Raw genomic sequence first — 144179 nt, 5'->3', positions numbered from 1 at the left:
ATCAGCACAATCCCACGCCATTCATGCCCTCAATGATGTTTACATTCAAGACACCCCACATAAAGACTAGGGGCCCATGCACCACTCACTACCCCTGGGCAAAAGGCCCCAACAGCAGCCCAAAAAATCGAAAAACACAGAAAAATCAGGGCAATCCCATGCCATCCATGCCCTCATGATGTTTAAATTCAAGACACCCCACAGAAAGACTAGGCCCATGCATCACTCACTACCCGTGGGCATAATGGATGAAAGCTAGGGAAAATTGGTACAGGCCTGAGAACACTGCCTGCATTCAAAATGGCCCCTTGCCCCCCAGCACATGGCCAGGGCCTGCCTGTACCAGCACTCAAAATGGCCCCCACCCACATGGCCAGTCCCCATCAACACCCCAAAAAATCGAAAAACCCACAAAAATCACCACAATCCAATGCCATCCATGCCCTCCATGATGTTTACATTAAAGAGACCCCACAGAAAGACTCAGTCCATGCACCACTCACTACCCCTGGGCAAAAGGCCCCAACAGCAGCCAAAAAATCGAAAAACACAGAAAAATCAGCACAATACCATGCCATCCATGCCCTCAATGATGATTAAATTCAAGACACCCCACAGAAAGACTAGGCCCATGCACCACTCACTACCCCTGGGCAAAAGGCCCCAACAGCAGCCAAATAAATCGAAAAACACAGAAAAATCAGCACAATCTCATGCCATCCATGCCCTCAATGATGTTTAAATTCAAGACACCCCACAGAAAGACTAGGCCCATGCACCACTCACTACCCCTGGGCAAAAGGCCCCAGCAGCAGCCAAACAAAATCGAAAAACACACAAAAATCACCACAATCCAATGCCATCCATGCCCTCCATGATGTTTACATTAAAGAAACCCCACAGAAAGACTCAGTCCATGCGCCACTCACTAGCCCTGGGCAAAAGGCCCCAACAGCAGCCAAAAAAATCGAAAAACACAGAAAAATCAGCACAATCCCATGCCATCCATGCCCTCAATGATGTTTAAATTCAAGACACCCCACAGAAAGACTAGGCCCATGCACCACTAACTAACCCCTGAGCAAAAGGCCCCAACAGCAGCCAAAAAAATCGAAAAACACAGAAAAATCAGCACAATCCCATGCCATCCATGCCCTCAATGATGTTTAAATTCAAGACACCCCACTGAAAGACTAGGCCCATGCACCACTCACTACCCCTGAGCAAAAGGCCCCAACAGCAGCCAAAAAAATCGAAAAACACAGAAAAATCTGCACAATCCTATGCCATCCATACCCTCAATGATGTTTACATTCAAGACACCCCACTGAAAGACTAGGCCCATGCACCACTCACTACCCCTGGGCATAATGGATGAAAGCTAGGCAAAATGGGTGCAGGCCTGAGAACACTGCCTGCATTCAAAAAGGCCCTTTGCCCCCCAGCACATGGCCAGGGCCTGCCTGTACCAGCACTCAAAATGGCCCCCACCCACATGGCCAGTCCCCATCAACACCCCAAAAAATCGAAAAACACAGAAAAATCAGCACAATCCCATGCCATCCATGCCCTCAATGATGTTTAAATTCAAGACACCCCACAGAAAGACTAGGCCCATGCACCACTCACTACCCTTGGGCAAAAGGCCCCAACAGCAGTCAAAAAAATCGAAAAACACACAAAAATCTGCACAATCCCATGCCATCCATGCCCTCCATGATGTTTACATTAAAGAGACCCCACAGAAAGACTCAGTCCATGCACCACTCACTACCCCTGGGCAAAAGGCCCCACCAACAGCCCAAAAATCGAAAATTCCAGAATTGTAGTTGCAGCAACTGTAATTCCCCAAACAACCTTACTTGTGAAATTTCTAATCCAAAAGTGATCAAAAGAAACTCAAAAAGGCCTCAAATCAATATATCCAGCAGCATCCACAAAAAGTGGTCAAGATCTGAATGAAAGTGACCAGCACATGAAGATAGCACTGGGAGGAGCCTGCTGGACAGGAACAGGAAGTTGGAGACTGTGGGGCACTTCCTTCCTCCCATCCCCCCCCACCCAAAATGGACTCCTTGCAAAAAAAAGTGCAGGCAAAGGTCAACCTGAGGAGTTATTCTGATAAACATCATCACTTTCAGTAGGTTTATGCTGCTTGCTGGTGGATTTCTTGTGCTTGCAAATTTTGCAATTTCGCGAGTGCGAGATTGTCGCTGCTCGCCGCATCTATGTGTTCGCAATTGCGAACTCCCGCGATACGTGATCACGGCGTACTTGCGTTGACAAACTCTCGCTGTGCAAGGTGGCAAGCCGCGATGACGTAATCACGGTCGCCAAACTCCCGCGGGATCCCGCAGCAAAATCCAAAATGGCGCAGCACACGCAAAATATCGAGAAAAACAACGCGGCAAACGCTGAATGACGTAAGTGAACGCCTCACACCGCAATATTGTATCACCAAGCAAAAAAATCTGCTGCGTGCGAATTTGCGGATTTTCAGAAAATTCGCGAGAGTTTGCGGATTGCAAATTTACCGAAAATCCGCAAAATCCGCGAGCGGAACGGATTTTCCGCCCATGCTTAATTTACAGGAGCGAGAAAAGAGAACAAGGGAGACCCTACTCATGACGGAACCAGGGTAATGTGTTTATCCAAGGAACAATGGTTCCTGTGGCATAATTACTTGTACAATTTATATTCAGTACAACAGCTAAATAGCACTTTAGTTTATCAGAGAGGGGTTGGCAAAGAGAAAAGCACACTCAAACCAATTTGTAGAAATTGCTTTTGTATTTCAAGTAAGACAGATAATACTGTAATCATATCAGCGACATATATACAACATGAAAAAGTACAATGTGTCCCCAGTGAAATTGTGAGCGAAAAACACAAAACATAAAACAGTAAGTGGTCTGTACAATTTTCAGCTATAGATGTTTACAAAAAAAGGAAAATGACCAAACGCGATAATAGAATCAATTTGTAATCAGTGACTATCTGCAATCATAGAGCACTGTGTTTGTAGGGTTCATTTCCTATGGCGTCGACGGCGTTTCGACCCGTTGGATAAGGGTCTCGTCAGGACTAAACAGTGAGGGACATCTAAGGGGAAATGTGAAAGGTGGCACTGAGTCAATTAGAAAATATATAAGATCTTTGGGATCTCCACTGTGGGAATCCTCAAAGTGACGTGCCACTGGGTAGGCCTGGTCACTGTTTTTGATGGCCCTAATGTGCTGGAGTATCCTCTTGTTGCCCTGAAGAATAGTGCTTCCCACATATCTTAGGCCACACAGACACTCCAGCACATAGACCACAAATTCCGGCTTGCAGGTCAGGCTTCTGTAGATGGGTTTCTCCTGGTCACTGAAAGGTGTTCTATAGGAGGTTTTATTGACCCCATATTGACTCTGCATTTAAAAAAGCCTTTCGTTGAGATAACCATGTGGTTTAGTTACAGTTCCACGGATCATTGTGGACTAACTCGTCTCTCATTGAGGGCGCTTTGCTGTAGGTAATTGCTGCCCTAGTGGGTAGCAGAGGACCTTTAAAGACAAGGGGCAAATTTTTCTTGAGAATGTTAATAATGGCCCTTGCTTGTTTGCTATAGCCAATGATGAAGCAGAAGGTTTCATATGTTTTTAAATCTTTTTGCTGTTTATATGATTTAGTGGGTCTGATTTTATTTGAATTTGACTGTGGTGTTAATAGAGCTTCTCTTTCGGTAGCATTACATTTAGCTATAGCAGTTGAAATTGTCTTTTTAGAGTAGCCCCTTTCAAGAAACCTTCTTTGACTAGCTAGTTGGGCCATCCGTAAGATATCATCATTGCTGCAAATGCGTTTTAATCGGAGCATCTCACCGTACGGTATACTTTGTATTAGGTGTTGTGGGGGAGAGCTCTGTAGCATGCAAAACTGCATTCCCAGTCGTTTTTTTACAATGTAGTTTAGTGGCAATTTTTCCTTCCCTGATGTAAATCTGTACATCAAGAAAGTTAACCGTTTGATCACTTAGGGTAGCCGTGAACTCTAAATTAAGGTTGTTGGTACTGAGGTTTCAATTAATCTTTCTGCTTCTGGCCGGGTCCCCTGCCAGATGACTAAAAGATCATCTATATACCTCAGCCAAACCTTGATGCCTTTAGTGACTACTCTCTTGTGTTCTTTCAGTAGGGCCAGCTTCTCCCAACATCCCATGTGGGGACATGCATAACTGGGGGAGAAGCTAGCCCCCATAGCTACACCTCGTAATTGCTGAAATAGAGCATTCTGGAATATAAAGATATTATTCAAACAAATCTTTACCGTATCTCTAAACATTTTACTGTGATGTACAAACTCAGGGGATCTCTGATCAAGATAGTATGTCAGAGCCCTCATACCATCTTGATGGTTTATAGATGTATAAATGTTGAGGAAACATCCAACGTAATTAAAAGTTAATCATTGTTCTACTCACTATTCTGGATTTGTGATAAAAAGTCTCCAGTATCCCGGATGTATGAGGGTAGATGCTGTAAAAAGTCTTGAAGGAAATAGTCTACATATACAGAAGTATGTTCCAGAAGGCTGTATCTTGCTGAAATATTCGGTCTTCCCGGCGTTTTGGCGGGGTTTTTATGGGGTTTTTATGTATCTTAGGGATAAAGTACATATTAGTTGTTACTGGATGATCATTCCGTAGGTATAGGTATTCCTGTTGCGTAAGTAGTCCTGCGTTATTCCAGGCTGTCAGTTTCATTCTATATGTATTGTATTTAGTCCTAAAAATTGCCAGGTCACATTTATGATAACATTGCCTATTCTGGAGCTGATTCATTGCTTCTGTAATGTAGTCTGTTTTATTCTTAGAATTTTATAAAAAATATTTTACACATATATATTAATATATATATTAATGATTTATATATTTTCATATATCTAGTTACAAAACTATCAGCAAACTAATGATTGTAAATAATATTATAATTTCAGATTTTTTTTAAATAATATGTAATATTATAACAGGTAACTACTAACAAATATATATATATACAAACCATTTTAAATAAAATAAAAAATGTAAACAACATATCTTTCTTACAATTTCATTAAAATATTTTACACATTAAACACTTTAATAATTAGACATATTATAATTTGAAACAAGCAGAAAATTACAAACTAAATTGTAACAATATATAAGAAATGTGACATGTAGTACATATACTATTCCCACTACAATTTATAAAAAAGTAAGCAAATTATTCCACAAAAAATGTATAAACTTTACTACTCTCACTTCATGCAATGCAACAGGAAAACCGTTTCATCCAGTCAATAAAGCAGTAGAGAAAATGTTGGATTGAGTAGAGGTCAAATCTACTATTCCCACCCAGTATGTACAACACTAGAGAAACTGTTGGATTATGAAGGGTAATATTTACTATTTCCACTCCAGTCAATGCAACAGTAGAGAAAGATTTGGATAACGGTGGGCTCAAATGTACCATTCAAACTGCAATGATTGCATGGGTAGGGGAAGTGCTGGATTGCAGAGGGGTAACATTTACTATTCCCACCCCAGTAAGTGTAACAGTAGGGAAAGTGTTGGATTACAGAGGAGTAAAATTTAGTATTCAAATTCCAATAACTTCAACAGTAGGGAAAGTGTTGGATTGTTGAGGGGTAACATTTACTATTCACACTCCAGTCAGTGCTACTTTAGAAACAAACAAATTCTCTTCAACACAATAGAACAATTGCAAAAACATAGTAAACAAATACAAATATAAATATGTAAAAAATAAAAATATATTTTATATTAAAAAAAGGAACATATGACAATGTTAAATACATATCATTAAAAAGAAATTGAATATAGATTTGTATTTACAAATTATTTATTAACAAAAAGGATAGTAAACAATGTAATTGGTGTTATTTTCTACCCTACGCCCTTAAAAAACTCACAGCCAGCACCTAAAACTTACCTTTCAAAAACGAATTATTTCCACTAGTAACATAAGTATTTATCTATAAACTAATTATCAATAATTAACAACTAATTATGACTTAAATATAATTAAATTACTTCCCACAATCTATCCCGAGAAAACACAGCACACAACTAAAATGTAACTTAACAAAAATGAATTACAAAATTAACATAATTGATTATCCATTTGATATTTAATAACAATTAAAACATTAATTATAACTTACTTCCCACCCTATACCCCTACAAAACCCACAATCCACATCTAAAATGTAAATAAAAAAAATTATTGCTCACTTTACCTTAATGAATTATAAATTTAAATAATCATTAATTAAAAAGGAAATAATAATTTACAATTCATTCTGAAATATTTCCAATTAATTTACTTGCCACCCTTTACTTATATAACCCCCACAACCCACACCTAAATTAAAATTAAAAAAAATACACAATTAACATAATTAATTTTCAATTAAATAAATAATATAAATTGACAACAAATTATTAATTAATTACAATTAAATTACTTCCCACCTTGTACCCCTATAAACCCACAACCCGCTACAATACTAAAAATAACAAAAATAATTAAATTGAATTTCACAACTACAAAAAAGTAATAACTACATTAAAAACAAACAATAATCAAACCATAAAGATAAAATCATTTAAAATCATTTAAAATCTATACTAAAATGCATACCAATAACTATATTTTTGTAGACGATATTAATGACTTCAATATTTTTAAAATCAATATTACTTACCTTAAACTCGATATTCTTGACATTGATATTCTTGCCGGTGGTATTTCCATATCACAATATTTAGGAAGCAATATTTTGATATGACAATAGTTTGATTTCGATATTTTGTCTGAATGCCGAGCTACACTCTACCTTCGGAAGGTAGAAGCCTTTGGTGTCCCAGGACCCCGATTCCACAGCTGTAGCTTTGCTACCCTGCCCGGCAGTTCCGGGTGACGAGATAGACTGGTAGCTGTCAATCACGGGATGCTTTGCCAAACACTAGATGTTGTCACCTTGACGATCACAGCAGCAGGGTTATTGCCAACGTCAGATGCTACTACTGGGTCTTGCCTTCGAAGAGTAAATGTCCTTGCAGGGATTAGTCACTGAACTGGCGATCGAACAAACCTTTGCTGCAGCTAAAGTAGTCCACAGCTACTTTGATGGGTGGAGGTTGGGAGAAGTACAGGGGAGTACTCTAAAAATGACACCTGAGTGCATCACCTGCAACCACTGACTCAAATTAAACACTTGCCAGAGTGTTCAGTTCCACACAAAATGCAGTGAGACTTGAACCCTCAATTCTTTAAAATGTTTGAAAAAAAGAAAATGCAGAGATCCTTGACTGCCCTGTTTTCAAACCACAAGGACCAGTGAGTTAATTTATTAAAACTGCAATAGGAATACAAAACAAACAGCAAGTGAACAAATAAATAAAACCCGTCCTTAAAAGGGGCTTACCTGATTTTGACCTCGCAAGGATAAAAAGCTGTGTGGACCAACCCAACTTTGAGGTTGAGGCAATTATATCAACACATGCTTTTAAAGTGGTGGACTCACAAGCCACCAGTCACAATTCTTATGTCCAGAATGATCCAATGGTGTTCCCAAACACCACCTGAATTTGACCTTAGAATGCTTTAAGGTTAAGTGAGCCCATCTTGACTTAAACCTGCTAAAAAATGAAAAACAATCCAGGCCCCCTCCATCGCCCTTGCTGATAAAGAGTAAACAGAAGCTGACAAAAACAACTCAGCAGGCTCCTGCTCTACCAGTGGAAGAACTTATGAAGCCTCTGTCAGCTTGGATTTAACATTTTAAATTTTCCAACATGGAAAATAATGTAATCCCCGGAATTACGGTACATCAATGCTGAGAGAAGAATCCGGCTCTTTAAATCTTAGAGGCCAAGCTTGAGCAGACATTAGCCACTATTTTAAAAAAGTACACACAAGCACAAGACATGCCTCTGTACTGTCCAATGCGTGAACACATCACAGGATTCCAAATTAAACATTTTGAAAACTGAAAGAGAACTCTAGCGCTGCTGGAGCTTTGGGAGCCTGACTACAGACAAGCACAAAAAGAACAGGAAGTGCTTGCTGAGTCAGTCCCCTTTTAGGGACTACGTAAAGCACTTTAAGGGAGGGTGGGTAAACTATTTTTTTTAATGATTAAGGTAAAAGAGAGCATTGTATGGGGGTGCTGGTCAAGGAGAGGCATGCTTCTCATAATAAAGTAAGAAATGGGACAATAAAGGTGATGAGGAGATAATACAAGAGATTGGTAAGGTTAGCACAGAGGTTGTGTTCTCAAATCAAACACCACTGACACCAGAAGTGAAACATTCCTACAAAGGCACAACAACCATATTTGAATGGCCTTACTATGTAATTGGGAATATGGGCATACTGATCTTGAAACATGCCATACTGTGTGAACTCAATCTGTATTTGTGTCCACAAAAACATAACTATAAATCACCTTATAAATAAAGAAAATGTTAATATTGAAACTGAAAAGCAGCAATCTTTAAACATACTGCATGATAAGTCTATCTATTTAAACTTACCAACCAGTGGTGTAACAAAAGCCCCTGCAGCCCCAGCGGTGCAGGGGAGGTCCTGAGCTCCAGAGGGCCCCTCTCGGCACTGTGCACAGAGAGCTCCCAACTGGGTGGAGTTTTGGGAGGGCCACTCCATGTACTTTGCAGGGGGACCCGCTTAATTTTCATATGCCACTGTTATGAAAATAAAATGGATCTCTCCACATAAATGATATCTATATTACAACTATATGCTACCCTGGGAAATATTTAGATCAAAACCTTAATATATTTTTCAACATAATCTATCATCCAAATCATGCAACATATCAATACTATCATTAAGATATTTTGGTTGAAGTGTTTCAAACTGTGCTCTTCCCTCAGAATTGCTACCAGCCCATAAAGGCTAAATCAAACTTTCTAACTCCAAACATCACACACCATGCTTAAAAGCCTTTTACTTCTAAAGGGTTGATACAATGCTCAGCTATAAAAAATATCCCATGCACAGACCTATGCCCAGGCATTATAGACATTTAATAGATAACCAATCAACTCAACACAATACTCAACAACATATTACTTTGAATGTTGTCTCTATTAGACCTGTCCCCCCTAGGGTGGTATTGGACCAAACAATTTGCAAGTTTGCATCACTTTTGCTGATCTGTTTTTGCTAGCCTTAGGACTCTGGGCACCGCTAACCAGTGCTAAAGTGCACAAGCTCACTCCCCTAAACACAGTAACATTGGTTTATCCACAATTGGCATATTTAATTTAAGTATAATTCTCTAGTGAATTAATCGATATGTGCCCATGGCCTGTAAATTAAATGCTACTAATGGTACTGCAGCACTGATTGTGCCACACACTTAAGGAGTCATTTAAACATGTCTGAAGCCTGTCACTGCAAAGCCTGTGTGTGCAGTTTACATTGCCGTGTTGACTTGGCATTAAAACCTCCATGCCATGTCTTAAATTCCCCTTTTATGACATAATATTCACTCCTAAGGTAGGCCCTAGAAGGCTTATAGGGCAGGGATTCCTGTAACAGGCCCATAGGGAAGGGTCACTGTAATTAAAAAGTAGGGCATGTACTTTTAGGTTTTACATGTCCAACTAGTAAAAAGCTCCCAAAGTTACATTTTTCACTACAGCAAGGCCTACCCCCACCCCCATCGTAATTAATGGTAAAATCGAAATAATCATTACAATTTTGAAAATGTCACTTTTAGAAAGCTGCCATTTGTCTGCTCTTAAGCACTATGTGCCTGCTGCATGTCTGCAATACATGTGTGGGTGGGTGTTAGCTGGGAGTTGTGCATTCCCTCTAGACAGCCACACACTATTGGAGCTTAGAAGTGACTGATGGGCCATTCACATACTCATGGGCCAACCTTGGCAGAATGGGAGGTAAACGTTGAACCCAGACTCCCACTAAATATACTCCTTAATAATGTCTTTATTTGGATATAAAATAACATCCTTCAAAGGAGCACCAGCAACAATACACATTGTGCAAGCTAAAAACTAATATCAAATAACCAACGTTGGTAGGTACAGGTTTTCCACATGGCATTCTGCAACTCTCTATTATAAACAGTCCACATGGCGTTAAACTAACTTTAAAAGGTAAGGGGTTCGTTATACCAATGATTAGCAGTATTGGACTTGTAAACTAACCGACCGTTGACAAATAATTACAAGTTTTTAAAAGTAGGTTCAGATAAAAATAGCAGCAACAGTTCAATAGCAGCGAATTATAGGAAAATACAGAAATTAAAGAGAACTTTTTAGCAGCTTAAAAATGATGCAATTTAATGTAGGCTGTTGCCGACAGGGGGGTGCATACGGAAAATTGCGATATGCAAGGCGTATGTAGGTTGTGAGGCCTATATTTAAAGCTACATTTTCTGGGCTTAGGGCCGCGATGATTGCTTGTCTGCAGGACCGGATTCCCAGCCTGTTCCACTCCGCTTTCAATATGCGTCTATGCTGTGACATAAGTGCTGGGCAAAGACAGACCACGTGCTCCAGAGTTTCAGCCGTCCTTCTGCACCCTCTGCATCATAATACATCTGGCGTGCGACGCCAGCCTGGCAGATCTTTTAAAAATTGCGAGTCACTGAGTCTAATGGCCACAAAACTAAGTTTTAGATGTAGGGAGTAGGTGCATGACAGGTAGGTTGCGGGAGCTAAACGCCCGTACGAGTTCATGATAGCCCTTGCGTGTCTGCGTTTGGCAAGGTGGTTTTTATCTGTGATGAGGGAACTCGTTCGGACACATTTCTTAATGGAAGTTTTAAATGCTGTCGTACTGGGGTTGAGGTCCCATAGGTCACCCGTGGAGAGATCTTGGATGGAGTCTTTAACCCCTTTGATGCTTGTGTCAAGGTCAACTCGTCATGGGTTTTACCTGCCCTGTGCTTATGAGGAGTTGACCTTGTCACAAACAATGGGATTTAGAAAATTGCAGCGCACAGCGGGAATGTTGCCTAGCAAGGATGTGGTTAAAGAGGCGACCATACGAGCCCCCTGGGTTTTTCTCGGTGATGTCTAGCCAAACTAGTGACTCTAATGAGCCTGTATCTGCTTGTTGGAGTTTATGGCACAGATTTAGGTACGTGCCAATGCTGGAGACTTCATAGTTTAACAGGCCCAGTTCCAACCTAATCTGGGCAGCAGAGGCATTTTTGGGCAAGCGAAGGACTTTTTTTATACATTTTAGTCACGTGTTGATTTAGGTTCATATTTAGTTTACCCCTAAAAATCTCAATACCATATGACAATGTCGGACCACTTTTTGCTCTCATAACCTCCAATAAAGGTGTTAGACTTGGGCCAGACAGTATTTTTGAGAGCTTAGAGAAGGTCACCTGTAAGGTCACAGCTTTAGCTGTTATCGCCTTATGCTGTTTCACAAAATTGCCCCTTGAGTCAAGATTAACCCCTAAGTATTTGTATGCACTTCCTACTGCAACGCTCATGTTGTTATATGTCCATCCCCCCGATTTTTCTTTTTTTCCCCAAAGGTGACCATTTGGGTTTTCTTCAGGTTAACCTATAACTGATTTACAGTGGTGTAATTATATAGTTTTGCCAGAAGCCTTTGTAAACCTACACAAGTGAGACTGAAAAGCACTAAATCATCAGCGTAGAGCAAGTTGCTTATGGGAACACCACCCATCTTTGGTGGGTGACTATAAGTTTCTTCTAAAGTTGTCGGCAAGTCAGCTATAAACAGATTAAAGAGAAGTGGGGCCAGCACACAGCCCTGTTTGACACCCCTGGTTGTCGTGATATTCGGAGAGAGATGTGTGCCAGACCCCAACTTCACCTGGACCCATGTGTCTGAGTGTAACTAAATAATTGCCTCCAGGAGTTTTTTCGTGGGATTCCCCATTTGTTTAACTTTTCCCATAGGGCTGCCCTAGGAACCCAATCAAAGGCGGCTTTAAAGTCAACAAATCAGAAAAAATGCCCTGGATGTTAAACAGACATTGTCGATAACTATGGCCAGTGTCAATAAAGTGGTCATAGTCCCGGATTTGGCTGTGAAGCCTGTTTGATTCATTGGAATCAGGTTGTTCTCGTCCGCCCATGCTCTCAGCTCGTTCAGGAGAATGCCTGCATAATGCTTTGCCTCAATATCTAAGAGTAAGTGAAACGAAAGGAGCCAGGCCCTTGAGGACAGGTGAAGAGGCTGAACCCTATCATAATCAAAACACCAAAAAGTTGCCTCTCACACCTATATTTTTAACCACACTTGTGGAAAAGTTGAGCACGCTATTTAGTCGTATTCAACAAGGTATTTTTATTTATACCGAACCAATCTTGGAGTTAATCAAATTCAATCCAACATGTTTTCGCACATAAAGACACATGGATACATAACATATTTACAGTGTGAATATAGAAAACATTCAAAATACAAATATGATCCTAATACTATTGAACAAAAACATTTAGGGACAAAATCAGTGATGATTCAAAAACAAGACAAAACCATTTTCAACATGTGATGCATACAGTAAGACATTTAGAACTGTGAGTGATGATTAAAGCAAGAAAAAGTAATGAAGAAAAAAGGGAAGGTAGGAAAGAAGCAAAGTGAATTTGTGAATTTTACAGCAGCAAAATAACTGCTGTCTCGAAATAAATAAAAACAACTCCTTTTAAGCTGGCCGACGCGTTTCGATTCCAGTACGAAATTTCTGGAATCTCATCAGGGCACAAGTGTAGTTCTGTCTGTTAAAAGAGAGCGGAATTGAATTAAGAGTATGAACTCTGTAAGTTAATTCTCCCACTGTAATGACGCTCAGCAAAAAAGACCTACCAGGGTGTAGGAATTGTAGAGTTGCACCAGTTTTCTGGGTGTGCAATCTCAGGCTTCTAAAGCAAACGATCAGGCAATGGGCTGAGGGTCACCTACAAATTGAAAAATATAGGAGTGAGAGGCAACTTTTTGGTGTTTTGATCAATATCTAAGAGAGCAATTGGTCTGTAGTTGCTTGGTGATCAGTGGGGACGTGATTTGTAAATTGGGTGGATTATTGCTCCACGCCAAGAGTCCGGTATGATCGAGGTTCTGAGGGAGTAATTAAAAAGGTTGGTTAAATGACCCGACCACAGTGCTATGTTTGATTTGAATAATTTCTGTGGTAGGTCATTAGGGCCCGGGGCTCTGTCCGATCTTGCTTTTAACAGTACTTTAGTAACCCTTTCTAGAGTAGTCTGCAGATCGTCGGTGCAGGGGTCCAAGTAAACAATAGACCTACTCCAGCTCTTGCTCGGGTTGATTTGCATCAACCTGGGAGCACATGCGTCTGTTGGCACTGTTCTTTCTGGGGACTTAAAGTGATCAGCAAGAAAAGCGAACCAACGAGCTTCATGAATGTTGGCAGTCCCGAAGCTAGACTTGCTGGAGTTTTGCCGATTAATTAAGGCCCAGAATTTCCTTGCGTTGCGATTTTTAGTCTCCCATATTAGTTTGCACCAGAATTCATTTTGTTGGTGTTGCTTTTCTTTTTGTATTGCCTACCTAAACGATTTTTGAGCAGATTTGTACGCCATGAAGTGCCCAATATCTCGTGGGTATTTCATCAGAGACCGCAAGGCGCTGTTTCTAGATGTCTTCAGTGCCCTTTTCTCTCGCGAAATTGTGCACTGGCGGCTGGCAAAGTCTGTCTGAGAGTTCTGTTTGGTTGGGAAAAGAGTTATCAGTTGTAGGCAAAGCGTGGACCATGCAGCAGCTGGAGAGAATCCCGGGTCGGAGCAGTCTGGAGTGAGAGCCAGACTTGCCTCCGTAACAGAGGGTATTATGTCATCACTCCATCTAAGACATTTCAAGTTGTTACAGTACGTTCCTGTAAATGTAATTGGGGCAGGTTTGTGGAACTCTGGCTTTATTTTGAGGGTTACGGACTGAGGACGATGGTCGCTTTCGGTTCGCGGGAGAATACTAAAATTGCCCAGATGTTTCAGCAGAGCCGAATTGCACTGTGTCGTTGCAACACGCAGAGTTCTCCCAGACCACAGTGGACTTAGTTTGATGGTTTGGACTGTGCTTCTACATCTGCAAGTGCAAATGGGATTAGCCCTTCACAATCTTCCATGTTGCCCTGGAAAAGGTTGGTGTTAAAGTCCCCTGTGATTATGCAGTCCGCGTGGGGTTGTTCCACAGCCAGGCCTCGCATGATTTTCATTAGGCGGGTTAGATGGATCTTTTTTGTCCGGGTACTAGGGTTGATGTTAAGCAATAGGAGTGGAAGTTGTTTACTCCATGAGTTGATTTTGTCTCCCAGTAACCAGTCTTCGTCGAAGATTAGCGGCACAATCGGGCCTTTTAGATTGTTGGACACATAGATCGACAGGCCCCCTTTAGGGTGGCCATAGTGACTGTCTCTAATTGCTGGTTTCCAGAATTAAATGAAGCCGGTCACTGGGGTGTTTTGGATGGCCCATGTCTCTTGGAGTGCTATTGCAGTGTGCCCAAATATAAATGAGTGTGTTTCCAAATTGGTGTTTTTGTTTTGGAGACCACTAATGTTTCATGAGCACAAAGTAAATGAAGGATCACGGTCCGGGATTGGGGATGTTACGGATGGAAGTGGTTGAAGTATCGGTAGAACCAAAGCCTTACAGTTTGAGTTTAAAGGAAGAAGTTCAAGGTGTCAAGCCATTTTGTTGCAAGAGAGGACTGATGGGAGCCACCCCCAATCTTGCATTTTGTCCGATTTAGAGTTTGTGTTCAAGGCAATTGGGTTCGCCTCTGTTATACCTAGGCGTTTTTTAAAATTGAGTAAGGCCTAATTTTGGCTTCTGATTCAGTATTTTCGCCTTTTTGCAGGGTGTCCTGATGATTTAATAGCAGTGAAGGATAACCTTGGGGCTTGTAAAAATACATTTTAATGCCCCATTCCCGAAAGGTAGCCCTGTGTTCAATAAATGCTTGCGCCCAGGTTGCTGATTTAAGTGACACCAGAGTTACCTCAGAGGGTTGTTTGTCTCTTGGTGGGAGGAATTCAATAGACTCGATATCTTCCGATGAAAGGGCCTCAAAGCCCGGTACTCTGTTCGCTAGTTTTATTATGTTTGACCTATTGAGGGTATCGTGCCGACCCTTTGAAATGTATTCCGGTGCAAAGAGTATTTTGGCACCCTGTATATTGCATCTAACACCCTTACAGCTTGGGCTTATATTGGGATGGGGGATTCTTTCGGTTAGACCACCTACATCTGGGCCCAGTCGAGGCTGAAGGGGGTTTAGTGGGTCTCTGCTCGATGTCTGAGTATTTGAAGGTGAAATTGGTTTATTGTTATGGCTTTCTTTTACAAGGCTGGGTCCGATAGTTGGGTTGGCCTGGATTAGTTTGTTGTTGTGAATTACTTTTACAAAACTGGGTCCTATGGTTAGATTGGCCTGCCAAGATGGCCTAGAAATGGAGGCAGGTTGAGGTTGTGTTATCATGACTGTAGTCATTGGTTGAGTTGGGTCACTAAGATTGCCCCCTAATGGTTCAGTTAAGGGGTGATACTCAATTACTGCTGCTTCTGCAGGTATCCTGATACAGTCCTGTCTGTGGACAGACACTCGGGGTTAAGTCGTCCTTAAGTGTGCTTTGACCGGGAGTGACTGCCCTAGGTGTTGGTTGAGGGGTGCTTAGGACTTTTTTATTACTAGTGTTTGCAAATATCGGAAATAATTTTGGGCGATAAATTGTTGGATTTAATCTTAATTTATTTCTCTGTTTGCGCTGGCGTTTGCGCTCCCTCTTACTAACGTGAGGGACAGGAACAGAAGGAATATCTAAAGTGGGAATGACCGCGATGGCTGGGCTGGCAGGCACCATTGCCCTATTGTCGTTGGTAGAGTGCAAATGCCCATTTGCTGGGTCAGTGTTTGTGGCCGAGGGCGCAGACCGCACTGCTGGGGTGAAGGTGCCCTTGGAACAATGTTGACTTCTCGGTTGACAGTCTCAGTTACCAAGGATTCTGACGCCCCGCTTGGCATGCATAGTGTCGAGTGATTCAGGGATCATGGTTCAAAACATTTCATTTGGGTGGTGTGAACATTCAGATCCGTTGCCTCCCTTCAATTGCTTAACCTCGTTTATGACAGATAAAAATACCGGAAGCGAGGATAGCAAGGCGATGATGGGCGAGCAACAGCAAACCGATTGCACTAATTTGGAAGATAATTGCGCTCCTGTAAATTAGATTATGTAGTTTGTCCAATTTATTGTCAATCCCTGCTGTGAACAGGGCTAGAGTGTTCAGCAGGTCAGCCTGAATGTCCAGTTTGTCCGAATGATATTTTAAAGCGGTGACTGTTGATTGAAAAGTAAGTAATAATTGGGGCCAAATACTCGATTTTATAAGGGCATCCGGCTGTTACTCTGTTTTTAATGTTAAATTAGGCGAGTTCTGGGGATTTTTGAAAAAGAAAGACAGGTCCGCTAACAGTTGGTCATTGGAGTCAATTTTTTGGGATGGTTTTGGGGAAGCTAATATTTCCGCTGGTTATGCACAGAAATTTTGTTGAAGGTTTGTCGAGTGTACACTTCCCTCTGAAGGACTTGCGGCATGGGAAATGGATGAGCTAAGTAAATCAAAATTAGATACCGGATCCTTTTGAGCGTGTATTTGTGGAAAGATTAGGTGAGAATTGGGCGCTTGTGGGCCCTCCCTAGGCACTCCGTGTGTTTGGGGGAAAGAGGCTGGGAGCTTCTCTGATTGCTGTGCTTGGGAGCTTTGATTGTTAAAGTCAAAGGGAGTAGTTGACTGGAGCAAGCCTCTTGCTTGGCGGGATCAAATTGGGGCGGAAGCTGCCTTGGAGCAGGTTGGTGACTTGGTTGTTAATTTTGAAAGTCTCTCCCCATGTGAGTCGGAGATGGTGGTTGACTAAGGCAAGCCTCTTGTTTGGGGCAGTCATGTTGGAGGGGAGGCTGACTTGGAACTGATTGAAGACTTGGTGATGGATTTTGAGAGGCTCTCCGAGACAGGTCCTCCGGGACGGTGTTCTGGTCGACGAGTGGAGAGCCAAAGATGAACAGGTCCATGATAGGAGCTGGCTTGTTGATTAATGATGACTGCATTTGGGACGAGTCTGTGTTTCGGTCTGCAGTTCGCTCGAATTCGCAGGGCTTGTTTACCTCTAAAGGATGAAGAGGAAGGGTCGACTTAGCCCCACCCGGAGCTAATCCAGAAGGGTGAGGGATCTTAAGCCTTTCGAGGATGGAGCACATAAGGGGGCCATACCCGTATTATTGGAATATTGCCATCCTTTTTGTGGCGATTTGGGGGCCTTCAATGTGACCTCGGTGATCGGTGAGCTCACCGGGTCAGCAGATGGGTGCTCCGCAGTGATTTCCGAATTATTAAGTTTCTTCCGTTTTGTTATGGACGGGGGTTTTCTTATTTTCCCTGATCTCATCCTCCTAATGTTGTAGGAGCTGTTTGAGGGACTGTTCAAGCCAGTAAAGATGTAGGCTTGGACGAGAGGAAACATCTTCCCAAAGCTCTCTATATTGCCGGCAGCGTTTGATTGTGTTTGCTTGGCTATGATTGCTTGGTTGTAGTTGTGTTTACTTGGTGTTAGCTGAGTCAAAAAGCCCTACACAGTCACTCCAAGACGGGCCTGGGGTAGTGCAAACTGAGGTGCACCCTTTTAACTGCTTATTAAGTGTTTTGTAGAGGGTAGACAGACTGTAAGGGGCAGGGGTGCAAGGGAGCACGTTCTAGGCTGGGCGCGTCTGTGCTCAATATACTGTGATATAATGTGTCCTAATTAACCCCCTGTAGAGATTCTGGAGCCAGGGCTGGAAGGATAGGTTTGTGTGCACTTTAAAGTCCCAATTTAAAGTCTTCCCCACTTCAAAGACACCACTGGGTATGAAAGCTGGACTTCAGTACCCTACTGGACGTGTGGATATTCTGCCAGGAAGAATGACTGATGTGCTGCTGAAGGACTGCCACTGTGCGGGACGGCTGCTCTGAAACAACTGTATTTCTGCTGTATGGACCTGCCTGCTATCCTTCTTGTCTGGGTGAGATGGACTGGACCTATACCATTTGAATACAGGGTGACTCTAAGAGCCTGATTCTGATGTGGGTTGGAAAGCTTCCCGACCGAATCGGTTTGGAAATGGTTTCCGACCCACTTGGTTCGGGAGAGTCTGACCGACTGAGTACGATGCATCTGGGTGCTTCAATATACGATTTGGTTGGACTCCCATTGACTTCAATGGGAGCATATGTTCCTAACCGCATTATAATTGGGCCCTGGGTTGGGAAGACATATTCCCGATCCGATTTGGAAGGAGCAAATACCATTAGGAGACCTTCCTAACCGCATCAGAATCAGGCCCTAAGTGTTTGTCTGCTTGCCTCCTGATTGAATTCTCAAGGACACAAAAAACTTCTAATCACTCCACAAACAGCACCTGAATTCTGCCATCTGTTACTTTTACTCTGCCAAGTGGTGCAAATCCAGTACTGGATCCTTGGAAGTAGGTGTGAAGCGCATCTCTGTCAACTCTGTCGCATCTGTGAGAATTCAGTACATCTCTGGCCCTCTGCACGGTGCAGCACCTTCCTTTCTGATGCATCTGCAAGGTTCCAGTACATTACCCTGCCAACTGCATGACCCATCGCCTTCAGCTGGAAGCTCTACAACGATGCTTCGCCTTTTGTTGCTCACATCTCTGATCCGTCAATGACGCAACTAAGTACTTTGCTGTGGACCAAATGGAGGGTGGTCAGGTAGAGGGACCCACCCTCTATCTGACCAGCCCTCCATCATGGCCCGCCTGAGGGTTTGCCTTTGTGCCGGTCAGCCGTGACTAGATAGCCCCAGTAGGCGCGTTATGCTTTCAAGCACTATATTTCAATATATTGTTTCAAATTTCATAACTCCGGTTCTACTTTTTGTATATTTGTCATTGTGATTTTGTTTTATTAATTATATGAAGATGGCGTTTAGGGGTGACCTTGGATAGAAAATGCTACCTATGCCTTGTCCTTGCCTTGTCCTTCGCTACCACCAACACTGCTTTAGATATCCCTATTCTCCCTGTCAAGAAATCAACGGCACAAAAAGAAAGTGAAAAAGGCTCTAAAACAGTCTGGTTGGCTGTCTTACTTTACCTAATTATCCTTGCATTTAAAAAATGTTTGAACTTAGCTTTCTGAATAGTTGAAAAGATTATATTGCAGTTAAAGTTTTAAGGTTTTATTGCGCTGCACTGCAAAACCATATGAAATAACATTTCTTACCTTTATTTTTTCTTTCCAGAAACCATGATAACATTTACCATGCTACTTCTTCTCTCGGCTCCGGGAGGATTGATAGGTTTGTTACACTTTTTAAAATGTGGTTTATTTTCTATGAAATGTATTTAAATAAAATCTTTGTATCATTATTGCCCAGATGCATCAACCTTTTTAGGAAGTGCAAACGGTGCGATTCGCAAAAATTGGCCTTTTGCACTTCCTAAATTGGTTACTGGGATGCATCAAGCATTTTTTGAAAATCGCTATTTTTTGCGAGTTCCAAAAATGCGATTGCTTTTAAGGAATCGCAAATTTGCGATTCCTTAAAAGCAATGCATCATCCTCAAAACATTTGCGATTTTACAAATTGCAAATGCAAATTACCACGAAGTTGAACTTCGTGGTAATTTGCAAAAATGTTTAAAAACGCATAAAAATGCATTTTTTAAACGTGTACGTTACAGGCACACATGTCCTTAGGACATGTGTGTATGTAACTCACATGTAAAAGTGCATTTCATGGGTGCAGGGGGGGGTCCTTTGGACCCCCCTCTCCACCCTTGAAAGGCTTTGATGCATTCCGATTTGAAATTGCGAATTCGCAATTCCCATTCATTCCTATGGGCATTTCAGCCCATAGGAATTAATCGGAATTGCGGATTAGCTATTTGGAACTCGCAATTTTATTGGAATTCGGTAAAAATTGCGATTTTTACCGAATCTCAATAAAATAGCGAAATTAATGATGCATTGCCATTTGCGATTCCTTATTTGCGCTTCCTTATTTTTCGCAATTAAGGAATCGCAAATGACAACGTTGATGCATCTAGGGGTTAGATACAAGTATGTGAGAAAGTTAGGCTGTTGGTTAGGGCCTATTAGCAGCAACAACTGCAATAGTCGTGTCATGTGCCAAAGTTAGGCCCTCTAGGCATTAGTGCCAGTCTTAGATGTGCACAATCCTTTTTCATAAAGTTGCCTTCTTTTTTGCCACATTTGTGACACTTGGACTAGTTTCGTAGTTTTGGGCACTGACCTTGCTGACAGGGAAAACCTCAAGAGAATACAACCACACTGCCTTGGCATTAGGTGCAAGGCCTCTCACATGCATAGTAAAAATGTGTTTGTATTACATCCATATAGCAACACAGCTCAGAACACAAACAATGGTTGCCTGATCACAATCTCGGCCCAAAGCAAGGATGCCATTTTCTATATATAGCCTTTTGTTTTCTAGCATAATCAGCTGATACACCTCTGTTGATTTTGAGTGGTCCCTGCATGCTGGAGCTTTCGCTTAGCAGTTGACTGATATCTCCATGAGGGATGTCTGGTTCATGAACAAGACAGGGTCATAAACTCTTACCCACCTGGTAAAGGAGTTAGACCATCCAGAAGGGGGGTTTCTTATGAGATCTTAAATTTACACCCTATACATGTAGGTTAGGGCTAGCAATGCATATATAACCTGTCTCAACAAGATGGTAGAAATTTATATTTTATTTACTGTCCTGACACTCATTATAACCTTTGTCTGCTTCTGTCTTTAAATCATTGCAACCCATGTTTTATATACAAGAATCACTATGGTTCAATGAATATTGAAAACGCCCCTTTGTATATTCTTTGTATATTTTTCTGGACAAAAGGGAGCATGAGTGACTGATTGAAAAGTTTGAAGTTTGTCACCATGGTTTCTTGGTGTCATCTTTAAGGCTCACTCCTTGTTCAGGTTTAGGGTGGCTAAAAGTGGTACTGTGAGCTAGCTGGTACAAAAACATCATATCCTATGGGGTGCATGGAATCAGTCTGGCACCATCCTAAGTTTATGTTGTCTGCAAATGCGCAGTTGCTACTGATGGGCCCCGTCAATGTTTTCCAGGTTATTTTGTATGGATCAACTGAGTAATTCAATTGTACTTCCTCATAGATCCCTATATGGCTGTTGGTAAATTCAAGCTTGAAAGTATATATTCCCACTGTGTTAGCTAAATATTGTAATCCATTTCATAAACGCTATGGAACAAAATATTTCTGAGAACTGCAGACTTGCATTCACTCAAAAACTATTACAACATGGCCTCATCTTAGAGGGTTGGGAGACTTCGTTTGTGGTAGAGCCACACAAATCATTTAAAACAGAGGTATTTTACTCTCAGATTTCCTGCTGTAGATGATGCTACACAATTATTACATACATACGAAGTAGGTGAAGTACCTGAAGAATATACTGAATATGAGGAAATAGAAACTCCTTGAATTTACCAAAAACATACCAATTGATTCAAACTTGCTGTTCACCATAGTATACAAGAAGTGAGATGCTGCCCACTCAGTAATGAGGGGGGCGACATGGCTGTTCCTAGCCGATTATACACTGCATCCCAATGTTGATCATCTGACCGCTGGTCAAATACAGGAATTATGTAATAATCTACTAACAAAAATACAATTTGTAATGCTCAATGAATCAATCAGTATTTGTTAAGTGAGACTACTCACCCATGAGTGTCTAAAGGCGCTGGGGGACTGCAGGTCTGACTGGGCGCTAAGGTTCAGTTGAAGAGCCAGGTCTCGAGATCCTTCCTGAAGTGGGCCAGCAACGAGGATGACTTGAAGTGGAGAGGTAGGGTGTTCAAGGTTCTTGCAGTAATGTAAGAAAAGGATCTTCTTCCGGTTCAGGTCATGGGGTTCCAAGGAATGGTGACAAAGGGCAGATGGTCTTAGCGAAGGTGTCTGGTGGGTGCGTGTAATGAGAGGCTATGGTTCGGGAATACTGGTGCAGCATCATGGAGCGCTTTGTAGCTGTGTGTGAGGAGATTTAAGATGACTCTTTTATTGACTGGGAGACAATTGAGTTCTCACAGGTGTTTGGAGATGTAGCTATGGTGGGGGATGTTTAGGACCAGTCTGGCTCATGCATTCTGAACATTCTGTAGTTTACCGAGGACTTTCTGGGTGATGCCTGCATAGAGTGTGTTACCATAGTCAAGTCTGCTTCTGAAGTGTGTGTGGGAGATTGTCTTTCTGGGCTCAATGGAGATCCATCTGAAGGTCTTTAGAAGCAGGCCAAGTGTGTGAAACCATGATGAGGAGACAGCGTTGATCTGGTGGCCCATAGTGAGCGAGGAGTCTAGTATGATTCCAAGGTTTCATGTGTGGTCTGTGTGTGGGGGGTTCCTAATGCGGTGGGCCACTAGGAGTCTTCCCAAGCAGAGGTGTTGGTTCCCAGGATGAGGAGTTTGGTCTTGTCTGAGTTGAGCTTTAGACAGCTGTCTATCATCCAGGTGACAGCGACCTTCATCCTGATGTAGAAGTTGCTTCTGGAGATTGTGGGCTGGTTAGTAAGGGAGAGGAACAGATGGATGATGTCAGCTTAGGAGACAATGTTGAGTCCGTGGTTCCTGACTATGGCTGTGAGCGGGGACATGCAGACCTTGAAGAGGGTGGGGCTCAGAGAAGAGCCTGTGGGACTCTGCAGACAATCTCTGTGGCTTCTGAGAGGAATGGTGGTAGACTGACTTGCTATGTTCTACTGGTGAGGAAGGAACAGATCCATTCCAGGGCTTTGTCACAGATACCGGCATCATGGAGTCTCATGCTTAGGGTGTGGTGGTAGACTGTTTGAGAGGGGTCCAGGACCTGGTTGCTAACATTAACACTTGCTTATGAACAGGATGTTCAAGCCAAAGCACCACAGTTAGCTACACCAGACATTGGCCCTCAAACTTTGAATGCAGTAATAGAAAAAATACCCACCAAAAGGGAAGAAATTCCGATTTGGATCACACAAAAAACAAACCAGTTTGAAGCAGTTTTTCCCCATCCAGGAAAAGCATAGGATATTAACAATTTGCTTGCCTATGGGGATAGCTCCTCCGTTAGAAGATGGCGCATAAGCATGGGCGAATTTTGCGAATCTGGCGTTCGCAAATTTGCGTATTTGCGAACTCGCAATCAGCAAAATCTGCGAATTCTCGCGATTTTTTTTTTTGTGTTCGCAAGGGTTTCTACAAGTTCGCAAGGGTTTTGTACCAGTTTGCAGTTGCGAACTTACTTGTCGGCTCGCAACGGTTGCGACTATGTTGTTTCTACGTCTGGTTCATCATCACAGGTTCCCAGCACCCTCTGTTTCACCACTGCCACCCTCTGTTTCACCCATGCCACTTTCTGGTACATCAATGCCACCCTCTGGTTCATCATCACTGTAGATTATGGGGGGAATAGCAAGCACACCTGCCCTGCTTCAACTGACAAGAATTAATTTGGGGTTGATTTATTAATGTGTCACTGTTTTAAAATTCCAGTCTGGCACCTGCTTCCTTATCTGTAATTTGCTTTCTGTTGCAGGGCAATTTTTTTCACAGGACCTTTGTGGCCTACTTGTAGCTATTCTATGAGCCTGCTGTGAGGGTCAGAGCAGGGTCATACAATTGTTGCAACTAGCAACTGAACTCTGGAGGGGCCCCAGTCAGGAAGCACTACAGGGAATGGGTACTAATGATGAGTTTGGAGTTGAACTTTTGCACCTGCTGAGTGCTTTCAGTTTTGCAAAACTAGTTTTTCTGCAGAACAGCTACTGTAATTCCCCAAACAAACATAGGCAACTGAACTCTGGAGGGGCCCCTCAGGAAGTTCTACAGGTAATGGCTACTAACGATGAGTGAACATTTGCACCTGCTGAGTGCTTTCAGTTATGAAAAACTCGTTTTTCTGCAGAACAGCAACTGTAATGCCCCAAACAAACTTACTTGTGAAAGTTGATTTCTAATCCAAAAGTGATCCAAAGAAAGTCAAAAGGCCTCAAATCCAAAAAAGTGCAGGCAAATGTCAACCTGAGGAGTTATCATCATTTGCAGAAGGTCTATGCTGCTTGCTAATGGATTTCTTGTGCAGAATTGCAAATTTTGTAATTTCGGGAGTGCGAGATTGTTGCTGCCCGCTGCACCTACATGTTCGCAATTGCGAACTCTCGCGATGCGTCGCCAAACTCCAGCGGGATCCCGCAGCAAGATCCAAAATGGCACAGCACTCGCAAAATATCGAGAAAAACAACTCGGCAAACGCTGAATGGCGGTAAGTGAACGCCGCACGCCGCAAAATTGTATCACCAAGGGAAAAAAAAATCCGCTGCATGCGAATTTGCGGATTTTCGTAAATTCGAGTGTTCGCGGATTGCGAATTTACCGAAAATCCACAAAATCCGTGAGCGGAATGGATTTTCCGCCCATGCTTAATTGTGCCAATTGGGGTATAGTCTTTGCCCCAACACATGGTACCCCTTCTCTGGCGGTTTTACCTGAATTCTTAAAACAGGTGCAGAATAAGGACAGGGCTGCACCCGCCCTTGACATAGGGATGAAACTGATGGGCAATTTTGCTGAGTATCCACCATAATGTTGAGTAACGTAAAAGGGGAAACATGCATAGAAGCTATCTGCCAAAGCCTAGGGGATTTGCCTCTTGCTCAACAGGAGCGCGAATGGCCTAAAAGTATTGCAAAAAACTATTCTACACTGTGCAGAGATAATTTGGGAGCCAGACCAGTAAAACCACAGGTAAAGAGAGATTCTGATAAAGATAGCTCTAAACAAGCACCCAACCAAAGGAGAAGAGGGACAATAAGAAAAGTAAAGAAAAAACAAAATCATAGGGTGGGTCTCCTACACAGGAATCTAGTGAAAACCAACTTACGTAACCGTGATGTTAGACTACCTGACAGGTATTAGGATACTTGAACCAGTTCCTCTCATTCCCTTAAGGATACATCTGACAGATGCTCAGATAGTGGGAGACGGTCAGAGCGGAGATCAGAAGAGTATGTGAAAGAAAAGAAAGGACTCACAACACCCATCTGAGTACATAATTAAACCGGCAGACAAACCTAAAACATTAAAACCTCAATATAAAAAGAAGAACATAGCCAAGCTAAAAGTCAGGCATGGCCCGGATTTTGAGGACTCTGCTTCTGAACAGGGATTGGATTTGTCAATGCTGGACAGTGTGGCAGGAGTCACAATCGTTCGCTAGAAATTGATGGATTGTCTCGGTGGGAATAGTTCTGAGGGAGTATATCGTGGTGGAAGCAACTGATACCAGGGTAAGTTTCCTGCATCAGTTATACAAAGTCCAGCTATGGTTAGAAGGGACATTCCTAGGTTTATTAATGTCGTCTTTAGAGAGGAACTCACTCAGGTGATGACATCTTGCTGGATGAAAAATATTGGCCTCCTAACTTCATAAGGAATTGCCCAAAGGGAGAAACTGTAATTTTGCCTTGTTCCAGAATCAATAAAAAATTAACACCCCAGGGACTAGGTTTTAGCACTAGCTCCTGCCTTATACTGCACCAATGTGGGGTGGGATGACTGTTCACTTTATCATGATATACTGCTGAAGACAAGCACATAACTTCAAAGAAAATACCCAATAAAAACCGAAGCAAAGCAAGAAGTTAAGTAAATATAGGAACTACTTAAAAACCAAGGTGTAATTGAAAGTTGTACCTCTTCAATAAATAATCCTCTATTTCCGGTAATGAAACCAGATCAATCATATTGTCTATTATTAGATTACAGACATGTGAACACCGTTCTTGGTACAAAATGCACACAATGCCACACTAATGAATAGCATTGTGCAGAAGTAACATAAAAATGTGATCGCCTTCATGGCGCTAAGTTTTAAGTGACAATTCTGCCATTTACCTCAGGGTTATAAGAATAGCCTTGGGCTTTTTTCAGCCAGAGTCAGAGAACTTTGATGATCAGGCATTGTCATTTGTCGATGACATATACTTAACAGATCTGATGGAGCACTTAGCCAGAGTGGACAACATAATTCTTGGGGTTCGCTCACATGCGCTTCAGGTTCAATTTCCAAAAATCAAAAATTACCCACCTCAATGTCTTAACCTCAAAAACTCTAATAAGGTTACGCTCTATTTTATAATTTTTATATTTGGCTGAACATGCATTCTAGATTACGCAGGTAAAACCTTTCTATGACTTAATTCATCCAGACTTTTCAAGCATACATTGGACAGAAAACACAGGGAAATTTTACACTCCGTCCAATCTGAAATGATAGCTTCCAAACACTTACACACGTGTAAACATAACAAACCTGTTGATCTGTGTTATTGCAGGGACATCACGCTACACATATGTCCTGTTCAATAAAGGTGACATAGTACTGATACATATAAATCGCATCTCTATAACAATGATGAAATGTGTTTTGCAACAACAGAAAAAAAGCTAACAGAACGTCAGACTGCTGTAGAGAGAGCATTCCCTGACTCAAGGGAAATGAATTATTGTTGTGACCCCGATACCAACTTTAGAGGCAGTTACAAGAGCTAGTGTTGAGAATGTAAAGTTCTACATCCAAGATTGATACAATTGGCAAACTTCCTCACTGAAACAGATGTAGAATACAGATTTGAATATACATTACAAACACTAGCATTTCACCAAGAGCAAGAATATCCTGTACCTAATTAAATAATGTCTCTAGATCACTATGATTACATCATTTACACTGATGGTTCTGCACAATTTGACGTAGGTGCAAAACAGCAATATTCAGCCAGATGTACAGACACAAAAGGCTGTGTGCATGATTGAACCTTTCATATTGAATTAACCTACATGCAGTCACATGTTGATTGCACGCACAGATGGCAGAACATAAGGCTCCAGTACTGGCACTACAGAATACAGATGCTGGATTCACCACACCACACGCTGTGTGTTTGATTCGTATAACTGTGTGCAGTCATATAATGAGTATCTTCATTATTAGAGTCAGAATGGATTTCTGAGTTTCGAAACACTGCACAGTGAAGCATAAATTGCTTTGGGGAAAGGTAAAAAAGCTGAGGGAATGCTTGCCACTGGGTCATGGTATACATACACTGAGCCATCTGTGTGTTTTGGCATGCACATTGCAAGGAATTCAGTGGCTGATAAAGGCACAAAAGCGATGGTTCACACGACCACAGTTACTGCGATAACTCATAGTTAGAGTACAAGAATAGACAGAGACATCATGGTGGCCAAAAATGCTGCATGGATTGATGCATAAAAACTTAGGGCCCGATTCACAGAATAAACTTAAGATTCAATCCTAATTTACTACTATTTTGGTATTCACAGAATGAACTTACTACTTTTGGTATTCACAGAAGTTAGGATTTTGTCTTAAGTTTGTCTTAAGACAAACTTAAGACAGCCTTAAGACAGACTTAAGACAAAATCCTAACTTCTGTGAATACCAAAAGTAGTAAGTTCATTCTGTGAATGCCAAAAGTAGTAAGTGCATTCTGTGAATACCAAAATAGTAGTAAGTTTAGGATTGAGTCTTAAGTTTATTCTGTGAATCGGGCCCATAATGTATGCTCATATTCCAGGAGTGGGAGATTGAGTAATATCAAAACAGTGATCAGAGACTAGAACTAATACTGGCTGCACATGCGGTTCTGGCTTCTGAACATGCAGAGGTTGCTGTTACAATTTCTCTATTGCAGCAATGCTATTGGTGTCCAGGTCTTTACAAGCAGACCAAGGACTTTGTCCTGAGATGGGACAGCTGTCAACAGATTAAAGGTTCCACAGTAGCATGCTCACCCCAGACACCTCTTTTTATTTCAAACAAGCCTTTGGCTTGAATATTTGTACCACTGTAGCTCCCTATCATTGGATGAAGCTTACAAGTACATCTTGGTGGCAGTGGAATCCTTGTCTCAATTCCTGTGGGTATGACCACAGCAATCGGCTGATGCCCAAACTGTGATAAAGGATCTGCAAGTCTTTATCAGGACATACGCAGTTGGCACATTACATTCCGACAAGGGTCCGGCTTTGAGATATCGGGCTTACAAATTGGCCATGGAAAGTTTGGGTGTGACACTGCATTCCTCATTTCTATACCAATCTGAGTGAAACATGGCAGTGGAGAGGAAAAACCGGGACTTTAAGCAGTCTTTAATGGCAAGGGCATTAGGCTTCAGTTGCAGTTGTACTCATCGCCTATGGAGAGTTTTGAATAACATCTCAACAAAGTCCCTGGGTGGTTGTAGTCCTTACAAGATCCTGTTTGGTGTTAAGATATACGTCAAGGACCTCAATATTGCCAACAAGAAACATTGTTTGACATCAAAAAATGTTGGGCTGTTTTACAGGAATTGAAGAATTTCCAGGATGAACAAAGCAAAGTCCAAGTAAAATGCACCGCCACTGGAGAAGTGAAGGTTGTTCCAGCAAGAACCATCAGGATCCCAAAGAACAGGGATCTGGTCAGAGAAAAGATTGTGGACAAAAAAGAGCTAGGGCCATTTCACAGAAACCTGTGCTTGTCCTAGCTATTGAATGTACATAAACTGTACTTCTTCCTCCCATTGCCAGACTCATGAATTGTTACATAAATGTAATGTTTATTTCCTACCCTATAACACCACACAATTCACAACACAAATCTAAATAAAAAAAATATACCTCCATAATTAACATAATTAACTATCAATTAAAGAAAAATTATTAATTACAAAACAGATTAAAAGAGATAAAAATGAATTTACACTCCATAAACGTTACACTTATAAAAGCGAAATTCACACAAAAAAATAAACAATTACCCTAATGAATTATCAATTGATGAATTAATATTAATTATCAACTAAATATTAATTAATTAAACATAAATTACTTTCCACCCTCTATGCCTCTAAACCCCACAAACCACACCTAAAAATTATTACACAATGTCCATAATTCATTTTAAAATAATACATTAATATCGATTAACAACTACTTAATAATTAATAAAAAATAAATGATTACCCACCATTTACCACTATACACCCCACAACTCACATCGAAAACTAATTACACAATAGACATATTTAAATTCTAATTAATTAGCATTAATTAATAGGTAATAAGTAATTAATAATTAATTACTTCCCACCCATGACCCCTGTAAACCCCACAACCTTTACCAAATAATTAATTAAGATTAATTAACCAATTATTAATTACATAACAATAATTTACTTCCAACAATTAGCTCTATGAAATCTAAATTAAATAAATATGAATGAATTTAAGAAAATCATTCATTTATGATAATTAAATGACTTCTCACTCTTTACCCCTATAAGCCCCACAGCTCGCTTCTAAAACAATAACATGATTATTATAATTAATTACCAATTAAATAAATAATGTTAATTAACCACCAATTAATAATTAATAGTTAATACATTACTTCCTAACACTATAAAATCTAAATTAAATAAATATTACTAAATAAAAAATCATCATTAATTCATTATAATTAAATTATTCCCCACGCTATTCCCTTATAAACCCACAACCCACTACCGAACAAAAAAATGCAAAATGTAAAAAGTTGATAACTACTTAAAATGTAACACATATATTAAAAAAGAATAACAATACTTATACAAAAAAATTAATCACATTAATTTAAAATACGTACTAAAATACATACTACTACTTAAAAAAACAATATTTTAAACAACTGCATTTTTGCAAACAATATTACTGACTTTTATATTTTTAAGAATTATATTTCTTACCTTAAAGTTGATATTCTTGACCACGATATTCCTGCTGTCGATATTTCTGTGTCACGATATGTCCACCTCGATATTTGTGTAAGTCGATATTTCCAATGCGATAATCTGTCTGCATACCCACTATGTGACTGATTCTCAACAGTAAGTCGTGTGGAATTCTGGATAGCTACCAATATCCTCTTGCTACAGGATGTTCAGATGGAAAACTTAATGGCAAAAGAAGCCTGCTCTCTAAAACATAAGACAACAACGAACAATAATGAAGTATGCCTTCTACCTGTTTCAAAAACAACTACTGTGCAGTCTACAAGTAGAAAAACACAGATTTCAATTCGAAATCCAGAGATGAACATTGTGTATGTCAATGTACCACAGATTTTTTCTAATTTGCACCAGTCTACTGAGCAGCCCAAGATAGACCCGACGATGTCTGGATACTTTGTCAACTTTGATGATTTCCCCTCCGACACATTGCCCCTGCCGTTCGAACTAAAGTGGTGTGTTTTCTATCGTTGGCTGAAAAGAACCTACCTTGTTTGTCCATGGATACACCTTTGGATTGCTATTGCATTACTTTTCCTAGTCCTTTGGTTTGGTTTTGTGTTCTTCCTGCACTTCCTACCAGAACGCTCTGCAATACTCACTGTAAGCTTAGTTCTAAAACCACACCGTGGACAAAGAGACTTGTCGCTGGTGTTTTTTCAGATGTTTCAGGCCAGAATTGGATTGTATGAGTCAGGGGATCATTTGATGTGTAAGGTCCCACTGAACTGTTACAAATTCCACATTTGTTTAAAATTTACTTAAAAGACATTATAACCCCTAGCTTCATTGCTGACGATTGAGACATTAAAACTGTTTATAAAAAGTTAGGAGATCTAGAATGTTCAACTGTGTTTTTTTCTGATGAGTTATATGATGGCAAACACAACAAGGTGATGAATGGAGTGATGAAACTTTTCAACAACTCCCCCTCAGTCACAGATCTGGGTCTAATCCATCATTCATTTTCTCACTATGCCACCACAGTTTGGACCCAGGCATATGCTAATAAGCCTAGACCCTGTTTCTCATAGGAACAGTCAATCCCAAACCGCCAGGCTAGGTCCTCTCTGGACCAGAAACAAGTATCCTGGAACCATTTTCAGGGTATTACCCCTTATCAGCCAGACTAGCTTGAATCCAGTGGCACAGCGAATACGGAACCCACAGCTGGGCATGCCCTTGACCACATGGGTGAACATAGCAAATACAACAAGATGATGAACGGAATGCTGAAACTTTCTAACCACTCACCTCAAGTCACAGATCTGAGTATAATCCATTGTTCTTTTGCTCACGAAGCCACACCAGTTTGGGCCTAGCCATATGCAAATCAGCCTTGACCCTGTTCCTCATGGGAATATTCCAGCCTGAACTGCCAGACCAGGCTCTCCCTGGACTGTAATAAACATCATGTGACTGCTTTAAGGGTAAAACCCTCATCAGCCAGGCTATCTTGAATCCAGTGGCATAGCGAGCAAGGGACACACATTTGGGATTACCCTTAGCCACTTAGGTCGAACATAGAAAACACAACAAGATGATGGATTGAATACTGAAACTTTTCAACCAGTCACCCCCAGTCACACATCTGGGTATAATATATCATTTTTTACATACTATGCCACCCCAGTTTGAACCCAGCCATTTGCAAACCAGTCTTGACCGTGTTCCTCATGGGAGCAGTCCAGCCCAAACTGTCAGGCCAGGTCCTCGCCGGACTGGAATAAGCATCCTGAGACTGATTTAAGGATATTACTCCTCATCAGCCAGGCTAGCTTGAATCCAGCAAACAAGGGATCTATGTCTTGGCATTCCCTTACCACTCACCCACAGTAACAGATCTAGATTTAATCTTTTTTTTTTTTTAAGTTTTTTTTTTTTCATCAACATCAGAATTACATATTCATAATACATTGCCAGAGAAACAGAAACAAAAAGAAAAAAGAAAAATATATATATATATATTCTTGCTATTCAGAAAGCATTATCGCCAAATTTAAAGCTAATGAAGCATTTTTTCCAAATACACAAAGAGCTTTAGGCACAATGGAAGACCATCATTAAGAGATATCACAAATTCTTGATTGTGTCTGAATTTCCACCTATTTCGTCTTAAGTCTCTCCCAGCCTTCTTTTCCATTCAATTATTGGGGCCCATATCCTCCGTCCAGCCTCTTTTTTTTCCCTACCTTTTTTAGGTCTCGCCTAGACGAAAGCAAAAGCGAAGCTTTTGCTGTCTATGCGAGACAACTTATGTTGCCGCTTTTCTGGGAATATTGTGGACATCAGACTGTGACGAGCCTGTCCTCCTGGAGATTGCAGCTCGTGAGCGCGCACGTCGCGTCGCCCTGCCTGCTATTCGCATTCACACAAAGGCTCCCGCACGCATGCGCACATACACACACTGCATACACACACACGCACCCCCCAGACTGTGACGAGCCTGTCCTCCTGGAGATTGCAGCTCGTGAGCGCGCACGTCGCGTCGCCCTGCCTGCTATTCGCATTCACACAAAGGCTCCCGCACGCATGCGCACATACACACACTGCATACACACACACGCACCCCCCTTTAACAGACACACGCACGCACAGACACACTACAACAGACACACGCGCACACCCCACCCCCACTCACCTCTCCTCCTCCGCAACACACTCACCTGTTCTGGCGGTGCTCGGCGTGCCTCTCGGGCGGCGGTTGCGCTTTGCGGGGCACTCTCACCACATGAGAGACCCGCCTTCTTCATGCGCCCGGCCGCTCTTCACCCGGTCCCCCATCTCGGGACCGGGACTCGATCAGGAGCCCTCGGGGCTCCTCGAACAGTCTCTTCTCTTTGCGCCGCGATGGGGGCGGGACTTCCGGTTGGGGCCGCGCTGCGATTGGCCGGCTGCCCAACCGCTTCCGGGTCGTCGCAGGCAGCGCGGCGGCCCAGCGGGAACTTGTTTATCTTTTTTTTGCTTCGACCTTGCTTTGATCACAACACTGATTTCAATACAGATTGAATGTGTACGATAAAGCAGAGAAGACAAAGAAACTCTTCTTAGAAAGATACTGCAGTAAAAGGAGTCTCTGAGCTAGCTCCTGCGCAGAAGATTGGAAGTGCAAGCATGCCACAAAGACCAGTGTCTCGCCTCGGAGTCTAAGAAGGAGAGTTGCGAGTTCGCTCTTAACACTAACGTCTTTCCGCCGAGCATGAGCGATTCCTGTTCAGCTAAATCTGATTTTCTACAAAGATTAGAGTCCGATACCAAAAAATGATTCGCTCTAAGGATCGTTAAATGCAAGGTCTTGGTGAGGGGCTTTTTTCCATTCTGTGCAGTTTTAAGGAGCTTTGTTGCTCTGTTCTATATCTCTTCATCTCCGAACCACTTGCACATTCGACACTGAAAAACAAGGATGAAAACCAGAAAAGAGATTTCCCAGCGGAGGTCAGACGAAGTGAGTGTCACTGTAGCATTGTATATGATTTAGCAGTCATTTACAATCAGCAAAGTTTCTGAACCTTTGATTATAGCTTTATATATTTTTATTCCCCATGTTGCACCGAGCGAGCCCAGATGGTGCTCCCAAGAGAGCGCCGATAATGATGCCACGCTTGCCCATCTGAGTTGTGATGAGTCCCCGCACACAATCTTTTTTTTAAATGTATTCATATATTAAATGCATTGCTGTTCCTCAGGCCGCACCACATGGGCTTCGGGCGGGTTACAGCCTGGTAAGGTGGGATAACGAGCACAGTGCATTACACTGTGACTGTTTGGTTAGTGTCTGATATTCTCAGCATTGGGGAGAAGGGTTACCGTGTATTCGTCATATTTATTCACCTGTCCTGGCAATATCTGCCTAAGATGAGTGCCTTGCCTTCAAGTGTGTCCTGCATGGCAGTGAGTTATTGTTGAGTGTTATTTCCTCCGTTAGAACATTCAGGAGTTTTGGGGTCCAATGCGGGAATGTGTTTTTTCAGAGCGTTGCTCTTCCTCCTTAGACATTTTCAGAATCAGGTATGTTTTGTTTCTGTGGTGCGCGCTCCTGCAGTGATCACAAGCATGTCTTTTAAATATGTGGGAATTCATTTCCGTGGGCCCTCACTCTCTGCTCCTGTTACAGCTCTGTAGTGCCACGCTCGTGTGTGGACACTCACAATAAGAGTCTGTTTTCCAACAGTGTCTTCCGAATTTCAAACACTTGGCACTACAGCTCTGCGACGCTGCCTTCCTGTCTCTTTCCCTGCATTTCTCTCTCCGTTCCTGCCTTTCTCTCCGTCTCTCCGTTCCTGCCTTTCTCTCTCTCTCTCCGCTCCTGCCTTTCTCTCTCTCCCTCCGCTCCTGCCTTTCTCTTTCTCTCCGCTCCTGCCTTTCTCTCTCTCTCTCCGCTCCTGCCTTTCTCTCTCTCCCTCCGCTCCTGCCTTTCTCTCTCTCTCCGCTCCTGCCTTTCTCTCTCTCTCTCCGCTCCTGCCTTTTTCTCTCTCTCTCCGCTCCTGCCTTTCTCTCTCTCTCGCCGCTCCTGCCTTTCTCTGTCTCCCTCCGCTCCTGCCTTTCTCTCTCTCTCCGCTCCTGCCTTTCTCTCTCTCTCCGCTCCTGCCTTTCTCCCTCCGCTCCTGCCTTTCTCCCTCACTATTCCCGTCTTTTTCTCTCTGTTACCGTCTTTTTCTCTCTGTTACCGTCTTTTTCTCTCTCTGTTACCATCTTTCTCTCTCTGTTCCCGTCTTTTTCTCTCTCCGTTACCGTCTTTTTCTCTCTCTGTTACCGTCTTTCTCTGTTACCGTCTTTCTCTGTTACCGTCTTTTTCTCTCTGTTACCGTCTTTTACTCTCTCTGTTCCTGTCTTTTACTCTCTCTGTTCCTGTCTTTTACTCTCTCTGTTCCTGTCTTTTTCTCTCTTCCTGTTTCTTTACTGCGCCTTCTTTTTTTGCCGGCTGCCCTATACCCCGGGGAGCTGTGGACAGAGGCACCGGTCGTCGGCCTCCAAAAACTGGCCTACAGTGACCCAGACTCCACCCCACTCACACCCCACCAGCCGGGAAATGCCTGCTGATATAAATGGCCAATCCATCCTCTGCGAGTGTGTCTTGTAAGGGCACCCAGATTTTTCGGCTGGAACTCGGCTCGGCCCACAATGTGAAAAGTGTTTTGGCCGCAAACAATGACGTTTACTTAGGTTGTTTCAGTAGCAATCGCTAGTGATGCAGCTGTGGGGAAAGTGGCACGTTATGATCTATAAAATAAAAAGCTGAGCTTGCAAAAGAGAAGTTTGCAGTACAGGCACGGGTGCACAGGCCATGGTTTGGGGGCAGGAGAGGTGGCGGGAAGAAGAAAATAGGGTGGACGTTCAATCTAATCAGTTATTTTTCATTAATTTGCTTTGAATTTTGCAATTTGATATATTGACCACCTTTCTATATTGCACATTTAACACTATTGACTCTTCAATCTACCACTCTTTACTTTTCAATGGTTGGAACATTTCAAGCAGCATCTTTGCGGCATGCGATTAGCGCATCAGCAGAAGCTCCCCGTGGGGTCCCAGTCACAGAGAGGAGCTGGCGCAACAGCCAAGGGCCAGGAAAGTGAGGCTCATGGAATAGAATGCGAGTGCTGCACCAACGAGACGAGAGCAGTGTGCGTGCCTGTGAGTGCTGAAGAACACAGTAGAGCATGCCGCCGAGCTAAATGGTTTTCAGACAGTGACCGTCACGGCACTGAGGCAGGAAAGCAAAGTAATTATGTATCAGAGCAGGAGACGGAGTGAATTAGCCTTAAGGAAGAGAGAGCAGAGGACCCTTGTAACACTCTAACGTGACAGCAAAGAGAGGTGCCTGCTGCGTGTAACTGTGAAGGGGGCACCTCCAGAGCAGGCTTAAGCTACGTACACTAGGTATGGGCAAAGGAAGTAGGGAAGCTGCAGCATCTCAAAAAAAAGGTTTGGGGTTCAGAAAATGCTGGAACGATAACAAGCATTTGAAATGCAATTGGTCTCTCATTTACGTGACTTTAAGCTATTGACATTGTAAATAACAATACCTTTTATTTACGTTTTGGATTTTAAAACACAAATAAAAGGCATTGTCATTTACGTTTTGGTTTTTAAAACACAAATAAAAGGCATTGTCATTTACAACGCCAATAGCTCAAACTCTCACAAGGGCGAGACCTATTGCATTGCAAATGCTTGTTTTCTTATAGGGCCATTTCTAATATATATATGGCCAGTACACGAGAGATCCATTGTTGTAATGTTGGGGGATTTGGGTCTTTCCAGAGTGTTGCTATACATAGTCTGCTGAGAGTCATAGCCAAGTACAGAAACTCATGGTGAAGAACGTCTACACCCGCCCTCACTACACCCAAAATCATGACTTCATCTGTCAGAGTTAAATGTATCCCCAGAGAGTCGGAGAAGAATTGTTCCAAAGATTTTTTATATATATCCAGAGAGGGGCATGATGCAAACATATGGATTGTATCTGCTTGTGTGGATTGGCATCTCGGACAGATGCCCCCGTTATTTCCCCCCCACTGCGCTATTTTATGAGGGGTGTAATAAAGTTCAAACATAGTCTTATATTGCTGAGATTGTAAATTTGCTACTCTTAAAACCGAATTTGACAGTTTTAATGACTTCTCTGCCTCATTTCCTGTTAGACCTAGTTTGACTCTCCACTTTACATACATTCTATCACAATCATCCTTTTTATATTTACAGATTTCCTCGTATAATTGCGAGATGGAGGATCCCCCTTCTTCCCTTACACATTCCAGTAGATCGACCCTCTGAAAATTCATATCTCCTCCCTGTTTCTTTACCAGAACTGACCTCACTTGTAAGTACTTAAAAAAGTCTCTGCGTCCTAAGTTATATAAGCGTTGTGCTTGCTCAAACGAGATCAGACCGGTTGCACCTATAAGGTCCCCGATAGTTTTAACCCCTAATGCATCCCATCCCCTCATAACTGAGTCGTGAAATACCCCCCGCAGTGATGGGTTCCCATACAGAGGGGTATAATAATTCATTCTCCCTAGTTTTAATTTTCTCCTTATCCCAGACCAGACTGATCTTGCGGCCACCAAGGTCTTAAACCTTACTTTTTTGTGATAGCTCCTCTCCTCATAAGTGAGTAACCATTGACTAGAGTTTTTCACTACGAGTTCATATATGTCTGGGATCCCATCTCTGCCTCTCCATCTGTCTATAACACTCCCCCCTAGCATGCCTCTGGTATATTGCAAGACCGTTGCCCAATAATATGCCTTAAAATCTGGTAGCGCCAACCCACCTCTCTCTCTTGGCAGTGACAACATTTTTTGGCTGCGACGTGTTTTTCCCTTGGCCCAAATAAATCTGTTTGTTACCTTTTCTAGCTCCCTGAACCAGCTATTGTTAAAAATTAATGGTATGGTCCTAAATAAATAAAGCACTTTTGGCATAAACACCATTTTAATAACATTGCAGCGACCAATTGTTGTTAGATGTAGGTTATTCAGTTTGTTAAAATTAATTTTGGCCTTATCTATAATGGGGCTTAAATTCTTCGATACCACTTTCGAAAGGTCTGAGGTTATGCAAACCCCCAGATATACTGCTGTCTCTACCACTCTTGGATCGACCAAAGATATATTCTGATTTATTACTACTTGGGTCTTATTTACATTTAATTTTTACCCAGACAGTCTTCCAAATGTAGCCGCTTCCTGTTCTATTTCTGTTAGGGCTGACATTGGTTCGCTTGATGTTATAGCCAAGTCATCCGCATATCCTAGTATTTTAGTTTCATACCCGTTCAATGCTATGGGCAAGATGTTTCTGTTCTGCTCTATTCTCCTAATGAATGTATCTATGTATAGAGCGAAGAGTAGCGGGGAGCAGGGGCACCCTTGCCTAGTTCCTCGTCCAATAACTATTGTACCACTCAGCTCCCCCATGGTTCTAACTCTTATTCTTGGATTGTGGTATAAGGCTTTCAAAGCTCCCACATAGCCCTCCCCCAGATTCAGCTTCTCCAACGCAGCCCAGAGGAATCCCCACGAGACCCTATCAAAAGCCTTCTCAGCATCTAAAAGGATCAATGCCATAGGGTCTCGTGAGGATGCCGTACCATCAAATAACGTGAGCACTCTTCTGACATGTTCCGCTGTTCCTCTCCCGGGGATAAATCCGTGCTGCCATGGGGAAACAATCTTGCCAATTACTGCACCTAGCCTATTTGCCAACATCTTTGAATAGATTTTCAAATCGCTGTTCATTAGGCTTATCGGCCTATACGACCCAGGATTGGTTGCAGGTTTATCTTTTTTCAGAAAGACAATCATAGTTGCCTCTCCCCATGACTCCGGAGGTATCGCACCCTCTTGTATATTTACAGCCAACTCATATAGCTCTTCTTCTATCTCTGGCAAAAATGTTTTGTAAAACTCCAAGGGTATTGAGTCCGGGCCTACTACTTTGCCAGATGGTAAGTCATGAATTGCCGTCTGTATTTCTACTTTATTAAATGCCGTCTCCAATGTCCCTCTGTCCTCGGTCGTTAGTTTCTCTAATCTGACACTCCCAAGATAATTATCTATATCCTCACTAGATGCCATATAGTCAGCTTCATATAGCTTCTGATAGTAGTCTCGAAAGCTAGCACATATACTCTCGGGTGTTGTTGCGACACTTCCATTCTCAGATCTGATCTCAGATATATCCCCCTTTGTAGCAGCCTGCCTTGTTCGAACCGTTAGCGTTCGGCCTATCTGCTCACTATACTCATATTGATCTTTCCTCCAAGCCAAATATTTCCCTGCTGCTATGGACGCAAATAGTTCCCCAACCGCTGCCTTAGCCATAGCAAGCTCGTATGTTATTCTAACAATATCCTGATTCGCCCTAATTGCGCTGCTGAGTTCCGGTTCTAGTCTAGCAACTGTCCTTATTCTCGTTTCTACTTCCTCCCTCTCTGCCTTATTCCGCCTAATCGAGTATCTGATTGTCTCCCCCTTATACCTGCTTTTAGGGTGTCCCATACTACTGCAGGGGGAGCAGAACCTTTGTTTAGTACCAAAAAGTTTCTTATCCAATCTTTCATTAGAGCAGTGTATTCTGAGTCCTGTAACAAAGCTCTTTCAAAAGTCCAATTTGTCATCTTCTTTTGTTGGGCAGCGGTTGTTATATCTAAGATAAGCGGGTTATGGTCGGACATTACCTGGGGTAGTATGCTAATCTTTGCGGTGGATGCTACTGCTGGTGATACCAGAAAATAGTCTAGCCTTGCTAAGACCTTGTGAGGGGCAGAGTAATATGTACTACCGGTCCCTAAATTATTTTGCAGTTCCCATATATCTACTAAGCAATTGTCACACATCAATTGAATCAATGCTCTGTGACTTCTCTTCTTCCGACCGGAGAATTTCCCGGATCATTCTTCCACAGACCATTCAATCCATTCACATTTAAGTCTCCACAGACTATTAATGGCAGAGGCCAGTTGGCTATTTCTAGGTTAACAGAGTCCATAACTTCAGGGTCATCTACAGTGGGAGCATACAATGAGCATAGTGTGAAATTAAAGCTTTGTACCTGGCACTCCACCAAGACCCATCTACCATAGCAATCTGATTTCTCCACCTTCTCTCAACAGTTGCGTGGGCGAAGTCTGGTCTGGTGAAGAACATAAAATCTTTATGTTTCCTCTGCTTTGTTGGCCTAGCCAGATCATAGAGCGCTTCTCTTAAAAGGAAATTCCCAAAGTAATCCAACATTGCTCGAGGATATTGACGTGATTTTTGTGAATGTTTGGATAGCGTCAGAGGAAATCAATAGGTGCGCTGGATTTCTTTGTCCATGTCCCAGGTACCAAGTTCCGGGAAGGCTGATTTCAGCAGATTAATCATGGAGCCCCTGGGGTCATTCTCCTCAAAGCCTTCTGGTATTCCAAGGAACCTCAGATTGTTTCTCCTCGATCTATTTTCATGATCTTCCACTTTCATCATGAGGTCCTTTATGATTCCATCGTGCTCATTCTCCTGTTTTTGCAGCTTGGTTACATCCATTTCCAAATTTTCTGCGCGTGCTTCCACTGATGCCATTCTGTCCGAAATCTCGGTGCAGATGTTGCCGACTTTTTTAATTGCCCCTTGTAGCTTCTCAATAGCAACGTGGTTCCTTTGGGTTTCCTTTTTAATGTCCTTATGAAAAATTTTTATGGAGCTCAGCACTTCACTCAACAGTGGCTCTCCTGGTGTTGCTGAGCTATGTCCATTTCCGGATTGTTTCTGACTTTTTCCTTCTGGCTCATCTAGGGTATCATCATGCTCATGCTCAGTTTCTCCTGGTAGCTTTGGAGTCGGGCTTTTTCATATAAGTTTGGGTCTTGTTATGGCATATTCATTGTTACTGCCAGGATCCGTGGTCTCATCATTGAGTAGATTAGCTTTTCTCCTTTTGTCTCTCGCCCTCTTTTTCTCCCGTTTTTTCTTTGAATTCGAGTTTTGACATGTTTCACTAAGTTTCCTGGTTTCCTTAGGGTCTGGAATTTCAGAGGCCAGTGCTTCTAATATTTGTTCATCATCATTTGTTTCGCTTATTTCGCTTGTTTTGCTTGAGGTAGACATTCCTGTTTCATATATGTCTGAGTCCGAGTCCGTTTTGGAGAGTGCCGTATTACCAGGCTGTGGAACTGGCTCAGGTGGGGATGTTTGCGCGCACAGTAAGGAGGAGGTTTGTGTTTGAGTTGTATTTTTCTCCTCCACGGTGATTTGCTCCACAGACGTGTTTGGTTCGACCCCTCTGATGCCATTCTCAATGCCTGCTTGGTTGCTTTTTTGTTTTGTAGCATCAATAGGCTCACTTGGTCCCTCCTTGGCTACTGGGATGAAGATGTTAGATATCCGGGGCAGAGAGGAGGTCGGGGGCCCAGTATTTTTAGCGGCAGCTTTCAAGTTTTTTTATTGTTTGCAGCCTTTGGGCCTTTTTAGCCATTAATTCCAAATTAGCTTTGTCCGCTATATCGTTTTCCTTCTCTTTGTCTTTCTCTTTATCGTTCTCTTTCTGTTTTTGTTTCGCTTTTTCCTTGTCCTTTTCAGTGTTTTTGCTTTTATTTTTAATTTTACTTTTATCGGTCTCTTCAGGTGTAGCTTTCTCCACAATATTCTCCTTGGCCTTAAATCCTCTGGTTTCAGGCCGTCTTTGTGTGTCCTTGTGTTCCTGTGGGATGTGGCTTTTTATACTCTGTGTAGTTTTTTGTTCTTCCTTGTTCCCTAGGTTTCCCGGACTCTCTGTACTTTCTACCTCTCTGTCTGGGTCTTCAAGATTTTGCGCCCGTGTCTGTATTTCTTGCATATTTCGGGTTGCTGAAGCTCCCTCCTCTTCTCTTCCCCTCTTTCTAGATTAAGCAGTGATGAGTTTTGTGTCGCTGTTCCATTATTTTCAGCCATATCCTTTATCTGCTGTTGCTCAGGTGTTGACGTCCGAAGCTGATCTTGTGGCTGATTTTGACCTTTTGTTTCACCGAGGGGGACCGGCACCCCTCTTTTATTTGATTTTTTATTTATTAGCGATTTTAGAACAGCCCAGGCTTTTTTTTTAGGCACTGTAAAAGATCTGCTGTGGGTTTTGAGGTGGCTTGGGGTTTGAGACCCTGTAGAGTTGCAGGTTTGCTCGGTTATGTGGATTTTAATTCGCAGCTCAATTTTGATCACAGGTTTAATAGAAGTATCTGTGTCATCTAAGCCTACAGTGCGCCGACCCCCCTCAACCCCACAGCTTGCACTGCTTGCACAACCGTTCCTGTTGCTGTAGCTGTAGCTGGGCAGCACTTGCACTCCGGTTCCTGCTGCTGTAGTTGCTGTGGCTGCTGTAATTGCACTTCTTTCATTTAATCTTTTAGTCTTTTATTCCTTTTACATTGTCATATTATCACTTTATTGCTTTCACTTTTCACCACCCTTTACCTCTCTTTGCCTCTCTTTGCCTTTACACTCCTACTTCCCTCTCTTTAGTTTATCTTTTCCTCTCCTGCGGGGGCTATCAGCTGTTGCTGGTTTGTCTGCTATCTACTAGAGCTTCAGTCGTCTCCCTGGCAACACAACACAACACCCAGCACGCAGCCTGAAGCACACGCGGTTTAAAAGCGTGGCTTACAAGTTCGCAGATGACATCCAATGCTGACCGGGAAGGAGGTAACTTTGATGAGGGAGAATGAGGGAGTGTGTGCTGCAACAAGCGCCGTAGAGGAACAAAGGCAAAAACCACGGTGAGCAATAAACAGTGATCAGAAAAAGCAGCGAGGAGCGAGGAGAAAAGCCCGATGTTTAAGCTCCTAGACCGCTAGACGCTGGCACTGACACTGAATCCTTAATTTAGCTACAGTTCCGCTCTGTCCCTCAGACCCCCGTTTTCGATTTGCGCATCACCCAGCAGGTGGCAGTTTAATGCAATACTCACGATTGCTACTATGTCAAAGGCGTGCTCAGAGGGATGTACTTGCCAAGAATGTCGGAGGAATGTCTAAATCGGTAATTGCACAAATTGCTCGAGCTCTCCGCACGTGTTCTCCGCTCTTTGTGGCTTTAGTGACCTCCCTGCCGCTCTTCTCTTCTCTTCGAAAGAAGCAGCCACCGATCCAATTCACTATTCACTTCCCTTTTCTTCTCCTACCGAATTTCCAGCTTTTAGTTTTTTTTTCGAGGGAGGCAAGATGGCGTCAGAGTGAAAGGACGCACCAGCAGCACCCCGTGGGTCTGGTCCTTTCTTATCTCGCTACGATCTCCCCATGTGATTGCTAAGCTAAGCGGAAAGGAGAAGGGCACAAGGGTACAAGCTATATTAAAAAAAACAGCTGGAATCGTGGAGCTGAGCTGAACTGAATCTAACTCAACTGGAGGAAAAAACGCTGTAAAGTCAAGCAATGAGATAAACTGAGAGCTTCAGGAGGAGAAGGGGAAAAAAAACTAAAAGCTGGAAATTCGGTAGGAGAAGAAAAGGGAAGATCTAGATTTAATCTATTGTTTTTTTGCTCACTATGTAACCCCAGTTTGGACCCAGCCATATTCAAATCAGTCTTGACCCTGTTCCTCATGGGAACAATCCAGCCCAACAAACAAGCATCATGAGACCTGTTTCAGGTATTGCCTCTCATTAGACAGGCTAGCTTGAATATAGTGGCACAGCAAACAATCGACCCACATCTGGGCATACCCTTGGACAGTGTGTTGAAGCTTTTCAACCACTCACCCCAGTAACAGATCTGGGTTTAATCCATTGTGCTTTAGCTCACTATGCAACCTCAGTTTGAACCCATTCATATGCAAATCAGGCTTGACGCTGTTCCTCATGGGAACAGTAAAGCCCAAATTGTAGGGCAGATCCTCCTGGACCAAACACAAGCATCCTGGGACCGTTTTTGGGGAATTACCACATATCAACCAGGCTAGCTTGAATCCAGTGACACAGCCAGCAAGGGGCCGTTTGTCTGGGCATACCCTTGGCCACTTAGGGCGAGCATAGCAAACACAATAAGATGAATGGATGGAATGCTGAAACTTTTCAACCACTCACCCCCAGTCACAAATCTGGGTATAATCCATTGTTATGTTGCTCACTATGCCACCACAGTTTGGACACAGCCATATGCAAATCAGCCTTGACCCTGTTTCTCATGGGAACAATCCTGCCCGAACTGCCAGGCCAGGTCCTCCCTGGACTGTAATAAGCCTCCTGAAACCGGTTTAAGGTATCACCCCTCATCAGCCAGGTTACCTTGAATCCAGTGAGCGAGGGACCCACGTCTGAGCATACCCTTGGACACTTAGGCCGAATATAGCAAACACAACAAGATGATGGACCGAGTGCCTAAACGTGGCGGACACGGAAAGGCATTCGGGAATCTCTTGCAGGTGCCCATTGCGGGCCCCCAGGGACTCTGGGGGTGGTGGGTGCACATGGGGGTACCTATGGTACCCCCCTACATTTCAATATACAACGGGCAGGCACCGTGCGGTGCCTGTCACGTTGTGCATTGAAATGCATGACGTGCATTTTTAGCAATGCGGCGGGCGGTGCTTACAGCACCACCCGCCGCAATGTTAAATATGCGGGATGCGCCCGCCAATGTCACAGGCGTATCCTAATGGCCCCCACGGGACCCTGGCCCTTATGGCAGGCGCTCCTTTTTTATGTCAGGATGGCGTGCTGACAAAGTTTGTCCGCCATCCTAATGTGCCCCTAAGTCTTTTTTGGGGACTAAAGATTGACAGGTTCAGGCAATTGATCCTTTTTTAGGGCCGGCTTAATACCACAACAGACGATTTTCCTGAAGAAAAATGTGCAACAGACTTCATGTCTTGGCCTAGACATGATAAAAGACTTGAACATGCCACCGGATCCCGCTCTTACACAATTTGACAAATGACAGCTAATAACACCATATGATGTAAACTCTATAGACACTATGCTGCGTAAGAGTAGACATAACTCATTGAATCACACCTATAGAGGATGGTTTGTGTGACCACCAGACACTAAAATGTGTCAGGATAGATTCCTAAGTAGCATTCAAGGATTTACAGCAAACAGACCTGACATGCGATATGTGCAAAATGAACACTCTGGTGGTAACAACTTACAGCGTTGGGAAGATGTGCCTTGATTGGCCTTAAAACCTCAACACTGTCCCAGGTAAAACAGCAGCTGTCCATTTTATTTAATGACTTAGAATTACAAGATCTTCTATTAGGTTCTCGGAAACCAAGTCAAAAATTCATCATATGTGCTGTCTACATCAAGATACGCTAAATATATCCCAACAAGACGCTGCTAAAAGGCTGTGTGAGATTGACAGTGTCAGCTCAGAACAGGCTCTTGCAGTAGTAGACTAGGACATGACTACCTTGGCATCTAGAGTTTATTCTCTAAGTAACATTGCCTCATCTAAAATGAATGTGCTTCAGCAAAAGTTTTCTGCATTACAACTTGGGCAGTTCCAACTTATGTCAATTATACTGTTGAGCTGGACACTACAAATGTTATGTTCTGACTACATGTCAAGGAGGCACATTAACATCACAAATCTGTTTTATTATTAATTCTGTTTTATTGAAAAGGTACAAAAACAGAGAATACAAACGACTTGGCCTACAACCCAGCTAGCCGGCCCAAAAAAAAAAAAAGATGATGCAGTTTATGCAAAGAAATCAATGACAATAGTAGAGTTTCAAGTATTAAACACAGCAAGCCGCCTACAACCCATCAGGACCGGCCGCGTCTGAAAAACGAAAGGGGTGCCTAGGCGCCACGTGCTAAACCCAGTGATGATTAGTATTAAATCAGTTTGTCAACAAATGAAGGTTCTCACAAACACAGCACATTGCAATAAGGGTCCAGAACAGTAGAATTTCAGAAGCCAACATAAGGAAAAATGGACGATAAAGTACTTCAGACATATTGCAATAGTGAGGCCATTGCCGTGGCTGAAGGACCTGCCAGGAAAAGCAGACAAGTACAAAAACATAACAGCGACACCCAAACTCCCCTTTCCCAACACCCACCTCCCCCCAACTACCCACTCCCCACCCACGTTTCTGGTCCAATATTCCCCTGCACAAGCAAAACCATCCAATGAAGTGTTCCCTAACTCTCCCCCTGTGACAGCCTCAGTAAGCGGAGATACCTGGGACAAGTCACTTCCCTAAACTCAGTTGCAAGTATTGACAAGAAGGGCTTCCACAGTTCTGAATACTTGTCACCTTCCCCCTTCACATTCAGGGACAGCTTTTCCATGATCAAAACATGCCAGAGGTGGTGTAACCAACCTTGAAATGTGGGGAGGTGTGAAGAACGCCAATAGGATAGAATGTTCTGTAACGCTGAACCCAGGGCTATGGCAATCAGTCGGCCCCGGCGCGAGCGCAGTGGGTATGTAATAGGATTGGGCAGTTCTAACAGAACATAAGCGGGGAATCATGGGATGGACGTGTCAAAGTTCGCATCCACCTCATCCAGGCCTAGTTTCCAATACTCTTGCAACCGGCTACAATCCCACAGTAGGTGGACCAGGTTGCCCCTCTCCCCACACCCGCGCCAGCAAGCCACCTCCCATGTGTGGTCGATCTCATAGAGCTTCTCAGGGGGGTAATACCAATACGAAGTGATCTTGATGAGGGTGCCTGTCAAGCCCATATGATATGCGGAGTGTCGCGCATGATAATACACGCCCTCCCAGCCCTTCTCACTAAGCGTGCAAATCTTTTTCCCAGCGCGCTTTTCCCAAGTTGTAGATGTGGGTGTACCGGCCTAAAAGCATGCAATATAGATCTTATATGAGCTTTTTGTCAGTCGTTCTCGTGATCAGCCAGTACTCAAACGGACTGAGTAGCCGATCTGCCCCTTCCCTGGTCTGTCCATTGAGCGCCCAGTGACGAGCCTGGAAGTACCTGTGCCGTTCCAGCTCCGGCAGGCCATACTCTTGTCGAAAGGCGTCAAATGGGAGGAACCCCTCGGCTGAGTACATATGGAATAAAACCCTGCAACCCGCTGGACGCCACCGGCAGATGTATCTAGACCAGGCCCGAAATCGGGGTTATCCAACAGTGGCGTGAGCGGGGATGGAAAAGTCGTGATCTCATGCTTAGTGTTGACAAGATCCCACACCTCCAGCGGGACCCTGGTGAAGTACGAGGTGTAGAGATCAGGGGGTCGGTGCTGCTTTCGAATTAGGGGAACCTCCTGGAGCGGGCGTCCCACTACCACCTGGTCCTGAAAAAGCCAGTGCTTCTCGGATTCCCACCTGCTCCATTCCACTAGTGTCCGCAGCTAGGCAGCCTGATAGTACAGCAGCAAGTCTTGGAGCCCCAGTCCACCCCTTTCAGGGGGCAATGTCGCCAATGTCATTCTCAGCCGTCTGCCGTTCCAGATAAACTGAGCAAGCTTAGATTAAGTCTGGCGAATCCATCCCTCCAGAGACCGCAAAGGTATGGCACGGAACAGGTAGAGGATTTGAGGAAAGATCGTCATCTTGATGGCCACCACTTTGCCTAACCAGGATAGTGGAAGGTGTCGCCATCTACCCAGCTCCATTTGAACAGTCTGGCGAATTCGAGCATAGTTGAGACGGACCGTGTCCTGTAACGGGGCCGCCAACTGAATACTCAGATAAGGTATGCCGTCGGACGCCCAGTGAAAGGGTAAGAGGTCCTGCAAGTGGGCCCGAGTATGGCCCTCCAGCGAGAGGTCCAACTCCACCGATTTATTCATATTGACTTTAAAGCCTGCCGCAGCCGCGAACGAGTCCAGAATAGCGACACAGGCCGGCAGCAACTCTCTCGGAGAGGACAGGGATAAAAGGACATCATCACATATAAGCTGATTTTATGCACGTATGCCCCAAACTTAATCCCCCGGCCCATCGGGGCGCGTCTCATTGCCTGAGCCAACGGCTCCATGAAGAGGTCGATTAGCAGGGGCGACAGGGGGCACCCCTGTCTCTTTCCCCGTTTCTATGGGAAAGCGGGGCGAAGAACAACCATTAACACGAACCGTCGCTGTGGGCCACGTGTAACAATTCAGGATCCAAGTGCGGAATTTGTCTCCTATCCCAGCCTTTACCAAGACCTGCTCTAAGTAAGGCCAGTGGACACGGTTGAATACTTTTTCTGTGTCAATCGTAAGCATCATATATTCTGGGGTCGACCGCGTGGCCAACTCAATAAAATGTAGCGCCCTCTTGGTATTGTCTGCGGTTTGAAATGGGATGAATCCCGCTTGGTCCGAATCTATTAGGCCCGGCATAAGTGGTGCCAGCCGAGCCGCCAATATGCTCGTGAACAGCTTAGGATCTATGTTAAGGAGCAATATGGTGCAATATGCCTCGCACTTTGAGCGATCTTTCCCTGGCTTGGCGATAACAGAGATGGTGGCATCCAGCAAGTCCCTCGGGATTGCAGCCAGATCCGAAAAAGAGTTAAAAGGAGCGGTCTGCAGGTGGGCAACTTGGGAGCAAAACGTCTTGTAGAAGATTGCAATGAAGCCTTCAGGCCCTGGCGCTTTCCCTAATTTGAGCATTGAAATGGCCGCAATAACTTCCTCCGGCCTAATGCAACGCTCCAGTAGTTCAACCTGCTCCTGCGTGAGGGCAGAGAGAGACACAGAGGCCAGGAAGGATTCACCAGTCGCTAGATCAAGCTGGGACCCGGTGTACAGAGAGGTATAGAAGTCACTAAACGCCTCCGCTATCTCAGAATCCTCCGTAGCCGCCCCCTCCTGCATTCTAATCTCATTCACCATGTGGCGCTGCCGGGTTTCTCGGAGTGCGTGACCCAACAGCCGCCCGCATCTATCCCCCCCTGTGTAATACATGTGTTGTATCCTTAAGGCCGCGTATTCCGCCCTACCTTGATTCAGCGCACTTAACTGTTGCCGCACTAGTTTTAGCTGCTTCCAAACTCTAGGTGCCCCCGTCCTTTGACGCATTTGCTCTAACTCCCTCACCTTCTGCGTAAGCTCGTCTCTTTTGACCGCCCTCTCTACATTCTCCCCCACCGAAACCGCTATGAACTCGCCTTGCAATACTGCCTTGAGCGCTGCCCAATGTGTGGCCGGTGAGGTGTCAGAAGTGTCATTATGGAGTAAGTAGTTTTTGATAACCCCTTTAATTTTCTTTACTATGTCTTTTGTAGTGCAGTAGCGTGTCACGCAGTTTCCAGCAGCGCGTGGGCCGCGACACCGGAGGGAAAGAACACACTACGGTTATCGGTGCGTTATCTGATAGTGACGCAGTGCCAATATACAGCGGAAGTCAATGCCTGTAGGGAGGTGGAGGCCATAAAATAGTGCAAGCGCACGTATGTTTGATGAGCATTCGAGTAGTACGAGTATTCCCTAGTGCCAGGGTGAAAGCTGCGCCAGAGGTCCACCATCCCCAACTCCTCCATCCGAGCCAGCCACCCGCTGGAAAGGGTCCCCGCCTGTGTGGAGCGCTGCACCGACCTATCGAGGAGGTTATCAAGCACCAGATTATGGTCCCCACCCACCAAAACGTGCCGGTCAGCTGAGGCAGCCACTTCGCTAAGCGCCAGACGAAAAAACCTCTCCTGACCCTTGTTAGGAGCATAAACAGAGCAAACTGTGAACTCTGACCCACCCGGGGAAAATCGGTAGGAAAGCATCCTCCTTCGTATCTCCGGCCCTTTCTGCAACACCTTCCCCCCGAAGAGCTGGGCCACCAATATCGCAACCCCAGCTGTTTTAGTAGAAGCAGATGAGAAGAACTGATATGGGAAACAACGTGCCTTCATTCTTGGGCAGTCCTTTTGCAGTAGGTTTGTCTCTTGCAGAAGGCATATATCTGCCTTCGAGTGTTCTAAACGGAAGAGAACTGCTGTTAGGGTATGCTCTCAACAGAGGGCTTGTCCATTTACCTCACATTAGGCTAGGCGTGCTTATGCCCCATTTGTTTTCCCCTTAAGACATGTACATTAGGAGTGTGTTTATAACGTTCTTTGGTGCATGAACTAATTCATGTCCTTTGTATTCATGTAGAGATCATGTCCCTCGTTTACTTATTTCCAGCCATTGAATAGTAATTTGACCCCCAAGTTTCCAAGCAGCACCAGTAGCCTCGCACTGGCAAAGCGTCATCCCACATGTAAACGGAAAGCCATTCTTCCTCCGTTTACACGTGTACAAACCCGACCCCACCCTCCAGTGGCTATAAAAGATGGCGCAGAACACGAGTCAGTGCTTGTGTTCATCTTCGGTATCCTGCTCACCTGCAATCCAGCGGCAACGTTCCTCAAGACTTACCCGGTGGCATTCAGACGGCGCTGCTCGGCTGAGGTAGCCTCCGTAGCTCTGGTGTCTTCTTCCTTCCCCGCGACTTCCGGCAATTGCCTCCTTCTCCCTACTCCAACTTGTTCCTTCCAGTCCTCGACCTCCCGTGACCCAGAAAAGAAAAAAAGAACGGTAACGATAGGAGCTCTGAGTTGAGAGGGCAACGATCTTGTAAGTACATTTTAACCTTTTACAAAAAGCAATGCGCATAAGAAAATAAGGTGTACTCAGACTTCAAAGTACATCGCAAAGAACTTGATTACGCAAGAGACTTAAGGAGTCATTAAAGACCACAGTTTGTGAAGAGACTTTGAACACTCCGTACTTGCACCATTTTATGCTGAACTCTGTTATTATTAGGATATGTGCATTATAACTGAACTCTGTTATTATTAGGATATGTGCATTATAACGGAACATTGAAAGCAGTATGATACCATGAATACCTTCTTTGCATATCAGGAATTTCACTGAAAACAAACCGGGTGACAAGAGATGTAAGCAGAGAATTATCTCAATAAGGGTCAGAACTTATATAATGCTGAATGTATAGTTTATGTTCTGTTCTTTGTTTTTTAGTTTCGTTTAGGAAAAAGACTTCTATCCCACTACTTTTACACCCTGACTGGTGAAGTAGAAAACGCCAGATTTGAGAGGTGTATTGTTACCTGTGTTACTGTTAGTGCAATTTGTGCCTGTACTATTGTGAAGTTTGCTGTACAACAATAATGCATGCAGGGGACTAATTGATATTTTCATTCTCTTGTGTTAAAGACATCGCACCACATAGAAGACGTTCCTCATTCGCAAGTTAAAAGGCTGAGTAATAGGAAAAGTCTTGAGAATCCAGAGAAGCAGTGTTCTCTCTTTTGTTATTTTATCCACTTTCCCCTTCCCTTGTACTTCCTTTCCCTACTGCATGTTGCTCTAAGCAGTGCAGTGAGCAGTGCAGTCAGATTGAAGGTGTAAGAGAGGGTGCAAATAATCATCTCATCTTCCGGGCAGAACTAGCTGGATGTGTAGGTAAGTGAGGACTTGACTTCTGCCTTACGTTTGACTGGGTTATTTAGACCCCGGACATTCAGGGAGAGAATTCACAATTCAGTAGCAGGCATGACTTATCACCAACCCTGACCGCTCAATGCTCAGAAGATCTGCCATGGTCGCTGCAAGCCTCCTCCTGAGGCAACAACCATCTCGCCCGTAGTAAAGCCCACTGTGCCTCCCACTAGCCATCCGGTAGCCCATTCCAAAGACCATCATTGGAGACCCATGGACCTGAAACCCCTCCCTCCCCACCCCAAAAGTCCTACCCAACTAAACCTCAAGCAAGCAAAAAATCCCAACCCCTCCAAAAAGTGTCAAACAGTAAAGTGTGTCCTTCATCACTAGACGAATGGTAGAATGTGTCCTCGGGGAATACTAGTCAGAGCATAGAGCTCCACCCTCCCCCCGACAGCTCAGGTAGGATCAAACACACGGGCAACATCATGCCCTAAGTCAGTGCAGGGATCAGCCAGGGTGGGATGCACCTGACCCAGATGAAACAGCCTCTACTGCGGTGGGCTGAACTTCCTTAATCTCTGCCACTGGAGGCTTGCGGGCACGACGCCGCCTGCCTTGTTGCCGCCATCCCGGCCTACGGTCTCCCGGGTCTCCGGTTGGACCGCCATCTTCTTCTATCTCGGGTGGCAGCTCTAGGCCCAGTAGGTTGCAAGCTTCCTTCAGAGATCGGAGTTGGCATAGTACACTGTCTTTTTTAAAAATCAGGCAGAACGGGTGGCCCCAACTATAAGAGATGTCATGCTGCTGTAGGAAAGCCATGACCGGACGGAAACTACTGCGTTTCTGTAGTGTTAGCGCTGAGAGGTCCTGGTATAGAACTGGGGACTGGTCCCTGAAGGACAGAGGGTGCATCTGAAGTGCCCTACGCAGAATTTCTTCTTTTGTGCGGAAATCCTGCACACATGCAGGATGTCTGGAGGAGGAACGGCGGACGGGTGCGGGGGACCAACTCTATGAACTCTATCAATTCGGAGCTCCGACTCCGCTGTATGGCCCAGGATGTGATTAAAGAGGTCTCTGGTGAAACTGAACAAATCCCTGGTGTTTACGGGAGTGATTTTCTAAGTCCTCCACGTGTGACTGGAGATCTACCTGCTGCTCGTGAATCCTCAATATTTCCTGTCTCAGTGCTTCCACTTCGGTTTCACTGCTGTCACTCGTGGACTCCAGGGAGGCCACCCGCTCTCCAATCCCATCAACATCTCTACACAGTTCTTTGATCTCCTCTGTGAACTCCTTTTTCAGGGTGTGGATGTCCACTCTTAGGGTGGTGAAAAGCACTTCCAGGAATGCTTTGGTGATAGGTTCTGCACCCCCTGTCTGCTCCGCCTCCGCGCCGGCCACCTTGGCCGCCATGTCTTTAGGTGGATTGGTCGCCTGGGTCCTGGCAAATAAGTCCTTGACTGTTCTTTCTTTGCGAACCCTCGCCGTGGACATGCCTGCCCGGAGGGTCTATGGCGGTCAGGCACCAGACTCACCAAGGCCCCACGCCTCCAGCCAAGTCCTGTCGACCATCTTCAGAAAGCAAATGGCCGTCCACGGTAGCCAGCAGTTCACAGCCAGGCGCCAGAAGGTCCCAGGGAGAGAGCCGCAATCAACCAGCTCTTCTCAGCTGCCCAGCCACCAACTCTGCCAGTGTGTGGGTCCCCGCTGCTCAGTCTATACCTAGATCAATCGCCAACCTGTTCCGCCGCTCCCCACCACCACCGCTCCTTACCTCCTGCCCCCTCTCTCCGCCTCTGCGTAGGGCCACCACTTCTCCGCACCTCTCCGCTAGGCCCGAGTCCCGAAGTGCAGGAGGCCCTCCAGCCACAGCTCTAGGGCCCGCCTCAGACGTCAGAACTGCGGGACATCCACCGAACCCTCTAGCTCCAAAATGGGCCCCTATCCTTCAAACCCCCCCAACAATCCGGAGCCCAGCTGCCTCCTTTCCTCCTTTGCTAGCGCCACATGGTCGACTGGGCGCCCTTTGTCGATTCTGGACCCCCACGTCCAGCCGTCGGGGTCCCCGGTGTGATCTCCACCACCTGTTTGCTGTGGACACAAGTCAGCTATCTCCCAACACAGGTGCTTCCTGGGCTCTGGTAAACGGCAGGCAACTCCCCGGGGCCAGTACCCCAACTCCAATCCTGCTGCGTCACGTAGCATGTCGTAGGCCTCAGCCCTGGGCCCAGGTCACCTCCCCGGTCTCACCGCCACTGAGGCCTCTCAAATCCCCTGCGCCTCACCGGACTGCTGCGCCTCCGTCCCGGGAGCTGCTCACTGCCTCCAGGCCCCCTCGGAGCCTCACGGATCCGCGCTGTCTGGCGCCAGACCTTTTGCCGTACACAATCCCTATTTGCTGCCTCCGTTGACTCTCTGCTACAACAGGCTGCGACCGGGCCCCCCGGCCCGCTGCCGATCGGGATGCCCCCTCACCTGGGGGCCAACAGGCCATTTCTACCGCTCTGCGGCGCAAGGCTCTCCGTCACAGTCTCTCTCCGCAATCGCTGGAGGGCCCAGGCACACCTGCCCGGCCCTCAACTGCGCGCGATGCCCCACGGTCCGCCGCGGGCTCCACCAGCTGACCTCCTTCACGGCCTCTCCATTCGCACCAGAGCACCAGGCCCTGCTTCACAGCGCTGTGGGGGAGTGGCTCGCTCTTAGCCGGACCCTCTTTCTCGTCCAAACGCCGCTCATCGGCCCACAACCCGACTACGCCAGCTGACCACACTATTTTTACGGCTGGGACCAGGCTCAGGCTAGGGTCAACGGACCAGTGGGCAGCCGAACCAGTGCTTTTAAGTGTCCGTCGGCGGGAGCAGGGGAGCGACACGTCCGTCCATCTTGGCCACGCCCCCCCACAAATCTGTTTTATAAAACATTATCTTCACTACATCTCTCAGAACAACAGAACAACAGATAGCTATGATACAGTAAGATGTTAGATATACAATGTTACATAATGAGAAACTACAGTGATTACCTTTTACACATGCAGAAATAGCATCCTCAGATTGGATAATCCATGGGTACATCCCACTGCCAATCTCAACCTTTTATTTTCAGTACTGTCTACAACACCATCAAGTGGGCAGATATGAAGCGTTAGGTGAAGAGTACATACATGAAGAATGAGAATTTCCATTCATATTCCGGTGTAGGAATAAGGACACTGAAGTTTTTCTCAGCAGCTCACACTGCAAGATTACTTAAAGTGGGTCCCTAGTATGCAAGGATGGGCTTGAAATACATCTGCGGCAAGCATAACTTGCTGCTTGAAAGGGTCTTCGGTGGACGTGATACGTCCGACGTTGACATTACTCTCGAATGAGAGTTACCTGATTTCGAATTATTAGAGTTGCAGTGGAATGAAGGCAGGGATTGTCTATGTAGTGACCATGTCTTCCCTTGTTACAGGTTGCCCACAAGTCCTGTTTCTGCCTGCCTGTGTAGTTAGGGAGGATATGCTGTGGCCTTTCATTAATCTTACCAACGTGCGCTTTGACGCCCTGGGCAAACTAAAGGCCTTAATGTTTCAAAAATATGTCGCCTTCACTTTGGCCAAGGAGACGTTTGATATTCAGGTGGAGCGTTGCTCTTCAGAGATACAGGGTCTTCTCCAAAATAACTTCCCATGATATTCTGAGGAGCTGGTCCATCCTATTTTTAACATGTCTAGTATGACTGGATTTGAAGGGTTTTTCAAGAACATTGGCTCTGGGTTGGTCAGCACCTTCCAGCCAGTGTTTGGAGTTATTTTTTCCTTCATCCACTCCGTCCTCTGAAACATTTTTGGAGTACTTCTGCTGGTTTTGCTCCTAGTTGCAGGAATACTAATTGAATATTTTTGCTCTGCAATGGAAATTCCAGTTCGAGGTTAAATGGAGCTGACACTGCCACATGTCCTGTTGTGCCATGAGTACATGGTACATTTCTTTGGCATACCATTGCTTCAAGAATTGGCTGAGCAGTTGTTTCTGCCATTATGGCCAGTTTGAGTTCATTGTTTACAGCCATGTGTTCCCCTGCCTCATGTGCACTAACGAGTGTTCTCTGGACCTGTGCTTCGGGTCGCAGTTGGTTGAACCTTTGGACATGTACATGCTGGTGGACCCATTGAATGTCCATCTGTACCGCTGTCCCCTACAAATATGTCTGTTCTTGGCCGTATTCTTTGAGCTCCCGTGGATTCGCTTCATACCTAGTGATTTTGATCTGGGCTCTGTTGCACTGGAACGTCTGGTGGCTGTATTTTCTTCCTCAGCAGCTGCTGTGGGGGTTGGATGGAAGCATACTTGCTCCATTGATTTGCTCTGAGGTTTGCCTCTGGAAACGTCATCTGTGGACACTGGGAACAGCAATGTTTGGGAATTTTTTATTAGGCCCGTTTTTACTTTCAAATTTGTCTTTAAATTGCCTTAATTTGCAATGCTTTTATATTTTTTACAGTTGGCTTTCTTTATGTTTTGGGACTCTAAATAACATTAGGGCCTACATTTAATGCAATTTAAAGGGATTTTATTATACCAAGATTTTGCATTTTCCTTTAAATATGCTATATAATATTATTTTGCTTTGGTAGCTTCTTACACTGGCATATGTACTAGGAGTAAGTGTCATGTGCCCTAGTTAGGCCTGGTAGGAATTAGGGCAATTCTTACAGGTACACAATCATTTTTCCTAAAGTTGCCTTCTCTTTGTCACATAGACGTTTGATATTCATTTGCATTCATGAAGCTTTGGCTAGTTTCGTAGAAACAATGACCTTGTGGACACGGAACACTTAGAGAGAATACTATCACACTGCCTTGGCACTCAGTGCAAAGCCTCTCACATGCGTAATACAAATGTGTTTATTATTACATCCGCGTGGCGACACAGCTAACAGTAGAACACAAACAATGGTTGCCTGATCACAATATCGGTCAGAAGCAAGGAGGCCATATTCTATATATAGCCTTTTCTTTCCTATCATAATCAGAGGGGACACTTCTTCTGACTTTGAGGGGTCCCTGCATGCTGGAGCTTTCGCCTAGCAGCTGACTTTCATCTTCGTGAGGGGTGTCAAATTCCTTATCAAGACAAGGACATACACTCTTAATCACCAGGTAAAGTGGTTAGGTTATCCAGAAGGGGGTGTTATTGGCAGGCCTTAAATTTACCCCCTAGTTATGTAGGTTAGGGCTAGCATTGTAGGAGTGCACTCTATTGTTAAAATCTTCTATATATATATATATATGCACATGTGACCTGTCTCAGCAATAAGGTTAACCCTTTGTTTTATTCACTGTCCTGACAGTCAATAGAACCTTTGTCTGCTTCTGTCTATCAATGGTCGTAGACCATATTTTCTATGCAAAAATAACCACAGTTCAATAAATATTGACAATGCTCCTCTGTGTATTTTTTCTATATTTCTCTGAGTAAAAGAGAGCACGAGTGACTGAGCGAAACGTTTGAAGTCTGTCCCCACTGTTTCTGAGGGAAAAGAGTTGCCATGTTCAATGGTCGCCAGAACTATCCGCTCCCTGCACAAGTTTAGGGAGCCTAACAGTGGGACTCCGAGCTAACTGGTCCGAAGGGCAACATATCCTGTGGTGGTCCATGGAATCAGTTTAGCACCATTCTAAGTTTATGTCATCTGCAAACGCATATTTCCTACTGATTAGTGGAAACTACACGACAGCCCATTGGGCTCTATTTTCTCTCAAAGACGATAATCATACATTTTCTCACCTGGAGCATAATCTACTCATTCTTTTGTCTCCCAAAATAGACTCAAAATTGCAGTAGTAGTTGATGGAGGGCTGTTTATCAGTGGGGGTTCTACTGAGGTATTCAACTCCAGTTCAATTAACTAATAATGCCAGTTTATGTGGTTGTGGCACCGCCATAGGATACTTGGAGTTTCCTGCCCCCGGGAAAAGTCTCCATTCATCCAATTGGAGGGAAGTGACAGTGGATTGGTCGACTCTGCAGGCTTTTGCATCTCATTTAGATGGGGTCTTTGCATTTCACTTAGAAGGGAGGAATATCTCAATGAGGACCGTCAATTAAGTGATAAGGTGCTACCTTAATTGCCAGCGCAGTACAAGGTCCATAGAATTTAATTGTCTGGCAGAATTGATCTTCCCCTGAGCAGAGCAGCATCTTCTTGCTCTGGGGGTGGTCTACATTGAGGCGTCCATTAATTTTCCTTTCATGCATCTTCCATGAACTACCATCTTTCAGATTGAGACTTCAGTCGGGTTTGCCCAAATTTGGGAGCCCTGGATAGGCCTGTATATGGGACCTCACAATATGATGCTTCAACTCTACTGCTCAGCGATGTGGTGTCCAAAGACGAGGGTGGTGGATGCTTGGAGGCTTCCTTGGCCCCAGGGCACTTTGAGTGCCTATCCCATGATTCTCCTCCTCCTGAGGGTGAAGTTTAGGAGTGCTAATGTAGGCTCAATTTCTTCTGAGATGTCCATGGTTTTCTTTGCTAATGGCCATGGCAGGAGGTTAATTGCTGTACCTTCCCTCCAGTTCTCACTGTTAGCATTGCTTCAAGTCACTCATCTCTGGTTGATGGCCTAGTTCTTGGATAGGTAGATCTTCAAAATTTGGGTTGTTTAAAGTTAGTTGCATTGGACCTCTAGTTGCCCAGAAAATCATTTACTTTGTGTTTTACAACAATAACTATAATTCTTTCCATAAATGGAGTGTTTCAGATGCATCTGCAGTTGATCCTTTTCAAATACTTGAGTGTTGGAGATCATTTTTTTAAAAGTTTAGCGCCATCAAACTTGGCTGCTCAGTAGGCAGTTATTTAAACACTTATGGTTAGAGGTGATTGTGATAGGATTTCCCTACTGGTAGTTAGATTGTTTAAAAGTGTTCTTTGACAGAGGTCAGAGTTTCAGAAAATGGTACATTCTTGGGATTTTTCTCTTGTTCTAAAGAAGCTTCACCCCCCTCCCCATACTGCCAGTTGATGGCCCATCTAGGAACCCTTAATCCCTCTATTGTATAGCTCTCTGGGAGGCATCAACAAAGTCTAATAGGTAGTTACACCTAGCCATGTGACCCAGAAATAGGCTGCAGGCAACAAGTAGTTAGAAAAAGCCAGCTTTTTAAAAGTGGCACTTTCAAAATTGTAACTTAAAATCCTATGTTCCCATTGAATATAATATTTTAGTTACAATTTCTCAGACTCCAACCATGATATTCCGTCCTCCTCCTCCTAATTGAAAGTTACCACCTAATAAAGGTAATATAGGAACCCAATGTTATCCCATGGGAAAATAGGCTTTACTGTAGTTGAGGTCTCCTGGGAGACCTCAACTTCCATCTGGAGAACAACAACGACCGCAACACCAGCACCCTGCTCGACAACCTCACCAACCTGGGACTCAAGCAACTGGTGTCCACCCCCACCCACCTCGCCGGACACACACTCGACGCTGTCTTCTCATCCAGCAAGGACATCAACTTCAGCCACACCACAGAGCTTCAATGGACGGACCACAGCTGCGTCCACTTCACCTTCAAGAAAACAACGACCCACCACCACCAGCAACAGACCGCCCGCAGAAGCTGGAACAAGATCACAGCAGACCAGCTCGCCACCTCCCTGAGCCAGCACCCTCCTGCCAGCTCAGCGAACCCCAGCCAGGCCGCCGACAACCTCACGAAGTGGATCAGCAACTGCGCGGACGAACTCGCCCCACTGAGGACCCCGCCCAGCAGACCCGGCAGCAAGAAAGCCCCATGGTTCACCGACGAACTCAAGAGCTCCAAGAAGAACTGCCGAGCCCTCGAGAAAGTCTGGAGAAGGGAACCGACACCGGACAACATGACCTCCTTCAAACTTGCCACCCGGAAACACCACCAGCTGATCCGCGCCGCCAAGAAAACAGCATTCAAGGACCGGTTGGACAACAACGCACACAACTGCAAGGAACTCTTCAACATCGTCAAAGAGCTTTCCAACCCCAGCGCAGGAAACAACGACATCACCCCATCGCAAGACCTCTGCAACTCCCTGGCTTCATACTTCCACAACAAGATCGCGGACATACACAACAGCTTCAACAACCAACCAACGCACACCATGACCGAACAACCACCCCCCACCACCACCCTCCGCGCCTGGACCCCGATCAGCACCGAAGACACCATCCGCACGATGAACTCCATCCACTCCGGATCACCGACCGACCCCTGCCCTCACCACGTCTTCAACAAAGCCGACGCTGTCATCGCACCCCACCTGCGAGACATCATCAACACATCCCTCGACACCACCATCTTCCCCGAGAGCTGGAAACACGCCGAACTCAGCGCCCTACTCAAGAAACCAACAGCGGACCCCACCGACCTCAAGAATTACCGCCCCATCTCGCTCCTCCCGTTTCCAGCCAAAGTCATCGAGAAGACCGTCAACAAGCAGATGGCCGCTTTCCTCGAGACGAACGGATCCCTCGACCCCTCACAGTCCGGCTTCCGAGCCAACCACAGCACCGAGACCGCCCTCATCGCCGCCACCGACGACATCCGAGCCCTGATGGACAATGGAGAAACAGCGGCCCTCATCCTCCTAGACCTCTCCGCGGCATTCGACACGGTCTGCCACCGCACCCTAGTACGGCGCCTCAGCAACGTCGGAATCCAGGACAAGGCGCTGGAGTGGATCACCTCCTTCCTCGACGGGAGAACACAGAGAGTCCGCCTACCACCGTACAAGTCAGAGGCCACCGAAGTCATCTGCGGCGTCCCCCAAGGATCATCTCTGAGCCCCACCCTCTTCAACGTCTACATGAGCCCCCTCGCGGCCATCGTACGCAAACACAACCTCAGCATAATCTCCTACGCCGACGACACCCAGCTGATCCTCTCCCTGACCAACGACCCCGCCGCCGCCAGAGCCAACCTGCACGAAGGGATGAAAGAGGTAGCCGAGTGGATGACGACCAGCCGCCTGAAACTGAACTCGGACAAGACGGAGGTCCTCATCCTGGGCTCCTCTCCCTCCGCCTGGGACGACTCCTGGTGGCCTCCCGCCCTGGGCACCGCACCCAAACCGACAGACCATGCACGCAACCTGGGCTTCATCCTGGACTCCTCCCTCTCCATGACCAGGCAAGTCAACAACGTCTCCTCGGCATGCTTCAACATCCTACGCATGCTACGGAAGATCTTCTGGTGGATCCCCACCGAGACCAGGAAGACCGTCACCCAGGCCCTCGTCACCAGCCGACTGGACTACGGCAACGCCCTCTACGCCGGGACCACCGCCAAGCTCCAGAAGAGACTCCAGCGGATCCAGAACGCCTCAGCCAGACTCATCCTCGACATCCCACGAACCAGCCACATCTCCGGACATCTGCGAGACCTTCACTGGCTCCCCGTCAACAAAAGAATCACCTTCCGCCTCCTCACCCACGCACACAAAGCCCTACACGACCAAGGCCCGAGCTACCTCAACAGCCGAGTCAACTTCTACGCTCCCAAACGCCACCTCCGATCAGCCAACCACGCCCTCGCCGCCGTCCCCCGCATCCGAAGAGCGACTACAGGAGGAAGGTCCTTCTCCCACCTGGCCGCCAAGACCTGGAACTCCCTCCCGACCGACCTGCGCCTGACCCAAGACCACCTCTCCTTCAGGAAGAAGCTGAAGACCTGGCTGTTCGAGCAGTAGCGGCTCCCCCCCCCCCCCCAGCGCCTTGAGACCCCACGGGTATGTAGCGCGCTTTATAAGTGTCACTGATTGATTGATTGATTGTAGTGAAAAATTAACTTCTGAGTTTTTTGCCACCAGGACATATAACATTAAAAGTACTGCACCCTGCCCTATGGGTTATGTAAGGCCTAACCTAGGGCTGACTTATATGAATTAGAAAGAATCATTTAGGCCGGCAAAAAGTTTACTTTACCAGGCCTAAAAAACTGCACACACAGGCTGCATTGGCAGGCCTGATACATATTTAAAGGGATACATAAGTGGAAGACACAATCAGTGCTGCTGGCCCAATGCTAGCGTTTAAATTAACAACCCTTTGTTAAATACCACTTTACGAGGGACTTACAAGTACGTTAAATGTTCCAATAGTGTGTAAGCTGGTTAGCAGTGGTAAAGTATGCAGAGTCCTAAAAGCCAACAATGGGTTCAGAAAACAGGAGGGTGAAGATAAAAAGCTAGGGGATGACCCCACGTCCCTCTGCACCTCCAACAATGTAGTTGTAAAGGCACACAAAGTGGAAATGACTATTATTGCAGTGGGACAGATACAGAAGAAATCTTCATCTGCAAGGATCTTTGGTCCTGTTACGTGGAAAAACTTCAAGTTGGAGACCGAACCAGCTCATTATGTTAAGTCTTGGACAAGGAAGACTATGAACTGGGGTGACAATTACTGGTAAATAATTGGGCTATTCATCTTTTTACCCATTCATATAGCCTTTTAACTTTACATTAATGTATCTTTCACCTTTCTTTCATACATCTTTCTCTTTCAACCATTTCTGCCTTATAACTCTACCATGTAACATAACATACAGCAACATAGCATACCATAAAACAACATAACACAACATAACATAACATACCATAGAATAGCATAACGTAACATACCATCATAAGATAACATAGCATGACATGACATAACTTGACATGACATTATATAACATTCCAATCTATGTCTTTGTCTATTCATTATGTCAACAATACCCTTCTTCTATCACCACTATGAATGTATCATCTCAAGGTTTGCTATTCTGTAGAGAGAAGTAGTTATCTATATGGGTACAAATAATTGTTGTTGACCAAATAGACCATTTTTTAAATGCTAGGAAGAAACCTCAGGAGACAGCAACAGTAATTTGTATGTAAGGAAAAGGCTTTGGTGGGTAATTTATGTTTTGATATTCTTGGAGTAAAATATTAAATGATTAACAGTGTACTTCTTTAAATTAATACTTTCTCTCTCTACTTTGTATTTTGAATATTTTTAGGTACCTTTTTTGTCAAACCATACGAACCACCAAAAGAAATACTTACCAACGCAAGGTGCCTCTGTGCTCAAGGCTCATGTGATCACGGATGGGTGCAGTATAAGAATGCTTGTTACAAGCGATTCAATGACATAGTGTCTTGGCCAGCAGCAGAGGTAAAAGTTTCATGTGTGCGTTAATAAAAATGAAGGCCTTTATTTACAAAAGTTGTCCATGGGTGCCTGCACAATACAGAACACAACATGAATTAATTAACCTTTTTAAAGGCTCTCAGATCAAGCGTTGAATTATGTTGAATGACTTGCAATGCCATCTTCAGTAATAATGGGTCATATTATATTGTAGAAGTTGAACAGGGCTAATCACATCTCTCCATTTGCAAGTACTTGACATAATGCCATGTAGGGTATTACCTTGCTATACTTATTTTTTGTGGAGGGAACCCCAGGGCATGTACTTGCATTTTCTAGCACCAGCTTCTTTCAGCCCTAAACAGCCCAGTCAAGATGGAGAAAGGGAAGTGGTAAGAACGCATACTTTATGCAGTGTTGCTTTGAACTGTAAAAAGGGATCTTTTTTCTCTACCCATGACTGTTTACATTTGTCCATTAGTTTCTGTGTAATTTGTAATTTCAAAACTGCCGTATTATCTACCTGTGACTGTTGTTCCTCTACACTGTGCTAAGGCTTCTAGAAGGCAACACATTCCAGTTTTTTTAAGAGACTGTTTAATGTAGTCTGTGGTTTAAATTATGTTTGGAGCGTGTATTTAGCACTCGTTTTTGGCTTTTAAAGTGCAGGATAAGCAGTATGTAAGTGGTTTTAGATTCACCTGCAGGAGTGAACAGAAGCTACAACATGTGTAATGCAGCCTGTCTGCTTCGCAGGTGATTCTGACTTCAGGAGCACCTCCTAGCCCCCCTCCCCCCATCGCACACCAGTACGCGCTTTAGTGATTGGCCCAGAGGCAGCATCTGGGAAGGCCTCACCCCTACTCTCCCACCTACACATGTGCTTAAGTTTTGGAGGAAACCCTGGGACAGCCCCTTCATTTTGTAGTCAGCAAGAAAAGAGAAGGTGCTTTGTGCTGTGGAGTAACTGTAAAAAATGCTCTTTTTTTCCACATGTGACTGTTTCAATTTATAGAATGGTTTTTGTGCAAATTGTACTTTTAAGAAAAATACTGTTTTCTTCTACCAGTGACTGTTTATATGTCTCTTCCGATTTCCCACTAAACTGTGGCAAGGCTCCTCAGAAGCTGACCCCCCTCGACAAACGAAAAAGGCAAAAAACACCCTCAACCTAAGCAAAGTGTTTATTAAGAGACTTTTGAATCTGTTTAGTGGTTTTAATTGTATTTGTAAAGTATATTTACTCCCCACCAACCTTCACAGGCCCTTCGGTTTGTGGAGGGGACCCCAGGACAGATACCTTTATTTTGTTTCCCGAGCTTCTCTCAGCTGTAACCAAACTAGTAAGTAAGGAGAAAGGAAGGTGGTAAGAACACAAACTTTGTGCATTGTTCTTTGAAAGTGTAAAAATCGCTCTTTATCTCTACTCCTGACAGTTTAATTTCTCTCCTGGTTTTTTCCTGAACTCAGCCAAGCGTCCTACACCCCCTTTACAAGCCAAAAATACAAAATACACCCCTAAGCATATTGATTTTGAAAAGACTGTTTATTTTGTTTTTTAGTTTAAATTGTATCTGGGAAGTGCATTTAGCACTCGTATTTTAGTGGTTTATAAATTTGGGCCTCACCTGCAGATTTAAACAGAAACTAAAAAGTGTGCATTCAGCCAGTCTGAATTTAGGAGCATGTTCTTGTCCTGGCACAGCCGTTTGTGCTTTACTGATTGGCCCAAAATCAGCATCTGAGAAGGCCTGACCACTGCCTTCCTACCTGGTGCCCTCGTACCTGCACAGGCCCTTAAGTTTTTGGATGGACCCTCAGGACAGCAACCTCCATTTTGAAGCCCCAGCTTCTCTAAGCCCTAAACAGCCTAGTCAGCAAGGATAAAGGAAGGTGGTAAGAACACAGACTTTGTTATGTGTTGTTTGAAACTGTAAAAAGTGTTCTTTTTCTCAACTTGTGACTGTTTCCAATCATTTTTTGGTTTCCGTGCGGTTTATACTTTAAAAAACTGCTATTTACGTCTACCAGTGACTGTTAAAAGTTCTCTTCTGGTTTTCCCATAAACTTTATTAGGGCTCCTCGAAGGCAAACCCCCCCCCCCATTTACAAACTATGGGGCTTATTTATGAAATAGTCATGCAATGCATTGCACCACGTCAGCTTGGTACGATGCACAGCGTGACAGGAAAAGGGTAGGAATGCATTATATTTGAGGCCAATGCAGGCACTCTTGCACCTTGGTGCAAGGGGGCTTGCGTTCCAGCAGGATTACTTTTGTGCAGGAAAGGGCAATTTTGTGCATGAAAGCAATCCTGAGAGTCTTATTCCGCTATCGATGTGTGCTGCGGAACTCAGCACACATAGAAAGAGGAAGTAACGAGGAGAAATAAAGATATTTCTTCCTGTGCCTCAGCTGGGTGTAATGTCTTGAGAGTTAGAAATTATGCAACCCTTTTGGATTCTGAGGGACTCTGCAGAACAGTGTTGTAAGTGTTAGAGCGGAATGCATTGAATGCTGATTTAGAATGGTGTGTTTACTGTTACAAGCAGATGAATTAAGATGTGCATACCTAAGCTCTGTGTCTGGTGTAATCATTGGCGGGTCCCCAGGCTGGGGAGGACGCTACAACTGGTAACGAGTTAAGTGATAAGTAACCCGGAGATTCACAGTGTTCCCCCATGGATTTTGCCATGGTCCAAGCAAACTACTTGTGTGTGCCATCTGTGTTGCAGTTAAAGTACGGAATTGACGCTTAAAACATGTGGGGTCAAAGCACAACTCAAGTCGCTGTAAAGAAGTTGAAAAAAAGAAGAAAAAAAAGAAATCTTGCAACATTGCAAAGAAATCCACATTTCAGTGACTGAGAACCTGCTGGTCAGACCATATATCAAAGTGCAGCACAATTTACAGTCATATTTAAGCCAGAGTGTTAATTCTAAAGGAGCAACCAGGTTATGAAAGAGCAGCTGTTAAAAATCACGATAACGTTATCCTTTGAAGGTGGGAAGGACAAAGTGCACGCAAAGAGATGTTGAAGAATAAAATAGTTATTTACTCACCGGAACCTGTGGCAATGAGCCAGTACAACTTCAGCGCAAGGCTCCTGTAAGAGGGCGGGTTTGATAAACAGGCGTGTAGGCAGTACTGGTGGTTTAAAGGAAGTAGGTTTATTAACAAAAAGTGATGATTTGATGGGAGATTGAAAAGAGTCCTCAAACTTTTCTTCGGCTTCCGATGTATCCGAGGAGGTATCAGGTGATGAAAGGGCACCTGTGGTCTTCGCCTTGTCTTCAGGACGTGGTGGTCCTCCCCGGTGGCTCATAAGAGAAGGGGGGAATAAATGAGGGTATTGTGAGAAGGATACATTTTAAACTAGAGAAACGTTTACCCTTCACCACACCTTCCGTGCATAGAGTCAGTTGTGAGTCACAAAGTGGTAAGGAAGTTCAGGATTTTTATAAAGGCTTTTAAGGTGCTTAAGGAAGGAGCCTGGACAGTATTCACCAAGACGAGTGTTGCTAAGTTCTAGGATATCAACCGGAGCGCTTACAATGATTTTACTTTGCACGCAGCTGTATGATTTAAAGATATGATCTCTCTCGAACTTTTGCATAAAAATATTTGCATATGAGGGGGCCCCCCCAAAGCCCATCGAGGTGCCATTGGATTGGTTGAAGAATTGACCCTTCCACTCGAAATAACTGTGGTATAATGCGAATTGCATTAATTCCAATATCAAGATTCTTTGATACTCCTCAAGATTGCTATGCAAATATTTTTATGCAAAAGTTCGAGAGAGATCATATCCTGAACAATCAAACATGGACAGAAGGTTTGATCATGTTTAAGCGGTTCATTGACGATATTTTTTTGATTTGGCGAGGATCGAAAGAACGACTGGAAACTAACATTGAGAAGCTCAATTCACATAATGAAAGGATAAGGTTCACTCATACCATCTCAAATGAAACCATAGCATTTCTGGATGTACAAATCAAAATAAGCAACAATGAAATCAGAACGAAAGTTTTCCACAAACCAACAGACAGAAATGCGTGTCTTTTATTCCAAAGTTTCCATCCAGAAGCCTTGAAGAAACACTTGCCAACTTCTCAATATATCAAACTCAAGAGAATAACATCAATTAAAGATGATGTAGATATTTCAATCAAACAACAAACTGAAAAGTACACACGGAGAGGTTATCCTATAGACATTCTACAAAACTCTTTAACGAAAGTGGATAAAATGAAGATAACTGATTTATTGGTACCCAAGGTTAGACAATCTGAACAAAAAACAGTTTGTGTACTAAAATATTCTTCCGACTCAAACAAAATCAAAAGGATCATAAATAAGCATTGGCATCTAATACAAACTGAACCGGATCTCAACAACTTATACAATGACCGAATCACGTTTGCTTTTCAAAGATCTAAAAACATCAAAGAACTACTCAACACTCCAGCCAAGGAGAAAAACATATGGAAAGGGATGTCCAAATGTTTCAATTGCATCCATTTTAACAACGTGATGAGTGGTAAAACGTTCATGCATCCCACTAAAGGTTTTCCCATAGAATTGCATCATTTCAGTACATGCGACACTGCCAATTGTATCTATGTGATCAAATGCCCATGTGGCAAAATATACATTGGTCAAACTGAACGCAAAATCAAAGTCCACATCACGGAGCATTAGAGCAACATCAGACTAGGTAATATAAAGTCTACTGTGGCAAGCCATTGGAAAGAAAAGGGCCATCAAATTTCCCAACTCAAATTCATGGTGATCGAGACAATCCAACAACGCCCCGACATGGATCCTGTGAAACAGAGACTAAGAGCTGAATTTCACTGGATAAAAAAACTAAACTCTACCCACCCTATGGGGCTGACCGACCGGATTGAACATTCGTGTTTTTTATAACACATTGATCCTTGGCATTGACTTTTGAAAATATCTGTACCCCATCAAGCTTTGTTTCTTTCATTCAATGATTGTATTTAAATTGTTTTAACATTGTCGAATTCTTTCATTTGTGTAGCATGTTGAAATATCTCTACATTTCAATGTTTATTTACTGTGCCCAATGTTTTATGATCATTATCGTGGATTCACAGCGCCAGGCGCCGTTTTGTTATGAAGCCGTCGCACTCTAATCATGTGATCTGTTGCCCGCACCGTGATTGGTTGCGGTCGCGATCACATGATTTACCTTCCACCTATGACAGTATCTGTTGTAACGTTGCGGTAATCACACCGAACCCATTGAGGCGCGAACGCGTCCTACTACTCGTAAGTTCTGTTTGTTGTTCTTATTGTTGTTAAAGAATGGTATGTAGACAGATATCCGCAATTTGAATTGTTCACTACTAGCGTTGGTGTGGCATCGCTTTGCCGTTTTAGTTACATGCAATGTCTTTCACTTTGGTGGTGTTGACTCTCTCGCTGAGGCGGCACGTTTACCTTGTCTATTCTTCCGTTTTTGAAGTTGGGCTACCAGCAGTCATGGCAATGTTATTGCACACTTTTTTTGACATTTGAGAGTGATTAATTTGGTCCTGTTTTGATCCTCATTTTCAGACCCCTGACGAAGGGTCACGTTTCTCCGGACCCGAAATGCATTGGGTGTAAGGAAAAAGTGGATAACTGTTCAAAGACTTGGCTACATAAGAATTGAATTATGTCAGCTAGGATAATCATTTAGTCTCACAGAATCGACTAACTTGAACATTTTTTGATGAATTGAATAAAACATACGAACTGTGACAAGAAACTTGTTTTTGTTGTTAAATTGGCGCTCAGCCTTGAGGATAGGGTCTTCTACCCTCAACACTTTCACATTTCTAGAGGGCACGCTTTGACTACGTGCGTCGACTAGAGCGCCATTCCATAAACAAGTAGAAAATTCAAGAATATTCACGAAACTTTGAGTGCACGGTATAACATTGTAATGTAGTGTAGTTCCTAGTTTCCCACTAGGCCCTGCGCATTGGAATAACATAAACAGTAGTATCGACGTGGAACTGCGGATACTCCAGGCCTCCACTGACTATGCTAAAATTAATTGGGTTGTGTTACCAACTAGCTCAGAGGTCACTGGAAACTTTCTTCTCTGCATAGGAAGTGATCAGCTTCCTTGGCACAGACAAGAAGGGATTCAGCTTTCCAACAACCGTGCAACATGACAACTTTGCTCCTCAGATCAAGAGTCAATCTCTAGGGTCGTGTGAAACAATAGACATGTATTTCACTCAGTCAGTCTAGTGCAGTTTACTTTCACGAGATGTAGAGAATAGAGAGACGGGCGTTTGTCAATAAAGGGTTAACATTTATTGAAGAGTCTTTCTTCTCGTACAAGAGAAATGTATTGCCACAATTGCAAGAATTGTTATTATAAAAAGTACGTACAGTAAGATAAGTATTGCGAAATAGAACTGTAAAAGCATTGATATGGTTTCTTAGCCATACAATGGTTTAAAAGTAATAAAACATATATACAGTCATATATACATTAGGCTAACATACTCAACTGGTGCTTCTAACTAAGCCTACCCCAGTGTGCCTGACCTAAGCCTAACACGTGGAAGTGGAGCAAGTAAGTAGCTTTAAGTTAAGTTGGTTTTGCCAAGGTTTGTTTCAAGAATTCTCGTCTAAGGGTTTAGTCAACACCATACCTCTGAATAGAATGATGGAGGATTGGTATCTCCTTCAGGGGTCTCTCTCGATATCCCAGTCACCCGCGAGGGTAGACCGGAAACGCCAGAGCTGGATTTCTCTGCACGAGAAAGGCAGCGGGTCTCTTCAGCGCGTCGAGGAAGGAGGGGGGACAGCGTCCGCGGGCAGCTGGAATCTGCTGGATGTCTTCGCAGAGGACGGCTGTTCAGCTCCTAAGCGTACTGCACCATAGTTCACGCTTTAGCAGCGATAATGGTATCAGCAGCTTCACCACCACAGGGACAGCAGGCTGCAGCGACAGAGTGCTAGATTTACCAACACGGGGTCTTGCAGGCAGCTGGCATCAGCAACAGTAGCTCGCATTGTTTAAGGCAACGTTGGTAATATTTATACCTGACAGGTGCCGGGTTTGACGCAAGTTTGCTGGACATAAGACGTCAATTAAAGATGTCACTAGGAAGTGATAGTTATCAGTTGCTCATTAGAGTTCCATTACTAATCAAAACACAGCAAGCGGGGATTTCCAGGTTTGCTGAGTTTTTATCTTGTTGAAGAACTCGGAGTGTTATCTAGGAATATCAGATAGTGACTACTGCTCTGTCATTGCACTAATTGGTCGCAAAGGAAGTGGCAGAGAGAACTATGCTGGAATGTGGCTCTGTTCGTGTGAGGCCAGAGATGACTTTTCAGAAAATCGCACTGGAACGGTTATGCCAATATAGGGAATAAATGGATTTATAGCCGAATAGGGGCATAAGGTCACAGTATCGATCAGGAACCTAGATAAACATGCAACAGTAACTCTTCCCAGAGTCACGGCCGCTCTCCAGCATCCACCGGACACCACCAGTCCTCACACCAGCTGTCTTCGTCGACGTCCTGTTCGGTGTTGGGCTGGCTCTCCTGAAGTCCTGCTTCTTCTGGCACCGGGTCCGTACCGTCGGCAAGGGCTACTGCCCCTTTTACGGGTCCCGCGTCTTCTTTCTCCATCTCCGTCCCAAAATTCCTTTCTCCATCTTCAGCGAGGACGCCCCCAATCTCCGCCCTCATTCCTATATAGCGGATCCTCATTCGCTCCGCTGTATCACATCCGGATTGGGTCCTTTCCTCTTCCGGGGCACTGCTTACGTTGTTTCCGAGCTCCTGGGAAGACACAGCAAAGGAGCTTGGGTGTTGCGGTTCGCATAAGGTGCGATTTTCATCTACTCCGACCTCCTTCTCACATCTCCAGAACCCCAATCAAGCACACAGGTTGTGTTTGACAGGCGCCCGACTTCACCAAAGACTCCAAAGTCTTAAGAAATGTGAAACACTGTTTTCCAATGAAGGTAAAGACTAAGGATGTCATTTCAAAAGACGTTAAAGATGATCTGAAGGCCAGCACATCTAAAGGCTCTAGAGATGGCTCACAATAACTGATTCAAGATAAACTGCAGAGCAAGCTGGAGAGATCGTCACCCTCAATATCAACCACTCTCATAAATGGTTACAACTCTGCCGTATTCCTGAAAGCCAAAAAGCAAAATGGTGGCAATAGGTGGACTGCTTGGATAGAAACATTTGATGATTTCATTGATGCACTTAGAGAGATTGCTAAAAAGATTATCAAGTATCTAAAAACTCTGGCTGGTGATGGTGTAAAAGAGGTCATGTAGAAAATACTGTAAACTGATGAAGATGTCAAATAATTTCAAATTAAAGGAGTGTTGTATCTCAAGTTTAATTCAATGCCATATTTTGATGACCAACGATGAATCTTCAAGTGAAATTCCAGAAAGTTGGAAAAGCCATTTATGAATTTGTGAAGAGATGCAGCACACTCATCAGACATTGTATGTTCAATGAATTTACTGATGAAGCAGCTATGCATCTGATAGTTATTGATGGATGCTTGTCAGATTCATTCAGGTGATGAATGCAGAGAAGAACTCTTAGGCCCTCATTATGATTGCGGTGAATCCTCATACTCCGGCCTGGCGGAAGCCACCGCCGGCCCGGAGTATGTGGATTCACTGCGGCGGACACACAAATGACCACCAGCCAGATTAGGATGGCTGGGGGGTCATTTTTACGTCCGCTGCTTTTCCGCCGCGGTCGCCTTCCGACCGCAGCGGAAAAGCTCTAACATGGCTGGCGGAGTCTATCAGACACCGCCAGCCATATTAGGATTTGAATTTTGTGATGCCTTTCCGCGGCGGCAATGCCACCACGAAAAGGCATACAGACTTTTCTTTGGGGGCCTGTTGCGGGTCCCCCGGGTGACGGGGGTGGGGGTGCACATGGGGGGTACCTATGGTACCCCCTGCATTTGCGTGCGCGAAGCAGCAGGCACCGCGCAGTGCCTGCCGCTTTGTGCATGCAAATGCGATGCATGCATATTTAACCTTGCGACGGGTGCAGCTTCAAGCAGCACCCGCCGCAATGTTAAATATTGAGGATGTGACCGTCAGGGTGGCGGTCACATCCTAATCTGCCCGGAGGGACCGCCGCTGCCCCTGCGGACGGTCCCTCCTACTCTGGGGTGGCGGATGGACGCAGGTCCGTCCGCCATCCTAATGAGCACCTAAGTCTGGAGTGAGTGTAAAGAGCTAAAGAGCGTACTGATAGACAATCTACTGACATGGAGGCCGAAGGTGCCCAGAACAAATCTGCCATGAGTGTGAAATAGAAGCCAAAACAAAAGACTGAAGGACACAAAGTGATAAAAAGTTGTGTTTTAGATGTGGATTTTCTTTTCTACACAAATGTAAATGTCCCACTCTTGGCAGACATGTAAAGGCTGTGGGAAGGAGAACCATTTGGTGGTGGTTTGAAAAGGAACAACCAGTTCTCCTTTGCCAGTGCTTCTTCCCTAAAACCGTTCTCCAATTGGCCTTTCAAGCCCTCTGTATGTCCCTAGTAAATTCTACCTGGGTGCCTAGGGCTTTGCAACTGAAGAGGGTCCCCTAGGGAGCCCTTACCTAGGCAATGCAGGCGTCCACTGCAGCATTCATGGCCTGGTGTAGACAAAACAACACGTTTCACATGGACACTGCCTGAGTGCCATGCCAACTAGCACTGCCTAAGGTGAAGGTAAGCCCCCCTCTAGCAGGCCTTGCAGACCTAATGCTGGGTGCACTATATCACAGGTGTGGGCATATCTACTTGAGCAGATGTGCCACTACAATATTTAAGTCTGTTCTTAGATGTTGTAAGTGCCAGGGAATCCATAGAGAGTAAATGGGGGGAAATTCGGCAACTCGAGTTACCCCACTACCCCACATCATGATGGCTTCTCTGAACTCAGGAGCGTTTGGTACCAAACCAAGCCAGTGTGAGATGTATTGAGGCATGTACTCAGAGGCCTCTGAGTACCATCCCTAGTGTGGTCACAGACTGATTTTAGGCAGCCTGCCACCACCAGACATGTTTTGGGCCCCTGGTGTGAGATCCTCCGCTCTCTGGGACCAGAAACAAATCACATCCTGGGCTGAGGTGTCACACGTCCTCCCCCAGGATGGGTACAGTGCTCAAAAGGGAAGCTACAAAGGCCTGCTGTCTTTGTAATACAGCCCCCAGCCTCTTCTGCTAGCAGCAGATGGCGTCCCCCAGTTCAAACCCTCACGTTAGGTGGGAAAACAGGCGTAAAAAACTAGAAAGAATACGAGGTGTGGCCAACTTGGACAACTCCACCCTTAAGGTGCAGGAGGAGAAGTGAAGCACATCTTTCAGTCCCCGCCATCTTGAATATGGGGGGACTTCTCCAATCAGGGCTAGGACTATGCTCCCTCCCACAGGTGCAATAATTGAGGGTGTAGACACTTCAGGTAGACACTCGAGGCATGGTGCCCATTGGCCCTATCTGACATTTCCTTAAAATGCCCCCAGAACGATTATTTAGGTGGCGCCCCCAGAACCTGAAGCTAGTTCCTGTCAACCTATGAAGAAGGACGAAGAAGACGCCAACACTGAGAAAACTGATGATGACTTAGCCCCAGATGTTTGCAGCCCTCAAAGAACCTGTGAAGAAATGACAGACGTCCTGCAGTGAGCAACTTCTACGAACCCTGGGAGGACGGTCTGCCTGTGAGAAAGACGAGAACTCCAGAGGACAAAGGCTCTGAACACAAGAAACAAACCCAAAGGACTCTGTTACCTTCTGTATCCAGAATCCATGACCACTCTGCACCCGACGCCACAGGCCTGTGTCCAGGTGGCCCACTGATCGTAAAAATGTTCCCCAATGATCCTGAGTCCAAGTCCAGCATTGGATGGCCTCTCCTTGACACTATGATGATGCCTGCAGTTTGAATCCAAAGTCTCCCCCGACTGTGAGCAGTTCTGATAAGAGAAACCTGACGTCAACGGACACCCCTGGACCAAAGCCCTGGGCCTTGAGGACCTCAACTCATGATACCCCGTGACCTACAGCAGCACAATTTACCTCTGCTGTAACTGGTCTCCTTTGTGCAGCCTACAATTCATTGCTGGCAGTCTGTTTTCCAAATTGAGTTTCTCCATTGAAATTCATAGGGTGTCTGACACCAAGTTTGCATCCTGCACCCTGGCCGCCATGTGCCACTGGTGGTGTATGTTTGCTGCTGCCTTGTGGCTCCTCCTGTGCTTACCTAAAACTCTGGAGCTTGAGCCCTGCAGACACGTTACTTACCTGCAAGTAGTGTGTCTTCAAGCACCCCAGACTACACTGGGTAACATGGGGCCTAATCTTCAACTTTGACCCCTGCACCTGGTCATCCCTATGCTGCTGGTGGTGCAAAGTTTGTGCTTACCTGTACCTTGCCCTCTGCTGCCCATGCAACCCAAAGCCTGGATTTGTAAGTTATTTACTTACCAGTAAAATAATGTTATTGTTTTCTTCCATTAGTTAACATTGTAAAAACTAAAACTTGCACTTAGGGGGTCATTAGGATGGCGTCCGTCGGCCACCCCCGAGGTAGAGGGACAGTCCGCATGGGCAGCGGTGGTCCCTTCATGCAAATTAGGCTGTAACCGCCACCCTGGAGGTCACATCCCATATCTTTAAACTTGCGGCGGGTGCGGCTTGAAGCAGCACCCGCCGCAAGGTTAAAATGCATGTATTGCATTTACATGCACAAAGCGGCAGGCACCATACGGTGCCTGCCGCTTTGTTCATGTAAATGCAGGGGGGTACCATAGGTATATGCCATGTGCACCCGCCACCTCTTGACACCCTGGGGGCCGGCAACGGGCCCCAAAACTGAAAAGACCACATGCTTTTCCACAGAGGAAAAGCCGCCATGGAAAAGCATGTTTCTTGCCCCATCCTAATATGGCTGGCGGTGTCTGTTAGACACCACCACCATATTAGAGCTTTTCCGCAACGATCAGAAGGCGACCGCGGCGGAAAAGCTGCGGACGGTTTTCCCTTACGCCGATGACCCCCCAGCCATCCTAATCTGGAGGCACTGCTGCGGGGTTCCGCATCCTCCAGGCCGGCGGTGGCTTCCACCGGCCCGGAGGATGCGGAATGACCGCAATCCTAATCGGCCCCTAAGTTTTCAACTTTGGAACTGAAGAGAATGTCTATATAAAGAAGATCTTGGTTTTAAAATAAACCTTGAGCAAAGCTCATTTTTATAAAATTGGTGTGTATCTCCTTTTTGAGCCGTGTGTCAGTTATTGGTCATTGTGTGCACAACACATGTCTAACGCTCCTCTGTGTTAGGCCTAGAGCTTCTAGCCCACACCATATCGTATTCTCTGCTGAAGGCTTCCTAAAAGTCTTTGTAAAGAGTTCACCTTGTGCTACATACACAGTCATACCTATAAACTGTACTTGATGTCTACTGGTGCTCGAGCTGAAATTTAAATTCAGATTATTGATATTAGTTTGTCAACAAACGTTTGTGCTGACTGCTCAGAGCCACGCCATATGACGAACAAGTCGTCAATAAAGTGCGACCACAGCACAATATTCTCTGCCTGTTCCCTTTTCGACCTGTGACAGTATTCACATATTTTACATACACCCGAAGTTTACATGATTTGTATACAACGTTTTTAGTGCTATGCATTTTGCAACCTTTACAAAGGTTCTAAACCTCGTAAAGTATTGAAAATCCTTCTTGGAATCTACAAGCGTAGGGTCGATGCAAACCAGACTTTAACACTCATTTTCCATTAACATTTTTTATTCCTGTGTGTGTTTGTGTAGGCAGGATCCAGTGCATTGAAATGCGGGTGGAATTGTACCTGAACACGTCGATCATGAGCATTGATCGACTCTGCAGTTATGCCTTTGCTTACAGCCTTATAAAACTCATTCAAGATACATTTGAAAGAATGCCCTTATATATTGAACTTATGTAGGCTGAGGCTCATTGTACAAGGTATTATAGTTTGGGCAAGAGTACACTGAGGTAGAGTGGAGGGATTCCTTCTCATGTGTGCTCTTGTTAGCAGGGAGCGCTTTAAGGTGAGTGGTGACCTAGCCAGCATGATCAATGCGATATTAGTGTTATGTGATATGTGACTGGACAAGCTCTCTACTTCCATATGCCTGGCCTAAGGGGCAATCAGACTGTGCCTGATGGGCTGGTCTTACATCACAAAGTGCTTGCAGTGCACACCTTTATTCTTCCATTATATACTTATTTTGCCATAGTTATTACTAGATTGTTTTTATTTGCCTGCTACCTGAGTTGCGTGATCTACCCTTGTTTCACGCCTTGTAAATGTCAAAAACAGTAGTAGCGAAGTACTCCTAAACCAGGTGAACAGCTCCAGGTTGGGATTGTCCCATCTTTTTTTCTTTCAAAGTTCTTCTAGTTTTTAGCCAAACATATTTGTTATGCTTCATTTATTTTTTCATTTCATTCACACGTGATATGTTTATGAATTCCATTGCTTCTCATGCCCATGGGCTGGTCTGTGGGTCAGTTTCTGGGCTGTTTGTTGCTCTGCTACCCTGCAGAACACTTATGCAGTCCAAAACTGCCTCACTTTGCAAAAATGGCCCACTTTAATAGCTATCAAATTCATTTATGGGGGCTACTTTTATTTTGGGGTCCATTTTCTGTCCCTGTCTGACCCTGTCCCATGCCTTAATGAACAGTGTCAGATGGTCAGATGAGAAGCGTGTTCAGTGAGGCTATTAAGGTACGAGTACTCCTGGGATGCTGGAATTAGGAGGTGACATGAAGGTTTTCACCAATTTGGTGTTCAGGGCTGTGGAAAAAGTCACTCTTCATACACCTGGACATCAACTATGAATCTGTGAGGGAATATGTATTTTGTACCCATTGTAGCAATTTTAAGAATAGAGGGGTGGATTGGATCCCTGTAGTGGCCCAATAGCGGTCCAACTAGAGTACAGTTGTGGGTGCCCCCATCACCTTTGAGGCAGTATAGTCTGGGAGACAGAAGCTCATTTGTAAATCTTATGTGGATTATTGGTATTTAATGCACTGCTGCAATAGGAGAGTGTTGCCTAGTCAGTGTTCATTATGGCTCAGTTTTCAGCATGTGGACTAATGTGTGTGATGGTATCAGACGTGCACATGCAGTTGTGTCCTTTATGCATAAAGGATGTAGTCAAACAGGTCAGTAGGTGATCAGTATAATAGAGTTGAAATATTGGCAAAAGTCAGTGAGAGAGACTGGCGTGGCTCATAATAAGTCACAGGCTAGGCTGTGGCACAGATTCTGGGGGTCCAGGAGAGAACATACTTCAGTTAAGGAAAAGGAAGATGCAGTAACATGGCACACACATTGTGGTTAATATGTACATTCAAGAAAGAGGACGTATCATTATCACTAGGAGGGACATTTAGAGCTATACTACAGCATGGCTTAATAGGTTTTTAGATTTGCAGTGCTGGGATCATAGGCAATGGGGACTTTTTGTAGATAGCTAGGAGATCAGTAGGATTGTATACTTTGGCAATATCAACAATTATATATCATTCTACAAAAACATAGTAGCCAAAATATCAACTGTCAAAATATTGTAAATGTAAGTTTAGGTAAGCTTACATTTATTATGCACATCTCCATAAATAGACATATATGCAGATTAAGAACCCTTATATCTTGAGGGTAGGTTAATGAGGAGTTGAAAATAGTGAATATTTGTTTAATTTTACAGTATTTTACTTATTGCTTTTTAGGCTAAAATAGATTGCTTTACAACCTTGTATGTACAACATCCAATAATTAAAAGCACTCCTAGATATAAATATGTAGGTATAAATAATTAGGAAAAATAAAGGGGATGATCGACGTAGAGTTGACAATACAAACACTCACCCCCAGTCAACTGATCTGGGTTTAATCCATCATCGTTCTTTAGCTCACTCTGCCACCCCAGTTCAGACATGGCCATATGCAAATCAGTCTGACCCTGTGCCTCATGGGAACAGTCCAGCCCGAACTGCCAAGCCATGTCTTCCCTCGACCGGAAACAAGCTTCCCAGGACCGGTTTCTACCATTCACCTTTGGTTTTTCTTTGTTCGCCCTAAGTTGGCAGGGTATGCTCAGACGTGAGTCCCTTGCTCACTTTGCCACTGGAGTCAAGCAAGCCTAGCTGAAGATGGCTGTATTGCCAGAAACCACCCCTCCGCAACCGCCCACCCCTGCATGACCCCCCCACCCCTGTGTGACCCCCCCACCCCTGCGTGACCCCCCACCCCTGTGCGACCCCCCCAACCCCTGCGTGACCCCCCCACCCCTGCGCAACCCCCACCCCTGCATGACCCCCCCACCTCTGTACGACCCCCCACCCCTGTACGACCCCTGCGCGACCCCCCCACCCCTGTGCGACCCCCCCACCCCTGCGTGACCCCCCCACCCCTGCGAGACCCCCCACACCCCTGCGCACCCCCCCACCCCTGCATGACCCCCCCACTCGACACCCCACCCCTGCGTGACCCCCCCACCCCTGTGCGACCCCCCCACCCCTGTGTGACCCCCACCCCTGCACGACCCCCCACACCGGCACGACCCCCCACCCCTGCGCTGCCCCCCCACCCCTGTGCGGACCCCCCTCACAATCATTGCCGTTAGTATTCAGTTAATATTCAGATATTGCTCACAAAGAATATCACTAGTCTTCAAACAGAATACCACTAGTCTTCAAACAGTGGTCACAATCAATGAGACTAGCCTTCATTTTGCTCTTGAAATAGCACAAGAGCTGCAAATAAACCCTAACAGAATTCTACTAAGCTTCAAATACTATTCTTCTAGAATACTACTAGTCTTCTTTTAGCAATCAATTCAAGTGTTCATTATGTATTTGAAGGGTAGTTGAGTAGAACTAGTATTCCCTCATTAGCATATTTCGGCTTGTGGGCCTACTACTTAGTCTTCATGCTTACTAAATGAATACTATATTTTGAATACCGCTGTAACCACTGTAGACTAGACTGCCCAATGGTCCAAGCTATGCATAGTCAGTGTCAGCATCAAAGGTCAGAGTAATCACCATGTAAGAGACCAGTGGCACAGCAAAAGAATCATGAACCCTAATAAAAGCAATGAAAACAGGGACTGTGCTCTTTGTTGGGCAGTCAAATACAGCCATAGCTGGGACCGACTGCCAATGCACCTGATGCACTATTGCTACATACATCCTTTGCAGAGACCCTAGTAGCTGGTGTTGCAAAGGCTCTTCCAAAGTGGATCATTTAAGGGGGAAACAAATATTCTGAGCATACATTTTAGAGTTTCTTTAACAGCTGAGCTTCCCTGTTTATTCGTTATAATACCAACTACACTGTGGGCAAAGACTTAGAGGCATATTAGCAAGGAACCTCGTTAAAATTATCGCCGTTTTATCGGCAGTAAACTGCTGATAAATCGGCGAGATTACGCTTGCTAATATGCATTATAAAATTCCTATAGAATCCCAGGTTAGATGTGCAGCTCATCTAACCTGGGATTCTATAGAAATTCTATAACGTATATTAGCAAGCCCATTATCGCCGTTTTATCGGCACTTTCCTGCCGGTAAAACAGCGATAATTTTAACGAGGTTCCTTGCTAATATGCCCCTTAGTTTTGATTCAGAGATAAACTTTTGAGTGCCAACACATGGATGCATTGCAGCTTCATGCTGCCCATTACTCTGGTAGCTGGCATACTGTAAATAAAAAGCCCTATCACATTTCCCATGCCACTCCACCTGAACTGCACCTTATGGTAAAATGCCTTCAACTGGAATCTGTATCTTTTATATTGTAATCTCTATTGCTACCAACAGAACTTGAGCTCATAGGATCCTCATTTATTTATTGGGAGACTTCATTGATTTTTGCATTTACAAGAGGCTAATCAATAAAAGAGGCAGTTATTATCAGTGTTGCTACACAATGGTTGTGTATGGTGTACTGTCCGGATTGCACCATGTTTGATTGAATTACACATTAGCCATATGAATTAACTGTAAAGTATTTGAAGTAGTCTACATGCTGGCAAATAAATCATGTATCATCGCGCTAGCTTTAATATTAATCTCCAGGCACTTATATAATGAAAACAAAATAATACCTCAGCACGATTTATATATATTATTTCAATAGTCCCATTGTGTGAATCAGTATCCGAAAGGCATGTTCATTTAATGGAACAACCAGAGGTCCAAGATGTAGAACAAAAGTAAATTATTAATTTATACATTTTTCAAATAAAATTGATATCCTATTAGCCAAAGAGAACAATTGCCACACGAGCCAGTGCATTTCGTTCTCCTGGAATTTAACACAGGATACAAAATGTACACAAACGATCACTTATTATATTAATTCAGATACAAATAATATTTACTATTTAAAATATTAGTTTCCACTTATCACTAATATACAGCTCACGGTTACCAGATACATAATATTTCTTAGACCAACATGTTATTTCATGTATCTAATCATGATAGTTCTGAAATGCAATGTGAATTGTAAATGAAAACTGAACACATTTATATGACATCCTTGATCATAGAAGCAAAGACTGATCTAATAAAGAAAATCCAACCCAAATACAGTGAGACAAACCATTGTGAATATACAGACATTTGATGATATTCACTCATATGGAACCATAACTGCGCAAGGATTATATTGTACAAGCAGAATAGTAAAGAGTGGTAATACCCTATGTTAGATCTGTCATCCATGCTGCAGTCTTCCCCCAAATGTTTGCCTGCATACCTCCTGGTTTTGCTGATTCTTTTTGTCGGCCTAAGGACTTTAATCAATTTACCACTGCTGCCCAGTGCTAAAGTGCATGTGCTTCTCCCTTAAACATGACAATATTGGTGTATTTACAATTGCCATATGCAGTTTACTTATAAGTCCCTTGTAAAGTGGTATACCTTATATACCTAGAGCCTGTAAATGACATGCTACTAGTGGGCCTGCAGCACTGATTGTGCCTCACCACACAATGAGCCTTCTACTGCAGGGCCTGTGTATGCAGGTTACTGCCTCTTCAACTTTGTATTTAAACTACTTGCCAAGTCTTAAACTCCCCTTTTAATACACATAAGTCACCCTTAGGGTGGGCCCTAAGTAGCCCTTGGGGCAGGGTGCTGTGTATGCCAAAGGTAGGACATGTACTGTTACAATTTGCATTTTCTTGTAGTGGCAAACACATACATTTGTGTTTCACTATTGTGAGGCCTACTTTTCTCATTGTGGTTATTTTGACACTGGAATGATACACATTATATTGTGTCAGGATTCCAGTTGTAATAGAATTGTTCATATTCAGTTGCCTAAACAACCTGCTCTGATGCAAAAAGCATGAAAACAGGGCTGCACTATAGTGCGCAAGTGCCATGTCTAAAGAACAACACATGAAGACATGTAACAAAATGCTGTGTTCCAGAAAAGTATTTCCCTAATAATACATTACAAGAGCGGACTTAGCTGTATTAGATAACAGCTATTTTTAGGTCTCAAAACAAACTTGAGTGACATTACTCTGAGACGTCCATCACAGTAAATTGATCAAAAAGGATGAGAAGCTAAGGGATACATACATAGGTATTCTGGATTGCAATAGAATTGGAATTGGAATTGGAATAGGATTTATAAAGCGCATGGTTACCCGGGGGCGTCCCAGCGCTGAGCCTGTGGAGTTAGCTAGAGAACGGGTGTGACCTAGGGGAAAAGCCAGAATTCAGGACACAGTTCGGGTATAACTGTGAGGTGTTTATTTAGCTGTTTACAATGACCCCTGGTCAGCCTGATCCTCAGCAACTACCTGCCACCAGCCTCCTAGAATCCACTCACTGGATTCCAGTAGTAGAAGCATCACTTTGCTTAGTAAGAGCATCTGTAGCCAGGAACATTGCATCATAGAATACAAAACATCAACCTTATTTATTACAATAACAAATAAACAATGCAAATGGCTGCCACAGTATAATTCAAATATTCATACATCTAAGCAAACTATAAAACTGCTAAACTCTCCTTAACTATCATCAAGAGTACAGGACAGTAAGCATTTGTTCACCATGTAAACACATGCTATAAGCACATACACAAACTTTAAACACCGTAGGACTTTACCCACTCATGGGTGTCACGCTCCACCTCACAGGTCTTTGCCTCACTCTCCACTCAACACGTTAATTTCTTTAATATGCCACAATCCTGGTCTCGGACAGCTTGGCATTGGTATACCTTTTCATCACCCTGCTGCCAACCGACTGGGTTAGAGCAACTTGGCATACCCTCTCATCAACCTGTTACTCAGACACCCTCTCTCATGCAGACCATTCTCCACTTTCTTTCATTTATTCCACGCTTCTATTCTGTTTCTGCACACATATCTCCTGATAATTCTCCCTCTTCTGATTTGACCTCTCAAAATCTTCCCACTCTATATAACTAGACTCGACCCATCTTGCGGGTTCCTCCACAGCTCAAGGCACTATGCGCCCGATTCACAGAACTAGCTTAAGACAAAATCCTAAACTTACTACTTTTGGTATTCACAGAAGTTAGGATTTTGTCTTAAGACAGACTTAAGACAAAATCCTAACTTAAGTCTGTCTTAAGTCTGTCTTAAGACAACTTAAAACAAACTTAAGACAAAATCCTAACTTCTGTGAATACCAAAAGTAGTAAGTTTGGGGTTTTGTCTTACGTTAGTTCTGTGAATCTGGCCCTATCCATTTAAGTAGGCAAAATGCAGACCAACCTGTCAAAGAGTGTGACGTGGTCCTATATTTCCACAACACATCCTTAACCTGACTCCTCTAACCAACCTTACTTGTCACTATGAACAGTAGAAACTCTCTGAGCCTGGATATGGCCAGTTTAATGAGCCCCATTACTTTCTTCCCCCTGATTTGGTTCAGCATGGTCCTAATATGCTTAATTCCCCTCCTTTTCAGAAAAAAATCAAACTCTTTCAAAGTACATAAAGAACCCTATTAGAAATTGGATTTCTGGGTCGCTAAGGCTTGCGCCAAAGCCATGCAGAAACCACCACTCTAGTCAGGGCAAGGGAGTTACATGCCAAAGATAAACCCTGCTCACCCCCTTGGTAGCTTGGCACGAGCAGTCAGGTTTATCCTGGAGGCAATGTGTAAAGCGTTTATGCAACCCACACACAGCAACAACATACTAGGTACACCACAAAAGGGACTCTACACAAGGTTATATCAAAAATAACCTTTGTATTATCATAAAACACATAATAGTAATTACGCAATGTACACTGTGCCACCTGGCACTGGGCAATATTTACAGGGGATTATATACACATGACAGGGCCACTTGAGCCACTGTCTGAACCACCACTTAGTAAAGAGAGTACATGTAAAACATATAATAGACGTAGAAGACAACCAGTAATTATTGGCAAACACTGTACTCAACATTATCTTGTAACACAAACCATACAATGCACTGTATCACATTTAGGCGTGAAATAGATTCTGCTCCTACCTCACCAGCATAACTCACATTAGGAGTATAATTCACAGTAGGAAATAACTCAAACATAAACACAGTATGCACAACCTCATAACCATAAAACCACATTAGAGGCATAAATCAGGGTGCGTAAATCATAATACATGCATCACATTTCCTAGCACCACATAAATCACATCAGGGCCCGGTGCCCTATAAACCTAACAGTCCCCCTGGCCAACTGGCCTTCTCACAGGGGCTCAAATGCCTTATCTTTATGAAGACTGAACACAAGGCTAAAAGCACTCAAGGAGCCACAATACACATAATTACAGATTCACTGCAAAAGCAATAAAGGCCCTCAAAAAGCATGTGGAACAAACTTAGTTCGAGGCCGGGGACCACGCCACCCAGTGGTGCACAATGTACCTGAGATTTAAAGGGGCACGGCATGCAGCCTCACAAGGAAGCCACGGTGATAACAGGCAGACTCGCAGTGGCCACAGCTTACAGATGTAGCAGTCCGTGGCATGCACTTGCAATAATCCTGGGACGGAGCTTAAAGGCGGGCACCCAGCAGCACATGCAGGTGGTAATAAGATCCTCGAAGTGCGGACTAGTGCGAGTGCTCAGCGGCACAGCTTCTCAGCAGCAAAGCGGCCCACAATAGCGCTTGTAATGATTCTCGTAGGATGGCAAATCTGGCAACACAGCGTCACAGCTCCTCAGCTTCAACAGCCTACAATAGTGATAACAATGACCTTGGTAACACAGGCAAATGTGGGCTCTCAGCGGAAACAACTCCTCAGCTGTGGCGGCCCACAATAGCGATAATAATGATAGGTAGCACAGGCAAATGCGGGCTCTCAGCTGCAACAGCTAGTTAGCTGCGGCGGCCCACAATAGCGATGCAATGACTTTCTTTTGCGCTCACCCGCAGTAGAACCAGATGCTCTGGAATTCTCAGCAGAGGGCTTACCTGTGATTAGAATCCCCCTCAAATAGAAATCCGGGTGGCTGATAGGTGAAGTCTAATTTCCCTGAGACTTCGGCAGGAGGCAAGCTCAAATCAGCTTCCTGGGCAGTTGCTTTAGCAAGAAGGATGAAAGTTTCAGAGTCCTTTCCCTCTAGTTACATGGACAGAGGTTCATCTTAAATTCCAAAGGTAACGCACGCAAAGTAAAATGTCCTAAAATGTCTTTAGAGATGACAGGGCAATGCAGGGCCAAGGGAGGCAAGCCCTCATGGCGGCCTCCCTAGGCCCCAGCAGCAGCACGCCCCAGCAGGATTCTGACACAAGAACTCAACAACATCATGGGGTCACAGCCCCTATATTTATATCAACAAAAGTCTTTGTTCTCAAAAGTTACAAGTTACTGAACCCCGCCAGAACCAGTTTGGTGTGATCCTGGAGCACTTTGTTTACAAGGCTGCATCCTGCCTTTCAGGAAGAGGGGACCTGCCATCAGACACACAGTGGGAGGTGGAGCCATCATTCAACTTGCCAGGCACAGCCCTGCTCAGATCAAAGGGTCACCCCCCATACTCCAACTGCAGATCTCTCTATTCAATCCAGGTCGCCCAACCTGCCCTTTCCCTCCAAAACCAGACAGCCAATATACATCAGGCAGGCAGACACATAGCACACAGAAATGCCAACTTCTAAAAGTGGCATTTCTCACTTAGTCATAATAAATTTGGCACATCATTGCGCAGCATTTTTCCTCAAAATTTCATACATACCAGACTTGACCTCTCATAATAGGAATTACCACTGACACACATTCAGCAGGGAATCCACAATGCATTCCTATTAGAGGGCATGCCACTCTTACTAAATGTAACACAACGCGCACGCACTTTACACTGGACCTCAGTGCTAAAGTGCCCGGAGGCCTAAAACCAATAACACTACACTGAGAAAAAGGCTGGGAGAAATGCAAAAAGTTTAAGGGTGAGCCAGCAAAAAGGGCCAAGACCAACAAACCCCAATAAGTCAGTATCGAGGCAGGACAACACTCTCTTCAAGACATTTTCTCACAAAAAGCAATCACCTTTGAAACCTTTACCTCTTTCACAAATGCAACCTCTAGTCATTGCGAGAAACAATCCATCATTATTACAGCACCCTTAGCCAAACAGTCAAATGGACCACAAATTTTCCATGCACACTCAGTCAAGGCTGGTGGTGATATGTATAGTATCATGGTTACATTTACCTAGGTAACAGGATGCCACAAGTTCTGGATGTGGGGTAGTGGAATTGTAGTGGTGGTCAGTTGGACGGGAGTTAGGTAGCGCTGACATGTTACCCACTTGCTCTTCAAATAAAGATCTACTTACCTTATTCCATAAAGTGTCTTCATTACAATATGGGATTTTCATCCACTTGTTTAGGGTGACTAGGATTCAGATTCATGCCCACAGTGTGTTGTTCCTTTCACCCCCACAAAGGTCTTCCCTTCTTAACAACATGCATTTTTCCCATTGCCTTTCTATGTCACGATTCCACTTCTGCATGGAAATAGTCTAAAACTGGCAACTGGTCCCCACAATATAAGGGAAACACAGATCACATGCATCCAACCTTCCCATGCCAATTTATCAATGATGGTAAAGAGTGATCATGAATAATTCCAAACATGTATCTCCTTGCCCTTCACCTTTTTTGTAAATTGAGGAAGGTGATTCTCCTCACTAGACTTCCTTGACTGACTCGTAAGTTGTGGTTCCTTCTCACTCACCAAGATCACTTCAATTTCTCCCTCATCACTCGATTCTAAATCCATGTAATCACTGGGTACTTCCTGTCCATTCACTACATACACTGCACTCCTGAACTTCCTGTTGTCTCCCATCTTTAGCATTCTGGAGAAGTCACCCATCTTTTTACATTTGAAACACCTGCTCAGCTGCTGGGCACATGATTGCCACAGCCATGTGTCACTCATTACCATACCTGTACCATGCTCTGTTTTTCACAGCAATATGAGTTTTCCCTTATTTTTTCTCTCCTTCACAACGTTCATATTGCATGCCTTTTCCGCTTCACCTGCTCTGTTCACAGCAGCATCTCCCAATACCTTGACATAGCGAGAGCTTTTGTTCATATGCCTAGATACTACCATGGTCGAATTTAAAGTAGGGTCTTTTAATCCAAACATCTTCTCCTGGATCGTAATATTGTTAACCCTGTTAATCATCTGATCTCCAACAATTTCATCCCAGAGATCTCTACATTTACATGAAACTGCCAACCTTTTAAGGGCTGCCACATACTGCTCAATGATTTCCCCTTACAGTTGCCCATTAGAAAAGTCATTATCTCTTTCGACCACAATGCTGATCTTTCTGCCAACATTCTCCTCCAGGGCTCTAATCAAAGTTATGTACAGATCATACTCCTCCACATCAGATTTGGCAGAGTCTTGAGAACCTTTCTGCTCTCCAGCCGAAATTATGTTTTAGAATGTCCAATTTGCTTTTGGAAACTAACAAGTTTCCCTCTATAGTCTCCACATAGTTTTCAAACTTTGCCTTTGCGTCTTCCCATCTCATAAATGGAACCCCTGGAACTTTTAAGAAGACTGGAGGCACATATATAGACTACGTTGTCATGACTGAAAACACTTTGAAAATATAGGGAAAAAATACTTTCTTCTGACCTCACTCACAATAGGATCATTCTGCGAACTGACAACTTTACACACTTGCTGTCAGGTCCTCCAGTAATAGTTTGCAATATAAATTATATAGAAGCTTATTAGTTTCCCTTATTCACTTACCTTGTATGTCTTACACCCAAGAACATTCATAACATATTCCTTAGTAGTTCAACAAACATGTTAGTGTTCAGGTGAGAGACTACTGACGACCTAAGTGTCACCACAGTGCACATAAACGTCTTAAATTGGCTTAGATAGAGAGCCAATAAGGTGTAACCAAGAAACGTAAACACCCCGAGTAGAAAATTGTCACCTGTAGTTTCTTGTAATTCATAAAGAACATCTTGTCAGTAGAATGGAAAGGAAGACATATCGGTTAGCCAGCTTTCAGGCTCCTTTGCTATTGTGCCGTTGGCTGCCGTGCAACGTTCAATGTCATACGCTGACTTCCGTGTCTAGACGCGATATCGCTATCGCTATCGGACGCGGACGTGACGGAGAAACAGCCAGGAGGCTGCAACATTTGGTTTCATTCTGGGTTCGTTTGTCCTGAGGGAAAAAGTACAACAAGCATTTACAATGCAATGGTTTCGCCTTTGGAAAAGTTAGAGCTATTGGCATTGTAAATGACAAAATTTGTATTTATGTGTTGGTTTTGAAAACAGATAAATAAATGGCATTGTCATTTACATTGCCATTAGCTTAATCTCTCTCAAATGTGAGACCTATTGTACCCTACGGATGAGCTCAGCAGACATCAATTACTACCACACACACACACCCAGAGCCACACACACACCCAGAGCCACACACACACACACAGAGCCAGCCACACACACACACCCAGAGCCAGCCACACACACACACACCCAGAGCCACACACACACACACACACCCAGAGCCACACACACACACACACACCCAGAGCCACACACACACAAACCCAGAGCCACACACACACACACACACCCAGAGCCACACACACACACTCTGAACCACACAGGCGAAACCTAAAAAGCCTTAATCTTCAGTCTACTGGGGACTCTATTATAGATACTGCTAATTGTAACTTAGAGACACTTATTTTTAAAAAATCCAGTTAAAAATTAACAAAATAACAAAAGAATCTAGAATTTTAATAATAAAAAAAATCTGTCTCCTTTCCGGTAGTCTTGTCTCAAACCTTTAACTAGCTCAGTCCACCACAGACCATTATATTGGATGAGGCCGGCTATTGTATTAACATTAATGCGGGTTTGGGTGCACAAACTCAACTCAATCAAGAGAGACGTGACCTCAATGCGATATAGCTCCCAAAAGCCACCGGAGAGCGGCCTTCTTTTCTGCCATTCTCTCAGCGCATCCCAGTGAACTTTAACCATTTTCAAGAGCAAATTCTCTAAAGTGTACACAATGACTCTTTCGTGAAGTCTGTCCCCGGCAGCCCGTGCTCTGCTCCCTCTGTAGAGGCGTGCAGGGGACATGAAGGCTCTGGACACCGCCGCAGCAGGGGATGGGGGCTTCCCTGCCCCGGCTCGCACCTCCCTCCGCATTCCTCGTGTGAAACCTTTGCCTCTGTGAACAGACTGTCCTGGTGCGGAATGCTCTCTAGTGTCGGCCACAGCTCGGCAGGGCTTCCAACCGGCCCAGGGCATTAGACAAGCCGCGCTTCTGCACGCCACCCCCCCCACCCGCCCCAGATGAGGGTGGGCTCGGAGGACAGATGGGGAGGGCCCCCTTTACAACATGCAGTACCAGCTGGGAGGTACACCTCTCCCAGGACGGCCTCTTTCGTTCCCTCCTCCTAGTCACTGAAGTCCTGAAGGGAATGAATGACCTCACGCTTGGCAGACAGCAGAGCTCGTGCTCGGAGGCTTTGGGGGGGAGAAGGGGGCTAGGGCCACTCAGCCAAAAACAAAGTGATGGGAAATGAAGACGGAACAGCCCGTCTGGTGGGGGGGGGCTGTAGAGATGCCGCAGGGGCGCACAGCCAGCCGGGCGGCTGGCTAAAAGAACAGGCTGATTGACGACGGTCGATTGTGACTACAAAAGGAACTTTTCAAATCCAAGGTTTTCGGTGGTCATTACACCCTGCTGACATCCGACTGCATGCCCTCACAGGTGGACACGTAGCTATAGACAACCATAGCTGCCAAGTGTTCAGAGCGCCCTGTGGGACATATCCATCGCTTCGGTGTGCGTAGGCGAGACGTTCCATTGACAAACGTGTGACAGGTCAAGAGACACATTAACGCAAGCAGCTCAAAATATGAAGTCTATTAAAACAGACAACACTGATTAATTTCAGGCATGCAGTGTGAAGTTGCTCTTGCGTCAATAAGGGGTGGGAACGGAGACACGGACAGCGGGCGGGGGGGCGGGGGAAGGCAGGACATCAAGCACGAACGGGGGGGGGCGCAGGACAGCAGCAAGCACTCACCAGAGGACGACGTCTTCCGGCGGCAGTTGGGGCAAATGACAAAATAAACGGCGGCAAAAAAAAAAAAAGTAAACGCCCACCGCTACATGACGTTTTGAAAGGGGCGGGATGAGTAAAAATCACCGGAACGCCCACGAATCTGCTTGGGGAATGAGTGACGCATCTCTGTTCCAATGGCTAGCCTCCATTTATGGACCTAGCCAATGGAACAGAGAGGCGGAACAAAGCCCCATACTTGTAAACAAAAGTTTTCGCCTGCACGAAACGCTGCTGCGCAGCTGTTCGCCAGGCGAAACCTAAAAAGGGAGTAGAGCGCTCCCTGTAAACAAATAAATTGAAGAATCCCCTACCGATGGCAAGCGGCGGTGTGTGCACTCGGCCACGTGATCCCCTGGAGGGGGGAAAGGAAAGCGGCAGTAATAAGGAGGCTCCTGGTGTACCAGCGGCGCATCGTATAGCTAAAGTACCGATAGCCACAGGCAGGAAATTACTCTTCAAAGCTGGTAACACAGCAAGCCTGACACCACACAGCAGAGGTAAGTGATTATGGAGATAAATAAAAGCCTCATTACTCAAATCTACTTTTCCCGTAATAATTGTTGGTAAACAGCACCATATTAGGGTATAGTGGAGGGGGTAACTTGTGTTTGCAATTAGTGGAGAAAATAAGGTCCTCAGTGTGAATAAAGTGGGGGAGTATTTATAGGTTGGACTTAATTTGCCTCATATACTCACCCCTTTCCCCACCATTGTTTGATTCACTTATCTACACCCGCTCTCCCTTCTACGGTATATATTACTTGACACAGTAGACGGGAACACCTGATGGCTCCAAAGAGGACAAAAACAAGTAATGCAAGAAAAGATCTCCTTACTCTGAACAATGAGTTAATGGAACAAAAAATGTCCCTTGTAAAAAATATGGATGGTTGGGAGGAGATTGTTAAGAGTGTGCAAAGAAAAACTGCTCAGAAGAAATTGACACTCGACAACTCGCAAGCTAGTGGGAAAGGATGAAGTCTTGTGTCAAAATCGATAAAAGACTTTGTAGGTAAACACTTTAAGAAGATTCCTACACCCCAAAAAATCCAAGCCCACGATAAGGATTTGCCAACAACTCAAGAAGTCACTGTACACTGTATTTCAAGTACAGAAGAATCACTGATTGAACAAAGTATTGTTATCCAAATGAATATTAATCTGGAAACAAGACTTTCCTAGTCCCCAAGGATATTTTCTATGACCAGTTCCATTGAAGAATAATATGAGGTGAATGCCTCAAAAGACTTACATGTCCAGAAAGACATTATGGACTCAAAAATAAGGTCTAGTTTAGAGAAAAGCATGGGTCAATCGATAATTCAAGGTTCAAAGGTTATAGAAGAATTAGAGTGTAGTAGTACTTTGGGCTTGAACATAACACCAAAATCTTCAGCCTCAATGCTGGACATAATGTTATTGATGCAAAAAACCCTGCAAGGCCTGCTAGAAGTTACACTATCTCATAATAAAACATTAAACTCCCTTGAAGGTTACTTAAAACAAACTGTAAAAGAATTACAAGGCATCAAGAGGTTTAATGCCATCTGTGGTTGGACCAGTACCTGACATTCATTTACAAGAAGGAGATGAGGAACCAGGCAAATGAATAATTGTCATGATGTGTATATCTCTAGATGCCCAATCATAATAAGGAGACGGGGGAACACCCTTGGTATAGGGGGCCTAACACTAGGTTTTGTCTAAAAATACAAACCTACCAAAAGAGGAAAGAAAATGGCCCAAAGAAAGGAGGGGAATGGGAGGGAGTCCTTATGAAACATCTCACGGAAGAGGGTCTCCCCTACATAAAAGGAGGTCAAAAAGTGTTTTAGAGAGTCCCCCAATTATGAGAGAGGTGGCAACAAGAGGGAAAGGGCCCATCAAAAATTCACCCGTAAAGTGGAAAGTGAGGAGAAAAAGTTGGGAAAGTGGGTAAACTCGCAGGAGGCGAAAGAACACCCTAAGAATTCAGGGATGGGTGGAAAAACTCCAAAAAGCCCAACAAATCCAACTATAAAGAAATATACAAGAAAAAGAAAAAAATGGGTTTAACAATAATAGAACCAAGTGACAGAAAAGCTTATATTTTGAGCCCCTGAAGTAGAGAAGGGGAGGAAAAAGCTAAGAAAAGTTTGTACCCCTCAATCGTTCAAAACTCCTATTTCTTTTCTCAAAATGCACTAGCTGGAAGGAAATTGAGACAAAAGACCTGAGGCAGGTAGGATTCAGCTTGAATAATAAAGGCAAGGAATTTACAAAAGTCGAAGTCTACTCTGGGTTGGTAAAAACAGGAATCTTAAGCGCTGAAAAAGAAATATTAAAGGAAGGAATAAGATTAATATCAGAAGCCGAATTGGATAGGGTAAACCAACCTGATAGTGCCTTTTTCAAATGTCATGCGGGTCTCGGAAAAAGGCAGGCAGGAATGATAGTAGGGACGTGTGGGGAAAGAGCTAATATAAAAATAGTTGTAGAGAACCCTGAGCTAGGAAATAATTGGGGTAATTTGAGCCAAGGAGATAGCCCTATAAGTACATCTGCATGGGGCATGAATGAGTCTAGCACTCTTAGTGAGATTGATTAGGCAAGAGCGCTGTCGCATAGCATCAATATAAATTAATGGAATATAAATGGGATAATAGGGCAAACAAAGACTGAGAGCATAATGGAGCAGATATCATTAGTCTGCAGGAAACTTGGCTATGCGACAACACCCGGCCAATCGAAGGGTTTGTTCAACATCATGAACCAGTTAGTAAAAAAAGAATTGGTCGACCTTCCTGGGGGTTTATGACTCTTACGTCTACCAGAATCGCAAAAAAAAATGAAGTGTATAACTACAGCCTGTAAATGGGTGTTGGTTAGCGAGTAATCCCTACTTGTCTCTGAAAGGCCAAATGAACGATTGATTTTCGCGAACATCTAGAATCAATGGGGCTCTCAAGAGGAGTATGAAAGGGAAATAGGGCTGTTTAAGGAGGTAATGAACTCGGTGTATGAGGAATATGGAAATTATCTGTTAGTCATTAACACCTTATTTAGTGGCAGTGTGGCGGTTCCGCTTACTGGGCGGGGCCCCATCCGCCGTTGGATGTTCGCAGCACCAGCGAGGTAGTGCTTGTGACGGCCGACGGCAGCAGGGAAGGGGTTAAGGGGGATTTTAATCATGAACTAAATCCTAAAAAATTAGATCCTTGGATTGGAGAAATCGTAAACGCGTATGATTTAATGCCACGATTGTTCTCTAATTGCACTATGACTAAACACGATGAAGCCTTAGGGAAATTCTTGGGTTCAAAGTAATGGTGGGCGTAGTTCGCGAAGTAGCGCAACGCGAAGCTATGCGAAGCTACGCGAAGTGCACTTCGCACTACGCAAACTTCACGTAGCACTACGCGAGCTGCGTAGTAGCATGTTTGCACTGTGCAAGATGCATTTTCAATGATTGCACAGTGCGGACAAGCATCCGGCACTGTGCGAGCTGTAGTTTTCTGCTGCTCGAGTAGATTATTACTCGAGCTGCAGCTTTCTCAACGCGAACTGGTAGTTTCTCATTGAGAGCGGTCGCGAGCATGCGCAACCACTCACAATGAGAAACCTTACCTCCCTGCGTTGAGAATCTCGCCGGGATGTAATTTTGCTTGCTCGCGGTTGCGAACATGACGTTCAGGACCGCGAACAAGCAAAACATGAGCGCTGCACTACGCTACGCTGCACTATGCATGTTCGCGCTGTTTTACGTGCAGCTCGCGTAGTGCGAAGTTGAGCAAACTTCGTAAACTCCGCAAGCGTAGCGTAGTGCTTCGCCCAGGGTTAGTTCAAAGGGGTTAATTAATTTAAATGAAACTGCAAGAGAGGGAGATGGTGGAGAGACATTGTGGTCTTTTAAAGTATTGAGCGAAGCTGAAGCCGTAGCTGAAAGCAGGTTGAGCAGCAGGTCGAGCGGCGTTGAGTTGCACTGTGGCATTGAGTGAGAAAATTGAGAAGCCAGAGCCAGCCGGAGTTATTTGTGGCTCGCTTGCGGACTGTGCTCTGAACTCCGGACCCGCCGAACGCAGGTTTGAGCAGTGTTTGAGTGGCGTTTGTGTTGGCCGGCAGGCGAGAAGCGGAAGCCGCCCGGAGTCACTCGCGACTCGTGCCCTTAACTCTGTGCCAGCGTCCCTTTGCCTGTGCTTGTACCCATGCCCAGATTAACTGTGTGACCTCTACAGCACATCCCCACCTGCAGCAGGAGGTGGCAGGTGGTGGTGGAGGCAGTGGAGGCGGCGGACAGTTGAGGTCAGCGGATGCCGAGGTTTTGGAGCGTTGGAGCACTGGAGCAAGCTGCATTATGTCCTGCTTGATGACCCATCTGTCTGTTTGTGTTGTGTGACCTATGCTGCGTAATCAAGAGGCAATCGAGTGACTCTGTATCCCATATGGCCCCCATACGGCCCCCTCTCGTACAGGAGTCAGAGGCTGAGGTTGAGGTCAGTGGCGGTCAAGGGCAGCAGACAGGGGTGGCGGTGACAGCAGCAGCGATGTGCAGTGAAACGCCCTTGAAACCTGAAGCTGTGGTTCTCCTTGGATATTTGTGGGCCTATGGCCTTGTGGACTTGTGGACCTTGTGGACCTGTGCTACTCATACTTCGCAGCACTGTCCAGAAAAGGTTGGTAAAGGTCAGTAAAGGTCAGTTGAGAGCATTAACTTCCCCACCCCCATTTCCTTCAAGTAGACTTTCAAGTAGCCCAGTAAGTTGTAGTAACTTACACAGAGCACAGTTAAGGATTGTGGGTGAGGTGGTTAAAGTGGTGAAAGCGGAATAATTGTAGAGTAGCGGAGAACTGAACTTCTTATTCTTCAAACTTCCTGTCCAAAGAGATTTCAGTGTTTATCGTAAGACCATATTAAAATCAAATTAAGTATCTTGTAATGCCATCTAGGTGCTTGTGCTCCAAAGTATCGGAAAAAAAGCAACAGGTGATTTAGGGCCATCAGCTAGCTCAGTAAGTTGTTATACGAGCCATGGTAGTCCCCTTAAACTCCAAAAAAACTTCAGGCGCAGGAAAAATAGGGATCACCTCTCTCATCTGAAAACGTATCCATCTGTGATGTCATTTTGTACAAAAGGTGTAAGGTGCTCCAAGCGTGGTAAGGTGGCAAAGGAAGAGAAGGAGGAGGTCCAGGAAGAAGTGGTGATGGACACTCATGTAACACCAGAGAATGAGGAGGGCATTTAGTCTACTATTTTAGAAGTCAAAACAGTCTTTTGCCCCGCCGTAATTATTCAACAGAACAATAATGGTGAAACTACTCAGTTGTTGTCATGCGCCCAGCCATCAGGTGAAATTGCTGTCTTAAAAACAGGAGGGGAGGATAGTAAGATGGAAATGGATCTGGTGGTAGGCAAAGCAGAAGGCCCCACGAAAGAAAACTTGAAAAGAAAGGGAATTACACCATTAACACCACTGTCAGGGTTGTATCTCTGCTCGACAATTCTCAAGTCAATTCAAGAAATATGAACGGATTTTAATGAGGCCACTCCGTGCCTAAATTGGGTGATCGGTTTCTAAAGGTGCCACAGTGTACAGACCTTAGTTCTAGCTCTGAACTGGTGAAAATGGAAGACTTCACTCTACTGGATATAGCTAAACAAATGAAAAATAATGAAGAACTGATGACCCATATGAAAAAAACCGGTGCCATGGAAATGGATACGGAATTAGGAGTGTCTCCGGTTCTGTAAGCTGGTCAGTCTCATATGCCTGCTCTGTATAGTAGTATTCCAAACAGTGCATTCCATGTTCATTTATTGGAATTTTCTGCTGAAGGGACATCAGGAGTATTACTGGAAAAGGGGGCAGAGAACATCATGAACTCATTTGAGAATGGGGGGGAGAACCTTGGAGATTTTGTATGCATTGGAGAGAATTCTCTCCTCAATTTTATCTTTGCTATAAAAAAGTATGGTAAATTCTGATCACATATTGGAAATCCTATCTCCCATACTATCCAAGAGCTCAATCAGATCAATCAAGCCATAAATAAATTGGTAAAGGTCTCTGAGATATCCAGTCGCTCATGTCAGATATGTAACGGGATGCCAAAAAGTGGTAATAAATTAGTAGATGGGGAAACGAAGGAAACAAATGAGGGCTCTAAAAGTGTCCTGCTCAGAGGTAGTCCAATTGAAAGTTTATCCTGAGTTAAGTAACATCCTGAGAGTGTCCAGCATACTAGCCAAGGGGGAAATTTTAATTTAAAGTATCTCCATTAACGTCCCCATTACGGGTCTATCCTATTTTTAAAAAAAGTAACCCAAACAATCCATTTCTACAGTTAATTCAAGAATCAGCAAATACTTTAGATACTGCACCCTTAGGGGAGCCGCAATATTGAGAGAAATTAACATCAGACTTGGTCGAAGGGGTAAGAAGAAGAACAGGATTCGACATATCCCAAAACAGAAACAGAAGAAAATGTGGATGCCTCCAGTAAGTGATGACTTAAATAGTATAAAATATCCTCCAAGCAGTAAGGTCACAGGGACATTGGGGCAACACAAATTGAAAATGGGTCAAAACACTGGGCAAGATAATGATAATCAGTCGATCTGTTTGAACATGGTGCTGACTTCCCCACAAAGCCAAGAGGGACAGGAAGAAAGTGGGGTTAATTATGAGATAAGTAGAGACCCCACACCAGGAAACGTATTGGAAAACTCACATGAGCCCGTGATAGATCAACATTTAGCTACTAGAGGTGCCACTTTCCACTACCGTGGATGGGATACTTTCCCAGTAGGGTTTGATTCTGGCCATGGGATAGTTTGGGAGGGAGACGTCATCACCGTTTGTAATAGCAACAGGGGCATGTTAGAGAGGGGCCCGGTCTTAGGGCAGCCTGTTATTAGGTCAATAAGGAATATAGGGCCAGTACTTGGGCAGGTGAGCAGGACCTTATTTTTTGTCTCACTGTTCGAAACTGAACCTATGTTACTGAATGGAAATGCTCTCCTACAGCTGTTAAAAGAGATAAGGGACTTGGGTCCAATAACAAGTAAAGACTTTTAGATGGTCTATTCAGATTGGAAGAGCACACCCCCAAGTACTAGAGTTACATTCATGTCAGGGGTAGTTTCAATGTTAGTAATAGCCAATGTAGATTGCTTCAGGAAAAGAGGTATAGATGTGATATTTAGTGCACCCCTTGCCCAGTTCAATTTAAAAGTTCAAGAATGATTAATCAGATGCAAAGGTATGGGTTTTCTAATACCAGGGGCACAAAAATCTCTATAAACCTTAAAGACATTGAAATTACTGTAGGGAGAAATCCAGGAAACTGAGAAATTAACATTTTGGTCCCAAAGACGGAAGGCTAAGTAGTCCTGATGTGGAGGATGAGGTAGCTAAGTGGAGCTGGGTAGCTGGTACCCTGAATGGGTCAAACATATCTACTACAAAGCACAACGTGGGGGTAGCCATTTGGGAAGAATCCTATCCTGGAATGTAGCGGGGGTAGGAAGAAAGAGTTTCAGGCTTAAATCATTATTAGAATATCACCCCAAAATATTTTGCCTTCAGGAAACATGGATGGGGGAGGATTTTCAGTTTGATAATTTTTATGTGTATTGTTGTACAGCAAAACAATCTGTAAAAGGGCATGCAAGTGGTCGGTTAGCTATTTTACTCAGCTGTTCCATAAGATGGGATCCTGTGATCTATAAGCACCCATCAAAATTCTGTATTAGAGTGAAGTTGAGGATTGGTGAAGATAATTTGGGGCAAGTACTTTCTCTTTCAATGGTAAACGTGTTTATTCCTCCAGGGAGAGCGTCAAATGCATTGGTCGATTCAATCTGTACTTTTGTGCAAAGGTTAAGTAACTATGAAATTTGCTCACGTATAATGATGGGGGGTGACTTTAACGCTAAATTATCAAACAGTTAATGTTAATGTTAGTTGGGATTTGTTAAGCGCTCGTACGCCCGGAGGCTTCATGGCGCTGTAGAAGGAGCCAAACAAGACAGTCAAAGGATAAGCAGTGCTATCAATAGTAAGCTTGAGAAAACAACCAGGTCTTCAGAGATTGCCTAAAGCTGAGGATGTTATCATTCTGCTTTATATGGAGAGGAAGAGAATTCCAGAGTACAGCAGCTTGATGGTCGAAGCAGCTGCCTCCGAGGCGTTTCCTTTTGAATGGAGGAACAATCAAAAGTGATTTGTAGGTGGATCGAAGGTGACGGGAGGGGCAATATTTTTTGAAAAGATCTCTGATAAAAGAAGGGCCAGAGTCGTTCAGAGAGCGGAACAGAATACACCCAGCCTTAAAGGCCACACGTTGCTCAACTGGCAACCAGTGTAGTTGCTTAAGGCCAGGTCTGATGGATTGCCTCCTGGATATGTTCAGCAGTAGCCTGGCAGCTTGGTTCTGAACAAGCTGGAGGCGTTTAAGCTCACCAATTTGGAGGCCGAGGTAAAGACTGTTAGAGAAATCCAGCCTGGACAGAACCAAGGAGAGGACAATCTGTGTAAGGGCTCCTGAAGAGAAAAAGCGAGCAATTTTTCTTATTTTCTTCAGTTGAAAAATGCTGGAAGATACCACCGCTCCAACCTGTCTTTTAAGCGAGAGGTCCTCGCAGTAATGTCTTTTAAAAACCCTGAATTGGAGGAGGTATGGGCCATCCCAGATTCTGTATTGCCAGACCATGTAAGATCAGATAAACAAGGCTTGTTACTTCTGCATAATCTTAGAATTTTAGGCCTTGTAACGTTAAATGGTAGATTTCCAGAGGACTCCGTTGCTGCTCATACTTTTCTGGGTGCATATGGTCACTCCCTAATTGATTACATGGCATTATGTCACCAACTATTTAATGTATGTAGACTATTTTAGGTACTTCCCACAAATATGAGTGACCACAGTATTTTAGCTGTAAATATGGATATAGAAATTGAGAATCCTGAACCAGAGGGCTGAAAAAGTCTCATATAATCGCAATAATAGGCGCACTTGCTAGTCAAATCATTTGCTTCCAAATTTTAAGAGGGTCTTCAAAAATACTGCCTTTAATTCCACCCAAGAAACCCGGTTCACAGGTTTGAGAGAGCCCTGGCTGCAATAAGAACCTTTGGAAGAAAGAAGCAAGTCAGGTTTGCACCATTAGTAATGATACCATGGGAAATTAAAACCTAAACCGGGAAATAAATGGTTTAATTAGAGACCAATTTAGGCAACCCACAATACAAAGACAAGTAGAAATTAATAGACTGAAACAAGTATGGAAAAGGAAAATTACATTGGATCGTAGAAGGGTTAAAGACTCAAAATGGGTTAGACTTTGACAGGTTGCTCTTTATGGGGACACTAGGAAGTATTGGGCTCTGATTTCAAAATGTTGTGATGGGAAGCAGAATGGTCCACGTATATTTCCCAACTTTATGCTTTAAATCTCGCAGTTGGGCAGAATCTAGAGATTAGCATTGCCCCAAATGCGGGGAGTGACTATGGTGCACCGTCAGGTTTGGAGATTGAGGGGTACATTAAAGGGGCAAGATATTCTAGCACAATATGCCCAGATGATGTACCAATAGCCATAATAAAACAGGATGGTGAAGAGTGGGTGAAATTTCTGCATCTGTTGTTTGTCCATTGTTATATCCATGGTGATATCCCACAATCCTGGAAGGGAAGTATATTAGTTCCACTTTACAAAAAAGGGTCCAAAATATTCACCTGCCAGTTTTAGACAGATATCTCTTCTGGGTGCAACTGGGAAATTGTTTGCAAAGAGTATTCTCACTCATTTGCAAGAGTGGGCCTCTGGAAATAATTTCATCCCTTTGGAACAAACAGGATTTCGTAAAAATAGTGGCACCTTGGATAATATCTCTATTTTGGAAACTTCAACTGAAAAATATCCAGTATGTCGGGGAATGCCTTTATATTCAGCTTTTATAGATTTCTCCACAGCATTCGACAGGGTACATCGGAAGAAGCTGTGGAGGAAATTGGGCACCATGGGGTTACCAGGCAATCTTTTACGATTAGTAATTGCTCTTCACTCCTCTACTAGGAGTCAGGTTTTATTAGGGGGAACACAAGGCCTCTCAAGAAAAACCAAAAATGATCATAAGATTATAACATAAGACCATGTCATAGAATTAGATGTCATCCCCAGTGTCTGATCTGATTTACATGTCTTTCTCTCTTTAAGTCAATCTGTCTCTCCAGCAATTCTCACTTGGCCTCCATACACAGTGAAGAAGAAAATGATTTTGTATATATTCTGATGGGAGAACCTGTAGATCCTTTTAAGAAAGGCGCCTACTGGATAGGAGGACATGACAGCTTCAAGGTGAGTCACTTTCATTCGTACTTGATATTAATATTAGTCTGGTGTGTACCCATGTTTTTGCCAATTTCCTATGTATTTCATAAATGGCTTATAATTGTATGCTTGATACTTAATCCCTATTGCGAATGTAATCTCTCATTCTACAAGCTCACGCTCTCCTTAGACTTCCTGTATTATGTATATCTATTAGATTGCAAATATACCATCAATCTATAATGGCATCTTTCATAGGTGTTCTAATTCAAAAAGGTAGGACAAGTCTGACAGTGGCAGCCATGGGACAAAAGCCCAGATGCACTAAGGTATTTTCCTGTCACACGCAAACACTTGAATCTGCACAATTGGAGTGTTTGCAACCACCAAATGGTATTTCTTCTTTACTTTACCCATTTTAAGACCAGGTAATACCAACTCCTGTAATGGATTTTTGACTGGATACCAATTTGCAATTTGAAAGGGAAATATTGGGCATGTGAATTCATACCATATGTCTCAATGGTTTGCAACTTCAATTTCATTCACAAACCATTGAGAAATTACTAATTCCCATATTAGATCTTAGAAAATGCTTTGTTCGATTCCAATTTTTATAAAACCATAAAAGCAACAGTTCATTTAGAAATATACAGACACACCTAAATTACGAACAGCTAATACATTTTTTTTCCTCAATATACTTTTAAAAAAACCCAACATGATTCCAACACAATACTTTCAATGACTAAAAATAGAAGGGCTGGTCGGCATTGCCGCCATAAACCCTGCCTTAAGAAAGGTTTAATCCATCTGGCCCGTTCAATTGTATAAAATTTGCAGAAAAAGATCACATGTAATAATGATTGATCTGATAGGTTATCACACGGACATTTAGTAAGCATTCTGGACCAGTCATTAGTGTTCAGGAATGTGACCAGGCCAAAAAACGAATCAAATCTAAAGCTGGTCAGGATATACCTGTCATACCCCCTTAAGCACCATGCAAGATAGGGCTGGATGGTGACGGAAGTCAAAATAAGTTGATGCTTCATCACTGAATTTTTACTTATCTCCAGCCACAATCGTAACAAGTCGAAATGATTTAAACACAATGCCTCAAGATCTTTTCTAGAGATATTAAGTAAGGAATCAGGGTTACTGAAAAATTCTGGTCTGCCCAGATCATTAGAGAGATTGCAGATGTATTTCAACCATAGGATCTTTCTCGCCTGATCCATATCCATAGAGATTATATCCAGGTTCAATCCTAGGTCAGGTGACGTCCAGACTTTATGCCATAATAGCATTGGTTGTATTTTTATGACATCCGTAATATACTGAATCCTCAATCGCTATGACAATTAAAAACAGATACGCTTAGGGTGACAACTAAAATTTATCTTAAAAAAGCATTCTCTATTAATTGAATTGGTAAGACGTCGCCAAAACCCCAAACCCCTGCTCCATATGTAGCCACACTGATACACTTTGCTTGATACATTTTCAATAAAATTTCCGGTGGGCTCTTACCCATCTTTTTGGCGAACATCATCAATGCTGCCGTCAACCTCTTAAATAGTAAAGCCCTGTTCTTGATTGCTGGTCCCCAAGAACCTGATTCCTCTAGTAAGATCTCAAGATAGGAAAATGTTTTTGTGGATTCAATTTTGTCTTTCCCAGCTAAAGGGTACACGACCTGCTCTTTTATTACCACAAGACATGACATATTTTTTTTAGCATTAAGTCTCAAGCCCCTGTTCTCCATAAAATCGATATAAGTGTTAAGGGCCTTCTGAATACCAATCTGGGCCCTGGCCATTAAGACTGCATTGTCTGCATATAAAAATGAGATGATGTTAATGTGATTAATTATCGGCGAGTCTCTCACTCTGGCCACCAATGTCTCCTCCAGTTTGTTAGTATATGGACTGAAGAAGAACGGGGCAAGTACGCAGCCTTGTCTTACGCCTTTTTTTACATTGAATAGCTTAGTGCTTTCTCCTTTTAATCCAAACCTCACCTTGGTAGAGGCCCCCGCATATAGTTGTCTCAGAAATAATATAGGGGTGGCTCTACTTTTAATCTTACTGGGATCTGCCATAGTCTATTGTGGTCCATGCAGTCGGAAGCTGCGGTAAGGTCATCAAACAACGTAAATAAATTACCTTGCTTGGTCTGAGTATATTTTCCATGTAACATGATAAAATTTAAGACCTGCTCTACAGTACCTCTCCCCTCCCTGAATCCATATTGAACCGGGCTCATAATCTTATTTTCTTCTGCCCATTGTCGTAGTCTATTCAGTATGACTCTACATGCTACTTTCATAAGGGAGTCAAGCAGGGAGATAGGTCTGTAGCATGCCAGGTTTTCCCGGTCACCTTTTTTAAAAATAGGAATAATTATGGACTCTGACCAAGATTCGATAAAACTCCTTTCACAGCTAGCATTCAGTATTCGTGTCAAAAGTGGGGACCATAACTCATTCATGAACTTATACAGATCAATCGGAGTCCCGTCCGGCCCTGGAGCTTTACCTCCCTTGCTCTCTTTTATGGCCATTTGGACTTCCATCTTGCATAAAATGGATATCGATTGGGACAAAGTTAGTGTGGTCATTTTGTACTACTTGCTCGTTTACTTCAACAATATCTTTACCCCCAGAACCATAGACAGAGGAGAAAAAATTCACCCAGGTATCTTCGCTAATTGCCACCTCTATCCTTGCTCCCCCTCCATTCGAGAAAAAAGGGGCCTTCACTGCCTCCCCAAGAAAAAAGGGGCCTTAACTACCTCCCTAAATCCCATAATAAAGCACCCTTGTTTTCTTTAAAAAAAAATAGGCTGGGCTGCTTGTAGGTCTGCTGACCTTTACAGCCCACCAATTGGAGTGAGTTGAAATCTGCAACCACCTTATGAATAATAATTGGGAGTTCAGACTGCAACCCACTCCAGTTCATTATTTTGAGTACCAACTTATTAGTAACTAGGTCAGTTTGCGAAAGAAGTCTCGAGTTACAAGAAATAGCTGCGAATTGTTACTTCCTTTTGAGACCAGAATGTTGAACATCTGGTCCAAAGTGCTACTTTGTTTAAGACAGATGTTTCCCTTACAGAAACATAACCCAACCATGTTCTTTTCCTACCCTACCTTCATTGTTACCTTTCCTTTATTCTATGTCATTTCTGTAGATGTAGAGGTAACTCTTTTCCAGGGAAGTTATATAATGCTCTGTCAGGATGGGCAGAAACATGTAGATTACCATCAATTTATTAGAAATAAAAAAGGTACACCCCTAATGCTTAATTTGTAAGTCTGGGAGCAGGGGGGAATGAGCAACACTGTACAGTTAAAGGAGACTCCCACCCGACCTGTACATTTTCACTTACAACTACTAATAGCTCTGTGAGCTACCCCTTTATATATAGATCAATTGAATATCCATTTATATTTATGATTCTTTTTTATTATTCAAGTCAAATTACTGCCATTTTGAAATGATTAGCTTGTTTTATTTCATACACAAATAAATATTTCTTCAATTCTACAAAGATTAAAAGGCATGAAAGTGAAATAACAAACATTTTACTAAGGTGCAGACGTACACAAATAAGCAATTGCTACCTATATGACATATATGTAGTGATCTTATCACCTTATAAAAAAATATGCATCAACATAAAATTTATCAGTAAGTCCCCTTACTAAAACCACACTTGTATCCCAACCTTACAAAACAACGTCACACTAACACACACCCATCACATACATACATGCCCCAGCCTTGACCAACATCCACTTATGAGATCACGGAGAGAGCCCTTCATGAATGTCCATGATTCTGTTGCCCGCTGGGACCCAATACATTCAGGTCGACATATGTTTCAGTGGAAATAATTAAGAGTGTCCACCTTCATCAGGACCACTCTTTCGGATCCTTTTCAGAGGTGAGTGATTGGAGATCATATAATACGGAGCATGGCATCTTGGGCCAGATGTAGGAGACCAAATACCGGTCGGTAACGTCCGATTTCAGCCGTTACCGACCGGTATTTGGTGTTTGACATGTAGGGGGCTTGAGATTTACAGAATCGATAAATTTACCGATTCGGTAAATTTACCGAATCGGTAAAATATCAAATCGGTAAATTTACTGATTCTGTAAATCCAGATGTAGGTGGCACAGTAAACAGTGCCACAGGCCCTTAAGAATTTGTTATTTACCACGCAAAACTATTGGGTGGTACATCTGTGCACGTACACCTGTGCCATGTGGCATACATACATGCCCTAAGGGCATGTATGTGTGTCACATGGCACAGATGTACGTGCACAGATGTGCATGTACACAGGAATTCGTTATTTACCACCCAATAGTATTGGGTGGTAAATAACGAATTCTTAAGGGCCTGTGGCACTGTTTACTGTGCCACCTACATCTGGATTTACAGATATGGGAAAATTTACTAATTCAGTATTTTACCGATTCGTTAAATTTACATTACATACATGCCCTTAGGGCATGTATGTGTGCCACATGGCACACAAGCCAGAAACAGGGGTGCTACAGGGTGTCAAAGTGACACCCTGTCCCCCTTAACAAATCAATATTTTTACAGATTCGGTAATTACTGAATCAGTATTTGCCATTGAGGCCCATAGGAATCAATGGCAAATACCGATTCGGTAATTACCGAATCTGTAAATACCGATTCCTACTGATTCGGTATTTGATACCGAATGATTACCTACATTAGATTTACCGATTCATGAATACCAAATCGGTAAAATTCGGTATTTATGAATCTGTAAATCTAATTTACCTACATCTAGCCCCTTGAGAGGAAATCTTGATTTGTCCAGATGCGATGGCGTGAATGTCATCTCATTTGCGGGTCCGTACTCCTGGATATATGTCCAACTTTAGTGCTTATCTACCATAAAGCTGTAAGTACAGCTTTCACCATTTTGAAACAGTGGGAGGGTAGCTGTAAATGGAGTGCATTCTGGGCTTTATATCGTCCTTATTAAGCCAGGTATGTAATCAATTCATCATGGTTTTAAAATGTGCACTACTGGGTTTACCTTCCTTAAAATATGGATGCAATATTGATGAATGTCCATGCTGCCTATCCTGTGTAGCATTCGGGTTGCACCACTATCATATACGCTTACCATATATTTAACTGTAGGTCATTTTCCATATATAGTATGCTAAACACGAGTCGACTGAAAAATAGCTGCTTCCAGCACTGGAATAATTCACAGACCATATCTGACACCATGGGACCCTCAAGTTCTCCCAGTTACTATGATTCTCTCTGTTGCCTGACCAGTATGGCCCAGTTAACCCATTACCTTCACTTTCCTTTACTCTCATTCTCTTTTCTCACACAAACGATGCTCACAAATTCTATCTCTTTCTCTCTATCAGACACACACACATGCACAGACACTCTAATTTACCAATTGATTTGTTACTTCATTTTCATGTACATTTTGAAAACAAGCTTTAGGAGCCTGCCCCACCCCCAAAAACAGACACTAAACAGGCGCAAGCATAGCAAATGAGTCTGAATTTAATCTGCTGACCCAGTCGTACATGTGTATACTGTAGTGTAGTTCCTATATTCCCACTGGGCTCTGCGCATTGGAATAACATAAACGATAGTTTAGACGTAGGACTGAGGTCGACTAGGTCTCTATTGAATATGTTAGACTTAATTGTGTGTGCCAACTAGCTCAGAGGTCACTAGAAACTTTCTCGAGTAAACCAAAAGGTGTTTAGCTTTCCTGAATAGACAAGAAGGGATTAGCTTCTGACAACCATATTACATGACAACTTTGTTCCCCCTGCAATAAGGAATATATCTACAGAGTCGCGGAAACAATAGATGGCTATTTTACTCAGTCCATCGTGCATGCTTCGTTTCACCAGAGATGCAGAGAAATAGAGAGACGGGTGTTTTCAATAAAAGGGTTATTTATTGAGCAGTCTTCTTTCTCATGCAAGAGAAATGAATTGCCACAATTGCAATACTTGTCATAAAGTAAAGTGCGTACAGTGAAAGGAGTATTATGAAATAATACTGTAAAAGCATTTATATGGTTTCTAAGCCATAAGATACTTAAAATGGATAAAATACATACAATGATAAAATAATGACCAAACATACTCAACTGGTGTTTCTAAGATACGCCTACCCCAGTGTACCTAAACTAAGCCTAGTACAGGGAAGGAGTAGATGAGTTACAGTTTTTGCCAAGAATCTGAATCAAGAATTCTCTATGGGTCTAATCAGCTCCGTACCTTGGGTATAGAATGAAGGAGGTCTTCTATCTCTCTCTCTCAGGACTCGATCTCCCAGTAACCCGCGAGGGTATCAGGGAAACACTGGAGCTGGATTTCTCGGCAAGAGAAAAGACAGCGTCTCTCTCAGTGCGTTGGCACTCGAATCAGTAGGGCGTCGGGCAAGTAGATAGCCAATCAGCTCCAAACCACTGTGTGTTGCTTAAAGCAGATGTTGGTATATTTATACCTGGAAGGTGCCGAGTTTGACGTAAGGTTGGACATGAGACGTCACTAAGAACTGGCAGTTCTTTCAGGACTCTCAGGAGTTCTAGGACAAATCAAAACAGAAGCAGGGGGAATTCCCGGGCTGCTGGAGGCTTGGTTTGTTTGAGAACGCGTTGTACTTTCTAGGAGTCTATGGGAGTAGCATTGCCGTATTTGGACTGCATTGGCAATGACTTAATATGGATATGATTCTTATGCCTTTATAAGGATATCATTTGTTATAACCACATAAGGGCATACATCGGGAATATCTAATTAGGGTCCTAGATACATTCACAACAATATATTCTATTTGGGCTGTACTTCTGTATAAGACCTGCATCTTACCATTCCCTCTACATTTTCTTATTCCTTCACTCATGAAGGCAGCAAAATCAGTACGTGGAACAGATGCATCAAAGAATCTTTCTTTCTTTATATTCTGCTGCCCTACATTTTTGAGGGATGCAAAAAATCTAGGTTTCTACATCATTCATATGGCGTACTCTAACTTTACTATGACGTGGAATCAAGTGCTTCTGAAATGTGTGACATCACACGATTAAATGCTCTGGGTATGCAGAAAGCAACCCACTTATAAAACGGTTTCTAGTTAGTAGCCCAGAAATTAGAACATTGACTTATCTCCGTTTGGCCCCCAATATGAGTGACTTTTTAACACCATCTCTGCTGATGGTATTCCCCTCCTGTGCTGGCCCTGATTTATTCCCATTGTTCATGACAAGCTCAGCTCGTCATAAGCACACAACCAGTGTACTGCATGACGAGCTGAGCTCGTCATGAGCAGGGAAGGGGTTAATACCAATTTGGAAGAAAACAGAGGTTTCTGCCTAATCGTTTTAATAGGATCCATGGTTAATTATCATGCCAAATTACTGAAGCAACTCCATAAACACATCCATCAGGTCAAGCAATTTGCAATTCAACCCTAAAAAAGCCATTGATTTCAGAATTATAATTCAGAAAACGTTCAGATAACACCAATATTGACATGCTATTCTCGGCTAGGTGCCTATATGCAAAACAGTGTTCCATAATCAGTGGTCTTCTTAAGGACTTTTATCCCTCGTTCTTTGAGTCTGAAAAAAACGTTTTAATAAATAATTTATTTTATTTTTAGAGTTTTATATAGCGCTTGACTGTGTTTACATAGTAGTAATTATGCAGTTTACATAATACATATTAGGGTAGACATACAAGCAAAATGGCAGTACATAGGTGAAAAATGAGAAGGTGGAAGGATCAGTAGATAACACATGTTTGATGTAGATGCAGTTTATAACTATATAAATTGTTTTAGCAGGATATAGTAGCAGTACATATTGGGGTAGGAAAAAATACATACTGGCAATATGTGGGCGAAATGTCTAAGGAACCTCTGAGGTCTGCAGCATGCATATGTGAAAGATATAAAGGCATTAGAATCAGAAGCTGATACATTGTTGAGGTATATATATATATATATATATATATATATATATATATATATATATATATATATATATATATATATCCAACACAAAAGTGCCCAACTGCTTGGAAGAGCACACTACTGCTCGCCCTCCATCCGGATTGTGTTGGCACTCACTTCAACTTTCCGGCAGTCATTAACATCGCCCAACGCGTTTCAAGTCCTCACGACTCCTCCTCAGGGGCAGGTTGCAGGTACAGCAAAGACTCGTTTTTCTGTTTAAATATTCACTTTTATTTGTCAACTGGCCTGCTATTGGGCCTTGCTTTCAGATTGATTGCCGCTATGCATTGAGGGAATGGAAGTCCCAAAAACGAGTGCAAAGATATATATATTTATATATATATATATATATATATATATATATATATATATATATATATATATATATATATAATATATATATATATATATATATATATATATATATATATATATATATATATATATATATATATATATATATATATATATATATATATATATATATATATATATATATATATATATATATATATATATATATATATATATATATATATATATATATATATATATATATATATATATATATATATATATATATATATATATATATATATATATATACATATATATATATATCCAACACAAAAGTGCCCAACTGCTTGGAAGAGCAACTCAATGACAAGGAAACATATATTTTCCGATCACAGCCAAGGAATGTAAACAGAGCATTTCAGAATATCAGGTGCTAACATCGAAATGGCACAACAAAGGGCTATTAGACCTGGATGAATACCTATTCTTGAGACGTTTAAATCCTACCATCCCTACGTTCTATCACCTACCCAAGGTCCACAAGAACAAGACTATGCCCCCGGGGAGACCCATTGCAGCGTCCCAAGGAAGTTTGACAGAGAATTTGTCGATTTACATTGATTTCTTCCTGATACAACATGTAAAGACTCTAAATTCATACATACAGGACACTATGGACCTGTTGGACAAATTGTCTGCTTTGAATTGGGAGGAGGGATATTGCATGCTGGTTCTGGATATAACCAGCCTGTACACGTCCATCGCACATAGGGATGGTCTTCTGTCTACTAAGTATTTCCTAGAAAAACGGCCACTGAAATATTCACAACATAGTGCTATGGTGCTAGAATTCGTAGATTTTTGCCTGACCAATAACATTTTTCTTTTCGAGAAACAGCTGTATAGACAACTGGCTGGGACAGCGATGGGAACCTGCTTCGCCCCCAGCTACGCGAATTTATTCGTTGGCTGGTGGGAGGAGCAGGTGGCCTGGGGGGCACCGAACAAAGAAGGGACAGATTGCATTGTGGGGTGGTACCGTTTCATAGACGATCTCTTGATCATATGGAATGGGCCCCCTGACAAAGCTAGGGAATACATCCAAGTCCTGAATAGGAATGAAATCAATCTGGAATTCTCGGGTGAAGTGAGTACTACATCTGTGAATTATCTAGATATTAACATTTACATAGATGCAGGAGAACTGAATACCCGTCTGTACTGTAAACCTACGGCAGGCAACTCAGTGTTGGAAGCCACCAGCTGCCATCCCCCTAATCTCATTAGAAGTATCCCCTATGGGGAACTTCTAAGAATTAAACGAAATTGCTCGGATGAGAGTGAATTCCAGAGTGCCGCCAGTAAGAGCATGCAACGTTTCAAAAACCGTGGTTACAGTGAGGAAATTTTAAACAGTGCCTTCTAAAGAGCCAACAAAGTCAAAAGGATAAATCTTCTCAAGACCAAAGAAAAAGAAAAGCAGGACTCTAAACATGAAGGCAAATTCCGCCTTATAACCACCTATTCGAAGAATGCCACGCACCTAAAAAAGATTTTAAGAAGGAGCTGGCATATACTTCAGACTGATGAGGTTTTAAATCCAGATCAACCATCTAATCCTCTGATTACCTTTAGAAAGGCGAGATCTTTAAAAAAACAACCTGGTACAGAGTCATTTTGTTAAAAAATGCTAATCAGCGTTTGGTCCAATGCAAGGCTTTTTCCCTTGTGGAAAATGCAAAGCTTGTAAGATCAGTAAAAGAGTCTTGAGCTATGAAATCCCCAACGTAGGACTGCGTAGAAAGATTAGAAGCTTTTTAACCTGTACAACTCCCTATAGCGTTTATTGTTTAACCTGCCCATGTGGGCTGGCTATGTGGGGAGCACTATCAACCCTATTAAAATGAGAATACTGGAACACATGAGGGCCATTGCAAAGGGCGATGAGGCTTACCCTGTTGCGCGTCATTTTGACAAAGTTCATCAACGCAACATGGACTTACTAAGCTACTTTGGCCTGGATCATGTTCCCAGCAACCCTAGAGGGGGAGACAGACTGCTTAAACTTCGCAGACTTGAGTCGAGGTACATCATCGACATGCATACAAGACATCCTCTAGGGTTGAACAGCAGCGAAGAACTGGCCATACATCTGGGGGAATAATGGGATGACTACATGAGTTTGTTGGATTCTTATGGTCTGATGGGTCAAGAACTAGGGGTTGGATATACCCCTGACCATAAGCTACTGTACACACTGTAATTAATGCCTGAGTATATTGTAGATTATTGTATATTATGTAAATAGAATTACTCCTCTATAACCTCTTGCTCCTTTCTCTTCGTTCTTTTCTTTCTTGCCTCATTTTCTTTTCTTTCTTTCTATCACTCTTTTCTTTCCTTTGGTGTTTTGACTTTCTATTGGTCACTGTTGGACACAGGTGAAGCAGTAGGATATGGAGCATATGCCCATCCAGGGCTCAATGTTGATTTTTGAGATAAATATATCTATTTCGTATTAATTGTAAATAGATGTGCCCATCCATGGGCTTTATCTTGTTTAGTCATTGATTTAATGATTACTTTGACAGTTTAAAATGGCGCTCAATCATATTAGACCGGGTTGATTTTGAAGAGTCCTTTTTTGCTTTCTATTAACCTTGTGTTCTTAACTGTGACCAAGATGGCGCTTCGGTAAACATGGATGAAGGTTTACTACCGAAACGCGTCTGTTAAGCAGTGTGTGTTTGGTGTTCGAATAAAATAACCCAAACTGTTTCCCGCGAGTGCTTCTTTGCCGTTTGGACATTGTCCCTGGATACGGAATCGGAGCAGAGATATATATATATATATATATATATATATTCACTGAAAAAACCATAGGTTTCACACCAGTTATAGTTAGCTGGAAATTTTACTGATATAAAACCATTGAAATTCCCACGTTATAGTTAGATGGACTCACTATAACTTGCGCGTGCAATGCACTGCTGATGACATCACATATTACATCACTCATGACATGGTCAGTGACATCACTCATGACATCACTGATGACACCATCCAGTGAATGTGTGTCTTTCTGAAAAATAAATATATTTTATATATGTATATGTAAAAGTTGATGGAAGAATAAATGTTTAAATAAGTGTCTAAATGGATGGTTTTTAAAAATTGATTGGTTAACTGGCTTAATAAGACATCATCAGCAGTGCATTGCACGCGCAAGTTATAGTGAGTCCATCTAACTATAACGTGGGAATTTCAATGGTTTTATATCAGTAAAATTTCCAGCTAACTATAACTGGTGTGAAACCTATGGTTTTTTCAGTGAATTTAATAGGTTTTTTAAATGCTAATTCCTAACTATAACTGGTGTGAAACCTATGGTTTTTTCAGTGAATTTCATAGGTTTTTTAAATGCTAATTCCTAACTATAACTGGTGTGAAACCTATGTTTTTTTCAGTGAATTTCATAGGTTTTTTAAATGCTAATTCCTTTGTATATCGAGTTTCTAACCTTTTTTTTTTTTACAATTTGCTGTTTTTTTTTAAGTATTCATTTTTTTTTATAATTTTTTTCTTTTGCGCTCTGGGTGCGCGCTCCGGGAAGCTTTCAGCTAAGCTCTCCTGTAAGCTTCTCCGAGAGCTCATCTGAAAGCGCACCCAGAGCGCAACTGTCGTTCGTGAAAAAAAAATATGAATGAAAAGTTAATAATAATGCAAAACATTTCGTACCATACAAATAAAATTTGTTTTTTTTAATATGGAAAATGATTATGCATTTCTATAAAAGATTGATGACGTCACTTCGGCGCGCAACGTAAGTGCCCTCGGAAGCGCATACGTGCGCGGCGCCTAAACGCACGGAAAAGCGCCTACGATCGCGCCACGTTTGCGCCCCGGAAGCGCCTACGATCGCGCTGCGTAAACGCACCCGGAAGTGCTCCGGAGCGCGCAGCGTAAACGCGTCGGGTCATGTGACCCTAAAATAACACTTTTCATTGGTTGCTAACAGTTTTTTTTTACAATGAATAAAATCCCCACCCATTTCCTTCACTTCTTCTTTCACTTTTGTGACTGAAAGACCTGCCTTTTTTGCTGCTCCATATTCCTGGATTCATCATGGCTGCCAGACCATCCAGCAGTGAAGATGACTCCAATGATTTCATTGATGAAGAGCCTCCTACCCCAAAGGTGAAGGAACATTTCATCTGGAAATTTTTTAAGTTTCCAGCAGGCCAGAAGAAGGTGAATGCACCAAAAGTAGAGTGCAGGATCTGCAAACAGGTCCTGTCACGGGGTAACCCCCAAAAAAAATACTCTTTTGGCAACTTCACCATGATTCGCCATGTGGAGAGGAGGCACCCCCAGAATTTTGCCCGGGAAAGTGTCAGGGCTCTGGCACAGGAGGTTCCCAGAGATGGGGCCTCTACATCAACAGGAGGAGCAACTTCTTCTGGAAGAGAACAATCTCAGGGGCAGGTAGCAAACATTCAACCTGCATTCAACCATGGGGTCGTCAGATGCAGATACTGCAATCAACTCCTCACCTATGGGGAGCAAAGTGTCCTGCTCATGGTTCGGGCATTGGAGAACCATCACTGCCCTTCCCACCCCTAATTTTTTTCTTTTCTTTTTGCTCCTGTTGAGCAGTTTCTATTCCCTGTTTTTGTTCCTGTTCAGTTAAAAGAAGAAAACCAAAAGTTCTTTTCAGAACTACCTCCAATTCTCATCAAAGAGCTATAATCTTAAAAAATGAAGAGTAAGTGAAATATAGTGCATTGATAATTGAAAGGAGAATGAGTAAGAAAGAACAGAAAGGTATGAGAGGTGAAAGGAAGTGAAGTAGGAGGAATGAAAGAAGGTGAGTGTTAGAAAAGAAAGTTATGACACAGTGAATAAACTGGAGGCCTCATTTCTGAAAAGTGACGCATCGCTACGTGAAAATAGCGATGCGTCACTTTTCTGGACGCACTCCTTATGACATTCCAGATATGTCATATTTAATATATGACTAATCAATTCGCAAGGAGTTACAGATATGTCAGTATTTCTGACATATCTGTAAACACAAAAGTAACGCATTGCAGGAGTGCGTCACAAAAGTGACGCAACTCCAGTAATGTGTCCTTTCACATGGAAAAAGCACCATGTGAAAGGTTTGCTGTGAAGCAGGCGCAAGATTTTGGCGCAACTGCATCCTAAAAGTGACGCACTGCGTCATTATTACCAAGCTTTTTGCAAGGAACACCCCCTCTGCATGCATTATACCTGACACTATTTTTTAAAAAGTGACGCATCTAGGTACATGGGTCACTTTTTAAAACTCTGCGCCATATTGTATCTGCATCAGGTATAATGTATGCAGAGGGGGCAATCCCTCGCAAAAAGCTTGGTAATAACAACGTACTGAAATCTATGAGATTTCTCTGCGTCACTTTTAGGATGCTATTGCGTCAAAATCTTGCGCCGGCCTCGCATCACTTTTATGTTTACACATATGTCAGAAATACTGACGTATCTGTAACTCCTTGCAACATGATTCGTCATACATTAAATATGACACATCTGGAATGTCATAAGGACTGTGGACAGAAAAGTGACGCATCACACCAGCAGTGTAATAAAATGTGCCTCGTTGCACTATATTTAAAGGATGCAACAGCATCCTAAAAGTGACGCAGTGAAATCTCAAACATTTCACTGCGTCGCTATTACAAAGCTTTTAGTGGGAGAACACCCCCTCTGCATGCATTATACCTCACGCAGATATAATGTGGCGCTTGATTTCAAAAAGTGACCCATCTACCTAGATACCTCACTTTTTATATATAACGCAACGAGGCACATTTTTTTACACTACTGGTGCAATGCGTCACTTTTCTGTGCGCACTCCTTATGACATTCCAAGTAACGCATTGCTGGAGTGCGTCACAAAAGTGACGCAACTCCAGTAATGTGTCCTTTCAAATGGGGAAAGCAGCATATGAAAGGTCTTGCCTCAGTCTAACACCTGCTGTAAAGCAGGCACAAGATTTTGACGCAACAGCATCCTAAAACTGACGCAGTGAAATCTCAAAGATTTCACTGCGTCGCTATTACAAAGCTTTTTGCGGGAGAACACCCCCTCTGCATGCATTATACCTGACGCTATTTTTAAAAAGTGACGCATCTAGGTACATGGGTCACTTTTTAAAACTCTGCGCCATATTGTATCTGCATCAGGTATAATGTATGCAAAGGGGGCATTCCCCCGCAAAAAGCTTGGTAATAACGACGTACTGAAATCTATAAGATTTCTCTGCGTCACTTTTAGGATGCTGTTGCGTCAAAATCTTGCACCTGCCTCGCATCACTTTTATGTTTACAGATATGTCAGAAATACTGACGTATCTGTAACTCCTTGCAACATGATTCGTCATACATTAAATATGACACATCTGGAATGTCATAAGGAGTGCGCACAGAAAAGTGACGCATAACACCAGCAGTGTAATAAAATGTACCTCGTTGCACTATATTTAAAAAGTGACGCATCTAGATAGATGCGTCACTTTTTAAATATTGCATAACAATGCGCATTTTTTTACACCGCTGGTGCGTCACAAAAATTGACGCACAGGAAGCGCAAAACTAACAGCGCAAGGCCTTCATAAATATGGTCCTGGATTTTCCCCGTGCTTCGCCGGTGCGCGTACCATGCGCTTCCCCCGCGCAAAACGAAAAAAATTTTTTAATGCCCTGCAGGACCCTATTTTAGTCCCTACATCAAACCTAGGGGGTCAGAGGGGGTCTACTCTTCCCCCTTATGGTCATTTGCCCCTTTTTTTTTCAAACCCCTTGTGTCTCGATTTTACCGAGACACAAGATGGCGGCCGCTCCGCACTGTTTAGAATGTTTACAGACAACTGAGAGCCAATCAGCTTCCTGCGCGCAAGTCGCGTGTCGCGCCTGGAGCGCACTCCGGTGCGCGCACGGGAGAGCGCCTATAGATATATATATTTTTTTGAACCTAAATTACTCAAAATCCACTGGAGCACATATCTTGAGACATAGCAAAGGCACATCGGGCTACCAGTCCCTACAATTTTGCCAAGTTTGGTGGAAATCCAATCAGCCGTTCGGGCTAAAAGTGAAATCGACCGCCCTATGGAAATTAACATGGGGAAAACGCGTTTTGGGACCCCCCTTTTATCTCGGCCCCCGCTTGACGAATCCCCCCCAAACTTTCAGGGAAGGACCGGACCGCCATGAGACCATTTTCCTGAAAATTTCAGGCAGATTCGTCAACCGGCGCCAAAGTTATTCAAAATAGAATGTTGAGATTTAACATTGAAAATTATCTAACTATAACTACCTACTGGCGACCGCCAGTAGGTAATATATATATATATATATATATATATATATATATATATATATATATATTTTTTTTTAACAATGCATAGGAACATTTGCACAGGTTACACGGGGCATAGGTTGACATGTAGAAGACCATAAATTGACAGTGAGCTGCGACATGCAGTAGAATAGTATGGGTAGCTATGGACGGATCTCTTTGTGGCGTGGGAGTGGAGGCATAAGAGTTTTTCTCAAGATAATGGTGCTAAGGCTAGTCTTGACTTAGTGGATGGCATTATGGGTCTGTCAAAACCTTTAGGAGGATGTGTTAAAATATTTGTTACCAAGAAGGAGTTCCAGTTTTGTCTTGAAGTGGTGAAGAAATTAATTTTTGCGTAGGTCTTGAGGTAGCAGATTCTGCGGGCATTCCTGGAGACAGAGCAGGTGCTAGGTTTCTGTTTCTTGAATTTAGCTAAAATTAGGAGAAGGTTGTTTGAGCTTTGTATAGGTCTCTTTTGTCTGGCATTTGAGTTTATTTGAAAGGAAGGTTGGTTTATCCATTTGAATAGTTTTGTGGGTTATGCATGCAGGTTTCAATATGGCTCTTGCCTCTATTGTAAGTCAATTCAGCTGCTTGGGAGTGGGAGTGATGTGGTCATGTCGCCTCGCTCCCGAAAGTAGCATGGTCGCAGCTTGGGGATTTGCTTTTCAGAGAGGAGCTAGATATGTTTTTTGGACGCTTGTGATCGTTGTATTACCATAGTCGAGCTTGTGGGAGGACAAGGGCTTACACCACAATCTTTAGGTCATCACTAGGTATGAAGGGTTTCTGGTTTTTATTGGTGTTTCAGCAAGAAGAAGGCACATTTGCAAAGGTGGTAATATGTTCCTTCATACTTAAGTGACTGTTGAGTGTGATTCACAGAGATTTGACCTAGTTGGAGATGGACTATTTGCATTTTAGAGCAGTGATGTTGTTGAGCCAGCCAGCTACAGGAACTGATTTTTGTTTGTGTTGGATGAGGAGGAGTTATGTTTTGTTAGGGTTGAGTTTGAGGTGGTTGCTGGTTAGCAGGGATTGGTGCTGGATGTCTCTGATTGACGAGATTTTGATGTAGAGTTAGGTGTCATTCACATATAGGTGATAGGCAATTCTAGCTTGTTCAGGATCACTCCATGAGGTTCCATATGGAGGTTGAATAGGGCAGGAGACAGGGTTGACACCTTGAGGGACTGGCAATGCATTTTTGATTTCATTGTTGAATTTGATTAGCTGTGTGTGCTTGTTTAGACAAGAAGCGAACCACTAAATGACTGTTCCGTTGAAGCCTGCTCTCTTAAAGAGATTGTTTAAGAGGATGTCATGGTTGATAGTGTCGAAGGCAGCTGATAAATCTAGGAGGTCTGGGAGGCAAGCTTTCCCTTCATTCAGAGATATTCGAAGATCATCTATGTTGTTCAATATGGTGGTCTCTGTACAACAGACTTTCCTGAAACTGGGCTGGAAGGTTTCATTCAAGGTGTATTTTCAATGTGGGTATTGAGTTATTCAAACACAGTTTTCAATGGTTTCGCGAGTGATATCATTAGTTATGTCACCAGTGATATCACTGAACATGTGATGAATGATGTGATATGTAATGTCATCAGCAGTGCATTGCGGGGGCGCGAGTTATAGTTAGCTCAACTATCTATAACGGCTGAATTTCTCAGCTTTTGTATGACTGAAATATCCAACTAACTACAACATCCTTCAAACCTCTGGTTTTTTTCAGTGAATTTCTAAGGTTTTTTAAATGCTAAATTCTATCTATGCCTACAGAGGTTGGACATGTGCAGAAAGAAGAAGAAAGGCACAGATAGAAGCAAGAAAAATGCATAAAGAGGCAAAGGAAGTCAAGAAAGAGGAAAAAAGGTGCAGAAAGAAGCAAGAGATATGTAGAAAGAACCAACAGAGGTGCGGAAAGAGGCCTTGTTGCAAGTTATCCTGTGCCTGCAACTTTTTGCTGACTGGTAACGGACTCTGACTAACCAGGCCTAGAGCAAGAGCGATGCTGAAAGACACTTAGAATACAGTGAAAACACCTACATACACTAGGGGACACTATGGGCTGGCGTACCCCTGTGATTGGCATGACCTCCTCTGTAAGGCCCTAGCACATATTAGGGCAGGGGGATTAAAACTACCTCTAAGTCAGGTGTGCAGAAAGAGGCAAGAAAAGTGCAGAAAGAAGCAACAGAGGTGCCAAAACAGGCAAGAGAGGTGCAGAAAGAAGTAAGTGAAGTACACAAAGAGGCAAGACAGGTGCACAAAGAAGCAGCAGAGGTACATAAAGAGGTTGGAGGGGCACAGAAAGAAGGAAGAGAAGTACAGAAAGGTAGGAGAGGTGCACAAAGAGACAGAAGAGGTACAAAAAGAAGCAGGAGGGGTGCTGAAAGAAGAAAGAGGATTGCTGAAAGAAGCAACAGAAGTGTAGAAAGAAGCAACATAGGTACTAAAAGAAGCACGAGGGGCACAGGAAAAGGTGGAAGAGGAGCACAAAGAGGCAAGGGAGGTACAGAAAGAGGTAGGAGGGTTGCAGAAAGAAGGATGAGAAGTGCAGAAAGAGGCAACAGAATTGCTGAACGAAGCAGCAGAGGTGTAGAAAGAAGAAGGAGATGTGCAGAAAGAGGTAATTGAGGTGCAGAAAGAAGCAAGAGCTGTAAGGAAAAGGTAAAAAAGGTGCACAAAGAGGTGAGAAAAGTACAGCAAGAGGCAGCAGGGGTGCAGAAAGAAGAAAAGAGCAGTGCAGAAAGAACCAACAATGGTACAAAAGAAGCAAGAGTGGTACAGGCCTTATAGTTCAGGATGATATTCTAGTTATGGGGAAGGACAATTCTGATCATGAAGCTAAAATTGTCCATGTAATTTTCTGTTAAATAAATTTGGATTAACTGTGGAGTATTCTAAGTGTAAATTTGCTGCCACTAGCGTAAATTAGTTGGGACATGAAATTAGCACAGTGGGCATTCGACCCAAGGCAAAGTTAATTTCTTCCATAACTGATGCTCCTTACCCAAAAAGCAAAGATGATGTCAAATCTTTTCTGGGCATGGTGGAGTTTTTCTCTAAATACATAAAAACAATTCTCAAGTAGAACATTTAATATCAGACAACTCCTTAAAGCCAAAACAGAATTTTTGCGGTCCAGTTCTTGCCAAGAAGAATTGGATGACATAAAAAATGCTATTGGTTATGCTCTTGCTCTCCAGGATTTTGATGCTTGTGGGAAGAACATCATAATGACTGCTGCCAGTGCCATAGGCATTGGTGCTGTTTTTTCACAATTGGATGAGAAAGGACAAGAGTACATTGTAGCTTATGCATCAAGATCTTTATCCCCTGATGAATGCAAATATGCAGTTATTGAACATGAAGCACTTGCCTGTGCTTGGTCTTTAGAGCATTTTAAAACCTTTGTGTGGGGCAAGTAAGTGATTATCAAGTATGATCATAAACCTCTTGTCAAAATATTATCCAATGTTGGTATGATTAATGTTACAGCTAGATTAGCAAGAATGTCAATGAGACTTTTAGATTATATCTACAAGGTGGTTTAAATTCCTGGTAAAGATAATGCAGTCGCTGATTTTCTCTCAAGATTTTCTTCACAGTTAGTTGAGAATCAGGATGACCTCATGGAAGATGTTCAGGTCACATGGTTATGGGACCATGGTGTTGAGTCTATTCAAAAGCCGGAGTGGAATTATGCTTTGGATAAGGATGACAATTTGAAAAATAAATTGGAATTTGTTAATTTAGGTTGGCCACATGAAATAGAGATTAAAGAATTTAAAGCTTTTTTGGGAAGTTAGAAATCAATTGGCTTGTCTGGATGGAAATCTTATTGGAGGAGATAGATTAGTGGCAACTTTGAGCCTCAGAAGTAAGATTATAGCTTTTTGTCATGAAGGTCATCTTGGAATTTATAAAACTAAATCCATTATTAAAAGTAGATTTTGGTGGCCGTGATTGGACATCGACGTGGAGAGAGCTGTTAGAGAGTGTGGTCTGTGTTCCTTGGCTGATAAATCACTTAAAACCTTAAGGCCACCAATGAGTGATTTAATGTGTCTGGAGTATCCTTGGGAGAATGTTGCAGTAGACATTATGGGGCCTATTGGTAGTTCCAGTAAATATATTATTTTCATGATGGACATGTTTTCAAAATGTCCTGTAATCAAAATCATAAAGAGGTTAGATACTAACACTTATAAAAATTGTTGATGAAGTGTTTCTCTGTGAAGGGACTCCTTCTATGATCAATAGTGATAATGGAGTACAGTTTACTTCTAAATCTATGACTGATTATTTGTCTAAATGTGGCATTACTCATAAGACCACTTCTTTATACAGTACAAGTGGAAATGGATGAATTGAAAGATATAACAGAGTTTTGAAAGAAGCTATTCAATTAGCTTTTAAAAACAATGGGGCATATTATCAAGGCAGGCAAAATTATATTATCGCTGTGTTTGGCCGCTAAGTGGCGATAACTTCATCGCCCTATTAGCAAGCTTTCGCTAACATCAGTTAGCGACAGCTTTTAGGCGATAGCGAGCGGTTTGGGGCCCACTTTGCATGTCAGCGATGTTTATCCCTAATGACATGCAAAGTGGGCGTACCCAAACTGTTAGCGACTGAAAACAGTCGCTAACATCGCTATCGCCTACTACCAACACAGGCATAGCGTTGGAAATATTCGTGCTAAGCGCGAATATCTACAAAAAATAACACCTGCTCCGACCAGTTCTTAGCCATTATATCCAAAGGTAGGTGGATATAATGGCTAAGACCCTGTTAGCGATAATGCGTGAATATTGCTGTATTCTCAGCGATATTCACGGATTTCGCCGCTATCGTCGGAAATATTATCACTTGTGAGATAAAAGTTGCAAATAGCACGGTATATCAGTGATAATATCCGGCGATGCGCAGCAATAAAAATATTGCCGCTAAGTCTACTTAGCGGTAAATATCGCTAGTTGTTGGCAATATGCCCCAATGTTCCCTGGGAGATCCAAGTGTTCAAAACTCTTTGGTCTTATATGGTTTCTATGTCTGACTCTACAAAGTGTTCTTCTTTCGAACTAATGAGGGGAAGGAAGCCTAGATCCAAATGGTTTCCTGGTTGGATGAAAGGTTTTGGAGATGTTAGTTGGTCTTCTGCAGAGGTCAAGGAAAATCTGTTTAATAAACATGAAGAGTACAAAAAAATTGTATGATTAAAAGCACAATGCTCATGATGTAGGTTTGTCCATTGGTCAATGGGTTAGAATGAACAAACGTGGTTTCATTTCAAAAAGGAATGGCAAACTTTTTGATTCACAATCTTTAGTTCAAAGAAAAAAAAATGCTGTCATTTTTAACGATGGAAAATGCTGGAATCTCAAAAGAGTTGCAGTGGGAAAACAACCAGTTTGTAATGGTCATGATAATTTTATTGTAGCTGATTCCCAACAGAGTTCAGATTGTACCAAAGAATTAATTGGCGATGGCTTCAAAGAAATCATCCGCGACTCTCAACAAAGTTCAGATGTTTTCATGGAAAACATCGGCAATAAGAACATTCCTGGAAAAAGGGTTATCAATCCTCCAGGTGCTTTGAAGGATTGTATTTGTAATTAGGTGTACTAGTATTTTTGTTGTTTTGAAGAAGGAGGGGGATGTGTAGTGTTTCTCTTGTTTCCGTTCTTCGTGAAGCTCTTCCTGGCCTTCATGAGGAACAAGAAGAATGTTTAGAATGTTTACCAATGAAAGTGTTTAGCATGCGATTAGGCATGTGACCTGCTTGCTTACAGTTAGGTTTTAATTAATGCCTATCTTTGCTGATAATGGTGAGATTGAGCCTGGTCTGGACCTGGAAGCTGCTTTGTTATCGTCTGGTATTATTTCAGAATAAAACTTCAATCTTCTTGAATCCTACGTGTCAGTCTTCACTACAGCTGTATTAATGAGTGTATTAATGAGTGACTGGGTGTGTGAATGAGTGGATGTGTCTGTGTAGACCTAGGAATCAGTGAGTAGGTGTGTAGTAATTAGTATTGGTGTGTCTATCGTTTCGAAAATGGTAGTCTGTATTTTGGAGTGGGTATATCAAAGGTTATTTTAGGGTGTGAGGAGGTGCGTCAGATTCTCACTTAGACAATGTCATCAGAGACAGCATTAGTGATGTCGTCATTTGAGATGTCATCAGTAATATCTTCAGTGATGTCACTGAACATGTCATGAATGATGTAATTTGTGACATTATCAGCAGTGCATTGCAGAAAGAAGCAAGAGAAATGCAGCAGAAAGAGGCAAGAGAGGTGCAAAAAGAGGCGAGAGGTACAGAAAGAATCAAGGGAAGTAAATGCAGCATGGGTGCAGAAAGAAGCAACAGATGTGGAGAAAGATGCGAGAGGTGCGAAAACAAGCAAGGGAGGTGCAGAAAGAGGCAAGAGAATTGTTGAAAGAAGCAACAGAGGTGTAGAAAGAAGCAAGAGAAGTGCAGAAATAGGCAAGTAATGTACAGAAAGTAGTAAGGGCAGTGCAGAAAGTACCAACAGAGGAGCAGAAAGAGGAAAGAGGGATGCAGAAAGAGGTAGGAAAGGTGCACAAAGAAGCAAGACAGGTACAGAAAGAGGCAGGAGGCATGCAGAAAGAAGGAAGAGAAGTAGAGACAGAGGCAAGCACATTGCTGATAGAAGCAACAGATGTATACAAAGAAGCAATAGAAGTATAGAAAGAGGCAAGTGAGGTACAGGAAGAATCAAGAGCAATGCAGAAAGAACCAACAGAGGTGCAAAAAGAGGCAAGAGGGGTACAGACAAGGGTAGGAAAGGTGCACAAAGAGGCAAGAGAGGGACAGAAAGAGGCAGCAGGGATGCAGAAAGAAGGAAGAGAAGTGCAGAAAGAAGCAACAGAGGTACAAGAGAGGTGCAGAACCAGACAGGAAAGGTGCAGAAAGAGGAATCAGCATGCAGAAAGAAGAAAGAGAGGTGCACTAAGAGGGGGCAGGGCTACAGAAATAGGAAAGAGGGGCATAGTAAGAAGCACATGAGGTGCAGAAATAGGCAACTGAGGTGCAGAAACATGCAAGAGAGGTGTAGAAAAAAGCAAGGGAAGTACAGAAAGAGGCAAGAGAATTGCTGAAAGAAGCAACATAGCTGTAGAAAGAAGCAAGAAAAGTGCAGAAAGAGGCATGTGCGGTGCAGAAAGAAGCAAGATCAGCGCAGAAAGAACCAATAGAGGTGATAAAAGAGGCAAGAGGGGTACAGAAAGAGGCATGAGAAGTGCAGAAAGAGGCTCAAGAGGTACAAAAGAGGCACGAAAAGTACAAAAACACACAAGTGAGGTGCAGAAAGAGGCAAGTGAGGTGCAGAAAGAGGCAAAAGAGGTGCAGAAAGAGAACGTGTAGAAAGAGGCAGAGCTCTTCAGAAAAAAGCCACAGAGGAGCTGAAAGAGGCAAGTGAGGTGCAGAAAGGGGCAAGAGAAGTGCAGAAAGAGGCAAGTGAAGTGCAGAAAGAAGACTGTGAGGTACAGAAAGAGGAATAAAGATGCAGAAAGAAGCAAGAGAAATGCTGAAAGAGACCACAGATGCACAGAAAGAAGAGATGTTGTGCACCATTAGTACCAGTTTAACACCCACATTTTGCTATAAGTGACAAATGATCATCCCAGCTTTGCAAAGAGCCTTCCACCATGCTGTAATACATGACACTATATTTTGGGAACATTTGATCTGTTTGAGCTAGAAACAAGGCTTTTTTTGTTCAAATTGGCAGATTTGGCAGCAGATGATGGAATATTTGTCAACTGCAGAACATGTTTAATAATTTGAAATTGGTGCAGCCGAACAGTGGCATAATTCCAGCTGCCCTGCTCTTACCTCCTACTAGGTCCAGAAGTGCTCCTCAGTGGTTCCTTCTGTTTTTTGTCTCATTGAGTGTATAGTTTAGCTTCTATGGAAACGAGGAAGACTAAACCTGAGGTTACCACTCCACAACACAGACCACAATACCACATAATTACTCTCCAAAACACATAATCCCACTCCACATAATTCATATACACTAAATACCACATACGTTCTATTCACATAATTTCAGTAAACAACAGGCCACATAATTCCACTACACACAAGGTACATCTACTCTACACCAAAAGACATTAGTAAAAAAGTTTACATTTACAACGCCAATAGCTCTAACTCTCACAAATGTAAAACCTATTACATTACAATTGCTTCTTTAACTAGTAGTCGCGTTTGCAGAGTGTTGGAGAAAGGGGGCTGGGCCTCCAATGAGCACTCATGCCACAGGGCCGGCCCTCAAGTTGGGGACCATGGGGGATCCCCAATGTCCCAATGGTCGCTGCCGGCTCCCTGCCTCCTGCGGGAGCCAGCAATGCTTTTGGGCAAGGGGAGCTGCTAACATGCTGCTCCTATTGCCCAAAAGCAATACTGCTTAGCTTCTTGAAATCAAGAGTAGGTTTCCCGCTTTCGCTTCCAAAATGCAAGCAGTGTTTGCCATGGCTGTATTGTCTTAGAAAAGGGCAATGTCCCTGGGGTAGGCAGCCCGGGACATTGCAGGAACCGGTCCTGGGGGTGGCGGTCCACAGGGCCATTGAGTGCTCCAGGAGGGAAACTGCGCAGCCCCTCTCCCAACTGATTAAAGCCCAGGGAAGGTGGTGGTCCTCGGGGCCCGGGGTACGCAATGGACCCCTGTATTTAAATAATTAGTGCCCCAGGAAGGTGGTGGTCCCCAGGGGAGTGTGAGGTGGGCAGGATCTATATAGTATAATCTGTGGCATTGTTTGGCTGTAAGTAAAGGTCTCCTGATATAATGTCAGTGCTGTTGTTTACAGAGATTAGTGATAATAGGTCAGCTAAGTATTCAAGGAATCCAGAGGGTGATAGATGAGATGAAATTTGATGGGGATATGGCCTTTTGAGGTGACCTGCACTCCTAAATATTTAAAGGAGGGGAAGTTGTGTAATGCAAAGCTTGTTTTTGTTTACTACTCGGTCGCCCCTGCTATTTTGGCAGTCACAGGCAATTGGGCTACTCCTCCAAAACGAAATAATTAACAAATGCAGTATTATTCCTTAAGATTAAACAGGGATATATTTTCCATAATTGTATCCATGATTAGTAAGGGAGACCCTAGTTATATTTATATGAGGGTAAGTTTAGTTATCCTATACTGATTTTATGATATTCCTGTAGTGGATGTTTTGGCATGTAAAGAAATAAAGTGTCAGAGTGGCTGTGTTGGACTCCTTTTTATGTCGACCTCCGTCTTTCCGACACTTAGAACTAGCTCCTCCTCTCTCCTAGGACAGCTGAGAAACTTCTATAATTAGACTTTGAGTGAAAACCCTCAGTTTTTATCTTGTAAACCAGTCTGCAACCATTCACCTGGCAGTGGTCAAATCTGTGTTACTTCCCAGATGCTTTATTAATATGGTTAAATATTTTAAGAAATAGGCTTAACGGAAAGTGCAATGCAACTAAACATATCAAAATTGAATATGTCACTAACTAACTCGTATGTATAATTGAAACTTCGCTGTCTGATAGAATTATTCATCTCACGTGGTTTATTGGATTATAAAACCTCCAAGCTTCTTTTAATTTGGGAAGTTTATTCAGTATTATACATTTTAGCTGCAATATTTTTGATTCCTCACTGAGTTTTTTTTGTTACATGAAGGAGGGACAGTATATGAATTCTGATGGATCTAAAATGAACATTATGCTATTTGGTAACGCCCAACCTGACAATCTTGGCGACGAAGACTACATTGGTTCCTGGTTTGTAGAGTATGGTAAGCAGGTGCCTTTTATATTTCCAAATTCATATATAGGCATAGACAATAATTAACATTTGAAATTAACTCTCCAGTTATGTAGTGTTGTATGCTGAAATGTAGAGCTGTGAATGTTGTTCATCCGAATTGTATTTACCTGTCCCCCAAGCCTTCATGTGTTTTGAGGTGAGGATTTTTGTGCATTGTAAATTGAGTCAACAAATACTCAAGAGAAAATACTGATCTGATTTCATTCGAAAAAATGCATTATTTTGTTTAACTATATTTATCTGATTTCACTGTGTAGTGATAAAGCATTATTAGCAGTGAAACAATGGTTCAAAACTAGGGGTGGGCATAGTTTGCGAAGTAGTGCTATGAGTTGCTATGCAAAGTGCACGTTGCACTTTGCGAGCTTTGCGTAGCACTACGCGAACTTTGTAGTAGCATGTTCTCACTGTGCAAGATTTTGTTTTCAATGATTGCACAGTGCAAACAAGAATCCGGCACTGTAACATCATTGAAAACGTCTTCTTGCACAGTGCGAGCTGTACTTTTCTGTCACTTGAGTAGATTTTTACCCGAGCTGCAGCTTTCACAATGCGGACTGGTCGTTTCTCATCACGAGCGGTCGCGAGCATGCGCTACCACTCGCAATGAGAAACCTGACCTCCCCGCTTTGAGAATCTCGCTGGGAGGTTTATTTTCCATGCTCGCGATCGGCAACTTGATGTTGCTGATCGCGAACAAGGAAAAAGTCTCGCGAGGATGGCATTTTGCTTGCTCGCGGTCGCCAACTTGACGTTGAGGACTGCTAGCAAGCAAAAAATGACCACTGCAATACGCTACGCATGTTTGCACTGTGCTACATGCAGTTTGTATAGTGCGAAGTTGCGCAAACTTCGCAAACTACTCGAGCGTAGCGTAGTGCTTTGCCCAGGGTTATTCAAAACTAATTAACAGAAAATATGTGCGCAGTGTAAAAGTGCTATTTATTTTCTGGAGAGGCAAGGCCTCAACTGAGTCATATTGCCCCTCCCCTTCCTGACAATGGTAATAAATAACATAATATACTATGCACAACTTTATGCCATGATATTGTTTCATGTGTACTAGATTGAATAATGAAAGATATTTAACCAAAACCAATAAAGAGACAATTCACTATTAGGAGATTTGTTTCCAAGGGTAAAGTACGTCTATGGTAGGGATCTCTACATATCTACATTTCCTAACATGATTTTCCCATATATAGAGATACAAGTTCTGGTAGCTTACTTAAGGGTTCGAAGGGAAAGTTTCCTAAAAACGGATAAGTATTTATTTCTCAAATTGCCCTAACCCTGGGCATATGCATAAAACGTATTCCAGTGATTCATCAGACTACTTGCATAACCTACAAGAAGAACCAGAAGAATTGAGCCTCAAACTGCTTCAGCGGATTATGAAGAAGGTGAACCATTAGAAATGTATGCTTGGTTATGGGTTCCATATTTTAATTAATATAGGGCTGCCTAGGTTAGAAGTGGGAATGCAAAAGATATTCTGCACATTTATATTTTGATATATTAGCAAGGTCTCTCAAATACATTGGCTCTTTTAGAAGTTCCCTGATAACTTGTTTATGTTTCAGTGGCATAAATTTGAGTAAGGTTTCCATGGAGGGCAGGTTATGGGCTTTTAATGAGGTAACCATGTCTTTGTCCGAGAAAGTGCTAATGGTAGGATTTTTCTCTGCTATTTCTTGGAAGATCAGACCCTTCATTAAACCACTGCTTGAAGAAGCGCGGTTACAATAATAGTTAATGCTCTGAGATAGCAAGACAGAACTCATTGATGGAAGACTTATCTTGAGAAGTATCATAGAGTGAGTGGTCAAAGCATGAAGAGCTAACATTCTCAATAACTATGTATGATGTATGATGTATGTCTGCATTCTTTGGGTTAAGATTCAGAGAGCCATAAGTTGAAGCTAGGGTGAATTTAGTAATTAATACTTTAATTTTCAGGTTAATGGCCCGGCCACCATATAGCATGGAGAATCTTTGTAAGGCTTGAATTGTTTTGACTGATTTTGACTTTAAATTTTCCAGATACTGAACTACAGACAACTTAGTATATTCACATGAATCAGACGTTTCAAATGTCTGTGGACCTAGCTGCAAGTTAAATGTCCATTTCTGCTTCCCAAAGACAAGATTTGTGTTTTTTATAACATTAACTGGCATTTCTTTTAGCTTATTGTATTTGTGGAGAAAGGTGAGTTGTCTCGGAAGACCGAATGGTGGATGCAATCAAATGGGCAGCTCCCCTGCAAAAGCCACATTGCTGATCCCAGCATTGGGGAAACAAAACTAGAGTGGTTAATGTACTGTTGAATGTCAGAGAAGTACAGTGAAAAGAGAAGTGGGGTAGGAATATAGCCATGTTTGAGACCATTGTTGAATCTTACCTGAGGAGATACTGCATTACCTGAAACTTTGACTTGCATCCAAGTGTTGGTGTGAAGCTACATAATCAGATGTAACAGTGAGATGTACATGGTAAGGGCTTCAAGCTTAGACCATGGTTAGTTTATGTATTCCTTATCACTTCCACAGTGTTGGACAGATCACTTTTTGGTCCATTTCACCTTGAGAGTTGACAAGCATCCACACTATGATGCCTATATGTCAGCCACCGGTGCTAGTAGAGAATGGTCAAAAATATCAAAACTAAAGAATCTTCCTCGGCTTGTTGACGAAAGCTATGTCATGCATGATTCAGTGGAAGCAAAGTACCTGAATCTATGCCATCAGATTACCAACTCGCTGGAACAGTTAGCACATTTGAGGAAAGCTAAAAGTCTCCACAAATCTTCTGCTCCCTGGTACAATGAAGAGTTGAGGTTGATAAAGACTAGTTGTAAACAAGCAGAAAGGAAATGGAGGAGGAACTACTTTTAGACAGATAAAGTAGCCTTAAAAAATCTGCATCACAACTACAAAGAGTTGATAGGCATAAAAACACTATTATAAGTATATAGTTTTCCATATAGTCCCTCAAATGATCAATGAGAATTATGTATACTTATTTTATACAACTGTCACATACATTGCCTTTTATATTTCTACTTTGTTGGACATATATCATTGAGAAATATATTTACTAATCAACACACCTATAAAGAGATTTACTCACCAAAAACAACAGTTTTCACATACAGTCTTAACCTCATATATGTACTTAATCAACTATTTACACATCTTTAGACAGTTACACACCTTCCATCCAACTACACACACATTCACTCTCTCATACAAATACTCACTTAACTAATTAAAAACGAGTGTAGAGTTTCACATAGCTAGTAACCAACTTATGGAGTAGTTTACACAACAAGACACAGAGTGAAACAAATATTCAAACAGTTAACTCACTATCCCATATATTTAGTGAGACACTTTAAATTACTCACTTACACAGTCAATCTCAGTAGTACTAAATCCTCCATCCAGACACTTCTACATCCACTCAGACTTCAATGCAGATTCCTTTATTTATAATACTTATATAAATAACAAACCTAACCACATTCACTGGATGATGTCATCAGTGATGTCATCAGTGATGTCATTTGAGATGCCATCAGTGATATCACTGACCATGTCATGATGATAAGCAGTGGATTGGGGGCGCGAGTTGTAGTTAGTACAACTAACTATAATGGAGGAATTTCAATGATTTTGAACAATTGAAATGTCCAGCTAACTATAACACCCTTACAACCTATGGTTTTTTTTTAAGTGAATTTCCAAGGCTTTTTAAATGCTAATTACTAACGATAACCTATGGTTTTTTCAGTGAATATAGATATATATATATATATATATATATATAACCCTCCAGTGGGTAGAGCGCTGCACTGCTGTTCTTTCGGTGCCTGTTCAATTGCATCAATCAGACACGGAGCTTCCACGGGTCAGTCTGCGTTGGAAACTGACACCTAAACCAATACCGAGGTTGAGTCCCCGGCGGCACCAATCTCCCTTTCTTTGGTTTTGCCGACTTCAACAGAAAGGTTCGAGGCGGGAGATTGCCGGCGCTCTTGTGGCGGTGTTGGACCTTCGGCTGAACCACGCCGATATATATTCTCCAGCAATGTTTGTTTCCACAGGGAAAAAAACCTTTGGTCACACCAGGAAACTCCGTTTAAAATGTCTTTATTGAGATGAAACAAGCGGCTTGCGGCTCAGTCCTTGACATGTTTCATTCCTCCTGGAACTTTTTCAAAAGGTAAGCCTCGCTCTGCGTCACTCCCCAGTCCGATGTTTTTGCTCATTTCATTTGCCTCCAATGGCATTTATTTGTTGAATCACTTCCTGTTTGAAATGTATTATGGGACTTGTGGTCGTGTTTTGATTCGTGACCCATTGATTCACAGTCCGAGTTTTGAAGTTTTTTCATTGTTTTTGGGTCTCCCTCGGTGTTGTCCTTCCGATTAAGTTGATATTTTTCTAATACCCAAATCGGACCCGTGACTCAAGGAGTCCGTTCAATTTTATATAACCCTCCAGTGGGTAGAGCGCTGCACTGCTGTTCTTTCGGTGCCTGTTCAATTGCATCAATCAGACACGGAGCTTCCACGGGTCAGTCTGCGTTGGAAACTGACACCTAAACCAAAACCGAGGTTGAGTCCCCGGCGGCACCAATCTCCCTTTCTTCGGTTTTGCCGACTTCAACAGAAAGGTTCGAGGCGGGAGATTGCCGGCGCTCTTGTGGCGGTGTTGGACCTTCGGCTGAACCACGCCGATATATATTCTCCAGCAATGTTTGTTTCCACGGGGAAAAAAACCTTTGGTCACACCAGGAAACTCCGTTTAAAATGTCTTTATTGAGATGAAACAAGCGGCTTGCGGCTCAGTCCTTGACATGTTTCATTCCTCCTGGAACTTTTTCAAAAGGTAAGCCTCGCTCTGCGTCACTCCCCAGTCCGATGTTTTTGCTCATTTCATTTGCCTCCAATGGCATTTATTTGTGGAATCACTTCCTGTTTGAAATGTATTATGGGACTTGTGGTCGTGTTTTGATTCGTGACCCATTGATTCACAGTCCGAGTTTTGAAGTTTTTTCATTGTTTTTGGGTCTCCCTCGGTGTTGTCCTTCCGATTAAGTTGATATTTTTCTAATACCCAAATCGGACCCGTGACTCAAGGAGTCCGTTCAATTTTATATAACCCTCTAGTGGGTAGAGCGCTGCACTGCTGTTCTTTCGGTGCCTGTTCAATTGCATCAATCAGACACGAAGCTTCCACGGGTCAGTCTGCGTTGGAAACTGACACCTAAACCAATACCGAGGTTGAGTCCCCGGCGGCACCAATCTCCCTTTCTTCGGTTTTGCCGACTTCAACAGAAAGGTTCGAGGCGGGAGATTGCCGGCGCTCTTGTGGCGGTGTTGGACCTTCGGCTGAACCACGCCGATATATATTCTCCAGCAATGTTTGTTTCCACAGGGAAAAAAACCTTTGGTCACACCAGGAAACTCCGTTTAAAATGTCTTTATTGAGATGAAACAAGCGGCTTGCGGCTCAGTCCTTGACATGTTTCATTCCTCCTGGAACTTTTTCAAAAGGTAAGCCTCGCTCTGCGTCACTCCCCAGTCCGATGTTTTTGCTCATTTCATTTGCCTCCAATGGCATTTATTTGTGGAATCACTTCCTGTTTGAAATGTATTATGGGACTTGTGGTCGTGTTTTGATTTGTGACCCATTGATTCACAGTCCGAGTTTTGAAGTTTTTTCATTGTTTTTGGGTCTCCCTCGGTGTTGTCCTTCCGATTAAGTTGATATTTTTCTAATACCCAAATCGGACCCGTGACTCAAGGAGTCCGTTCAATTTTATATAACCCTCCAGTGGGTAGAGCGCTGCACTGCTGTTCTTTCGGTGCCTGTTCAATTGCATCAATCAGACACGGAGCTTCCACGGGTCAGTCTGCGTTGGAAACTGACACCTAAACCAATACCGAGGTTGAGTCCCCGGCGGCACCAATCTCCCTTTCTTCGGTTTTGCCGACTTCAACAGAAAGGTTCGAGGCGGGAGATTGCCGGCGCTCTTGTGGCGGTGTTGGACCTTCGGTTGAACCACGCCAATATATATTCTCCAGCAATGTTTGTTTCCACTGGGAAAAAAACCTTTGGTCACACCAGGAAACTCCGTTTAAAATGTCTTTATTGAGATGAAACAAGCGGCTTGCGGCTCAGTCCTTGACATGTTTCATTCCTCCTGGAACCTTTTCAAAAGGTAAGCCTCGCTCTGCGTCAATCCCCAGTCCGATGTTTTTGCTCATTTCATTTGCCTCCAATGGCATTTATTTGTGGAATCACTTCCTGTTTGAAATGTATTATGGGACTTGTGGTCGTGTTTTGATTCGTGACCCATTGATTCACAGTCCGAGTTTTGAGTGATGTCACTGACCTAGTCATGAGTGATTTAATATGTGACGTCATCAGCAGTGCATTGCGGTCGCGCGAGTTATAGTTAGCTGAACTAACTATAGCGGGGGAATTTCAAAGGTTTTGTATGAGTGAAATGTCCACCTAACTATAACATGTGTGAAACCTATGGATTTTTCAGTGAATTTGCAAGGTTTTATCAATGCTAATTCCTAACTATAACGTGTGTGAAACCAATGGTTTTTTAAGTGAATTTCAAAGATTTTTAAAATGCTAATTTCCGTATCAATTTTTATATTTTTTAAATATTTGTTTTTCCACAAACTGCCTTTGTATCAAATCAAATCAATTACGCTTTATTCGATTTGCAAATACAAAATCATAAAAGCATGCATTTAAGAACAACATGATAAAAAAGGCCAATGCATATATAAAAAAGTACATTAAAAAGTAACTAAAAGTGTTTCAATACATTAGATATTTAAAATTAGCTTGTTTGAAAGTGATGGCAGGATTCTCAGGAAGTCTGCGGTTGAGCACTGTATCAGATAGAACAATTGGCCAATTTATCTTAACAATGGATTTCAGTTTTCTTTCCTCACTGCTAAAGGTTGTTATTAGCCATGGGCATTCATTAGAAATGTTGGATTGAACTATAACATCAGATGTTTCTGCTACAGCATCTACAACATTACTCATTTTAAATAAGCTATCTCTAGATCTAAGTTTAGCTTTATTGATAGCTTGTTGTAAAATATTTTCCGTATAGCCACGTGCCTTAAATCGTAAAATCCTAGCATTAAGACAGAGATCAAAATCATGTGGAGAACTGCAGATCCTTTTTAGTCTCAAAATCTTAACCGTACGGAATGCTAGATATACGGTTCTTTGGATGCATACTAGTAGCATGAAGAGTTGTATTTCCGGCGGTGGATTTTCTATGTAAAGTAGACTTGATAATTGCATTTTCAATATATACTTCTACATCTAAGAACTCTATTCTGTTTCTATTTATATGAGATGTGAAGTGTAAATTGAGGGAGTTTTGGTTAATGTCTTCCATGAAATTCAAAGCATGCTGTTCATCTCCTCTCCACAGGATAAAAATATCATCTATGTATCGGAGGTAACAACCAATATTATCATCTACCCTATGTTTGTGTTCGGTGGCTAGGACCTGTTCCTCCCACCAGCCAACGTGTAAACACGCATAGCTGGAGGAGAAACAGGATCCCATTGCTTCTCCCCTCACTTGTTTAAACAAGTCTTTACCAAATACAAAGAAATTGTTATTAAGGCACCATTCAATAAGATGGACAATCATGTTGTTATGTTCATGGTATTCAATACTCCGATTCGATAAAAAGTGCTTAATAGCTGAAAGCCCTAGGGAGTGATTGATACTAGTATAGAGCGACTCTACATCTAATGTTATTAAGAGCATATTGGAATTCCATTTTAGACCTTGTATTTTTCTTAGAAAATCACTTGTATCGCGTACATAGCTAGGCAATGTCTTAACAAAGTCTTGTAGAAAATAATCAACGTATTCTCCTACATGTTCTCCCATACTGTTAATGGCAGATATGATCGGTCTGCCGGGAGTTGGACTTATTAGCTTATGTACTTTAGGAATTAAATAGAGAGTGGGCAGGACCGGAAATTCTATATTCATGAACTTAAATTCTTCAAGAGAAATCAAGCCTTCCCTGCGCCATTGTCCCAACATCTTTTGTAGAGCTTTTGCGTATTCTCCTTGATTCGTTATTTCATAACAACTGTCATTTAATTGTCTATTGGCTTCCTGTATATAGTCTTTTTTGGGCCAAATAAGAAGGTTGCCACCTTTGTCAGAGTTCTTAACTACAATTTTGTTGAGTCTTCAAGTTTTTTCATCAATTTAGCATATTCCTGTGTCATATGTAGATTTTCCTTTCTCTTTTTGATGTTAATAGTTCGATACAGCTTCTTGATATCATTAGTCACGCACTCATGAAATACATCGATGGAATCTTTAGGCATCATAGGTATGAAGCTGGATTTGGTTTTGAAGGGGCTCATGCCAGCACCTTTTTGGTGTATGTCGATTTTATTTAATCTGGCCAAGTCAACATCAGATTCAGATGATTGTGTTCCAGTGGAATCTTTCAGGTCATGCATAGTCAATAACATGTGGGCATCTGAAGATAAAAGAGTAGCCTTCTGTGTTTGTTCACATTTGTCTATCTCTTTATTTGTTACGGATTCAACTGTATCCTTGGCAGTTTTCAAGGCAAAATATTTTTTCAATTTAAGTTTTTGGATGAAACAAAAAACATCTACTCGTGTCATTGCATAGTTAAGGCTTTGAATGGGACAGTAGTTTAGTCCAAGAGACAGCAGTGCTTTGCTTAGGGTCACTGCAGATAAATTAATTATAGTTTTATCTACTATTGCCTGTTGCCCCAAGTGCTTTTTTCTTCTTTTTTTGCTGATTTTTGTTTGCACTTGTGTCTCCTTTCTTTTCTCCTTTTGTTTCTTCTTTGTTTGTATGTTGACTTGTTAATCTCGGTCTTAATGTTTGGATTCTGTCCTCCACTAAAAAATCCAGCTCTTCTTCGAAATATAGGGGCCTATTACGATTACGGTTTTTCCGCATCCTCCGGGCCGGCAGAAGCCAACGCCGGCCCAGAGGATGCGGAAAAACCGCAGCGGACCCACCAAAGACCCACCGCCACATTAGGATGGCTGGTGGGTCCTGGTTTCCGTCCGCAGCTTTTCCGCGGCGGTTGGCTTATAACCGCAGCGGAAGAGCTCTAATATGGTGACGGTGTCTCTCAGACACCGTCAACCATATTAGGATGGGCTGTTAAAAATGCTTTTCCGCGGCGGGTTTTCCGCCGTGGAAAAGCATGTGTAACTTCACTGCGGGGGCCGGTTGCGGGCCCCCTGGGTGAAGGGAGGGTGGGGGGTGCACATGGGGGGTACCTATGGTACCCCCCTGCATTTGTATGCAGTAATCGGCAGGCACCGCATGGTGCCTGCCGCTTTCTGCATACAAATGCAATGTATGCATTTTTACTATTGCGGCGGATGCAGCTTGAAGCCGCACCCGCTGCAAGTGGCGGTCACATCCAAATTGCACAGGAGGGAACTCCGCAGGCCATGCGGAGGTTCCCTCCTACTCTATGGTGGCGGACGGACTCAGGTCTGTCCGCCATCATAATAATTATTGTTTGCTGATGGAAAAGATCAGATTCACAGCTGGAATCGAGTCAATACTGGAAAGGTCTTCATTTTCATTGGTTCTAATATCAGTATTGTTACTTGTGGAAACATCTCTGATGGTGCAATACATATATATATATATATATATATATATATATATATATATATATATATATATATATATATATATATATATATATTCACTGAAAAAACCATAGGTTTAAGGCACGTTATAGTTAGGAATTAGCATTTAAAAAACATTTGAAATTCACTGAAAAAACCATAGGTTTCACCCATGTTATAGTTAGCTGGACATTTCTCTCATACAAAACTATTGAAATTCCTCCGTTATAGTTAGTTCAGCTAACTATAACTCGCTGCCTGTGAAAACAAATGTTGTGCATTTCACTGCATTACGTGGCAGGCACTGCACTGTGCCTGCCACTTGGTGCAGTGAAAAGTGCACCCAGACCCCCCCCAACACAATGGGGGCCCGCAACGGGCCCCCAAACAAATCCCCACCAGTCTTTCCATACGGGAGAAATCCAGCTCCGCCATGCAGGCCAGAGGGTGGATGGCTACGGTGGAAAAGCGGAAGAGGGATTTTCAGACCGCTGCTTCACCACTGCAATCATAAACTGACTGGCAGTTTTCAAGGTGACGGTCGCAGTGCGAAGGTCAATACCGCCCACCATCGTAATAGGCCCGAAAGTTGGCAAGCGCAAGCAAGGAAAATCTTACCCCAAACCATCTCCTAGCAACACAGGCGGTTGCAGATGCCCGTGAACGCTTGAATTGAAAAACCTTCCATTCAAGTTGAGAAAGCTGCTGCTCGAGTAGACTATCTACTCAAGCAGCAGAGAGAAGCAGCACCCTCTTACGCTGTGTATGGTGTCGTTCACACTGATTTTCCAGTACAGGACAGATACCCGGCACTACAAATCAGTACAAACCACACAGCCTATTGCACTCCGCCGCTTGCAGGACTCCGTGTTGCACAGCAGAGTTTTTGGGTCACTTTGCGGAGTTCTGTCTAGACCTACTATCCTTGTCAGGGATTAGCTTATCACACTCATTGCCGACAGCACAGGGTACTATGAGTTCCTCTGTGGCATTGGATGGTAGATAAGGGAGAAGTGTAGCACAGCAGTCAGAGCAGCTGACTCCAGAGCGCCGGGCTCTGCCGCCAATCCCTGGTAGCCGGTAAATGTATGTATACTTGTAAAGCGCACTGTTACCCCATCACTCGGGGCATCCTGGCACTGTATACCGCTGGGGAACCCGTCCTGGCTTTCCCTGTGAGAGGGCACCCCCAAGGTGAAGCCAGGCATCCCCGGCGCTGATAGGGCCATTGTGGAGATTAAGCAAGCTATTGCCCAGAGTTGCAGAGTGGGACCCATGGTTAGGGTAGGCACCTAGGCAAGAATTGTCGAGTCCACGGACATTTGGCCCGATTCACAGAACTAACTTAAGACAAAATCCTAAACTTACTACTTTTGGTATTCACAGAAGTTAGGATTTTGTCTTAAAACAGACTTAAGACAGACTTAAGACAGACTTAAAGTTAGGATTCTGTCTTAAGTCTGTCTGTCTGCCGCGTCGGGAATTGAACCCTGGTCCCGAGCCGACCTCTGCTTCAGGGTCTGCCGCTTCTAACCAGTGAGCCACACTTCTCCAAGTCAGCTCATTATGGGGTACCCTCATTAGGGGGTACCCTGTGGAATGCTTAGAAGTTAAAATAAGATGCAGATTCATTAAAAGGTCTAAATTGTCAGATTAGCTGATACGCTAGTCTTGTACAGCAGTAACTATATCATTGATCCCTAGACTTTGTTGGCACTTTGGTCCAAAGTATTGTGATGCAGCATCTGAAGCGGCATCCGGAGTCATGTTCACCTTTTCCCTGTCATACGTAGAGTCGCTTTGGGAGACTGAGCGATTGAGTTCATAGATTTCAGTTGAGCCCTGCCGTAACAGTCTGAAAGGGATGAATACCAGCAGAGTGATTTGGGATTTCACCCAAAACTAGCTTTGTTGCTGACTCAATTACTGGCTTTGGGTTTATGATAAATCCTTAATCTACAGTGGGATGTGTTGTGCTAAGTCTTAGGTGGACTGACATGATGGTTTAGGTTCAAGCTAGGTTTTAATGGACTTCTACTTAAATTGTGAGGAATTTAATCACACCAATTTAGACTAGTTAAATACATGGGACTAACCCCCTTAGGAAATGTCATAGTGTAATAGTGTAATTTAGGCATGAGGATGATGGGAGAAAATGAGAGAGAGGAAGAACTTGATTGTGCAATGAAAAAGAGACTATAGAATGGTTAGGATGCTGGGGTACTTTGTCTACCTGCCCGCGTAAGTGGGACTTTATTTGAAACTTCAAAGGGCAGTTTGTTGTCCAGGGCATTGATCTTTGCTCCTCGCTGAATTAGGTTTAGGAGGATCATCTTTTGAGCAGCGTTGTGAGGCTCTCCACCCAACAATATTGTCAAGTGTATGCTGGCTTGTTTTCATCTGAGATTCCTTGGAATCCTGAGAGCCCTGTATGGCCGATACAATCTGCTGTGCCCCGACAAGATGCAGTGCCTCCAAATATACTGGTGATAGGAAGTGATAAAAAGGCAAAGGGAAGGCACAGAGATAACCTCTACAGCTTTAAGCTTCCATGCCACTAAAGCTACTATGCAGATGGAGAATAATCTTGATGTTAAAGACAAGTGAATAGGTGAAGAGAAGAAAAGGCTGCTTTATTATATTTCATTCTGCACTGTATTGGGCCTTTCTCTCTGTATCGGGTCTGGCTCAGGGCAGCTCGAGTCAGTTCAACCCCTGAGCCTGTGCCTCTGTGTGGGGAGGATGCAGGGATGATTACATAGTGCTTTCCAGCTGGAAAGTAGCTAATAGGCAACGGATGAAACATGCTGCAGACAGTCCCAACAGGGGCTGTCCTTGACTAACAAGGCTCTGTACCTGTCCCACCCCATCTCATTCATCAGGGTCAGCCTCACCACGTCTTACTTCACCGCACTTTTCTCATTTATCTTAGCACAACTCCTCAACAGAGTAATAATTGCTGCCACACACGTCTGCATAAAGACACCTACATGTCCCTGCCACTTTGACCTTTGACCCCTGGTGGCTACCATGAGGATCATGAACCGTGGAAAGCAGGGGCAAAGAAATGACAGCTTGGGTATGGGTGTGGCATGGTATGACACAGTGGTGGCTGATTCCCAGGGTCAGATTGGTAAGGCGGGCACTTGGGCCATGGACTTGTGGTTGAGTTGCGGCTGTGGGTGGGTTACTGGTGGAAGATAGGCCTCTATTAGCTCCTTTTCCAAAGGGGGCAGAAGTGTCATTCCTAGTCTCTTGTTGGGCCGAACCATTAATGTATGCAGAGTGAGCAGGGGCAGGAGGTCTTACTTATATTCAGCAGTGGTTCACCATTTTACACTGATCAGTGCACAGAGTCCTGGCAACATTTACATATTTTTAAGTCTCACGGAGGTCAAGAAAACATGTATTTGTTAGAGAACTCACCCTCCTTCTTTTCATAATACTTAAAACACTGAAGCAGTGAATTGTAAAAAGGTGCAATACGCAAATGTGGGCCAATTAGTTTTAAGGGTGATTGGACCTATTTTGTATCCCAATCCAACCCTGTTCATACAAGGCGTCCCTTCCTTTGTCATGCTGACCAGGGTCTCTCCAGCTTGTGGAGATACCCCACCCTCCTAACCAGCCCAACTTTTGGCATCATGGTCAGCTGAAACATGAGTAAGCAGTGTGTCCCATCTCATCCTGGGCCAACCCTAAGGTGCCCTGACCTGAAGTAACCTCCATTTCTTTAGAGGATTCTAGCCAATAGTATTAGGGATATGCCCCCTCCCCAGTGGGAGTGGACATACAAAGGGTGTAGGTACCCTAAAGGTAAGTAGCCCATTGGGTACTACCATCTAACCCTTGCAATGCACCTAAATTGAGTATTTAGGGGCGCCCCGGAACCTTAATCCTCAGTTTACCGATGACCTATGAAGAAGAGGACAAATAAGAGCCGTGCAGCAAAAATAAGAGTGAGGACACCAACTGACTTGGCCCCAGCCCTACCGGTCTGTCCGATGTCCTTTTAGAACTTGCTAAAGAAGAGCTGCTTGCCCCGCAGTCCAGCAACCACTGAAACGCTTCGAGGACTGCTTGCCTTCTTAAAAGACTCCTAATCTCTCATGAACAGTGGACCTGTCCAGAAGAAAAACAACTTTAAAGACAAAGTGCTCTACCTTCTGATCATCGAAACTAACTACCTCCGCACCTGACGCCCACAGCCCGAGTTCCAATGGCCCACCAGGTGAGCAAAGGTTTCCCAGTAATTTAGAGCAAGAGTTCACAATGGATTGCCCCCGTCGCACTCCACGTCGATGCTTGCAGACTCTGCACGATGACCCCCCCAACTTCAGCTGCACCAATAGGCTGATTTCCAATGCCAAAGGACACCCCTGTACCTGGTGTTCTGATGCTCCAGCACACCCCAATCTACCTGTGCAGCTGTGGGTTTCTTTCGTCCAGCCTCTTGATCTGAGCCTAAAGCCTTTTTCCCACTTCCCTCATGGTTTAGATTCGGTGCCTGATACTGTTTTGGCACTCTGCACCCGGCATACACAGAGCTGCTGAGGTTGTAAGGTTGGTACTGTCTTGTGGCCCCCCATGCTTATTTTAACCCCTAGAGACTGGGATAGCAAACGGTGCTACATAGCTACAAGTCGTACCACCTCCATTGTCCACCATTTCCATTGGCACCAGACCCCCAGTTTGATCTCTATACCCGGCCACCCCAGTGCCACTGGTGGTGCAGTGAGGTCACTTATCAGAACCTTGCCTGGAACTGATTTATCATCCACAAATTCAATATTGTAAATTTTTTACTTACCTACATATTGCTGATTTTGTTTCCTCCCATAGCACAACACGACATTGATGGAAAAATTAACTGTGTCTACTTTTTACATTGAAACACAGTGATATTGTAAAACATATTTTACTGCAAAAAAGTTTAATTGGTTCTATTAAATAAATGTACTAAAAGTTATATTTTCACAAATCATTGGCATCGGATTTAGTCAATGAGTGTGTGTAATCATTTCTTGTCTGTGTGTGTACAAAAAATGTTTAGCACTGCCTTCTGATAAGCCTAACTGTTTGCCCATATTATCAGTATTATCTACTTTAGCCTCTGTAAAGACTCTGGGGATCCACTGGACTCTGTGCACATTCTTCCTTACTTTATCATAGTATATACATAGCCAGATTCCCACAATAACTATGACTACCCAATGACACTGAACTGGTTATTATATATGTATAAATGTGTATAGGCAAAGGTGAATTTTTTTTTAAAAAAAGTAAGTTCATATAAACAAAAAAATAGGAGCAAAATAATTTCTTTAAAAAGCAGAACTTTAAATGCTTTTGGTTGCAATGTCAATAACATATTTTCCGCCTTTAAATAGGACATGTGACCTGGAATGATTACCCACTAAATGGCTATACATTCCCTTTTGTCTGCAAATATTATCTGGGCAATCGGTAAGTCTTCCTTCTTCTCCAAAATTTTCGGAAAACAATTATTTACATTGAAACATTTTTCATTGCAGCTGTAATCCCTTTATTTATCATGCATTTTATAGTGAAATACTAACTATTGATTACTGTTACTACCTAAAGGTAACAAACATCGTAAAAACTGTTGTTGACTTTGCTTCTTTGGTTCTTTTTCTGTTTGCCGTAAATCCTGTGGCACATTAGACTATCAACAAAGTAATCCATTCCATGGTATTGCAGCATATTTTTTCGGACAATTGAGATATTTTCAACAAATATGACTTCCTCCTCCGTAGCATGCACACTTGTTGTGTGTTATTAGCAGTAACAAAAATATATTTACATTCATAACAGCCCAAGTTCTTCAAAAATTAGGGGCCATATTATCAAGCCCCAGCGATAAATATCGCTAAGCGCACTTAGTGCTAGGATAATTATCGCCGGGTAGCGTGGATTTTTATCACTGAGATAGCGTGCTATTAGCAACGCTTATCTCAGAAGTGATAAATATTCTCGCGCTAACTGCCAAATGAGAGATTATTGATGGAAAACCAACGATAATCTCCCAAAGTTTGGCTTTAGCTTGATGATAGGGGCTCACAAACTTAGCCATGATATCCACCTTCCATAGGATATCATGGCTAAGTCAGGAAAATACCAGGTGTAAAAAAAGCAGCGCTAACCGCGGTAAGCGATGCTTTTTTTCTTCACTAACAGGGTTAGCGATATCCTTGATAATAAGAGAAATGTCGTTTAACAACGTTTCTCATATTATTTTTCTCTGGAACGCCCCCTTTGCATCTCATTAGAGATGCAAAGGGAAGCATAGAGAAAAAGGGTGCTAACATTCGAATTTGCGTGTTACCACCCTGTTAATTTTATCTTCTCTTTCTTGGCTTTTAAAGCCAAAAAAGCAGAGATAAATCCCTTGATAATATGCCCCATAATGTCTAAAGATTCCACCTCCAGATTCAACATTAAGAGGAGCTGCATAATTGGAGAAAAAAAACATTGGGCTGCACTTGATTACAAACAATGCAACAGATGTCGGCATATTTAACATTTTATGTGTTAATTGGGAGGAAACGTTTTTTTCACTTTTTCACTTTATATTAGAACATTTTACATGTTGGGTGCTCCTATGAAGACAATGGAGTGCTCTAGGCTTCTAATGGCCAGTGAAAGCCAGGAGCATCAATATTCCAATTTTTGTTCACAGCTGGAGCCCAAGGGGACTTCAACCCCCTTAGGATCAGTGGGGCCTTCGTTTTTACAATTTGATAAATTACAAAATCCTGCCCTCTAGGCAGAATGTCCGAATAACCTTAGAGTGCTCCGTTGAGTGCTCCGCCAGCCATTAAAGGTTCATTAAAGGTCTGATCACTTGTTAAAGGCCATTGCTTTTGGCTCTGGCCTTTAGCGCTGGAGCGGACCTTTAATGGCCAGTAGAGCCCACAACAGCAGACTATAAGCTATAATAGACTAGGGGGACGGTTCACATACAAAGTTTCATTCAGAAATGGTTCCCTTATGGGGTGGAGTATCACATCTCCTTTGGTAGCATTTTTCATATCTGACATAGCCAGGTTGGAGGGACATTGTAGTTTTATACACTAACAAAGACAATTTATCAAATTATGATTGCTCCCGCTATTTTATAACCGCAGGTTACACATAGGGAATAAATGAGAAGTCTTTGGTTGCTAAAGCTGATTTGCCAGAACTTGCATTCACTTGAAAAACCTTTAGGTGGATCTGTTACAAGTTGTCACTTTATCTCATCCTCATCAGCAACATTTTATAATGAACTGGTATGGTGTTTTTAATAGAATCAAATTTCTGAAAGTTAAGCAATAAATTGCACTTTTGGCTGTAAGTCTCTGGCTTCTAACAATTTGCTGCTGTAAATTGTTACATCAGGTCAGCAGCAGGAGGCCATTTTCTTACTCGGTTTCAAACCAACGGCACTATTCAAATTTTCCATGGGCAATTTATTTCCATGTATGAAAGATCACTCTATACTTGATTTCACCTGGGTATATTACTGGTTAGAACATTTATGAAAAAATGGCAAAGATACTGAAAGTGCTTGCAAACAAAAAGGAGAAGAAAGCCTGCTTCATTTTATGTTGCTTTGTGTCACATCTTTATCAGCAAGGAAAAAAAATCTTCGGCCACTATTTGTTGAGTAACAACATAAGGCATTGTAAAACAACAATGACATTTTGACTGCAGCCAACTAGCAAGTCTGTCTATAGGCAGGTGGCCGAATATATTTCGTTATCCTGGAGATTAATAAGGGTCTCCATTTAAAGCAGACACGCTGGATCAAGTCCTATAAAGAACGCACATCAAGGAAGGAAAAAGAGGATCAAGAACAAACCCTGTGCAGAAGGTGCTTCCCATGGAACTAATATGTATAATGTTTTAATAGTCATGGTTCGGTGATATAGAACTTATTCGTAAATGGTAATGATTTCGCACAATAGATATATGGTGTATTTTAGGCTGATTCGGACAAGTTTGCCTTAGGGCTACTAGTATGTTAGTGTTCATTTCAAATCCTTCTGCTATCATTTATTTTATTTAGAGGTGATGAATTGATGATCAAACTACTGGACAGCAGAAACTCAGGGCAGTTCATACACAATCTGAGCGTGGTAGTACAATATTTACAAGCAATTAGGCAGTTAATTTTCATAATCAGTTATCCTCAGCATTTGCCAAGGTATACTGTATAACAAAGCCCTAATGTAACAATCCTGCTTATCCTAAATGTATTAATTTTGTGGATTTTTTTATAAGTGTGATAGTATTTATTTTGAAGCTGTATGCTAATTATTATTTTAATTCAATATGATGAACTGTTGAACAAAGGACTGGATTCAGGCACTTGGCACTTTACTGGTCACATTGCCTTGCGACATAAGTTCGTTGATTTTAAATATATTATTTTCATGGATTTTTACTGTCTTTTAATGTTTTATGGCTTATATTTATATGCTAAAACAATGCAAGTTACTCATCTACTTTACATAAAGATCCCACACAGGATTCATATAATTCACTGATAGTATTCCACTATTAATACCGTCTTTGGTGGCATAATGCTATTAAAATTTTCACAACATTTTGCAAATAGGTAAGGACAAATAATTATCTCAATAACAGTGATTATAATAATATAACATGTTTTCAAAGGAGGATAACTAGTCTTATTGTTACCAGGCTAGGTAATATGTTTATTTCATATCTTGAAACTTGTGGGTCTATGTTTGATCTTCTACATTGATCTGACATGATGTGCTTTTTCTTATAGGCTCTGCGGAAGTGACTGACCGCTGATATGCGCATAAGTCAAATCAAGGAAAGAAGTAACAATCATTCAAGATTCTCATCAAAATACACACATTTTTGGAATATGCATGCAACTTTAAACGAAATGCCTGATGTTTCCATACATCTGCCTCTATTTCAGTACACTTTAGCACAAAAAAGCCGTGATAGGCACATGTTTCTCTTGTCTTTAAATACGTTTATAACATTAACACGTTTATAAATGCTGTGTGCTTGTCAATAAGAAGAATCTTGGTGAATTTATAATCTTTCTCTGAAATTTGAATATATTTTAAAATATGACTATTTGTCATGCGTGCTTTCCTTTTTAACACATTTTCATCAGTTATGCCAGTTTCTCTGACACCACACATACTCTGCCCACTCCATTGACCCCAACACTCAACTCTCCATCCCTCACACCCTCTCACTTTACTACTCACATCCATTCACTTTTCTCACTGCAAAGAAGGACGTTACATCCGGGTGATTCGACTGGGTCATTCACTCCTCTGGATAATTCTTAGTCAACTCTGCATTTTACGTCCAGGTAGAAATTAAATGTCTATTAGGCTGAGCTATTCTCATCCCTGTTTGCAAGTTAAATCTGGGTGAACCTGCCTGAGATAATAAACATTCAGATAACTTTAGACAAAAGAAGGTGGCTGGGTGATGCGGGGAACACAATTGAATACAAGTACACTGACGTCACAATCATTTAAATGCAGACAGTAATGGGTGCTCGAAAGGGAGAAGAGTCACCAATTCCTCTTCTGTAGGAACAAGTTCAAAACATATGCAAAATGTTAAGGACTCACAAAATAATTCAATGCAGAGCGCCATCATAAGTATTCCACCAAAGTCCTTTACTCTCATATAGCGTTTAAGAAGTCTTTGGCATTTCCTAGCCAACACACGTTTTGTCTATGCTGTAAATACACCAGCATACTTCATCAGGACAATTACAAAAACATTTACTGTTCCCTAGGTAACATTGCCTAATTACCACAAGTGAAAAAAGTGAACAAAAATTTACATGCATAGGTTCCAAGAGGATCAATAAAAAAGGAGAATGCAACGTAGATT

General features: G+C 43.1%; 1 protein-coding gene across 1 annotated transcript; it reads left to right on the top strand.

The window, feature by feature from the left end:
* Positions 1 to 61076: 61076 nt before the first annotated feature.
* On the top strand, positions 61077 to 143095 carry LOC147734858 (snaclec bitiscetin subunit alpha-like). The gene is made up of 6 exons (XM_086952511.1): positions 61077 to 61231; positions 61822 to 61981; positions 98873 to 99013; positions 124419 to 124533; positions 139667 to 139742; positions 143077 to 143095. Exons 1-6 carry the CDS (start codon positions 61077 to 61079, stop codon positions 143093 to 143095), a joined length of 666 nt encoding a protein of 221 aa, XP_086808637.1.
* The last annotated feature ends 1084 nt before the right edge of the window (positions 143096 to 144179 follow it).

This window comes from Lissotriton vulgaris, chromosome 1_2, assembly GCF_964263255.1.
Source record: "Lissotriton vulgaris chromosome 1_2, aLisVul1.2, whole genome shotgun sequence".
Classification (NCBI taxonomy): domain Eukaryota; kingdom Metazoa; phylum Chordata; class Amphibia; order Caudata; family Salamandridae; genus Lissotriton; species Lissotriton vulgaris.
This window is presented reverse-complemented; position numbering and strand designations above follow the sequence as displayed.

Bases quoted from the DNA above. Each gene is read 5' to 3' on its own strand.
- LOC147734858 (XM_086952511.1), top strand. From the start codon at position 61,077: ATGACTATTATTGCAGTGGGACAGATACAGAAGAAATCTTCATCTGCA. The intron at 61,232-61,821 runs GTAAATAATTGG...ATTTTGAATATT, and splicing joins AACTGGGGTGACAATTACTG to TTTAGGTACCTTTTTTGTCA. The intron at 124,534-139,666 runs GTAAGCAGGTGC...GCCTTTAAATAG, and splicing joins TTCCTGGTTTGTAGAGTATG to GACATGTGACCTGGAATGAT.